Source organism: Pleurodeles waltl, chromosome 6 (genome assembly GCF_031143425.1).
Source record: "Pleurodeles waltl isolate 20211129_DDA chromosome 6, aPleWal1.hap1.20221129, whole genome shotgun sequence".
Lineage (NCBI taxonomy): Eukaryota > Metazoa > Chordata > Amphibia > Caudata > Salamandridae > Pleurodeles > Pleurodeles waltl.
The window spans coordinates 92,647,892-92,792,070 of record NC_090445.1 but is presented as its reverse complement, the minus strand read 5'-3'; positions in this window follow the sequence as shown (position 1 = coordinate 92,792,070).

The window sequence follows — 144,179 nt, the reverse complement described above, 5'->3', positions numbered from 1 at the left end:
GGGTTGGTTGCAAGAATTCAGGCCCTTAGAATATAAAAATGTCCATGGGACGCTGTGAGGGAGTGGGAGTAGCAAATCCACCAAAGGAACGAAAATATTTTTTTTACATATTTTTTTATTGCCATTGTGGTCCCTTTTATTCCCTCCCCCCACAAATGGATCTGCAGGTTAGTTCAGGTTCACCCTGCTCCCTGATGCTTTCTTAGGTCGAAGCCTACCACACAGCACATATTTGGGACGTTCAGAAAGTTTCCCTGGGAATGCATTCCTCCCATTGTTTACCATTGGCTTTGTGGTTTGTAACTCAAATGTGCTTGCTTACTATTTGCTGACTTTATTTGTTTTAGTCTGGTCAGCTTGAGTTTGACCCTTCCCTTGCCAAACCCCTGTTTACGGTCTCCTTCCACCAGTACTTGATTTCTGTAAACACACCTTTAAATAGATTTTGTTCTTATCTTGTCACATTTGTTGTGCATTCAAAGACAGAGGTCAAATGTCAGGCTCTGTCTTCTGAGGGAGCTTGGTGCTTACTTTGCTTTCTCTGACTTCAAAGTGAGAGGATTTATGTGACAATCATGCTGTGTTGGGGGAGTGCTTGAGGGACGCTGTACGATGTTATTTTTTTTTTAATATACAACAAAATGTAACTGTCTGTGAATGATCTGCAAAGGTATTTCAGAATTAGGGAAGTACAAATGGAGCACATTTTTTGTGTAATTTTGAAATGTGGTGGTAATAAGAAACATTTTATTATGATTTAAAAAAATATATAATAGGCGATGACAGCTCCACTCATTATCGTTTGTGCACCATACACTTTTATCAGTAAAACTGTATGCCTATGCAAATGTGATGGTCATTTCAATTGAAGATATGTTGCCTGTAATGGCAGTGCTTTACTACACCATGCATACTTTACTCCACTCCACTCTACTCTACTCCACTCCACGCTAGTGCACTCTTCTCTGCACCACCTTATGGCATTCTATCCGCTATCACTGAACTCTACTCTGCACCACTCCTCTCAATGCCACTTCACTTTATGCCTCTCTACTCCATACCAATGCATTTTACTCCATTCTTCTCTACTATGCATCAGTGCACCTTTTGCCACTGCACTCTGCACCACAGTGTAGGCCACTCTACCCTACTCTGCATGATCCACTCCATATCACTCCACTCTATGCCACTCTACATTGCAACACTGCTTTCTATTCCAATGCACTCTATGTCAATCCAATATACTCTGTATCACTCCACTCTATGCCAGTGCACTCTATGCCAGTCCACTATACACCACTCTATTCTACTCTACACCCCTGCGCTCAACCCACTGCACTTTACCCTGCACCCCGTCACGGTACCATGCACCACTTCACTCTACACCACTTCACTCTGCTTTGAAACAATCTACACTGTGTTGCTCCATTCTGCGCCACTTCAGTACATGCCACTGAAATATACAGTGCACCACTCCGCACCACTCTACTCTGCGCCACTTGACTCTGTTCTGCACCAATCTACTCAATGCCACTGCACTTTATGTGCTCCATGCCAATGCACTCTACACCACCTTACTCAAAACCAGTGCATTCTACACCAATCTCCTCTGCACCACAGCACTCTATTCCACTGCACCATGGTACTCCACGTCACTGCACTTTACACCACTCTATTATACTATGCACTACCATGGTACTCTCTGTCACTGCTCTCTCAGCACCACTCTACACCACTGAACTCTATGCCACTCTACTTTGTGCCACATGACTCTACACCACTGTACTCTATGCCACTCTACTCCTCACCACTCAACTCTGTGCCACTGCACTCTACTCTGCACAACTCTAATGCACTCTGTTCCAATGCACTCTACACCACTATACTCCACACCTCTCTACTCTAGTCTGCACTGCACAACTCTTCTCAGTGCCAATACACCCTATCTCACTCTACTCTACTATACACCACTGAACTCTTTGACACTTCACTCTACACCACTCTAGTCTAGGCCACTCCACTCTACTCTGCTACAGTGTACCTTATGCAGCTGCACTCTACGCCAATGCACTCTGCTCTGTGCATCTGTGCCATTACACACCAGTGCACTCTATGCCAACTACTCATTGCCACTGCACTCCACCCTGCACCACTCCGCTTAACCATGCACCCCACTACGCCACTTGACTCTACTTTGAACCAATCTTCTCTATGTCACTGAAGTCTAAACCACTGCACTCTGCATCACTACATCTGCACCACAGCACTCTACTTTATTTTGCACCATTCTACTCTAGACCACTGCATTCTATGCCACTCTACTCTAAACACTGCATTCTCTACAAATGCACGTAACCACCACTTTATTCAAAACTAGTGCAGTCTACTCCACGGTACTCTAAGCTGCTCCACTGTATTTTGCACCATTATGCTGTACACCACTGTGATCTACACCACTGTACTCTAAATCACTGCACTCTCAACCAATGCACTCTGCACCACTTTACTCAAGCCCAATACACTCTATGCCATTGCACTCTATGTCACCATTCTACGCTTGCCCACTCTACTTTACACCATTCCACTCTACACCACTGTGCTCTACGCCACTTTACTGTAAGCCTCTGCATTCTCTGCCAATGTATTCTACACCACATTACTTAAAAACCAATGTACTCAATGCCACTGCACTCTACGGCAACTACTCTGCACCACTGCACTCTATACCACTATACTCTACTTTACAGCACTCTAGCCTACACTAAATCATTCTATGCCACTCTACACCATTGCATTCTATGTCACTGCCCTCTATGCCACTCTATACTATTCTGCACCACTGTGCTCTATGCCATTGCTCTCTTCACCACTCTACTCTACATCATTGCAATGTAAGCCAATACACTCTACACCAGTACACTTTTCAACACTCTACTCTGCAAGGCTGCACTCTCTGCCACTACACTTAACTCTGCACCGCTCACTTCTATGCCACTCTACTGTACTCTACCCCAGTGTACTGTATGCCAATCTACTCTCAGGCCTTGAGAAATCTACTTGCCCACTCTCCATAGCGAGCCAGGTTTTATCAGAACAAACTATATTTAAGGCCTACTCGCCCATTCTGGTGAGCTGACAAAGAGCAGATGCTCTGTTCACTCAGAAAGTGAAGGAGCAATACGATGTCATTAAATCTTGTTTTTAGCTTGTCACCTTTGCTCTGTCTATACAGACAGAGATCAGTTTTCTTACAATTAGTTTTCTTTCGCCGACTGCAGAGTTCTAGGATTTTGTAAAGTGAACTATCTGGTGTGCTGTACAAAGAGTGTTAAATGAAAGGCTGTAGGGGATTATCTTTTTTTCTAACACACATTTAAATAGCCGCTATGTGAACTAGACAAACATTTCAAAATATATTTCAGGAGTTATGAAAGCTAAGTTTTTTGTAATTCTGTGTGGTGAAAAGAATATTTAAATAGGATGAAAACAAATCAGTTCACTTTACTAGGTGATGTACAAATGATAAACATGTTTGCCGAAACCCAGTTTTCACAGATTATTGTTTATACACTGTATAGTTTTATCAGTAAAGCTGCATGTAAATGGAAACATTTTTGCCCATTTCAATGGGATATTTTCTGTCTGTAAATGACAGTGCGCTAACATGTCATGCTTTAGTAATATATTTATTCTAAGTGAATTTTTAAACTTGAACTGAGAAACACTCCTGCTCTTGCTGTGATGGTACTGTTGTTAGTGAATTAAGAGGCAAGTCAGAGATTGTGTGGTTAGATTCTTGCTATATATGGAACAAACATTTAGGGCCTGATTTATATTTTGGTGGATAGGTGACTCCGTCACAATGGTGACAAATAGCCCCTCCACCAAAATATAAATCGTATTATTCCTGATGGGATTTATATTTCAGGGAAGGGGCTATCCGTCATCATTGTGATGGAGCAACAGGTCTGCTGAAATACAAATCAGGCCTCAGGCCCTTAGTCTATTTCATCAAACTAAAGAGTTTTTTTTGCACAGCAGAAATGCTGAGCTCACATATTTGAAAGTGTTCTCAAGTGTGATAATGAAGAAAAAGTTGGCTCTGTAAAAAAAACATTTGCCTAGGATCACAAAATTTGAGACCAGTTTACAGGTCAAGTATACTATAGTTAGGTCAAGTAGATTATTCAAGTTACCAGACCTGCAGGTCTAGTAACATTTTTATGATTTTTGGAGGCCTGTACTCTGCATCATTCCACTGTACACCACTGAACTCTGTCACTCTAATCTACTCTGCACCACTACACTCTATGCCACTCTACTCAATACCTCTCCACTCCACCCTCTACCACTCAACTCTGCCCTGACCCACTCATCTTACGCCACTTCGCTCTACTCTGAAACAACCTACTCTACTCCACTGCACTGTAGGTCACTCTACTTCACTCTGCAGCACTGCACTTTACACCACTGCACTCTATGCTGGAGCACTTCACTCTACCCCACTCAACTCTACACCACTCTACGCCACTGCACTCTACAACACTCTGTGTCACTGCACTCTCCACCAATGCACTTTACACCTATTTACTCAAAACCAATGCACTCTATGCCACTGTAGTCTATGCCAATCTAATCTGTACTTTATGCCACTTCACTCTAGGCCACTTTAGTCCACTGTACGACACTCCACTGTATGACTCTACACTCTACAATACTCCACTCTAGAATACTCTACTGCATTAAAGTTTACCCCATTCTCTGACACTCTACTTCACTTTATGCCACTCTATGACACTACTCCACTCTATGATGCTGTACTCCACTCTGTTCTACAACACGCTACTCCTGTCCACAGTATGCTACTACACTCTATGACACTCTGCTCCACTCTACAACACTCCAATCTGCGACACTCTACCATTCTATTCCACTCTATGCCATTCCAATCTACCACACTACTCCACTCTGCCACTCCACTCTATGACAATCTACTCCACTCTTTGCCACTCTACTCTACACCACTCTACTCAACTCTACACAACACCCTCTACACCACTTCACTCTGCTCTATGCCACTTCACTCTACAACACTCTAAGTCACTCACCTTTGACACTCTATTCCACTCTACATCCTTCCACTTTACAACACTATATTCCCTCCACAACACGACACCACTTCATGCTACTCAACTCTATGACACTCCACGCCACTCCATGCTACTCCTTAACACTCCACTCTTTTCCACGCCACTCCACTTTACACCACTCCATGACACTCTGCTTTACTCCACTTTCTTTTAGCCATGGCAAACAGCAGCCACACTGGTGTACAACATGGCTAAAACGTATTTGCAAAGCCAATAGCTCTTGCTTAGACAAGACCTATTGGCTTTGTCAATGCTTGTTTCTTTTTCCAGTATGCTGGTAGGTGTATTGTACTGAATAATGGCAGCCACATGAAAAATGTTTATGTGACAACCAGCCAATCAGAGCATAGCAAATGTGCAAAACCACAGGAAATCTGAAAAAGATCCACAATTCAACAGTGCATATATATCTAAAATGTAACCGCTTCATGCGCAGACTGGAATGCTTTTAAAATACTAATTTCTCAAAAACTACTGAGTGGATTTGCAAAAAATCAAGCAAAGCCACTTCCCTGGATAAATATCTATTTATATGCCAAGTGTGGTATTAGTCTGTGCAGCTGTTTTTTCTACATCAATAAGCAAGGACTACTATGGAAGTGGCGGGGTGGTTGACACGAAGGCGGTGGCCACGTTGTCAGAAGTTTGGTGGATGGGCTTTCCCGTTCGCAAAACTCAAAATGAGACCCTATGACTTAACCATAATAAAACAGTGGTGCTGTCTCTAACATATATATATATATATAAATATATATATATATATATGTATGTGCGTGCAGGGAAAAGAGATGAAAACTAAGTTTTATGACAGCTGGGCCTGCTTGACAGATCCCGTTGCCTGAAAGCAGACTTTGTTTGCTTTTGCTTGGTGGGTGTGGTCAGCTCCCAATAAGCAAACATAGATGGAGCCAGCCCTGGGGGTGTCGGTTACCAGGGCCATCAGTGGCTCCACGAGGCCCACCTCCAACAATCTGTTTTGCCCCAGGGAGGTGGTGGTCCCCAGGGCTGGGAGGGCCAGCCCCCCACACTTCAATGCAATTTGTGCCTCGTGGAGGTGGCAGTCCCTGGGGCTGTGGGGGAGGCTGCGTTCCCCCCTCCACATTCAATCTTAATAATGCCCCAGGGAGGGGGTGGTCCCCAGGGTAGCGGGCCAAGTGGTCCTCCCCGCATTGAATTTAACAATGCCTTGGGGAGGTGATGGTTCCTGGGCTGCGGGGGAGGTCATCGGGCCTCCCCCACACATAAAAAGCACTTTGACACAGGGAGGTGGTGGTCCCCAAGGCAGTGGGGGGGAGCCATGTGGCCCTCCCCACATGCAATGTTAGTAATGCCACTGGGAGGTGGTGATCCCCTGGGCAGCAGGGGGAGACATGTGGCCCTTCCTACATTGAATTTAACAATGCTCCAGGGAGGTGGTGGTCCCCGGGGCTACGGGGGGCCATGCGGACCTCCCCGCATTGAATTTAACAATTCACTGGGAATGTGGTGGTCTCTGGGTGGGGGAGGGCCATGCAGCCTCACTGCACATATTTTATGTATCATTCCGGGGAGGTAGTGGTGCCTGGGGCAGCAGTGGGAGCCATGCGGCCCTCCCCCGTTGAATTTAACAATGCCCTGGGGAGGTGATTGTGTCCGGAGGGCTGGGGCCCACACGGCCTCCCTGCACATATTTTATGTATCACCCTGGGAAGGTGATGGTCCCTGGGCTGTGGGGGGAAAATTCACCATGGGGAGGTGGTAGTCCCCAGGGCCATGGGGGGACTGGGAAACCCTCCCCACATTCAAGGCTTTTAAAAAAAAACAAGTGCAGGAGACCATGCTTGTTTTTGTTTTCAATTCTTCGGTGCGAATAGCGCAAATTTGTGTCAAAACAAATTTTTACGTGCTTTTTTGCCCTGGCATGGTCCCTCTGGGACCCCACCACCAGAGCTAAGAGGTCAGGGTGTCCCTACCAAGCCCCTTTACTTTTTTGGCATTTTGTTCTGGGACTCGGCTAAGGCCGAGTCCCAAGATGACTGCCAACACTTCCTGGTTTGAAATGTTGGCAGCCAATCAGAGCTCTGCACAAGCTTATCTTTTTTCACAATGTTGTTGCAGCCAGAGATATACAGTTTTGTTTTAATATCTCCTAAACTACTGGAAGATTTACACCAAATAAGAGAAAGCGTAATCTGCATACCGAAAGCTAGCTTTCTGCCACATTTGGTGTAATTCCGTCCAGTGGTTCGGGCTGTAGTCTTGTTCAAAGGTCCTATGGGAATTAACATGGGAAGTGCATCTTTTTTGATCTCCCCTTTTTCTTGGCCCCTGCTTGATAGGTCACCCCGAAACCTTCTGTGCTCAACAAGAATCACTGGGGCACTTCATTTAGAAAATTTTGTGACGATTCGTCACACGGTGCCAAAGATATAGGCAAGTCTAAAAACGATTTTTTCTATGGAAACATGGCCCTAACTATAACTACCTAGTGGCGACCACCACTAGGTAGTTATAGTTAGGGCCCTAGTTTGTATAGAAACAAAAAAAAAATGTTTTGCTAATAACTTTGGCGCCGTTTGATGTATCTCCACAACATTTTCCCAAAAATTACGACGCTCACTTCCCCTTCTCTCTAGAGAGTTTTGTGGTGATCTGTTAAGCGGGGGACGAGAAAAAGGGGAGGGCCCAAAACAGTTTTTTCCCATGCATTTTTCCATAGGGATTTTGAACAGGAATAGCTCCTGAACCACTGGAAGGAATTACACCAAATTGGGCAGAAAGGTAGCTCTTGGTCCAGAAAGTGGCTTTTCTGTTATTTGGTGTAAATCTGTTCAGTAGTTTTTGAGAAATTAAAGAAAATTCAAATTTGTATATATTGGGACATAAAGGCTCTCACTTGCTGGAAGCTGAGGTTTCCTCTGTTTCCCAGTATGCAGACATGTGGGCAGGGAAACAGAGGTAACTATTGCTCTCACAGAGAGGGAGCTGCATCTTTATCAGCTCCCTCTCTGTGACAGCAATGCTGGCTCCGCCAGGAGGAGTGGAGCCAGCTGGGACCACGGGGGCCTTCAGGTTTACCCCGCAGTCCCCAACCATTTTGACTGGGTGCCCTGGGGAGCACCCAGATGACACGGCCAGTCCCCTTCCCCACAAAAAAATGTAATGTGTAGTCTGGTGCCCAGGGGGTTGGGATCCCTGGGGCCAAGATCGGATTGGGGAGAGAGCCCGCACTACCCCCCTCCCAAAACAAATAAAATGTTTAGGCCGGGCCCCGGTGGATGGGGTTTCCGGGGGCTGAGATTTGCCCAGGGAGGTGGGCAACCCCCCAAAAAAATATAAATATATTAACGCCGGGGAATGAGGTCCCCAGGACCAAAATCAACCGGGGGGCCATGGATTCCCCCATGGAATTGTAGTGGGCCCTGGGCAATGGGGCTCCCGGGGCTAAAATTGACCAGGAGAGGGGAGCTAATTGGACCTGCAGCCAACTCCCACTGCACATGGCTGAAGGCGGTGCAAGGTTTTGTGGTGTTACGTAAGCTAAAATGGTCATAGTAACCCAACATTCTGCTCTTGGGCATGGCTGAGTGATAAGCTCCTGATGAACACCCCACCCTACAACTGGCCAAGGAAGGGTGGTAAAAAAGCATCTCCTTATCAAGGGAGGAGTGATAAGTACATTAAATACATTACAATAAATATCATTCAACTTTGGGCTAGGCAGGGGCTGGGACAGTTCATTACTTCCTCCTTTTGGCAAGATGATAGGGAACACATTTCCACTCTTTAGCAAAGTGTGGCAGGTAAATTTGGAGGAGGGTTCGTCATGCTTTCTTGTTGATTGGACAGTGTGGGGGTATGGCAATAAATACTCAAGGTGGAAGAGAAAGAAGACACCTTCACTATTTTACAACACATAGAAGGGGTCAAGACATACCCACTACACCTTAGTCAAAGTGGTAGGGGTAGTAATGATACCCTCTGTGCTTGGTGAAGCTGGGGACTTACAGGCAACAGCAACCTTGGCACCCAATTTAGTTTTGTGAACAGAACACAAGGACATCTGATAGCTGTCCTGGGCATCCTTTACCTGCAAATGCCATGAGACAAGGAATGCTAAAATAGCTAACAGCTGCTGTTGCACATGACCATGGTGCCCTGTTCAGAAATGGAAACAGAGCATGAGGGCAGGTGTTGCATGTAAGCCCATCTTTTGTTTGGCCAAGGTCAGGGCACATCACTACTACACACAAATGTGTAACCCACTGAAATTATCAACGCACACAGCACTTGCCATAAATCAAGCTACCCACCATGTTGTTTTCCTGCCACTTTCGTTTGTGTTCCTCTTGGGGCCACACCCCATAACCTTTTGGCTGAAATAAATAGTGTGTGTCAGGCTGAGCAAACATCATCCTGACAGACACTCTTTATTTTCATATCAGGTAGCCAGGCACTAGACATGCACTAAGTGCACAGGCACCTGTGTGCTTCAGCCTGGCAAACCACCACAAGGCCCTCCCCATCAAAGTCTTTTTCAAAAATGATTTTTTTTTCTTAATACATTTGGTGCTCGTCAGTGAATATGAACAAAACTTTTCCAAAAAGTCAGTTAAAACGTTATAGGTTAAACTCTAAAAGCACTGAAATTCACCAGCTATGGGTAACTCAAGGAACTGTAATTCACTGTCTCACCCTGCACTGCCTATGACCTCACATATTATATCACTTATGACATGTTTTATCACATCATAGATAACATCACTGATGACATCTGAAATTACAACATTGATGACAATAGTTTTCATGAAGAGGTAGCAAGTTATCTTTACTTGAGGCAGTGGCGAATTGCAAAGTCACATGCACACAAAATGCAAACTTAGTAGAAAGTGGCAAAATAAGAGTCAAACAGATTTGAACAATGCATACGCCACTGTAAAAAATAAAGTGCACACAGTAGGCAGGATGCACACTGGGCGCCCCATACCTTTCGCTATCTAGGCATCTACATGTATCTAACTCTCCCAGACTTGTTGGAGGGTAATCTGGGCAAGACGATTAGTGCATTACATTCACCCACGGATTTTGGGTCTAACTTGCCCCTGAGAGTACCAGGTTGCATAGCAGTAGCAAAATTGCCGATGCTTCCCCACCTGTCATACCATTTTACAAATCTGCTATTGACTATCCCTACTTCATATTTTCAACTTCTCGCTGCACTATTGGTTGACCTGCTATGGGGACGGGGACAGCGCAGAGTAAGCCTAGCAAAGCTTACGCTACTCATCACTAGGAGAGGCATGGGAGTCCCAGATTTTAAAAGGATACTACTGTGCAACGCTGCTCCAGTGGCCAACCTGTTAGCTAGGCAGTCACCAATTGACTCAGCTGAGTGTTGCTCCGCTCCAAGAGGGGGAATTAAACAGCCTGTTGTTTCCGACTACCCTATATAACACTGGTCATCCCCTCTTACTTAGGACAGGGTTGACTATATTGAGGCAATGCACTCAGTATACCCACCCAACAGTGCCATATACACCAGCCATTCCAGTGATAGGCTTCTTCACTCCAGGTGGCCAGCTCACATGCCGGGAATCGATATGTTAGGAAGAGATGGGTGTTGACCTGCTGGGAGACCTCTATGAGAGACGGGGCTCAAACCTTCTAGATGCTGACCAACAACACAAGAGGGCCAGTTCCTACTCTACGGTAGGCTCACAAACACACTACTCAGGCCATGGGGAGTGGACCATGAGGATACAAACCCTAATTACCATAGGGCCTGGACATAGGCTAATCACCTGGTATTATAAGGTCATTCTGGGCATTCTGGGGTTTCCCTGCAGTTTTTTAGGATCTGGTGGGAGGAGAGACCGAGGTGGCAATATAACGAGCAGGAATGGCAGAAGGCCCTTGTGTATCACAAAAGGTCTTCCGAAAGTAATGTTTTAAATGTATCCAACTTAACATTCTACATAGGGCCCACCTTACCCACTTCAAATTCCATGAGATCTGTGTCTCGGTCACTGATACTTGAACTCAGTGCCAACACTTCCTGTTGGGTTTCCTTTAAATGTCTGCCTCTCTTCGACCCTTTTGGGAGTACATGCTAGAGATGCTGTCACAAGTGACAGCATGACTGAGACTGGACTTGTTAGAGGCTTGGTCGAATTTACCCTTGATCTAAGAGTCTAGGCCAAAAGTAAAGGGCAAGATTTAAGGAACGTCTGCTGCACCCAGTGCAGCACTACTTTCCTCGCGACCCTTAAACACCCCACTACCACCACCATGTGTGCGCCATAGCTAAGATACGGTGCACCATGGTGCAGGGTAGAGGGCAGTAGCCTCCAAATGTTTGACGCTATTGATGCACTGTTCAGGGTTAGTGCCAAAACTTTGGGTGGAGGCTGAGAATAAGACTCTTCTTAAAGAAGGGAAAAGGGGGATGCTTAAACGAACAATCACAACCAACTTGGAGGCCCTTATTTAAGCGGTCAATTACTACAGAAACGATGATTATCTAGTCGTGGGGGAACTCCAGCTCCATTGTGAACTGATGTTGGGGCACCAGTGGCACACCTTACCCCGCCTATATTTACAACCTGATCTGTTTCTGATAGCATGGGTTAGAGGATACTCCAGGGGAGGTGATTGGAAAGGAAGTTGGGTTTTTAAGTTAGTAAGTGGGCAAAGCTATGTCCAATAATAGATGGGATGTGTTTTCTTTGCAGGTTAGGGAGACGGCCTTTGTGCGGTCCCCACAATCACCTTATGTGGCAAAACCTTTTATGTGCTCCTTGAACCTATTGCATGCTCGATTCTACATTTTGTCCTATTTTGTCCTTCCTATGATCAACATGATGCATGAAGCTACTATGAACAGCATTTGTAAACCTTGAGAAACAATAGAAAACAAGTTTTAAAAAAACATAGAGACTTTGTGGTGAAAGGGATTGTCAAATACCCTACAGAGCAAATGGGCTTTCCGAAATGAAGCACAAACCAATTCCCTCATTAATATTAATGTGATGAAATCCAACAGCGACTCATTGTGAAAGTAGTGGATGCTGGTAATAAAAAGGGCCACAATGCAGGTTCATTTTGAATAGTGGAATGGAAGTCTGCAGCCCCAAGCAGGGCTCAAGTCCAGCATTCAAAATACTTACTGGAGTGTAGCAGCTTCTTTTTCCATCGAGCCAGTTACCCTAAGGAGATGGACAAGCCTAAACAGATAATCCTCTGTTTCATTTGAGAAAAGGAAGAAAGGGCCTCGGAAGTTATTAATGCACTTCTTCTTAAGACCTTATAATAGTGCAATAAGCCTTGGAAAAAAAGAAGGAGTGAAAGCTAGACAGTCTTCTGAGTTTGCAAATCAGGATATTGTATGCAGAAGCATTGCCTGACTTTGAGGCAATATATTTGAAGGTAATAGTTAGGACACAATACGTGTGTCAGACAATATTCTGCCAATAATATTAAATTTCAGACCTTAAGTTTCGAGATGGAAACTACTCAAGACTCTGGTCATGCTGAAACGTATGCACTGTAACCCCAGTCTGTATGGGCTGCCAGTATTATGTGCAATGGCTGGAAACTTCAGTAGTCCTGGTGTGCATGTCCCTAAGCTTGTAAAAGCAGATAAGTAAGGGAGCTGCTATGGGAGATGGAATGTGCAACCTCTCAAAATAGGAGATACTGTTGAAACTGAAGAGGTTTGTTGGCTCAAATACCTGCATGTGCTAGATGGTGTGGGTCAATTTAAGAGCATGCATTTTACTGTACTGACTGTGTTAAGAACAATCATGATGCCAAGAAAGTGACAGTTTGTGCATGACAATGAAACCTAAACTCCTACCTCTATCCATCCTTTATCCTATTCATCCAACTAACAGGCTCACATGTCTACCACTCCCAGGAACAACTTATATTTCCCTCTACTAATCCACCACTAATACACCTTGGGCTCGGGAGCTGTGTGCTATTCACTAAAAAACGCTTCAATTCCTTGTCAGGGGTAGTAAGCACTATATATAATTACAATACAATTACCATACAATGAGACACTGACCTTGATGGTGTGTTCCATAAGCAAATACTCCTGTTCCCTATATCGTTGATAGTTACCCAGTGCCACACTTTTGAAGTTCTGTTGAAGAAATGTGCAGTGGTTTCTAATTGGATAAATGTTTTAGATATAGACTATCTTTTGGAGATTAAGGGGGTCATTACAACCTATGGCTGGCTCCCTATTTTGAAATTTCCGCTGGGCCAGCGGACGGTAACAGAGTTACCATCCGCTGGCCCAGCGGAAAAGTCACATCAACATTGCTGCCGGCTCGTAATTGAGCCGGCGGCTGATGTGCGGCGGGTGCAGTAGCACCCGTCGCGCATTTCATTGCCCGAAATTCGGGCAGTGAAATGCGCTACGGGCTCTGCCTGGGGGCCCCTGCACTGCCCATGCCAAGTGCATGGGAAGTGCAGGGGCCCCCAGGGGCCCCCTGAGTCCCCTTACCGCCAGCCTCTTCCTGGCGGTGCAAACCGCCAGAAACAGGCTGGCGGTAGGGGAGTCATAATCCCCAGGGCAGCGCTGCCCTGGCGGATTATCACCGCCGGGGCTAAAATGGCGGTATACCGCCGGCCCCGGAGGTGCGGCGCCGCGGTCCAAATACGCCGGGAGGCACCGCCAGCCTGTTGACGGTGCTCCCGTCGTTTGGGCCCTGGCAGTCAAAGACCGCCAGGGTCATAATGACCCCCTAAATGCCTAATTACGAGTCTGGCGGTCACTAGACCGCCAGACTTGCAGTGGTGGTCTGGACTGCCACTGCTGTGGCAGTCCGAGTGCCACATTTTTCATGGAGGTGTGCTGGTTGGGTCATGGTGGTGCTATGTCTGGGACTTTAAAGGTAATTGTTGTTTGAAGAAGATGATATTGGCAGACAAGACTCTTTTACAGCTGTGCTGTAGTATGGAAATTGATTTTGAACTCGAACTGTGGTTGCATTCGTGTTTGACAGGACCACGACTTTAGTAATTTTGTGAAAATTCTCTGTGCAAATACATTAATGTCCAAAACTAAGTAAAGTTAAACTTAAAAATACATTTTGATAATCTTAGAATCCCTTCTTTATCATTTTTGATTTAATTGACTATGGGTGGTGCCAGTCAACGTTGTGTCTCATACATATTGTCATTTTGCTACCATCGCACTCCCTGCGTCCTCTAAAAGTCAATTCTCATAGTGATTGACACAAGTGATACATCTTCTGCAAGTCCAAGAGGGATTTTGCATCTGCAGAATACATCAGCAAATGTAAATTACATGTTGAGTTGATTTTTCCTTGGTCAAAAATGCAATAAAACAATATTATATTTACTAAAAGAATTATACTGTTTGTCATATGATTAAAACACCTCTCGTACAATGAAAACAAAATGAATATTATGGCGATGCCAACAGTAATTCCTTCTTCAAAAATATCCATGCAGAAATATGAGGACTGGCCCAGCAGGCATTAAAGTTACATACCTTGTTCTGTTTAAAGATCACCTCAATTGACTCCTTTGGAACCACAAACAGACTTGCATGGAAGACATTCCATGAACATAAGATGGGATTTTTTATACATCGCTTTCCCTTGTCTTTCGATACTGGTGTATTCACAATACTATTGTCCAGTGAAATGTATCGTGATGTTGTGTACCTAAGGTGCACTGCAGTCATAAATGAAAATTTGAGATAAGTAGTACAGTGAAGTAAATCAAAGGATGTACATCATAATTCAAAGGGAAACCTCTGTCAAAGTGCGTAGAACAATGTATATCTTCATAAATCCCAAGAGTTTTTTCTATTACACCTTTTATGTGATTTGATTTGATTTGATTTGAACATTTGTAATTCCCTCAGCTGCCCGGAGGCGTCTAGGCCCTGCCACTGGTTGAGGAGGAAACTGCCATTGCTTGAAAGACAAGCTGGAACAAGTTATTGACCGAAAAGCCAGGTTTTAAGAGATTTCCTAAAAGACAGGAGATTGTGGCTTTCCCTCAGTTCTCGAGGAAGGGAGTTCCACAGTTTAGCAATCCCCGCTATACAACTTCTACCTCCCCAAGAGGCTCATTTAAACTTGGGAACGGACATGAATTTAGCCGAAGAAGAGCGAAGGATTTTGGGAGGGGTATAACAGACAATCTTGTGTCTTAGATACTCTGGGCCAGAATTATGCAGTGCTTAGAAGGCCATGCAAAGGGCCTTAAATTCTATCCGCTTCTTCATCGGCAGACAGTGAAGCTTAACTAAAGCTTGAAATGCGGATATAAACTTGCGAATCTCCAATAGCAGGCGAGCTGAAACACTTTGCAATATTTGTAGTTTGTGAATGACTCTATGTTGTGTATTCGGGAAAAGGGCCATGCAATACTCCAATTTGGATAAGGCCAGGGCAATCATCACATCTTTTTGAAGATCCTGCTGGATGAAAGGACAGATTTTCCTAATGATCCTTAGGATGAAAAATACAACAGAAGTCAGGGCATTAACCTGGTCTCCAAAGGTCAACTTGATGTCAAAAAGTATGCCTAAGTTTGTGACTTTGTTCACCAGGATTGGTAAAGGGCCTAGATCATGAGGCCACCAATTACGTGTCTGTCCAGAAGGAGGTGTTGCCTCCCAGTAAAAGGATCTACACCTTCCCGGAGTTTAATATGAGACAATTTGTTCTCACCTATTTGCCTATGTGTTTCGTACAGGTGTTAAATTTGGATGAAGTGTCGTCAGGTTAGTGGAGAGGTGCGTCAATTTAATGTACATTGAATCGAGCTAGACTGAACTTGCAGTAATCTGAGATATGCCATGTCAGGGCTGTACTTCAGCTTTGTCTTAGGTAGAAGAGCAGAGCCTACTTTCAAATGTGTAAATAGTTGAATTTTAGCAAATCAGTAGCGCAGAGTGGGGGCGGGAGGGACAAAAAAAAAACTTACCTTTCGCCTCCATGTGCCGCCACTCCCGCTGCCTCAGTTCTTCTCGTCTTCTTCCTCTCCTCCTCATTCTATCCCGATGATTCTCTCATGTTGTTACCCAGCATGAGAGAAGCACCGGGATTGGCCTGAGCGGGCTGAAATGCCGTCAATGCTGCAATGGTGCTATGATTCGAAGGGTGTGTACTCACCCCTTCTGCTCCTACCACTCTGGTAAAGTCATGTCCATGCTCACAATAGTTTGCAAAATACAAATAGCATGAAGTGGAGGAACATTCTAGAATTGGTATTGTTGGTGATGCAGGACTGGGTGAGGATAACTATTTTTTTCCATTTTACTGGATAGCCTTCTTTTAGCCTGTAATTAAATGCATTAATTACATTTTTATCTTTTGCAAATACAATCCTTCGCACCGTGCAACATTAGTTTCAAAGCTAATAACCATCAATATGTAAATTAGGCTATTCTATATGCAGAGATCTTGAAAAAACATTCCAAATCCCTATAATTTCAGTCCCCGCTTTGACATTCCAAATCTCACTCTGTTACAGCATATGCAACCTAAATGTACTCTTATACATCAAAACAGAGCCGCCATTTTGCAGCAGGATTTCTTACCTTTTCAACGAAGTCAAGGTTTCATCTTCATGTTCGATCACTTCTGCAGGCCCTCCATGGTCCATGCACCCCACCCCCAAAGAAAATAATCACCAAACCTTATGCTTCGCAGCAGTGTCATCTGAAGGTTTCAGGGGGGCCTGGGCAATACTTACGGTTGGGGGTACTTGCTCGGAACAACGTTATATTTTACCTACCATTTTCAGCCAATTCAAACCTAAAGATGCCGAACAATTTCGAATGATACGTTAAAGTTAGAGATGGTGAAACAGACTCGTGAGCTTGAGAGAAATTTCACTTTCTCAGAGGCCTCTTTTGGAAGTTGGCGGCCCTGGGCAACTGCCCATGCCTTAAAGTATCTCTGCATAGCAGCTCTGTTACTGACCTGATGAAAACAAAATCAATTAACAAAACAAATAAAATAAGACAGCTTTGTAATGAAAACGTCTTTGCAATGTCCGTTCAAATAAATGTGCCAAGTGCGAGAACGTTGTCAAATGCATTTATTTTATCACTTTCCCAAAACTCGTTTTATGACACTCCTAACACTGACTAATGTCGCATCTTTTTATTGATTATGTTACACTTATGTCCTCATTTTAGCTATACAAATCACAGACGGAAAGTGGGGGTCCTCTGAATCAATACTGAAAGCAATCAGAGCAAACAAATCCTGCTTGTGAGCCCGGGGGCAGGGAGGTGAAAAACCGGTGCATTAGCAGCTGAACAGGCTCTCTGAAGATGCAGTTTCAGGCCCTTGTCTCTGAATCTCAGGAGAGCCAGCTCAGCTGCAAGGTATCCAGTGCCACTCCTACAATGGACAGGCCAGGCATACATTTGTTATGTTCTTTTACAATTAAGAGATGTGTGTTGATGTTTATTGGTGGGTCATGGGAAAAGCATTTTTACGAGGACCAGTGCTTTAAATGGGAAAATACCCACAGGAACTGAGTGCATGCACTTCTTTCATTTGGAAGGGAGAGTACCTGCACTTTTCAGAACAAGCTCAATACCTATAATATGAAAATACCAGCACTTTTCAGCAGCAACCAGGTACTCTGGGACACAGGGCCGTCTTTAGCGCATGCTGGTGCCCGATGATTCTGGGAAAATCACTTAGCGGCAGATTTACAAGCCTCTAGCGCCGCCTTAATGCTACCTTAGCATCATTTTTATGACGCTAAGCCAGCATTAACATGGCCATTCCCTTGTGCCATATTTACAAAGTGGCGCAATGCATGCATTGCTCCACTTTGCAAAATCTTGCGCAACATTATGCCGGCGTCAGGCATAATGTATGCAAGGGCGGCGTTCCCACTCAGGAAGGCCCAAAAAAATGTCACTGTGAAACTTACAAGATTTCACTGCATCATTTTTTTGGTCATTTTCAACGCCTGCTCAGGGTAGGCATTAAAGTGACACACCCATAATAATCTATGGGCCTTCCTGTGCTTTCCGGCACTAGAGGCAACATTTTTGGCGTGAGTGCAGCAAAGCGCCATAACAGCATCAAAAATGTTGACGCTGTTGTGGTAATGACTGCCATGGTGTGCCGTATTGTAAATACGGTGTAACCGTGGTGTCATTAGTGGGGGAAGGGGGATGCAAGAAAAGTGGCATATGAGGACCGATGCACCACTTTCTTGTAAGTCTGACCCTAATGTTTCCGTGTCTAAATTATGGATGTGACATTGTCTGAAGTGCTGCCATTGTAAAATGCTCCTCTACCTCCAGGTCGAGTTTGTACTATATAAAACTGCTTAAAAGTTTGTTGGCACTCCCACTCCCCAAATGACCTCTTGCTTCATGGATTCCCTCACTACCACCCTCCAACAGTGCCCCTCATCTTTTCATAGCCCCTCTCTCACAGATATTTCATTTGATTTATAGTGCTACTCTTACCAGTGTATGGTGTCAGAACACTTTACGTCACACACATATATTGTACAGAGACAATGAATCATTCATGTGTTAATCAGTGTGTAGGAAATGTTACATATTTGCATTTTTTTGTAATTTTTTTGGGGGCGCTTTTATGTAGCGCAAACTCAACCTAAAGGTATTGGAGCACTTTACATGAGTACCAGTCACATTACACAAGGACACATTAATTTTTGGTAGGCACACGAAGATTAAGCGATTATGCCCAGAATCACAGGATGTTGAGCCAAGACTCAAACCTGGTTCCCCAGCCCCAGGGTCGGCACCTCTGGCTGGGGTAGGAGTCAGATGTCATTCCTGCTAGTAGGCAACATATTGTAAGAATGCTTGGTACGGAGTTGCAGAAACTCAGGATTTAAAACCTTCCACACTGGATGGGGTTGGCTTTTCTAATAAGAATGTATTTCTACCCAAACAAACCCTTTGCAGCAACATTAGGAAAATGAAAGACTGAGGAAAAAAACATAGGCCCTCATTATGACATTGGCAGTAAATCCCACTTACCGCCATGCTGACTGCTGCCAACATACCGCCGCCGCAGCGGATATCCGTTCACCATATTTTGGCACACACACACCAATCTGTCACTATTCAGCCACAGACACAAGTCCCCCCACCAAAGGTCAGTGATAAACAATAGACAATCAGGAAACACCACCACAGCACCCACCCACCATACCCATACCTCTGTCCCCAGGACACGTCAATCAGCAGTGTGTCCACCACTACTGGGATCCCAGGGCACACCCCATACCCAAGACAATCAGGGACCTGGGGTCAGTGGCAGTGGGCACACGGTTCAAGGGACAGAGGCATAGGACAACAGGGAAACTATTAGGAGTGCTGTGTACCAGCGGGAGGACAGGCCCATGGAACCGACTCTCCAAGAGGCACTTGCAGAGATCCTGGGAGTCTACCAACATTCCCAGGATACGCTGGGCCAGATCCTGGACAACGTGCAGGAGAACAGGTGGCTGCAGGAGGGTCAGTACAAGGGGATCAGTGAGGACTTGCAGGCCATAAACACCACCCTGGTCTCCATAGCAGGGATGCTGGCAGACAAGGCCAACATTATGAGGGAGGCAGTCTCACAACAGCGGGCCCCTGCCACTAGCCAGACATCTGAACTGCCTTCCACCTCCACTGTCGCTAGTGGACAGGAGGCCTCGCCACAGGACCAACAGGCCACCAGCACCCCTCCCCCTGCAGAAGGTGAACCACCCCTCAAACGTTCCCTGCAATCCAAGCAGAAGCCAGAGACTATTTGCCAAGACCCCTGCCAGGAAATGAGATTCTCCTGATTGTCACCCTTGTGTCCCACTCTGTCACCCTGTCCACCTTGAACTGCCATTGCTTCCCTTCCTATGACCCCTTGGACAATGCACCTCAGCTACAAATAGACTGGAACAATACCCTGGACTTTCCTCCATCATCACCCCACTTCTCCTTAGCACTTCAATCAACAACCTTTGAAAAAATACAAGTATGGAGTATGTCAAACTTTGTTTCGTTTAACCAGGTTCAAACATTGCAATTCAACTGTACAGTAATGTTCACATAGGAAAGACCTGTAGTTGGCTGCAGTGATAACACCAGGAGTGATAGTGGGGCACCAACATCTGCAAAATGAGTTGCCAAAGGGTACAGTGAGTTGGCATAGCAGTGGGAATTAACAGCATGCCAGTGCCAAAGATAATCTAAATAATGACAATGAAATGTGAAGTAACACTGTCTTACCTGTGTGTCATTGGAAATATTGTCGTATCACTGCTTCTTCAGTTGTCTTCATCCTTATCCTCTGCCTCCTCATCCTCACTGTCCACAGGGTCCACTGCTGCCACACGGCCATTTCCAGCCTCCTCCTCCTGCAGAAAAGGCACATGGCGTCTCAAGGAAAGGTTGTGCAACATGCAGCATGCCACGATTATCTGACAGACCTTCTTGGGTGAGTAGCACAGGGATCCCCCAGTTAGATGGAGGCACCTGAACCTGGCCTTCAGGTGGCCAAAAGTCTGTTCAATTATCCTTCTTGTTTGCCCATGTGCCTCATTGTAATGTTCTTCTGCCCTTGTCCTGGCATTCCTCATAGGGGTCAGTAGCCATGATAGGCTGGGGTAACCTGAGTCACCTACAAATATCGAGGGACAACATTTTACCACACACTATTCTATATGGCCCACACCATACCCATACACCAACATCTACTGGGTGGGAACCAGGGCTCACCTATTAGCCACACTCAGTGCCTCTGTAGTTGGGCCATCACATTTGGGATGCTGCTATTCCTCAGGATAAAGGCATCATGCACCAACCCAAGATACTTAGCATTGACATGGGAGATGTACTGGTCCCCCAAGCACACCATCTGTACATTCATGGAGTGGAAAACTCTTTCGATTTCTGAACACCTGTTCATTTTGCCAGGGGGGGGGACAAATGCAATATGAGTTCCATCAATCGCCCCAATTATGTTGGGGATACATCCCATTGCATAGAAGTCAGCCTTCACTGTGGCCGAATCCTCCACCTGGGGAAAAAACAATGTAGCTGCACATGTGTTTAATCAGGGCAGACAACACTCTTGTCAGTACTATTGAGAACATTGGCTGTGACATTCCTGCTGCCAAGCCCACTGTCCCTTGGAAAGAACCAGTTGCCAAGAAATGGAGCAGAGATAGGACTTGCACAAGAGGGGGGATCCCAGTGGGGTGACGGATAGCAGATATCAGGTCAGGCTCCAGTTGGGCACACAGCTCTGGGATTGTGGCCCTGTCAAGTCTATAGGTGAGGATAATGTGCCTGTCCTCCAGTGTTGCCAAGTCCACCAGGGGTCTGTACATGGTGGTATGTCTCTATCTCCTATTCATCCAAAGCGGTTGCAGTCTAAGGGACAAAAGAGTGAGGAGCCGGTCACAAACTGAACATCGGAGCCACAACAGTGCAATGCATGATGTTAATTTGTAATGGTTGGGTGGTATTAGTCCTGTATGTCCTATTTTTCTATTTTTAACTGTGACGCAGTTATTATCCAGGGCCTGCCCCACCCCCCCTTGATCCCCTAAAATGGCGTCCGTCTGTCCTGTGTGGAGGGACAGGTGGAAGTGAGGTAATTCCTCTGACGTTGTGCGCCGTTGCGGTAGGCGGTCGGGAACCGCAGTGCAACTCCTCATTGGTTAACATTGGGCCCAATGGGGTACAGTGGCCAATGGTGATGTACGCCGGCGGTGACGGTATGGACCACCACTGTCGTGCCCGTAATTTTCTATCTGATCACTCACTTGCTACCTGACCTTCCATAGGAGAGGACCTACACTGCATGTGCTGCTGTGACCTGTGTCTGGAACCTACCAAGGCTCATTTGACTGGGGAAAGGGCCCCTGCCTTCACTCAGCGGAGTTGGAGTGACTGGTGGATGGGGTCCTACCCCAGTACAGACTGCTGTATGGGCCTCCAGACCAACAGGTGAGTACACTTTCAGCACGATGCATGTGGCATGAATGCATGGAGTGGTGTGTGTGAAGGCCTCGTGTTTATGTCCCCTGGGCGGCGTGCAGCTTGTGTGCTGGGCCATGTGTGTGTAAATGGTGATGTGAAGGGGTATGGTGGGCCATAAGTGTAACAGGCAAGACGGTCTGACTGATACCATTTCCTGTGTGTATTTCTCTGCAGATCAGCGCCCATCAAAAGAAGGGTATATGGCGTGCCATCACTAAGGACGTGCGGACCCTGGGGCTCTATGGCAGGCGGAGCACCCACTGTCAGAAACTGCAGAGGCCCAGCTTGGGATGGCCTCCCAACGAGGAAGGGGTGCCCGTCGAACCCTGACCCCCCTGATGGCATGCATACTGGCGGTGGCCTATCCGGAGCTGGATGGGCGCTTGAGGGCATCACAGCAGCCACAAGGGGGTGAGTACAGTGCCCATCATTACAACTTGAGCATGGAAGGGAGGTACCCGGATGGGGGATGCGTATCAGTGGGTGCCCCCCAGGCCAGGCCTGACATTGCAGAGTAGGTCCCATGTTGGCCAGGGTTCTGAAGTGATAATCCTGCTACATAGCTCGTAGGCATCCACAACTGGTCAGGGCTGTGTGGGTCCCATGTGTGTGCATTTGGCGGTATGTGCCCCTCCCCATGCCTTGGTGGCTAGCATTATAACTGGTAGTGCAATGCATAGTGCATAGGGCTGTTCCCTGTGTGTGATGGTGGTGTGTACGCCAACGGTGGTGTTGGTGCAGCCATTGAACCAGTGTATCCTTTGTCTCTTCCCCCCATTTTTGTTTTGTCACCCTATCCTTATGTGCATTAGCATCATCTGGCGGAGGAGCAGGGGCACCGACGACGGAGGGAGCTGCATCCCACAGGGCCCAGGAGGCAGAGTCCATCGACGGTGAGGGCACCAGTGGGACTGGGGGTGAGGGGAGCACCACGGCGGAGACAGGAGGGGACAGTTCAGACACAGAAACCTCCTCCGATGGAAGCATCCCTGGTGGTGGCGGACAACTCTGTGCCCACCCCAGCCACAGGTACGGCAGCCCCGTACCAGCACCGCCCTCCCAGCAGCCCCTCATCGAGTTGCCCGTGCCTGCTCACCCAGAAGGGTGGGCATCTCCTTCCCCCCAGGCACCTCAGGCCCTGCCCCAGTTAGCCCTGCTGCCATGAGTGAGGAGGCTATTGATGTCCTGAGATCCATCTCTGTAGGGCAGCCAACCATTGTGAATGCCACCCAGGGGCTGGCAGCTCAGATGCAACAGACTAATGCATTCCTGGAAGGCATTCACACTGGCTTGGCGGCCCAACAGAGATCAATCCAGGCTCTGGCCTCCTCTCTGATGGCAGCCATTGTCCCTGTTTCCAACCTCCCCCTTCCAACTTTCTCTTCCCAATTCCATTCCCTCAACCTCAACCTATCCCAAGCACACAGGCAGACGAGCATGCACACAAGACAACACACAAGAGAGTCACAGGCAAACACAAGCACCTCACATCATCCCACAGGCACTCACACAAACACCATACAGATGCAAACATACCAACATCCACAATTTCCACTGTCTCCAATTTCCTCCACCTCCCTTACAGTTCCGTCTACACTCACACCTGCATGCACTACATCCTCATCCACTACCAGCATCACCACAACACCTAGCAGAATACACACCTCACTGGCAGACACCTCCACAACAGCCATGCACATGTCCCCTGTGTCCTCTCCCACTGTGTCTGTCACCCCCCCTCCCAAGGTACACAAACGCAAGCACTCAGACACCCAACAGCCATCCACCTCATAACAGCATCCAGCCCATGTACCTCTACCGAAACACAGCAGACAGACACCTCCTACAGCCACTCCCTCTTCCTCCGCTCCCAAACCTTCTCCCTCCTCCTGCCCCAATGCCCCTGAGAAGTTTTCCATCTCCACCATTGACCTCTTCCCTACCCCCCCCTCGTCCTTCACTTTTGGCAAGGGTGGCAAAAATCCAGCCAAGCACCTCAGCCACCCAGTCCACGGGCCCAGTAGTCTCCACACCCACTCGTGGTGGGAAAGGATCCAGGGCACATGTCCAGAGGTTAAAGGAGCCTGCACCAGGCAGTCTCAAGGAAAGGGTGCCTGCCCCAGCTGCGGCCCAGAAGACCAAGGAGCCTGCCCCATCTGCTGCCAGAAAGGGCAAGGAGCCTGCCCCAGCTGCTGTCAGGAAAACCAAGGAGCCAGCCCCAGCTGCTGCCAGGAAGGGCATGGAGCCAGCCCCAGCTGCTGCCAGGAAGAGCAAGGAGCCAGCACCAGAAGGTAGGAAGGACAAGGGGCCCAGTGCAGGGACTCAGACGAGCCCCCACCACCAATCAAGGCTGTGCCGCCGCCTGAGGCTGCAGGGGACGAGCTGGAGCTTCCCCCCACCACCACCAGCAGCAGCACCGCTACCACCAGTGGTCAGCCATCTGAGGCTGCAGGGGATGTGCTGGAGACACCCACCAACCCCAGCCTCCCAGGATCAAGAGCACACGGCACGATGCCCCCTCCAGAACCAGTGGGGAAAATACCCACCTGAGAGACTGTGGCCTTGCACTCCCCAGGACCAAGCACAGGGCATGTTGCCCCATCCTGAGCATGTGGGCAAGTCACCCACTTGAGAGACTGTGGCCTTTCACTCCCCAGGACCAAGAACAGGGCATGTTGCCCCCTCCAGAACCAGTGGGCTTGTTCCATCTGCCGACTGAGGTGCCCCCGCGTACCCCGTCCCTCTGAGGTGCCTGTCTATTTCCAACTGATACCCCTGCAGTGTTCTCTCCGTGTTGGTGCAGGTGACAAGTGGGGCCTTGGACTTTGGCCTGTGGCCCACGCACAATGAGGACTGGGCAGTGTCCCTTGAACTGTACATATGTATATACCATTACATTGCATTTTCGTATTTCTACTGTGTTGCTATTACTACACTCACTTTTGCACATTCCTGTTGTCCTTGCATTATTCCTCAGCGGTACGGGGTAAATATGTTTTATTACTGCAGCTGATTGTGTGTATGGTGTTGGAGGTCGGGGTATGTGTGTTGCGTGTGTGTGTCACTCTCTTTTTCCTCCCCCCTCCCCCGTGTGCTAGGCGGCTGTACTCACCGTCATCGTCTTTGCCGTCGTTGTGGAGCAGGACGTGAAAAATCATTGGAAATATTTGCAGTCCAGGCTCCATGGCGGCGTGGTTCTTCCCTGTGTCTCCAAAGGTGAGTCCTTTCCCTTCTGTGCAGTGTTTCCACCAGGCTTTTGATGTTGTTGGTACCACCATGGAAAAGATGGCGGTTTCCTGTCTCATAATACGGTGGGCGGAACATTGACTTCCGCCTGGCTGTTGGCGGCTACACCCGTGGTGGCTGTTGTTTCCGCCCTGGCGGTCGGTGTGGTAAAGTGGCTGTCTATCTGAGTTTTCACCGTCATGGTCATAATTTGGCAGTAGTTACTGCCAGCCTGTTGGCGGTATTACCGCCACTTTATCACTGACTGCCAGGGTTGTAATGAGGGCCATAATGTTCTAACCTATAACATGCAGTTCGTATGCACCTCTTGGATTCCAGTTCATAGCTCACAGTGCTGCAAGTTACAATGACAAAAGCAGTAACGCATTGAGGTAGTTACCTAAAATACAATTCTGTGATCTGCATGGTACACATTATTTGGAGGAGGCATGTTAACCCTCTGCGCTACTTCATGATGAGCCAAAACTGCCAATAGACACAATTCCAATCTCTCTCCAGCAGGACCATTAACCACCAGCCATCTTCACATTTTTATTGTTGCCCTAAAATATTTGGACACACAAGGAACTCTCAGTAACTGCTTTTAAACCCAAAAGATATGTCAAAACACTGCCCTTCTCTCCTCCGTCACCTCTGAGCCTGGCCCTTTGTGCAGTGGCACTGCTCGCACCACCCTCAAGCCGGCCCTGCTAGGACAGTTACTAACATTTTATTTTTAAATTTCAAGCAGTGACAAGGGCTGTAGTATTTAGGGCATGTGACTTGTAACAGAGTTGTAGAGAGACAAATAAAGGAGCATAGGGAATTAATGATGAATGATGGAAACAATAGACAATTACAGAACGGTACAAGTGACATCATAAAAGCACATAACAATAATCACAAAGGTAAAGTAGTTGCATGTTTCTATTCCTGTAATTTAGGCCCTCAATAGGTGCATCAGGTTTAAAGTTGGACACACAGGAAAGGGTAGTCATAGTAGAACCGAATGCTCAGAATCTGGCCTGAAATGGGTTAAAGATTTTGTGGCCAGAGAGGTACTGTGTGTTGGTTGAACACGCAGTTTTCAAAAGTGCTAGACATGAAAGATAGAGCAGAGACAGGACAATAATTATAGAGGGAAGAATGGTCAGTGTTCTCTTAGTAGAGAAAGAGCAGCAGTGGTTTTGGAGTTATGCTATGTTATGCATATTTGTATAGTGCTCACCTCACTGTGGAGGATATCCAGACACTGAGTTGAAGGATAAAAGCCAGTGAGTAGTGAATGGTTAACCGTGGATGGTGATTAAGTGCCTAAAGTTTGATGGGTGGATGTTTGGTAATTAGCGTTCTATAATAGTTAGAAGGTGCATATGACATGGTAGTGGTCATGAGTATGGTTCAGTTCTGGAAAGTTGAGGAATTAAAAGAAGAGAGCTGGACAAAAATAGGATGGATCCGAGGGTAAAGTCAATGGTTGAGAGAAACGATTACATGGTGGGTGGGAGGTGAGACCAGGGAGAAAAAAGTTTGGGCCAACCATGAGGATGAAAGGGCTGAGAGGTCATAAGGTCAGTTGATTTATCAGGGTTTAGAGCTTACTTGATGAGAGCTAGTTTATGATCTACTAGGTGTTCTAATGCATAAAGCAACGTTCCTCTATAAAAAGACTAAGCTAGAAGGTAAACTCTTCACTTCGGTTCAGTTCAAAACTTTATTCGGCAAATACAGAATAGCCATAGAAGAACATAAATATAAATACATATTCAACGTAGTCATATCCTGATTCATAATACAAATACTAGCTAACAATGAAAGATAAAAAAATAAATATATATAAAACACTTAACGTGACCCCACCAAATTCATGATAACGATTATCATACAAGGAGTAATAACATGGAAAAAAGCAAATAATTGCACTTATCCAGATTCACCAGAAGTACAAACAAGACTGTTCCTAACTTGTATGGCATTTAGGATATATAATGCCACTCTATAGCACACATGTGTATTGTTTAGTCTTAATAAAAATTCCAGCGCCACCAAATTAGTTCTTATACTGTATTTCATAAAAAGAGGTTTAAGGTAAAAAAATTCTAAGATGTTCATAAAACTTGCAAAATAACATAAAGTGCAAAGTGCTTTGTTTATTAGTCCCATCACAGGGGCAACTGGCTGTCTCATGAGGCCAGGACCTCATACTAGGGAATGCTACTAAATGATGCGCTATTCCCAGTTTTAGTCGTGTCAGAACGGACCGATGTTGCATGTATGTAACACTATGTAGGTAACCATGTCTACTTACCTCCAATGAAAGGGACATATATGTACCAACAGTATATTTTATGGATGCATTAGTTTTCCTGCCGTCCACCCTATATTGCAAAAAAGTGTCCTTAATAAATTTCTTTGATAATGTCAACACTTCTTCTGGGTCTGGATTTATAGTTATGTTAAATACAGATTTAAGAGAAGAGTCAATAAAGGCGAGCCATGGAATACACAGAGCATTATCCAATTTTAAACAATCTAGGATAAGTTGCTTAGTGAAAACAGTTTCCTCCTTGGACCAAATACTACGACATAGGAGCAAGAGGCTCACCTGCAGCGCGTCCTCCAAAAATTGGAGACCCACCTCTTGATGTACAATCCAATTAGATGCTGAAGTAGGTAAACATAGCAAACGTTTTAAAAAACAACTTTCCTCTAATTGTAAAGGGGTGCTTTTTGTGTACCCCCATACTCCAGCTCCATACACTACCGTAGATAATGCTCTAGCCCTGTAGATGTTTACCATAGTGGATACGGAGCGACTTCTTAAATTTCTAGCAAATCAAAAAATAGCACAAGAATTCCTTCTCAATTTATCTTTACCCAAGTGCACATGCTGTTCCCATTGCCTACTGCTCAAGAACAATACACCCAGATAACTGAAGGAATTAACAGTAGTTATCTCCGTATTGTGAGTATAAAAGCCCCTACATTTCTTTACTTTTTGTCCACAGGTGTTAATCACCATACCCTTTGAGGTCATTGACTGCTCAAAGCCATTCATAGTTTTTGAAGTCCCACTGGAGTCCTAGAATTCAGGACAACATCATCAGCATAAAGTAATGCAGGTAAGGGCCACCCTGCCACATGGGGGGGTCCGCCTGGATTTCCTGCAGGAATTTATCCACCCCATTAATATATAAAGAAAACAATAACGAGGCTGGGACACAGCCTTGGTGAATAACTCTTCCAATCTTAAAAGGGGGGGTGCATTCTCCCAGTTGCCCAAAGCAAACTTTGCATGTTAAATCTGCATTTAAATGGACAATGAAGTCAAGGATATAGATTGGGACACCCATATCTAGTAATGTGGGCCATAGAAGGGCATGCTCCATAAAATCGAATGCGCTACTAAGATCTGCAAAGCAGAGGTAGAGAGTCCCTTTTTTGGCCTTTGTATACTTTCCTATGATCGGATCTAGGTTAATACATTGCTCAATAGTGCCCAGTCCTGTCCTGAATCCAAACTGGACAGGTGAAAGAATATTATTATCCAATGCCCAGTCATTAAGTCTTGCCAAAATGGCCCTGCTAAGGATTTTCATGGATGAGTCCAACAATGATATTGGGTGATAGTTTTTAGGATCAGCTTTATCAACTTTATTGTATAAAGGTATGATAATGGACGGGGTCCAGGACATCAGGATATCCCCAGTCATAGCTATGTTAAACAGCCTAGTCAGAATAGGTACCCAGAAATTACTATTATATTTAAAAAATATCCACCAGTACCCAATCCGGGCCTGGGGCCTTACCCCCAGCACTAACTGAAACAGCTGACAGAACCTCATCCATGGTAATATGTAAGTGGTTGGGATACCCCAAATCCAGTTGCCCAGTTAGGTCTACTGACCCACTCCTTTGCTTAAAAACCTCTGAAAAGTGTCCCACCCATGCTGCACAGGATACACTAGAACCCAGTTCAGGAGGCACTCATTTGGACAAAAAGGGGACATTTACTATTTTCCAGAACAATTTAGTATTATTTGTATCTGTTGCCAGGGCTAAATTTGACTATGCCTCTTCCCTCAACTCTTTCTTTCTTCGCTCCAGGGCTTCCCTGTATTTTACACGCAATGACATAATTGGCACTGGGTCTCTGGGTGATATATAAAGGGCTAATTTAAGATCCCCCCTGGCTTTGGTACACGCAAAGTCAAACCACCCTTTATTCTTCTCGGCCTGTCTAAATTGAGGGTAATATGTCAGAAGACCCTTAGTATATACAATAACTTTACTAAAACCTCTAAGCAACTGTGAGGGTTCAATTTCCCCTTGTAGGCAGTAATTCATCTTGGGCAAACATCCTCGTTTAATATTCTGTAGGAGGTCAGCTGGATCCATATCCTTCCATTTCAATCTCATCCCATTAGTCATATATGCCTCTAACGGATTCGCAGTAATATGGAACACATCCTTTGGGCCCCAAAATACTTTCGAAAGAATAATCGGATCATGATCACTCAGTAATGTCTGGGCAATATAGGGGGTATCACATACATTATTGGCAAATGATGACACTACAATGATCAATAACAGATGAAGAATTAGTACCTCTAAATGATGGTATTATCTCACCAATAACACCATATTTACATTCCATTACCATCAGATCATATTTAGACAAAATCATATTGAGCGCCTCTCCATAATCATTATCACAAAAATGGTCATACCCTACCTCCTCATGACTGGTAAGCCCACAGGTTCGGGATATGGGCAGGGAACATGAGTGAATGTTAAAATCTCCAACACATAATATAATGAAATTAGAATGGATAAAACGTAAACATTTATGTAAGTTCTGATCTAAAGCATAAACTACTCTGCAGCCGGTAGAACCAAAAACATTATTATAATAATTAATTAATACCGCAACAGTCATACTCCTATGCTTTAGCCACAACAGTTGAAAGTTTGGAGTCTCCCAGGAAGTCTTTTTGACCACCACAGGGATTTTATTTGAAATAAGCACCTGAGGCCCACCCTTAGCCCTCCCAAATTGGGAAGGAATAGCTGGCAGGAAATATGAGGTAAATCCTTGCATATGAATAGGAGAAATGCACCATGTTTCTTGGATACATACCAGGTCAAGTTTATCAATGATGTTACTCCACTCCTCTGTCTCAATCTTACTACGTAGATCTTGGACATTCCACGTAGCAAGGTTATGGCGCTCATTATTATTTCTAATATACTCATCGCCATTCCTTGCCTCTGGCTATTGGTGCTTAAAATAATTTCCCATTCATTCCCCGTTAAAGTTATTAGTACAGGCCTCAGGGTCCACCCAATCTGTCCCCTGGGGCTCTGTAGAGGCGTTACTAAAATCAATAGACGTTGTCCTTTCAGTAGACCCCACCATACAATGCCCCCTCTTTGGACTGTCCCTGTGTCCCATGTAATTTTGTCAATCATTATCTGAAAGTGTACTCAAGGCCTGATATCTATTGCTTAGTGGCACAGACGGGGTATAGTGTGAAGTTTTGATTGGCTCGGGACAAAGGTTTGCTGGGGGGTGCCCTGATTGTACAGGTTGCAAATGTTGATAGAATGCACCCAGCGGGAGCAATGATGGAGTATTGCCATGTTGTGGACAAAAAGTAGCCCTAAATAAAATGTCCCTCAGAAGTCTAGGGCTCCTAAAATTAATGATTATACAATCTTCCCCACACTCTTTCTCTAGTGGTCCCACCCAAGGGCGTAGAAAACTTCTGACACATTATTTTCTCCACCTCCCCTTCAAGTTTATCCAATTTATCTTTAAGTGGTTTAAGCAGATCATTAAGGGCAGATATAAAATTATTTCAAAGTATGGGATCAGGATTAGCTGGCATTATAGGGCCCAGATCGCTATCAGCCCCCTTTCTGCACTGTTTCCTTCTTTTTACGGTAGGTGAGTGATTGACTAATATAGGGATAGCGGTAGCTGTAGCCGTACACCCTGAGTGGTCATCACCCTTCCCCATTACCTCCAATTCTAAGGTGTGATTAGTATCAGTTATTGGTCTGGGAGGTCCCTCCATACCTTTGCTCAGTCCAGCTGCTCCCAGAGATAGATGCCTTTTGGCAAGATCAATTTCCTTGGAGAGGACCCCCACCGCCTGTCTTAAAAAGGAATCAATTGTGGAATGACAAGGTTCAGTATCTACCTTCAGACTTCCAGTTTTCCGTTTACTCATATTTTATAGTATATATTAACACCCACTTCAATAAATCTATTTGCAACTGCAAAAGAGCAGGCATCCAATATAGGAAAAGAATAATAGCACACATTAACGTCTCAAATACTTGCTCAACAAAGCTTATGATCACACATCCTTACATAAGTAGCCTAATCAAACAGTAGCAGATCCCAAAACCAAGAGAGTAGGCCCAGCCCAGCCTCGTTCGACTGCGGATGGGCACAAACGGGGCCTCTCTTGGCCCGGGCACGCGCCCGGGTGTGTCCCGCACATGTTCTGCGCACCAGAAGCGCAAGTCTTAATTTATGTGCCCTCGGGCACGGTAGAGCATCGTAGGTGGCCTCCTCCTGCCGGTGTGCCTGGGAGGTGTGGTCCTGTTAAGCCTCTCGCCCCTGTGAATGAGATGTAGAGTGTTGCGTGCAGCAGAAGCACGAGCATTAATTTATACCCCTTGGACACTGCAGAGCATCGTAGGGGGACTCTTCCCGCTGGTGTACATAGGAGGTGTGGTCCTGTTGAGGCCCTCGCCCCTGTGAATGAGATGCAGAGTGTTGCGCACAGCGGAAGCCTGAGTCTTAATTTATGTGCCCTCGGGCGCAGCAGAGCGTCGTGGGCGGCTTCCTCCCGCCGGTGTGCCAGGGAGGTGTGGTCCTGTTGAGCCCCTGTGAATGAGATGCAGAGTGTTGCGCGCAGCAGATGCACAAGTCTTAATTTATGCGCCATCAGGTGCGGCAGAGCATCATAGGCGGCCTCCTCCCGCCGGTGTGCCTGGGAGGTGTGGTCCTGTTGAGCCCCTGTGAATGAGATGCACAGGGTTGGTCATAAGGTGGGTTGATTTATCAGGGTTTAGAGATTACTTGAAGTTGATGACAGCTAGTTGATGATCCACAGAGTGCTCTAATGGGCAATCCACCATAAAGGGAGGGAGGGTTTTGCCACCTATGTGAACATTTCTCTATAAAAAGACTAAGCTAGAAGGTAAACTCTTCACTTAAATGACCTAACTGCACCTGATACAGAAGAGTAACGTTATTACTTGGTGAGGTCTCACAACCACCCAACGAATAATCTACTCTCTCACATTGATGGTTCAGCAGTGGGATCCACCGCTTGTGTTTAGCAGTACCACTCAGCAAATAAGCTGGAAATTAAAAATCCCCTAAATTGACAAGAAGCAAAAATAGTTTTTGGTTTTTAATTGAATGAAGTAATTGGGTAATTTTTTTAATTCTACTGATTCCAATTTTTGTACCTTTTAAAAAGTCTAAAGGAGACAATGGAAGTTGATCTGGCTCAGCTTCATGCCTTCACAGTGATAGAGATGAAGGCCATGTGCAGGGACAGACATCTTCGCTTTGGCCATCAGGCCAAGAAAAATACTTTGTTAAGGTCCTCAAGACCTGGACCTGGGAGGAATCTAGAATATCCAGGATTGGATCACCTATGGAACAGAGGACACTTTAGAGATGGAAAACGGAAATGAAGGGGGAGCTTGTTCCACCCACTCATGTAAGGGTAATCTCTAGGGCTGGCAGTGGGGGAAGGTCAACCAGCACCAGCATTTCTTAAAGGACTGTCCACCAAAGGAAAATAGAATCAGGGATAGCAGCCTTATAACTGGAGGAAAAGAACCTTGCCCTTGAGGGCAAAAGACTGGCCCTAGAAGCAAGAGAAGTCAGATTGGGCTAGAGTCCCAAAGGAAATGGTGGCAGCGCAACAGAAAGAGCATCTGTAAGAGAATCTCACCATTCTCTCCTGCCCAAGGGCATTGTGCCTAGCTTTCTGGAGGGGGACAACAGTGATAAATGATTTGTCAAATTTGAAAAGGCTTGCAAGATGTGCAAGGTAGGTTCACAACACTGTGGTTCCTTACAGTGGGGATTGGTCCCTGTAGCTGGTAGATATAGGTTCCTGACTTTAAAGGAGAGACTGAATCGTTCTCATACATCAAGGGTGCCCTGGTACAGAAGTTTGAACTCAAAGTTCTGAAACACTCCCAAAGACCCATAACCCTGGGTAGATTTAGTGGACATCTCAGTTAAGGCACCAGAAAGTTGGATTCAAGGCAACAAGGTACCTGCTTATGATGGGCTGGATAATCTGGTTGTAAAACACCACATCTTGAGTAACTGCTTTTCATAGAATTTACATCAGGACTTAGAAGATGCAAGACTGTCCAACCCTAGAGAGCTGAGTGAGACGGCTGATGAGTGGACATACACCCATGTGACCATGAAATCTCAGGGAGGGGTGATCTCAAGAATTGGAGTTAGGTCCACAAAAGGGAAAGGAGGGGTGCAACTACTCTCCAAAAGAGACCTCCCCGGACCCTGGAGGCCTGAAGAAGGAATACATACCAAGCCTACTCCTGGTAAGCAGGGCATGTGAAACCTAAAGGAATCAAACCTCTTTGAGAAGAGGAGGTGCTATAATTGCAAAGAGTCAAGGCACAAGAAGGTTGACTGCCTCATGCCCCCAAAGGAAGGCTTGCACTGCAGTGGCTAGTGTAGCCTGTGGAGGAGTCCCCAGATGTAGAAATGTTAGTAGCCTTTCATTGGGAGGTAGGCTCAGATGGTGAACTGGTGATCCTTGAAGTGATAGAAAGTGTTCCCACCAGATCACAGTGTATGGGGGCCCTGCACTGAACTGACGGATACAGGTGCCAGACAGACCATGGTGGTGGACAGGCTGGTTTCCCCAGAGGAGTATCTGCTAGGAGAGGTTGTTAGGGTGAGAAATGTCCATGGACAGGAAACTTTCCACCTAGTGGGCATTGTGTGCCTAGAATGGGAGGGAGTCCATACCCAGAAACGTGTGGTGGTAAATTTTGGCAGTGAGCTCCCTTAGGTGAGAAAAGATCCAGGAGGATGGCCATCCATGGAGCAACACCAGCTCAAAATACTTGAGGAACTGTCCCTAAACTCATAAGGAAGAGGCCGGGGAAAGAAAGAACAGGAGGCAGACAATCTTAGTGAGAAGACCAGAGTGCCAGGGACTGCCTACTCAGGTAGGAGAGAACCTCAAGACTGGCCATGGAGAGGCCACTTCTGACCCAGGAGTACCACCTGCCCTGTCACAAGAGACAGGGGCCATGAGCAAGACAGAACCCCCTCCAAGATACCCAAAGAGAGTGTCACCTTTAAGAGGGACTGTGTTGGTGCTATAGAAGTCCTGTACTACCAGGCCCATATTCAGCCCATAGCACCACCGCTGAGCAAGCATAAACAAGAAAGGAAGTAAGGTGCCCACCATCTGATGTGGTGGCTCCCCACTCAAAAGAATCTCAGATGCAAGTGGGTGACCCTCTGCCTGTCACTGGACTGGAACTGAGGCCTACCCCTGGCCCCAGACAAGCACAACCTTCTATCAGGGGAGAGTCAACGCTCGAGGCCATCTGACCTTGCTAGCCATGACGGGGTTACTCATCTGCTATGTAGCTTCTATGGGTCGGCAAAGGCTAGCTCTATCCCTGGTCAGGGCAGATGAGACAAGTGGCCCCTAGTCCCAGGTAGTAGTTAAAAAAGAGCTGAACAGAGATCCAGTCCAGTCTGCGGTAAAATCTGAGGAAAGGACCATGGAAAACCAATCCCTACAAGGATTGGCCCTGACAGAGGGATGTGAGGCTGGATATGACCCTGCAAAGTGCCAAGAGCTTACCTCATCCTTTCTCCGGAAAATTAAAAGATAACTACCAAGGGTATGGCTGTTGATCCTTGTCTTTGAGCTGGGGGGACTTGTGTGAGGCAATGCCCTTTTTGCAGGACCAACCCTACTTTTTGCACACACTTTTTTTGTTTAACCCTGTCAATTCGGCCTGTCGAAATTATTAATTTGACAGATGTAAACCTTTCCCTTTAATACTGGTAAGGCACTTCTACTGTAGGCCGTAAGTGCCCAAAGGACTGGGTGCATGATATTTAGAAAGTTGGACGTATCTTCTTATGTTTTACATATCCTAGCAGTCAAAAATCTCCAAAGATGTTTTTCACTGTGTGAAGGCTGGCTGTTCTATAGAAAAACAGAGAGTTAAATTATAACACCTTAAAATGTATATCATCCATTTGGGACCAGCTAGAACCATGACGCAAGTGCTCAAGTTAATAGGAATTGTAAACTAATCTGTTGATAAAGTCAGATTTCTAATTACTATTTTGAAAAGTTGGCTTTTTTTCTGCCTTAAGCCACCCATAGCCCTTTTAGAGATAATCCCCAGTTGTCATATAGCACCCTTCTGGGAGGTATGGATTTCTCACAGGAAACGGAACATAAGGGCCTTGTGTGGGAGAAGCTAAGACCTCCTCCTGACAGGATAGCCTGGGTATTGTGGCCACCAACTTTACCAGCTTCAAAGGGGCAGCCCCTGTGGCAGGCAGATGTAGCTCACACCTACGTCTGCTCCTTCCATTTTCAACATAGCCAGACTGGCACCACTGCTAGTTGGATGAAATCTGTCCCAGACCTGGTTTTTCAGGGGGAGTTCCTCATTTCCCTTGATACACCTCAGGAGTGTGCCCATAGCTCTGGCCCAGAGAAGGAAGATTCTGAAATCTTAAACTTGAGCAGAGAGATGCACTGAGGGATTGTTTAGTCCGTAGCCCCCAGCAATACAAATCAAGAGTGGGTAGGGTTACCAATGGGAATTTTACTATTATCGGTCAGGTAGTCTTCCCACCCACAAGCTAGTACCAAGCATACAAGTGACACCCCTGGCTACTTTCTTCAGGACACTGCTGGAGCTGTGGAAAAAAAGAAGAAGAACTGCACCTTCTGACCCAGGGTACTGAAACGCAAAAGAAAGACTGAGCTTGTTGCTTTGCCTGTGGGGATAAACCCAATGACTGAACCAGCTTCAACTTCAACCCAGGACAGAAAAGCTTCGACCCAGGACAGAAAAGTGGACTCCAAGAGCCAGGTGGTTAGTCTCCTGTTAAGCTCTATAAACACAAAAGCTGCAAGCCGCATGCAATAAAGAGGAGCCCACCTGACCAGTTCCTTCTGGATTTGTCCTGGACCCTACTGGACCCTAGGCTGGTGTTACAGTGCACGCTCTTCCCCTCAATATTGCAAAAGTAGACACTAAGAAACTTTTTCTGAAATGTTTCCTAAAAGAACCAGACACTACCATGAGGCTGCTGTCAAACCGCAGCCGCCAACACCACATTGTGTTGCTCAGTCTTAACTTGCTGTCTTCCTGCACTGACAGCAGCTTGAATTCCAGAAATGCTTCTAAAGGTTTGTAATTTTCAACCCTCCTCATGGAGGATTTCACCGGGACCAACGCCACTATCGAGCCTTCTGTGGGATCCAGCTGGCAGCCTGCCTCGCGGATGAGAAAATTCCTCCATAAAACAGATTGAGCCAGAAGGTAAACTTTTTACCAGGACAAACGTGGTCCCTCTGTCTGACTTGCTCTCCATCACCGCTGTCCTTAACGTCTGACTGTGACTCAGTCTAGTGTGATCAGATACCCACGATTGGCAATTTTAATTTTTGGGTGCTAGAAAATTCTGATACTTCTAAAAATCGTATCTCGGTTTCCCTGACCTGACTTTTGTTGTTTTGGTGTCTGTTTATTAAAATGTATATCAGTTCTATAAATTGGAGTGGGGATTTTATTACGTTTTTTATGTATTAATTCTTTTGATACTGATAAATGCTTTACATACACTTGTTCCTTTGACTTAAACCTGACTCTGCAACAGCTACTCAGGATTGAGTGAGAGCCTTAAAATAAAGTAACCAAATTAGACCTGATACAGAAAAGTGACATTATTACTCGTTGAGGTCTCACAACCACCACACTTAAAAAATCCACTTTCTAATGGACCCAGGTTGCACTTGTTCTGTTACAATAAATTCACAGCTGTAGACAAATGAATAGGGGTTCAGGGACATAAGGCACTCAGGTAGGCACAGTTTTCAGGAGTTACTGAGGCACCGGAAAGTTAGTTGGACCCCAGTCGCAGAGGTGGAGGGGCAGTAGTTAGTCGGAAGGGCCTAGTTGTAAGGATGCTGGGGCACCAGACACTGAGTAGGACACATGGTTTGGGAGCAAGGGCATGAAAGTCTACAGTGTGATGCATTTGGTATGGAAGCTAAAGTGCAAGGGAACTCAGTAAGTCTCATTCTTTCGGGTTCCATTAAGATCGTAGATATACTTTTGAAAGGAGTCCGAGTACTCTGCCAAGAGCTGTCCTGTCTCCCAGCCGACCCATTAAAATAAGCTAAGAGGATTTGCCTTCGATTCAGGAGATGAGTATTAATTTCATCACTGCAAAAAATATATGAAACAGTTAATCTTCTACACCTCAAAAATGAATACTGATATGTGTAATCCATTTGACAAATTTTCTATGTCAGATACTATTTCATAGTGGAAATCAAATTAACAGCTGCCCCTTTTAAAACATTATTCTTTTAGTTCGAGTCTTAGGCATGTTGAAGCATACTGAGGCTTTCCTTATGAATCACTAACCCGTTGAGAAATGTGTGACTGTTGAGTATTATATTTCACCAGCGACTCCATATCTATCCATTTATCAGACAATATGCACATGTACTGCACAGGCATGTGTGTATTCAATGAGATGCACCTTCGAGAGTCAGACTAGTGGTTTGGCTTTCTGCCAGAGGAAGACTGAATAAACACAGGCTATGCAAGCAAAGCGAATGTCACTTTATTTATAGCATGAGGGGGCTAAAGCCTTTTTAGCAGGCCTTAGGTTCAAGCTATCAGGAACTGTCACGACCAAAGCCAAACTGGAATCCAAGCAGATACGCCCGAGCCTCCACGAAGCCTAATACCCACTGCACTTATTAAAAGACCTAAAAGTATTTAGAAACAGGCCCTGGTGAAATATGGTGGATGTTTGGGGGGTGGAACGATAAAGGAGAACACCAGAATGCTTGTTAGTATGTAGTCCCTTCTCTGCCTGCAAACAAAAGTATAAACATTTAAGGTTTGAACATATTTGGCAAATGGAAGTCTAGCAATTCGAAAACGTATAGTCATAGACATGCACTCAACACCTGCATGCTATGGGACAGCTTTAAATGCAGGCTGAATCCGGAGATTCCAGGATGTAAAGGGGTGAAGAAGTTAGGGTGAGAGGTACGTAGCCACAGCCCAGTATTCCAGCCTAGAGAAGGTACCAACAGGAATGCAAGAAAACAATAAAGATGCAAATGAAAGGGGGCGAAGACCTGATAACCCACTAACAGTCACAGTTGCCAGGTAAAGACGGATTAGGAAAACAGTCCTTAAGTACAGCTCTGCCTATCCTGACCCGGAAAGGAACCCTGGGTGCCATCTTGCCTTGGTCTGACTGATGTTTCCTACAACGGAAAGATTCACCATCTTGGAACAAGCAGGATGCCAATACGTGTGGTAATGACTCCCCACAAGTCACACTTTGGTTCCTGACTGTTCCGGGAATCTGCAACTTCATGCGCACTATTTTTGAGTAAATCCTGACTGCATCCCCACCCTCAGAAGCTCCTCCAGTCTGCAGGGAATCTTTTGTTGAAAGGCCTAAACCGTGAGAGGAGCATTAACAAATGAGACAGGTTCCCAGGATCTGTCAGCTGGTCCATAACCCAGTCAGTCTATGAGATACTGTATCTGACCTCGTGCTCTACAAGAATTGAGGATGGAACGAACTTCCTACTCAGACTTCTCATTGTCAACTACTGGTAGAGATGGTGAGGTAGAACGAAGTGACATAGAAGGAGATGGAAACCTGGGTGGGTGTGCCAGTGTGTTGACAGTAAAAGACATACTGCTACCGGGGTTGATTACCTGTAACATAGGGAATGGCCCAGCATATCAGTTTTGAATTTCTCACAATATCCTAGAAGGTTTAACAAACTGGTGTAGATCCATATTGAATCGTCTACTGTATAGGCTGGAGCAGCTCGGGAATGACCTGCAAACATGTTTGTAAGGTCTATTGGCTACATTCTGATGTTGTACAGTGTTCTTTCGTATCTTATGGGTTGATCAAAAAACATTTTGATAGAATGTTAAATGAGGATATTATATAATGAGACCACTACAAAACTATATAAAATAACACAAATTATGTCATTGATTAAGCGTTGGAAAGCAGCAGGGGCACTGTAGAGTCCAAAGGGCACTACAAAGTATTTGTAATCTGCAACAAGAAGTTAGCGGATTAAATCCTTGAATTAATCCCAGCCACTGACAGAAGCTCGGGGTCACATCCAGTCGATAGTTTTGTGCCCATCGTGCCACTCTAGACAAACACCCACCTTATGCAAATCAAGTCGCTATCCTACTACTTATGGGAACGGTGTGTCTGAAACTGCCTGGTGAGTCCCCCTCCAAAAGGCAGCACAAGCAACTCCAGTCCGATTTTGACCTACTTAGGTTCCATCAGTGAGGTATAGCTTGAGTCCTATGGCAAAGTGAGCACGTGACCCACCTCTGGGCATACCAGTCACAATTATGATCCAAACTGCAACAACAAGGTACCTGATTTGCATATGGGTGGGTCCAATCTGAGATGGCATGGTAGGCAAAAGAACTATGAGTTGGAATGTTACAGTACTTAGACATATTGCAAGCATTCCTCCCATCACCTTTCGTGTGTTTGATGTACTTCCCTAAGTGGTAAGTGTATGCCAGATGTGAGTCCCGTGCTCACCTGGCACTGGAACCAAGCTACACCTGACTGATGAGCCCCAAACAGTATTGGGATGCTTGTGTTCCCGTTCAGGGAGGATCAGGCCTAGCAGTTCACACTGGACTGTTTCTACGAGGAATAGTCATTACTGATTTGTCTATGGCTGTGTCCAAACTGAGGTGGCCTGGTGACAAAAACAACATTGGATTGGAATACTACCTTGATCAATTGAGTGGTTAGACCTATTGAACGCATCCCTCCCATCACCTTTTGCGTGGTTAAAGTATTAGTGATGTCCATATTTGGTATTAAATACTGTTTTAAGTTCACAAACCTCCTGTATTCAGTCTACCTTATATGCCCCTCGAAGATCTAAGTTAGTGAATTGTTTATTGGAAGTTGGGTCAATAATACTGAGATGGGATGTAATGGATGTTGATTTCTGATGGATATAGTATTTACATTTCCATAGTATATGAAAGGAAGGAGTCCACCATGAGGTTTGGTGATAAAAAATCCATGTGCCTCTTCTGGGACAATGGACTACCATTTAAACCCTTTGGCGATGTTTTCTTATATCTACCCCTGGGACTCATTTTCCATTTTTTTGAGTAAGAACATAAACAAGGCAAGATGAAATCTTGGTGTCTAGAACTAAATCAATAGTGCAATAGAAAATGCACATGCTCCTTTTTGTCCCCAAAACACCTGCAAATTCTTGGTAGAGACAAGTCAGGATCATTGTCGCCACACTGGGGAAACAATATTGTTGACATCTATCAAAGGAGAAGGTCAAAGTTTCTATTCATAGCCATATTTTGCCTAAAATAATAATGAGCTGTTTTAAATAGGCAAGGGAACCAAGAATATCTAAGGACTGAGGGTAAGGGTACAGGAACAAAGGTCCCTAAGCATACACTTAGCAGAGTAATGCTCAAAGTGCACTTTAATAATACACAGGGCATATTCCAAACAATCAATAATGTATTTGTAAGAAAAAGTTAAAATCAGTTCTTTTAGTGGTAGGTACCCCTAAGGAGTGCACCAAATAGGGTATTATACAAACAAGCAGGCAAAAGTACAAGGCTGAGACATCAAGAATTACATAGAATCCAAAGGTCACATTTCTTATTAAAATAAAACACTACTTCACCCAAAAGAGCACTTTTATAAATGTATGTGGGTCAGAGTGATTTGGTCAACAATGTTTTGATCCCCTAAGCATATGGGATCATCATCAGGACAATACATTATTTGCCCAGCTACATAATTTATATACAACAAATCAATGAATACACGTTGGGACCTGCAAAATGAAGGTACGAAAAAGAGAGGAAAGATAGAAAAGGAAAATAAATTAGTTCTGATTATGTGTTTGAAGCTCTTATTCTAGGAAACAAATGTGGTACCACTTGTGATGAGGACATACTGAAAATTTTATGTAGTGTACTGAACAGGTATTCTAGGTGGACCATCCAAAAGGTGGAGAGGTCCCCAACGAGTGAGTGCCATGCACAGAGGTAAAGGATACGCTTCCAACCTAAACATTAACAATTGTGAATGCCCGCAGTGAATCAATTGTAAAAGCTATCAAGCTGTTTTAAAAACTGGTTTAAGGCTTAGAAATATGTAGAAATGTAGATATTGTAATATGAGTAAGACCTGTCCTTATAGCTGGATTCTTGGAAATTTAGATTCAGGAGGTTGGAATACAAGTAAACTATTTAGGTAATCAGGATACTAAAGAAGATTTGATCTTAAACAAAATAAAATCCTAAGTATTTTGAAGTTACCACAAGTCTTCAGATCAGTCCCACCAGCACTGCTCACTTGATGAACCAGGCCAGCAAGAAAAGATTAGGCTTTTTCTAGCAGTAAATTCCCTCAAAAAGCCATATTTTACATCAGGCTTTTAAATCAAATTCTGTAGTCTCTGGAAGTCGATAAGGAGTTACTGGTCTCAGCATATGTATGTCTTTTGTGCAAACTTAAACCACTGTTGGAACGCAGCTATCCCACACCAGGCCATAACTCCCTTGGTGTAAAATGATGCATTGCTTACCTTGGCTATTTGCAGAGCTGACTCCACCATAGTGGGGAAGGACCCCCTTCGTCAGAGCTTCTTCCAGACTTCAAGCCCTACCAGTAAGTGCACTGTTCTACCTAAAAATCAAACCGAGTTCTAACACGTTCTCTCTATGCAGCTGAAGAAACATGTTTGGCCTTCAACATTAATAGAAAAGGCAGACAAAATAGTGCCCTGTGTTGTGTTAAATGAAGGCCTTAATGAGCTCACTCCTACATAAGAAACTTTTCTAACTTTGATCGATTTTTTCTGAAAGAGGCCAAATGGCACACTTGATGCATGCTGTAATTAGGATCGCTTTGCCAGACCTGGGAATTCAAATGATTCCGATGTTGGCTGTGCAATAAGGCAATTCTAATTTCTTTCATAACTCTTAATCAAAAAGAGTTATCAGAATTCTTGATTGCAAATTTAGCTTCGTGGATAATTGCCTTGTTGCGCATGGGCCAAATTCCACAGCGGCCACCAGCAGCTGAAAGAATAACTTTGTGGATTTAAAAAGAGTTGATATTATATTTTTAGGAGGAAGGCTGAAAATCGTGGTGCAGGTATGACACTCAGAATGAAGCCTGCATGTGTCACATCGATCATGGAAGAGGCAACTTACGTACTTAGGCCCAGATTTATACTTTTTGACGCAAAACTGCGTTTGCGCAGCTTTCCGTAAAAAAGTATAGCGTTGGCTTGCACCATTCCAGGATGCCAGCTGGATGCCAAATTAATGGAATGGCGCAATCGGGCACAAAGGGTGGGCTAATATGATGGAAAATGATTTTAGCCGGGTGGGAGTGGCGGTATGGGAGAATGGTGTTTTGCACCAAAAAATTACGTTAGGCTGGTTAGAGTAAAAAAAGATGACTCTAACGAGACTAGCGTCATTTCCTGACTCAAAACCATCCATACCACATGACTCCTGTCTTATAAAAGACAGAAGTCATGCCCAGCACCCCAATGGCCACCACAGGGGACAAGGGTCCCCTGAGTATGGCCACTGCACCCAGTGCCATGTAGGGGGACCCATTTCAGGGCCCCCAATGACATTTAATTTTTTTTGATAAAATACTTACCTCTACTTACCTGGGATGGGGTCCCCATCCTGTGGTGTTCCCCTCGTGTGGGTGGGAGTGTTCCTGGGGCTTGGGGAGCGCACCTGTGGGCTCTTTCCATGGTGTTTGACCACGGAAATGGGTCCACAGGTCCCCTAACTGTTGCCCAGGTGTTAAATAATGGTGCTAAGCAGGCTTAGCAGCATTATTTAGGTCCGCCTCCCTCCCGTGCACCATTTTTGCATGGGAGGATAAATAAGTCGCCAGGGCATTAGAGTATTTTTTTGGATGGGAACGCCTACCTTGCATCTCATTGTCGCAAGGTGGGTTCACGCATCCCAAAAATTACTTTAACTCCAATATTTTGACGTTATACTAGTCTAGCGTCAAAATAAAAATATGGTGTTAAGTTTGCGCTGAATAAGCGTAGATAAATGACACTAATTCAGAGCAAACAGAGTATAAATCTGGGCCTTATTCTCTCTGTGACCCATACATTAAGAACTATACTACACGCCATGCACACAGTTAACGTTGCATTCTACAGTTATACTAATTTGTAACCATTCAGTACAGTATGACCTCTTAAAGCATCACAGGACGGTCACATACTGTAGATGTCCACTGAAAAGTGGACAGATTTCCTTTTTTTAAAACAGTGCACGTGTCTGGAACTTGTTCAGAGTCAATACGCAGAGCAACATCTAAATTTCAGGGGTCCAAGTGGGTAATATGCTAAGTAGCAGTGTTTAATTTTTGCACGTGTTTGCCGGAGCATGGCACCAGCACTTTTTTAACATATTATAATAAAAAATATTTTTATGACATTCCTCGCTGCCTGTCCACTTCTAAATAAAGCACAGGAACATTGTCTTGAAAAATTCAATAAAGGTTTTAAAAAACATAATACCAGTGTGCACAGGCTATTCTTACAGCTTTGAAGGAACAAGATTAGTCTACATTGTCACATGTGTAGGAGTGTGATGGTTTGCATATAGCGTCTCTACTGGCATTTCTTAGCGCTGTCAGGAACAGTGGCTCCTCCAAGCTGTATGGAATGCTGAGAAATTTCTTAGATCCTGGAACGACTTCTTTTTTTTTTACAATATAAGCACTGATAAGTAATGGACAGTCCTGAAACAAACAGGCTTCCAGACCATATGGTCAGAAAAGCATACGAGGATTTGTACCAGAGCACGTTGGAATTTTGCGCATAGGCTCCCCTGCCCTATGTTTGTTCTCCATGGACAGCCTCTGTGACCTGCAACTTGCTGAGGAAATACTTTCACAGAATATAAGAATGGAGCACACATATATGTATTTCATGGGCTATCAATAGTACTATGTTCATAAATCCCTAAACTATATTAAAAAACTAAACAGAAGTACATAATATAATCAAGTGTGATATCAATGTGGTATGTGGCAAGTTTAGATGAAAAAAGTTATTTAATTATCAAATGTAATATACGTAACACAATTTGTAACAAAATTAACAAAAATATACAAAACATACAACAAAACTAGAATGGTTTAACAAATGACTTAATGGCACATTTCGTATTAACGAAAGTTTAACAAATTACACAATTGAATCAAAGACAAAACAATTCATCCTTGAACAGTCATATTTTAAAAAACAAAATCAATCAATTGTGTGAACAGAATTCATCGACTCTGATAACTTGATACGGAAAGATTTATTTTCATCCAACAATGAAATTGCTTGCAAGGTTCAACCAAATTCAGCCGACACGTGTTTCGTCCTGTGAAGGACTTTATCAAGGCTGACAATGACAATAAACAGTACAATCACTTATTACAAAATGTATTTACACTAAATTCCTACATAATAACAACCAAAACATTAAAAAACACAATATATCGGCACATGAGTGACAATATAAGTGTCATTCCAAGGATTAAAATTATTTGAGTGATAAAATACACCACGTACCACAACATTCACCAAATTGTGTATAAATTTGAGACAAACAAAACCATCATACTGAGTGTCCCTAATTGATGTTAGCAGTGTTCAAACCCAGAAAAGAAATAGGAGTGATACAGCAGAACCATTAGACTCAGTGTCCCCATACAAGTTGGCGGTGGTCAGGACCAGAAAAGAAGAATTAGAGATAATACCACGAAAATCTAAAGATCAAAAATGGTCTGTGGTTTAAATGTATGTCCAGATAATCAGGTTTGCACACTGACAAAATATATTGTGATTTATACCTTTTTTTTTTTTTTTGTATTTTACTCAAGATACGAATCCGCAATTTCTTTTAAAGTCATGAGAAGTCTGTAAGACAAAGAGTCATAAGTGTCCCGGATCGAATGAGTGAATTCGAATCTCTACATATTGCCCAATCCCAAAATACAACCAACCTGTACGTATTAATCTCCATTGGAGAAATCAGATCTTGTATAGGCGTCTACAGTCACAAGGTAACTTGTGTATACCAGGTATTATTCATGTATCCAAAATACAAAGCATTTATAACAAATTAAATAAGGAAAATATCGGTATGTAATTAAAATCGGGTAGCGAGCCTAAGGAAAGCCTGCTTGGAGGAAGCCAAGCCTCCTGTGAGGACCAGTGGGAGCTGTTGCAAGGTCAGTGCTGCTCCAGGACGCAAGGTCAACCAGCCGTTGTGCAGCAGGAGAAGCTAAATACATCTCTCTGCATCACCTGGGGCCCAGGGGAAGGCTCATCGTCTACATAGTGATTGTTGAGCTTGCCTTGTCCCTGACCCCACAAGAGATGCAGGAACGTTTGTGCACGTCCAGTTGCCTCTCGGAAGCTTGAGGACCACATCTGTTCTGCCATTTGGCCTGAAGAAGTCAGAGAGGTAAATAGCTAAAAATAAGTTGATTCAGGAAATACTCGGAGCTTATATCTTACCAGAGGTACCTGAAATATCTGTAAGAGTTCAGAAACATCTTAGACATCAAGTCACTCGCAGGATTGGATGGGCTTGTAAAGTATGCCATGTAAATTATGGGAGGGGAAACTGAGTTCGAACAAGAACCAGACTGCAAATCATAGATTTAAATTATATCTTCACTTACAGGTTAGTCTGAAAACTCTAGGGCTTTAGTTGACAATCAATATTTATGGCCCATTCAATGGAGTGTAAACGTCTGGCAACAAGTCGCAAAGTTTCTGTGGCTCTCTGCATCTCTTTAGTTCACACTGTTTTAGCCATTCTTGAACTTCTGTATGTTTTCACCCTTCCTGGATCCGCATGCTGAGAGTTAACCTTGAGTTTTCTTCTTGGTCTACCAGCATTTTACTTAGCGTTCGGTGTTATCCTGATTACTGTTTTCATTCCCAGCTTTTGACCTGACTGTCTTCTGACGTCCTGAGGATCACACCTGGTATCTTGGTATGTTGGAAGCCCATTACAGCATCTTTTTGCCAGCATGATGGGTAAGCCTTATTCAATCTGTCGGCTTAGTCCTTCATGTCTTCCTGCTGTAACATATTCCATACTCCGAACTGTTGTTATCTATTTACCTTTTAGTCAGACCATAATCCCTTGATGTCTCAGAAGTTACCTGATGAAAGTTCTGAAACAGCTTCACATTTTGAGATGAATAATCCACTTAGAGGCTGAATCTAGAGCTGTTTTTCCCCTGGTTCCATGTTTTTCTTCAGTTCCCTTGACACAGCCTCTGTGCAGGGATTTAGTGACATCCGTAGGGGCTGCGGATCTGACTGCTCGAACCTGACAAAATCTGACCTTGAACCCACTCTCATCTGCCTCCAGCTGTTTTTGCCTCCAGGGCCTACATGTGTCGCTGTAACCTTTACATTGAGAACGTCTAACGCAACATGTGGTTCAAACATTAAATTACCTTATACGTACATTGTGCACTTTTTGTGGAGTCTGGTGAGAGGACACCACAAACTCCTTCAGTCCAACCTTCAGTCCTTATGGGTAAGATGACTAATGGACTCCTGTGTCTCGTACCCTGTAAATGGTCACTTCATTCACTATTTGAGTGACTGTTTGCTTTCCAAACTTTTTGTGGGAGGCACTCTATCACATGTTTGTGAGGTGGGTCTGTGGGGAATTTTGTGTGCCCTGAAAGTATTCACAGGAAGTACATTGAAACCTTGGTAAAAACTTGGGAAATGCTTAAACAGTTTGAACAGCAGCACAGACCTCAGTCAGTAAAGACACAACGATACCTAATAGCTCTGAAGTTTTTTACACAGCAGCGGTGCTACCACGGCTCTGCACTGCTGCATATATACAAACTGATGCATTGGGCCCAGTGTGTCAGTTTGTAAAGCTCTGCATCACATTAGACCTGTGCCAGGTATAACATATGCAGGGTAGGCATTCCCACTGAAAAAGCCACGTAGAACTGACGCAATGAAACTTACTTTTCACTGCGTTGTTATATGACTTCACTGCATCAAAATGTTACTGCCTGCTCACACCAGGTGTAAAATTGATGCAGGGCTTTTTCCAATTGGACTCTCCCCTCATTGCTGGAGTTGAGTCAGTTTAACAATGCAATTCCAGCAATGCATGACTTTAGCACCAACAGATGTAGCAGTATTTCGGACACATCTGTGAAAACGTGCACAATGGAGCTCTGTACTGAAAATATAGCACATCCATTGCGTCGTTAGGGGATGTGCGGTAGGCGCAAGAAATCTGATGCATCAATGACAATGCGTCCATTTCTTGTAAATGAGGACCTGAGTGTCTGCTTTTAAACATAGTTGTGGATTATGTCCCTAATAAGTGCACCTGAAAATCTCGAATTCGATTCATTGCATAGCAGTGTTTGTAGATTCCAGTTTAGAATGAACTATGGCCACTAAATTTGTGTTTGGTTTATATTCCGGGGTGGGATGGAGCTTTCTGATTTTCTTTGTGTAACCTTATTTCATATGTATTTTTTGCCATATGTGTCTCATTTTTACAAAGTAAAGCGCTGACCAAAGAGGTTGTACTACTGTGTTTCACGCTGTTCTGACTCCAAATGTCACAAAGCTCAGCAGCTCATCATTACCCTGGAACAACCCAAAGCAGGTGTCACATGCGCACTGTGATCACTGCAGGCACATTACCCTGAAGCACATTATAGAGGCATCCGCAAATGACTGTGTTCATTGTATACTGAGATACACAGGTACTGAGCATTATTAAGTGTACTCTAGCATGTCATACCCAGAGACAATGATCAATGCAAACATTGTATCCCCTGAAATAAGGGCACTGCGCATCAGTCCCTGCACCGTGTTCTGCTACCCAAGGAGACACTGCCCATCACTACATTCACTGCAATGTACCAACGGGCCTCAGCGCACAAGGCCCTTCTTACTCCTCTCTAGTAGTCCCTCCATGCATAGCCTTCCTGATCAAAGGTCATTTCAGGTTCAATGATGCCATCGGCTCTCAGCAGGATGACACTAGCTCCCACTATCATCTTGTATCACATTTAACACCAGAGCCACCATCTACAAGGCTATCCACTCTGGTGTACTTGGTGCCCAAGAATAAGGGCCCAATATACAAAGGCAATTTGCAATCGTATACTCTGTGATTCACAAAATCAGAGGGTTTGAAATCACAACATGGGGCTTTATAATTATTAATCCCATTTTGTGTATTAGAAAAGCACTTCCAACTCACAAAATAGGTTTTGTAAACTCTTCAATTTGCAAATTAGAGGTGGCATTAAAGGGCTTCTCCTCCTAATTGCTCCTTAAGGTAAGTCAGTAGTTTGCAGCAGTTTAAAAGAGGTGGTAAGTGATATGCAAAGGGGAAGGTGTCCCCTTTGGGGCACATATGTATTTGTGAATTCTGTCAGGCTACCTTGCTGGGAGCAGGCAGTGGTCGCAGGGCCCACTGCCTGCTCCTTCTAATGTATTCCAAAACATGAAGCATTTAAAAAAAAAAAACAGCACTGGCTCTTTTAAAGAAATTACATGAAAGTTCATATTTTGAAATGTAAACCATAGTGATCTTTGTGTTTGTAGCCAATCACAGGGGGTCTCAAGTAGCGAGTTGACTAATTAATAGTCATTAGGCAGGATGTTTTACAACCTTTGGTACCTGGGTTGCACTGCAAAATCAGAGACAGCTGTAAAAAAACAATGTACAATTTGCAACCACTATTTGCAATCTCTCTTTTATCCCTGAGACCCTCCTTATAAGCCATGGCCCATCCATATGGGTGGAAGGGCATTGACCCCCACCTTTTTCCAAGACATGAAAAGTGTTTGTCAGGCTGAAAAAAGTCAGCCTGACAAACACTCTTCTTGTTGAGGTCAGGCAGCCAGGAGCTAGACATACACTAAATACGCAGGCTCCTGGCTGCCCGAGCTAACTTTCTCAGGCTGTGAAATTCGCAGCTGTTAGAAAGTGGGTCTCTGGTTAGCAGTCAGTTTGCACTCTGTCCAAGCAGGGACCCTCACTCTAGTCAGGGTATAGGAGAAACACACCTGGTTAACCCCGCTCACCCTCTTGGTAGCTTGGCACGAGCAGAAAGGCTGAACACCAGAAGCAATGTGTAAAGTATTTGTACCAACACACACAGTAATCCAGTGAAAACACTACAAAATGGGCACCACACCAGCTTAGAAAAAAGGTACTATTTATCTAAATCAAACAAGAAAGAATGACAAAAATCCAACATACACAAGTCAAGATATGAATTTTAAAAAGAATATGAGTTGTAATCCTTTGAAAACAGTGAGAATGCTGTTGTTACATTAAGTACCCTGTTAGGGTCAAAAATAAAGCCGCACAGACGAGCGTGCATTGAAAAAGGACAGCAATGCGTCAATTTCTAGTTCACCAGTGAGACATGCGTCCTTCCTTCTCCGGTCAGGTTGGCGTGCGTAGTTTCTCTCTCCCGCACGAGAGCGATGCGTCGATTCCCAGACGGCACCTCGGGGCCGGACAGGCTTTGGATTGATTTTTCTCGCCCAGCGGTGTTGCGTTCGAAACCCAGTCGTACAGTGTTAGGAAACTGCACTGCGTGGGGTTTGCATCGTTATCAGCAGCCGCAAGCAGGTATTGCGCGTAGTTTCTCCAGCCGCTATGCATCGATCTCCCAGCCGCAATGCAGGTGGAGCATTGATTTTAGCTGCGAGCCCGGCGGCACGTCGTTTATCAGCCGTGTTGCGGATGGTGCATAGAACATTTCCCCGCACTGCAGCCTTCGTGTGGATTTCTGTCCTTTTCCACTAGCTTCACCTTTCAAGGGCCCAGAGACAGGCTAGGGCACCACTTGGAATCACAGCATAGAGTCCAGGTGCTGGCAGAGAGAAGTCGTTGATGTCCCTGAGACTTCAACAACAGGAAGCTAGCTCTGTTCAAGCCCTTAGAGATTCTTCACTAGTGAGAAGTCACACAAAAGTCAGTCTTTCTCCTCTCTCAGGCAGAAGCAGCTACTGCAGGCCAACCAGGCAAAGCACAGTCACAGGAAAAGAGGCAGTACTTCTCCTCCAGCTCTCCAGCTCTTCTCCTTGGCAGAGGTTCCTCTTGGTTCCAGAAGTAATCACATTTTCAGGGGTTTTGGGTCCAATACGTATACACCTTTCTGCCTTTGAAGTAGACCTACTTCAAAGGAAAGTCTCTGTTGTTCACAAGATCCTGCCTTGCCCAGGCCAGGCCCCAGACACACACCAGGGGGTTAGAGACCGCATTGTGAGAGGACAGGCACAGTCCATTCAGGTGTAAGTGACCACTCCTCCCTCCACTCTAGCACAGATGGCTCATCAAGATATACAAGCTACACCCCACCTCCCTTTTTCTAACTGTCTAGAAGGGATTCACAAACAGCCCAACTGTCAAACTGACCCAGACAGGCAATCCACAAACAGGCAGAGTCACAGAATGGTTTAAGTGAGAAAATGCCTACGTTCTAAAAATTGCATTTTCAAACTAACAATCTAAAAACCAACTTCACTAAAAGATGTATTTTTAAATTGTGAGTTCAAAGACCCCACATTCCATATTTCTATCTGCTCTCAAAGGAATCTGCACTTTAATAATATTTAAAGGCAGCCCCCATGTTAACCTATGAGAGAGATAGGCCTTGAAACAGTGAAGGCTGAATTTAGCAGTATTTCACTGATAGGACACATAACACACATCATTACATGTCTCACCTTTAACATACACTGCACCCTGCCCATTGGGCTATCTAGAGCCTCCCTTAGGGGTGCTGTACATGTATTAAAAAGGGAAGGTTTAGGTCTGGCAAGTGGGTACACTTGCCAAGTCGAATTGGTCAATTAGAACAGCACACACAGACACTGCAGTGGCAGGTCTCAGCCATGTTTGCAGGGCTACTTGTTTGGGTGGCACAACGAGTGCTGCAGGGCCACTAGTAGCATCTGATTTACAGGCGCTAGGCACCTCTAGTGCACTTTACTAGGGACTTACTAGTAAATCAAATATGCCAATCATGGAAAGCCTATTATACATATAATTTACATTGGGAACACTTACACTTTAGCCCTGGTCAGCAGTGGTAAAGTGCCCAGAGCAAACAAAACAGCACAAACAGAGTCCAGCACACAGAAATAACATGGGAAGCAGAGGCAAAAAGTTAGGGGAGATCACGCCAAGGATGCCATGTCTAACAACAGCCCTTTTTGTGTGAACTCAGCCTGGCAAAAATGCTTTGATGCTCTATCCCTCATGACGAGGGGGAGCACCACTGATTGACACAGACCTGGGCACTTCAGTTGCAAGCTCTCAAGTGCCCAGAGCCAAATGTCAATCAGTGATACCTTATCACAGAGTGGCGTGGGGTCAGTAGTCTCACTGATCACATCCCACTCTGTGACGAGTGAGGGACTGCTGCCTTCCACCATTGGCTAGCCTTAGGCCAGCAAATGAGTGAAGGCAGAAGTCTGAACCCTCCCAGCACCTCTGAGGCTTCCCTCTGAGAGAGCTGCAGTGAAGGTAAGTTTTGTATTTTTTATGTTTGGTGCCTGCGTACGTGTATGTATGAATATATGTGTATTTGAGTGAGTGCGTGAGTGTTGTGAACGGGTGTGTGTATGCGTGTAAATGCATGGGTGTGAGTGAGTTTGAATGTGGGTGTGTGTGCCCCCGCTAGAATTGGTGGCCACCATTGCTCTTTATAACAGATTCTTTTGCAATTTCATTCACATTTTTCACCGTTGACAAGGTGCAGAAGAGTTTTCTATGTATGGATAGCACACTACGATGTACATTTTAGAACATGAATGGGAGGTCAGTAGAGCAAAAGCATTTCTAAACTTGACGTATCATCTTCAGAATCAGCTGCATCACCTACAAGACCATCAGAAAATATACCCCACATACCTCGCAAAGATACTAAACACCTCAGGCTAACAGTGCCACGCTAGGAGTCAGGACATCATCAGTCTGGAAAGAAAGAAATGCAAGAAAGAAAAAGGCTGGGCTTTTCCATCATTTCTATTGATATTAGAACCCTCCTGCAATTCATAAAGAAACTAACGGCTCATCTCTTCAAGGAATATTACTCTCCTGCACAGTAGAACCAACATGTTATCTGCCCCACTGTAAACGATCTGATAGTACTCTTGGACTTGTGTCACTTTGCCCTTGGACACACTGTGGCAGTGTGCATCACTGCATGCACTGCCCTCTTTGTACACTTAGGTACACTGAGGGGCACAACATAAACTTTTCACATGAATACATATGTGCTCTGCACATCAGTGCATGCCCTTGTACACTTAGATGCACTGCATGCGGTATACACTTGGGCACATACGTGGTCGCCACATCGGTTCATTGACAAAATATCAAAACCATAAATATTGTGATACAAAAATACTGTGACAAAAATCTCAAGTACAAAAATATTGTTATTCCATACTTATAATTAAAAATCCAAAAACATTGAAAAAAATATAGTTTTACACTAATATAAAAAAATATATACCAAAATATCATTTTTTAAATATATAATAAAAATAGTGAATATTAAGGGCCTGATTACGAGTGTGATGGTCTATAGACCCCCACACTCGTGGTGGCAGACTGGACCGCCACATTACAACCCTGGCGGTCAGACCGCCAGGGAACCGCCAGCTCCACTAGGATCACAGATAATGGCGGTCTGGAGGATGGTGGTGGTCCTAATCTGCCAGGGCAGCGCTGCAAGCAGCGCTGCCCTGGGAATTACGACCCCCTTCTCCGCCAGCGGTTTCATGGCAGTAGCACCACAATGAAAAGGCTGGTGGAGAACGGGTGCAGGTGGTGCCAGGGGGGCTCCTGCACTGCCCATGCACTTGGCATGAGCAGTGCACGGGCCCCACTGGCCAACACCATTGCAAAGTTCACTGTCTGTTTTGCAGACAGTGAACATTGCAAGGGTGCTGGTGCACCCTGCAGGCTACAGCATTGCAGCCGGCTCGATTACAAGCCGGAGACAATGCTGTACCCTGTTTCCTGGTAGGCAAGCAGGCAGAAACTCAGGTTTCAACCTAGCAGGAAACTCTTAATAATTCCGGCGGGGAGGTTACCGTGTAGGCGGCGGCCACCCTGTCGGGAGTCTGGCGGTTGGATTTTCTCATCCGCCAAACTCGAAATAGGGCCCTAAATATATTAACATGTAACAGTAATATAATGTAAATTAAATATATTTAAATGATATATATATATACTTATTTAAACAAACACACATACATATGTATGTGTGTATTTATATTTACACATATGTAATGTAAAACGATTATTAAAATAATTTTAATTTATATCATAATTTAGTATTTTCTTTATTTAAAAATATAACAAGTATACATATACTTGTGTGTGCATATATAAATATATATATATATATATATATATATATATATATATTCACTTAAAAAAACAAAGGTTACAGGGACGTTATAGTTAGGCTCACATTTTAAACGCACAAAACCATAGAAATTCAAACCAGTTATACGTAGACCTCAAGTAACTATAACTTGTGCCCTAAGGTAACTATAACTCATGCTCCCGCCATGCACAGTTTTTTCAGCAAAAATGTTACTGCAAATATTACATTGATATTATCAATGATGTTATCAAAGATGGCATGAGTGCATAATTTGTGGGGTAATTAGCAGTGCATGGCTAGGGTGCGAGTTATAGTTACCTTAGGGCACGAGTTACAGTTACTTGAAGTGACTCTAAGTATAACTGGTGAATTTCTATGGTTTTGTACGTTTAAAATGTGAGCCTAACTTTAACGTCCCAGCAAACTTTGGGTTTTTTAAGTGAATTCCTCTGTTTTTTAAAATTCTATTTCCTAACTGTATCATCCCTGTAACCTTGGTTTTTTTCAGTGAATTTCGATGTTTTTTTAACGTATAGTAATTTTCATTTCTATACGTCAATCAAACCACCGCCGCGCACAGCCTTTGGCCACGCTCAGCGGCAGTTGGCAAACAGGACCTTGCCTGCGGCCAGGCCCTGAGGCCAACCCCCTATAAGCACCCAACCTTGCACCATGCACAGCATTCGGCTGTGCGCAGTGGAGGTTACCTGCAAGACCTGGCCAGCAGCCAGACCCTGCGGCCAAATCCCTTAAACACCCAACTGCATGCTGTGCACATCCCTCTGGTCAGACCACCAGGGTTCCGCCAGCACCACCAGGATCCATGATCCCGATGGCCTGGTGGTGTCAGAGTTTGTAATCCGCAAGGGCAGCGCTGCTTGCAGCGCTGCCCTGCGGATTACGCCCTCATTCTCTGCCAGCCTTTTCATGGTGGTTTTACCGCCATGAAAAGGCTGGCAGAGAACAGGTGACAAGGCCTCTCTGGGTGTCAGAATAGGTGTGAGAGGGTGTATCTTGGGTGAGAGTGGCTGTGAGAGTGGCTGGGTGTGAGAGTGCATACATCATTGTTTTAGTGGGTGTGTCCGCGTGTGCGTGGGTCTGTGAGTGGGGGCCTGTGAGCTGGTGCATGAGGCTGTCAGTGGGTTTGTGAGTTGGTGTGTGATTGTCTGAGTGGGTCTGTGAGTGGATGCGTACTTGTCTGAGTGGGTCTATGAGTTGGTGCGCAAGTGTCTTAGTGGATGTGTGAGTGGGAGAAATTGATTGAAAGAGAGTCAGAGAGAAAGAAAAAAGTGTGAGTGAGAGAGATAGGGAGTTTTTTAAGCTTTGATGTAAGATTTCCTTACAATGAGATATTTCTCTACAATTTAAAATAAAAAATGTACTTGTCAATTTAAAAAAAATAAAACTAATTTGTACTTTAAAAAATAAAAGGGAAACAAGTCAAAGCTAAACGTTTTTATTTATAAAAAAAGAAAAATCTTAGTCCTTTATGGGCTCCATATTTATTGCCCAAGCATTTCATCTCAGTCCCCTGGGAACAGAGATGAAAGCTTTGGATTTTGACAGCGGACCCGTTTTGACAGAGGCCCCCCTGTCAAAACCCAAAGTGTTTGCTGTTGTGGGCAGCCTAGGACATAGCAGCAGTCGGCCCTGGGGGAGGTGGCAGTCCCCAGAGCCATCCGTAGCTCCAAGAGGGCTCCACGTCGACACTCTCCAACTGTGCACACAGCCCTGGGGTCCATGGGGCTTGGGGATCCCAAAGTGCCCACTTTTGTTTTTTAAATATTTGCCCCAGGGGTGGTGGTCCCTGGAAAAGTGGGAGTCCCAAAGGGACCCCCTAAGGTACCCCCTTTCTTTTTTAAAATATTTGACCTGGGGAGGTGGTGATCCACAGTGCAGCGGGGGTGCCTCCCGGCCCCCCACAAATCAATTACATTTCACCCTGGGAGGTAGTTATCCCCGGGGCAGCAGGGGGGCATGAAATCCTCCACACATTATAGCCATTACACCGCAGGGAGGTGGTGGTCCCCTGGGTGGCGGGTTAGGCACGTGCCCCCTCACCTATTAAATCATAGCCCTCTGGAGGAGGTGGTGGTCCCCAGGGCAGTGGAGGGACACGCGGCTTTCCTGAATACAAATTACAAGCCTCAAGGAGGTGGCAGCCCCGGGGCAGCGGGAGGGGGCCAGCAGACCCCCCCTACGCATTTGTAAACAAATGCTGCCGGGACTTCGCCCACTTGGATTTAGTCTTTTTTTTATTTTATGGCAGATCTGTGAATCCACCATAACTCCATTCGTAAAAAAAAAATATATATCTTTTTAGCCCTGGGGGATCCCTTTGTGACCCCACCACCAGAGCTAAGGGGTCAGGACGTTTGTACCCTAGCCCCTTTTCTATATTTTTTTACTTTTTTTTTGGGACTCAGCTTCAGTCGAGTCCCAAGATGGCTGACAACACTTCAACGGCTTCTGTTGTTGAAGTGTTATCAGCCAATCAAATCGCTGTGCGAGTTCGGAAGGGGTTGCGAGACCTTCGTGTCCCTAGATTTACAAATTTGGATTTTCTTTAATTTCTCTAAAACTACTGACCGGAAGTACAGCAAAATGAAAAAAGCACTCCTTCTGGACCAGGACCTACCTTCGTGCCAAATTTGGTGTAATTCCGTCCAGTAGTTTTTGCGCTATTGCTGTTCGAAATCCCTATGGAACAAAGAATGGGGAAAACGTGTTTTGGGAGCTCACCTTTTTCTCGGTCCCCCCCTTAGTAGATCACCCCAAAACTTTCCAGGCAGAAGCTGACGGAACTGGCAAATTGGTTTGGAAAGTTTTGTGAAGATTTGCCACGTGGCGCTAAAGATATAGGCAATTAAAAACATGCTTTTATATAAAAACTAGGACAGACTCTAAGCAATATATATGTACATGTGCACAGTAAAATAGAAACAGTAACAAATAAACTAGAAACAATGTAAAAAACATACCAATTTAATTGCACATAAAAGTTAACAATATAAAAAATACACTTTACTAAAAATGTATCATATATTACAAACATTAATAATAAAAAATATAATTTAAAATACACAGAAATATAATACTATCATAATTTTAAACAATGTAACCAAAACTATAAGTTTCTAGGAATAGTATGGAATATTTCCACTCCAGTCTGTTAAACAGTAAGGAAAACGTTGGGCTCAGGAGGGATAAAATTTACTATTCCCACTCCAGTCTGCACAACAGTAGGAAAAGCATTGGACTCAGGAGGGGTAACATGTACTAGTCCAATCTAGTCTGTACAACAGTAGGAAAAGCTTTGGACTCAGGAGGGGTAACATTTACAATCCTACTCCAGTCTGAGCAACAGTAGGAAAAGTTTTGGATTCAGGAGGGGTGACATTTACTATTCGTACTCCAGTCTGTGCAACAGTAGGGAAAGCGTTAGGCTCAGGAGGGGTAGAATGTACTATTTCCACTCCAGTCTGTGCACTCTATGCCGGAATCAACAAAAAACTCACCCACAAATTGCAAAACATCCAGAACGCCGCCGCCAGATTGATCCTCGACCTACCCCGACACTGCCACATCTCACAACACCTACGCACACTGCACTGGCTCCCCACTGAGAAAAGAATCACTTTTAAAATCCTCACCTACACACACAAAGCCCTCCACAACACCGGACCTGCCTACCTTAACCAGCGACTCAACTTCCACGTACCCCACAGGACCCTACGCTCAGCCCAGCTCTCTCTCGTGAAAGTACTCCGAATCAGGAAAACCAGAACAGGAGGACGCTCCTTCTCCTACCCAGCCACCACCACCTGGAACACCCTACCCGTCCACATCAGACAAACCACCTCCCTCCCCAGCCTCACGAAGGAACTGAAGACATGGCTTTTTTAATCCACCTCCGGTACACGCTACACCCCCCCACCCCACCCCCAGCGCCTTGAGACCCTAACAGGTGAGTAGCTGCGCTCTACAAACTCTGATTGAGTGATAGTAGGGAAAGTACTTCACTTTAAACACATACCTTGTTTTAATACAAATATTAATTTCATAAAATTATAAAATTATTAGCATAAAATTAAATATATACATTAAAAACAATTAAGCAATTAAAACAATTATCAGATTGTTTTGCTTCACTAATGACCAAGCTGAAACACTCAGGTCCTAAAAGGAGATTAGCTTGCTGAAAGCACACGTTTAAAAATGGTCACAGCAATAAAATGAAATAATCTACAAATGATTCTCCACTGCAATATATACAGCAAATATATGTATCTATATTATAATGCAAAGCAAATAAAGAATTAAAAAATATACATTGCCATGAGAAAAGGGGATCACTGCTTCATCTCCCTCCTATTCAGCATCAGATCGCCAGATCCCAGAATCGATCGAGGAGAGAGAGATCAATTATCCTCACGGGAAAGATGGCGCACTCCAGCGTCCTTGATGTGCCTGAGATCTGCAAACACTCTCTGTCCCCAGTCCATCTGGTCTCGGCCTCTTATACTTTGAACAAACAAGAAAGGAAAAGTCTAGAACTTACCTTTCCCTGGAGAAGTTTATTTATTCAAAAAATGCTGATTGCTTTAGCCTGCTTTGAAAATAACACGTCAGGACATGGCCAAAGTCCCAAGGTGCCAATCCAAAACAAGTCCGTTCCCTGCCGTCTGAGTACATTCTTATCAGCCTACACCTTTGGTGGGAAAAAATACGAAGAATAAAAACACGTGCACATTGTACAATGTGGATAACTACTTGCAGCTTTTAACGTAGCAGTGTCTAATGCTAAGAAAAAGTCAATAGGCAACATGAAGCTGGTGGTCACTAATGTGACAGTGTAGTGCGAGGCTAAGTGCAACGTGGAGTCAACGTGGAGTCAGTGCTCAAAACTCACATATTATTACAAAGGTCAAGAAAAAAAAATTATTTCAATAAATTCCCACCCTATAATAGCATATTAAACATATGTCTAAAGTTAAAAATTATAATAATTACCCAATTTACATATTAATCAACAATTAAATAATTACAAATACATAATGCATAATTGATCAATTATTATTTAAATAACTTTCCACCCTACAGCCCTAAAAACCCAACAACCTGCACCTAAAATGTAAATTAAAAAAAGATGATTACACAGTTTACATATTTAATTAACAATTGATACTTAATAAATAATCAATAATGTATTATTTATAATTCAATTAACTTTGCACCATATACCCCTACAAACTCAACAACCCTCACCTAAAATACACCTTTAAAATATTATTTGCACAAGTTACATACTTAATAATCAAAGAAATAATTATTATTAATTTTAAAATATATACATTAATTATACTCCAATAACTTCCCGTTGTGTACCCTACAAACCTCACAGCCCACCACAACACTATAAATTACTACTTTACAATTAAATTAAAAATATAAATAACTTAAAATTACAAACTATATTTAAAAACTAACAACAATTGTACAAACAATATAAAACACAGAAAATAAAAATGTTATTCAAACACATAAAAAAAAATTAAAAAATTATATTTCTTACTTTAAAACATTGATGTTTTTGTCAACAATATTTTTTCAAATGATATTTCGGTGTTACAACATTTAAAACTCGATATTTCTGCAACTCGATATTTTTAAAAAAATATTTTGTCCGAACACCCTGCACATCACTGCATGCACTGTACCCTTAGGCACATATGGGATCTGCACATCAATGCATACACTTTACCCTTGGACACCCAGTGGGAGGGCACATCACTGCTTCCACTGTACTTTTGGACACCTAGGGCCTCATTACGAGGCTGGCGGTCTTGAGACCGCCAACCATGCTGTGGCGGTCAGGACTGCTGCTGATGTGGCAGTCCGACTACCACATAAAGACCCTGGCGGTCAGACCGTCAGGGTTCCGCCAGCACTGCCAGGCATGGGCAGTGCAGGGGTCCCCCTGCCCAGCACCCTTGCAATGCCTTGCAGACAGTAAACATTGCAAGGGTGCTGGTGCACCCTGCAGGCTACAGCATTGCCACCAGCTCGATTACGAGCCAGAGACAGTGCTGTAGCCTGTTTCCCGGTAGGCCAGCGGACGGTAGCCAAGGTTTCTACCCGCCGGTCTAGAGTTAAACTCCTAATTGGTCCAGCGAGGTGTTTGCCACTATGGCGGCGGCCACCCTGTCAGGAGTTTCGTGGACAGGTTTTCCTGTCTGCCGAACTCAAAATCAGGCCACTAGGCCAGGATTACAGGTTAGTCAGAATTTTCTGACTCCTGCATAAATCCTTGTTTGCGGGGCCGATTTGAATTAGGAGTCAAGTGGTATTTATTGCATGTGGTAATTCCTGGATGCTTTAAATATCTCACCCTGTGTTAAACGTAGGCACTCCAACCCTGCTGAAATTTAGCAGGGGCAAAGTGTATGACAAAACTCAGTATCTTAGTCCCCACAACCTTGTAATAGGTGTATCGTTATTTATTTAGTGGATTGATAGCACCTTCATTCCAACAAGCTCAGAATCTGGGCCTTTGAGACACTACATGAACTGAGCCCTTGAACGTGTATGTGCTCTGTACATCACTGCATGCACTGTAACTTTGGAAATATTCATGCTCTGCACATTATTGCATGCAGTGCACCTTTGGGTACATAGGTGCTCTGCAAATTACACCAAGCATTGTATACTTGTACACCTATGAGGACGTCATGCACTGCACCACTGGACATGCACATAATTGCATGCACATTGCCCTTTAGGTATATAGGCGCTCCGTACATCACTGAATGCACTGTACCATTGTACACGTGCGTGCTCTGCGCATCAATGCATGCAATGTACCCTTGGACACTTAACGGCACAGTATGCTCTATAACATTGGACAAGTATGTTCTCTGCATATTACTGCATGCAGTGTGCCCCTGGGCACATAGGTATCCTTGGACACTTAGGACCATTGCATGCACTGTATGTACATTTGAACACATACATGCTCTGCACATCACTGTATGCAGTGTACCCTCGGGCACCTAGATACCCTTGGACACTTAGGGCCAACGCATGCACTCTATTTTTGAACACATACGTGTTCTACACATCAGGGCACATTGGTGCTCTGCTCATTACTGCATGCGCTGCATCCCAAAGGCGCAAAGGGTGCAGTGTACCTACCCTTGGATGCAGGAGAGAGAGCTCGAGGAGCTAGATGGTGCAGGTGGGAGGGAGGCTGCTGATAAAAGGCGCAGATGCTGACTGGGCTCCTCACATTGCAGTAGGGGTGAAAGAAAGTTGTTTGTTCCATTCTTCTACTTGCCTCGGGGGGAGGATTTGCAGAAAATTGAGCAATTCCAGGAAAAACCGCATTTTGAAGGTAAGTTCTTTAAGCTTTTTACTGAATCCGCGCGCTTTTAGCCCGCGCGTCCATTAGAGCGCCCTTTTACCCGCTGAGGGGGCGAAGCCGGTGACACGCGCCGGCTGGTTTAAGTGTCGGTTCCGGCCCCGGAGAGCAGCACATCCGCTCTCAGCGCCTCTCAGGCCGCGGTCATGCCCGACTAAGGGCTTAGTAAAACTGCGTGAACTCTGCTGGCTGCTGTTATTCTAAGAGAAAAACAGTGCTTTCTGGAAGGGTTGGCAGCTGGTCCTGAAATGAGCATGTGTGTAAAGTTCTCTGTATTCTTTTTCACCACAGCAATTGTGCCGCTATTTCATTTAAAAACACTTTTAGAAATAGACAGCATTGGTATTCTTTTTATGTTTTCACATTTTAAATTACAGTTTAAAGTTCAAAGGTGGAATTACAGGATTTGTAAGCTTCTCGTGAAAGTTTTACTAGTTTTTGGCGTGGAAACACCGTACAGGCCGCTAAAACACATGTCCGCTGGCAACCCCATATAAAGCTGACGTTTGCTAGATGAGTGACCGAGCGAAAGCGTGAAACAAATGGCGCCCTTTTAATATGTAGCTTTGAGCTCTGCTGAGTGAACGGTTTCCGGGTGCCACTTGCTGGATCTGGTGCTTGGCAGGGGGTTGGGTGCCTTCATTTCGGCCTAACTGAGGTTGAGAAACCACCAAGCCCAGCACTGGAGCTCACACATGGAAGTAACACCCACCCCCCAATGAAATGTTTACAAACCGACTTAGATCCGGGGTCATTCTCACAGAAACTTCAGACTGGGGCAATAAAGTGCACATTTCCCCCGCATCTGAAGCTGCGGTATTATTGAATACTTATGCGTCAAATGTTATGCTCAGTACTGTTCAGTGCTTAATTTGTGCTTGTTGTTTCCGGTGCTGAGCACCGGCACTTATTTGTGAGGACCGGGGCTTATTCTTATGCCTCAAGCATTTGCTGCGAGCAAAAGGCACATATGGGAAAGACGGAAGAAGGAAAAACGAAAAAGCGTCATAAAGGGAGAAAGTAGAAAGTTGCAGGTTGAGCTGAAGGGACAGGGGTGGCCGTAAATGGATTTAAGAGGCCCAAGATGGCTTCAGGATTACGCTGCCTCAGTATTCAGTGCTGGCAGATTTAATTACAGCAGCCTCGTGTTTAAGAGAAGGGCTTTGAGCACCAGCACCTCTTTATTTACAAATTAAGCACTGGTTCTGTTATATACCCCATCACAATATCCCACCTCGCATTCGAATTCTGGGCACTCTTTGTGGTTCTGAGATTTTCATTAACCAATCCAAAGTAGTCAATTGTTGATGTATTTGTGTTTCGGATTGTTTAGAGGTTAGTTTTAGAAGGTTGAATGGGGGCTGATGTATCCATTAGGAATGGAATGTGCCAAAAACGAAAAATCTCAAATCACTCAACAATGGCAATTCTGAAGCTTGACAGTGCAACTCTGGTGTCAAAGTATCTTCTCGAATTTAGACCTCAGTTCATCCGTAACTTTTTATAAGAAAGCAAATTACACAAATTTCACACACACCTTCTCAACACCATACTTGTAACAATGGCAGGCTGGAAGGACTTTGTGTTGTGCATCTTACAAGGGCAGGTACCTACGAATCTGCATAGTGCATTTGACAAGTGTAGGAAGCTGGCTCTGTATATGCTATACCAAAATGAGGTATAGTGTGCACGGAGTACAGGGGTTCCCCAGAGGATTAACAGAGGCTAAAGCATATAATACTAATGCTCTCTTATATGGTAGTGTGGTCGAGCAGTTAGGCTCATCAGAAGGTAGTGCAAAGCATTTGTTGTAGACAGTCTAGAAATGAGGCACACACTCAATGACTGACTAACTCCAGGCCAACATTTTTATATAGCAAAAATATATTTTCTTACTTTAGTACTAAAAACAAAAGGTCTTTGTTGCAGGTAAGTACAGTTGTAAGTAGGTATCAAGCATATGTATCAAATGTACTTTGTTTGGATTTTGCAGATAAAGCAGTTTACAAGTAAGTAATTTTTCATACAAATCAATATAGTCCTAGGGGAGGAAAAGTTTTAACACAGCACAGTTAACAGGTAAGTACTAAACTTATGATCCCAGCCTTCAGGAGTTAGGATGTCCACAGGTCAAAGTTCAAGTTCAAGTGGTGCAAAAGTGCACCACCAGCAACACAGGGCCGGCCAGGTGCAGAGGTCAAAGCTGGTGTCAGAATGGAATTCTATGAGGACTGGTGGCAATTGGAAGAAAACAGATTGCAGGTAAGTACCCATGGATTCAGGACAAAGGCCTGGGGAGTTTAGGTCAGCACCGGGGGGGCCACAGGTCAACACCAAACACACACCCTATGTGGCACAGGGGCGGCCGGGTGCAGGGTGCAAACAGCATTGGGCACCCAATGCTTTTCAATTGGGTGCCCTGGGGGTCACAAATATGCTGCAGGATGGGTCCAGAGGGTCCGGTCCGGAAAACCAACGGATGTACAAGTAGGAGAAACACCCGCTGAACATTTCTGGACCATCGGTCCTGTTCCTCAAGACCAGGGGGCTGTGTATGCAGGGTTACCTTTCTACGTATGGAATCTTCGTCGGATCTGGTTGCTGTCAGGGGAGGAGTCAGGTGTCAGGAGGGGTCAACTGAGGGTGGACTCAAGGTCTGAATCACCTGGGGACCTTCTCTGGACCGTTGGGCCACCTGGACTCAGGCCATGGGCTTTGGGCACAGAGTGAGCAGAGCTTGCAGATCAGGCCGGTTGGCTGGGGCCAAGTCAATTGTCATCTGGAGTCTTCACTGCGGGGGTCGTCTTTTCAGTTCTTATTCTTTCTTCTTTTTTGAGGTCTCCAGGAATCTAGTAAGTAAGATTCAGGGGTGCCCCTAAATACAAGATTTAGGGGCATTACAGGGGTCAAAGTGCAGTAGCCAATGGCTACTGTCCCTGATGGTGGCTGCACCCTTCCCGTGCCCACTCCCTTTGGGGAGGGGGGCAAATTCCTATCCCTATTGGTCCCTCTTCTCCAAAACAAGATGGAGAAATCTGCAGTGAGCGGGTCACTTCAGCTCTGGACACCTTAGGGGTGGTCCTAACGGCAGTGGTCACTCCTACCTGTTTTACCTAATTTTCCTGCCTGACCTGCCGTCAAAAGTGGGCTTGGTCCAGGTGGGCGGGCATCTCCACTAACTGGAGTGCCCTGGGGCACTGTAACAGGAGGCCTGGGCCTTTGAACCTCACGCCAAGTGTTGCAGTTCCTGCAGGGGGGAAGTGTGAAGCACCTCTACCCAGAGCAGGATTTGTTCCTGACCCAGAGAGCACAAAGGCTCTCACTCAATGGGGTCAGAAATTGGTCTGTTAGTGGCAGGCTGGGACAGCCTGGTCAGCCCTGCACTAAAGGGTTGTGTAAAATACAGGGGAAATTTCTAAGATGCCCTCTGTGTGCATTTTACAATAAATCCAACACTGGCTTTAGTGTGGGTTATTGTGCTGAGAAGTTTGATACCAAACTTCCTACTCTTCAGTGAAGCCATCATGGAGCTGTGGAGTGCATAGGGATAGATTCCCAGCTCATGTACTTAATAAAGCTACACTGCACTTACAATGTCTAAGAATGGACTTAGACACTGTAGGGGCATATTGCTCATGCAGCTATGCTCTCACCAGTGGTATAGTGCACCCGTACCACTAGTATGTTTTACAAAGGACTTAGCTGGGTGCCAGGGGTGTGCCAATTGTGGAAACAATGGTATAGTTTAGGGAAAGAACACAGGTGCTGGGGTCTGGTTAGCAGAATGCCAGCACACACTCAGTCAAGTTAGCATCAATACCAGGCAAAAAGTGGGGGGTAACCATGCCAAAAGGGGCACTTTCCTACAACAAGGATGAGTTTGTAAAACCCTGCACTGAACATCTGACAAGGACAGGCATCCTTGAACATTCCAGAGTGATCATAATGGTCTCCTCTCAAAAACTGGCTTAAAAAATCAAGATTCTCTTGTCTGAATCAGGTCTTTTAGCCTACATGATTTTGTAAAGGTAGATTGACTCGGCCTGAAATGGCACCAGTAATGCTCTAGTGCATAGAGTGGCTTATCTGCTCTCTTTGGCCATGTTGTCAGGGCTTTATGTGGGCTGGGTCCTGCTGGTGCTCAGAACCGGCAGTTCTAAAAAACAGGTGCTGACACAGGTCCCTATCGGGCTCTACAGCTTTGCCCTCACCTTCAGGGCGAAAACAAATCTTAACTCGGCAGCAGTACCACCCTTTACTGACTTTGATGTATCTTCAAACTGACTCGTTGCAGTTCTTTCACAGTCCCATCATTACAGAACTGAAGCATTTTCAATAGTTTATACAACAAAGCCTTTGTTGTCACTTGCTTATCTGATGCAACTAACCATTGACAAAGCCAATAGTTCTTGCTTGTTGTAGGTGTAATGTTACTTGCTGTGTTAAATATCTCAATGCAGGGACAGAAAAAAACAGCAAAATACCAGTCGGGCGGCACACTATGGTAAGCACACGTTTTTAGCTTAACCCCATGAGTGCGTGTGTCAGCCAGGGAGGCATCGATGTAAAGGGGAGAGTCTCTCGTTTCCATCAATGCCTTCCTGGCACCATTTCCTGGCCATGGATCGCAGCGCAGCTGTGATCCATGGCCAGGAAATGGCCTGCGCTGTGGTCCATAGCCAGGAAATGGCCCTAGGCACGAGGGATCTTGTTTGGGGGATCTGCCCCCATGTAAGTGGGCCGTCCGCCCACCTGTGGGGGAATTATTTAAAAAAAGAGAGAGAGCGCGAGCGAGAGACAGAGAAATCTCTCTATAGATATATATTTTTACATGAGTTGTTTTCTGGGAGCCACGATCGGCCCCCAGGGAAACCACACATATATAAAAGTGATTGATATATATGTTTATTTATTTTTCCTAGAGATAGATTCTCTCTGTTTAGAAATAGATCTCTCTTTTGTCTAGTGACAGTTTTGACGCAATAAAGTAGCGCAGATAGTTTATATGTCTGCTGCAAAGGAGAGATATGTATTTAGCTGGGTGGATTAGTAAAGCCAGGTGTTATCTGCACTTTAAAACAAATGAAATGTATGTGTATGCTATGGAGAGATGAGGGGCACTTTTGCTGGGTGGTAGTGAGGGAATTAGAGGAGGAGGTCATGGAGGGAGAGCACCAAAAATCGCTGTCGCACTGGGTGCCACCAGAGGTTAAAGGCTGTGATGATGGGTATGTGGCAAGGTGAAGTAATAGTGCATATTTTTTGTGTTTTTCATTGTCTTCAGAGAGTCTGCTGATTCAGAAAAGAAGCAAAGGTAAGATGACTTGATATTTACTGTTGTACGCATCACACACACACACACACCCACAAGCAATTTTGTGACCATATGTGCTTTCTACCTAGGCTAATGCTTCAGAAGGACAGTTAAGCCAGTAGCAGAGATGGCGTCTCACTGGACAACTGCTGTTGAAGCCGTAACTCGGGTTATGGTGGACAGCTCTGAGGCAGGATCAGAGACTGAGACAGCAGATACTGAAGCAACATCTGAAGGAAAGGACAGTGGGGCAGAATCTGGGAGTGATTTTTCAGTCGGCAGATGGGACTCCACCAACACCTCTTCCAGTGATTCTGAGGGAGATGATGAGGACAGTCGTGCTCTTCCTTCACAAGCACAGTCTGTGCAGTGGGACAGCAGTTGGTTAGCCCAACCCAGAGAGCAGGTGCATGCAGCGGCAAACACAGAGAGAGTGTTCTCTTGCCAGCCCCCACATTTAGTTCAGCCCCAAATTCCACCTTTTACTGGTGACGTTGGATGTAAAGTTGATATGGCCAACTTTTTGCCAGTCGACTACGTCTATCTCTTTTTGGATGTTGACTTCCTTCAGCAAATTGTGCAGCAAACAAATTTGCGTGCAGAACAATTTATGAGGGAGCATGGAGGCACTCTAGGGTCCTGTTCTAGGGCAGGCAAGTGGAATCCCACTTCGCTGGCGGAATTGAAGATATTTTTGGGCATTGCTCTCAAAATGCGGTAAGTGCAGAAACCCACCTTTCAGTCGTACTGGACGACCCGCACGGTTTGGGTAACCCCCATCCTCGCACTGTACATGAACAGAGGTTGTTTTTTTCTATTGCAGCGCATGCTGCATTTCAATGACAATTCTGCTGCATGGCCCCAGGACAATCCAGACCATGACAGGTTGTTCAAAATTCGGCCTGTCGTGGAACATTTGTTTGCCAGGTTTCCAGAGATCTATACTCCTGCAAAGAATATAGCAGTCGATGAGTCCTTGATCCTGTTCAAAGGGCGGATGCTGTTCAGGCAGTACATTGGGAGCAAAAGAGCTCACTATGGCATTAAGCTGTATATGCTGTGCGAGAGCTCTTCTGACTAATTTTACAGCTTGAGAGTGTATACAGGGAAGGATTCCACACTAAGCCCTGTAGGTTGTCCTCCCGCGTTAGGGGTCACAGGTAGGGTTGTATGGGAACTTGTCCAGCCACTCCTTCGTAAAGGTTATAACCTTTATGAGGGCAATTTCTATGCAGGAGTAGAGCTGTTCAGTGAGCTCTACAAAGCTGGCACTGTTGCCTGCAGTACAGTTTGTTGTAACCGCAAGGGATTCCCATAGGAGCTTGTTTGCAAGCAGCTCCAGAAACCCCAGAGTACTGCGTTGCGTTCCAACAAACTGCTCGCAGTCAAGTTCTCAGATAGGCATGATGTATGCATGCTCATTACAATTCATGATAGAGCACTTCCCCCATCACAGTTTGGGGTCAGATGGCCGAAGTCCACAAGCCCACCTGTATACTTGTTTACAATAAGTGCATGTGTGAAGTGGACAAGAACGGGCAGGTTCTTTACCCATACAATGCATGTCGTAAAACTTGCACTTGGTACAAGAAACTGTTTACCACCTGATCCAGATGGCAACATACAATGTGTATGTTGTTTACCGTGAGACAACCACAGAAAGACTCATGACTTTCCTTGACTTCAAGTTGTCCGCATTTGAAAGCCTCACTGCTGTTACAGAAGCAGAGGCCCCCACCTCATATGTTCTGGAGAATGTGGCAAAGCTGCAGGAGCCACACTTTGCTGATCGCATTCCTAAAACCCCAAAAGGGATCATCCATGTTGTCATTGTAAAGTGTGCTCGAAGCATGGAAAGCGGCGTGAGAGTCGATATCACTGTCCCCAGTGCCCACCTCAGTCAGGCCGCTGTGTCCCTACTTGATTTACCTTGTATCATACTAAAGGATAGTTCTGGGAAATCGATTGAGGTGGAGCTGCCGTTGGGTAAAACTTTCAGTGCCTGTGCATGGATACCGAATGCCCATGGACTACTGCTTTGTTAGGCAAGCAGCCACAGATTTTTACTTCATCTACTTCAGGAAATCATGGACTTCCTTATGGCCTGCTCGACACCTATATCTACCATCAGAACGCGGTAGGTGTTCTGTTTGATTAATGTGCCTTATAGTCCCCACACTGCACATACTAGTGGACATAACATATGCCACATTGTCACACAATACCCTGTGTGGCAAAATGTTAAAGGCATGACTGAATTTTGAAGTGCTTGTTAGGGAACGTATGAATGCTGCACAAGGACCACCATGACTGCCAGCAAGAACCAGAATAAGTGTAATAAGTCAAAGAAATTTCCTGTCGGACATGTTCACCAACATTTCTACTTGTTTGAAAGTGTGCAAACTCAATTTGTAGCTTCACTCTCAAAGCAAAAGTAGAAGTTTTGGTTAATGAGTTCCACAGGATATTTGTTTGACTTTTTACTTTAGAGACCTTAGGATGTATTCACCATCATATCTGCCTTAGTTTCAGCTGTAGATATGCTCTCTCAGTTCGAGGAATATGCTTCCTAAGGCATACTCCGACACCCCAATTTGCATCCACAAACTAAAAGGAGTTGCATTTAGCACAGTAAGGGCCAGATGTAGGAATGGATTTGCGCCTCGCAAACGGCGAAAAACGCCGTTTGCGAGGCGCAAAAGCCTCTCTGCGATGCAGAAATGCATTTTGCGAGTCGGATCCAACTCGCAAAATGCATTTCCGACTCACAAATAGGAAGGGGTGTTCTCTTCCTATTTGCGACTCGCAACGCTATGCAATTTCATTTGCGACCGCAAAAGCGGTCGCAAATGAAATCGCAGTTACCATCCACTTGAAGTGGATAGTAACCCAGTCGCAAACGGGAAGGGGTCCCCATGGGACCCCTTCCCCTTTGTGAATGGAAACAAAAATATTTTTTCAGAGCAGGCAGTGGTCCAATGGACCACTGCCTGCTCTGAAAAAAACCGAAACTAAAGGTTTCGGTATTTTTTTCCAAGTGCAGCGCGTTTTCCTTTAAGGAAAACGGGCTGCAGATGGAAAAAAAAAACTGCTTTATTAAAAAGCAGTCACGGACATGGTGGTCTGCTGTCTCCAGCAGGCCACCATCCCCGTGAGTGCCCATACTCGCAATGGGGTCGCAAACTGCGACCCACCTCATTAATATTAATGAGGTGGGTCTTTGCGACCCCATTGCGAGTTGCAGAAGGTGTCTGAGACACCTTTCTGCATAGCAAATTGCGACTTGCAATTCGCGAGTCGCATGGACTTGCAAATTGCAAGTCGCAATTTTCAACCTACCTACATCTGGCCCTAAGTGCGCTGATGACGCATGAAAGACATCTTTTCTTGAGCTTCAAGTAGCTAATGGCGGAAGCATTAGTATAGGTTCACTTGGCAATTATACAGGATTAGTCAGGACTGATGAGGACAGAGACCTGAACGGGTAAGGAAATCTTATAGTAGGTGTGCTTTCACAGGGATATTGCACAGGTAGAAGGCAGAGAGTAAAGGTAGTACAGATGCACGTCATCTACACCTATGAATTCACTGAAGCACAATGACACTTATGGGTCACTGTTTGACCTGCTTGCCGTGTTCATCCTCCATCAGAACTTAGAAGATGTTCAATTTTCTGTTGAATAATTACATTACAGTCGCAGCACTGCACATAATGTTGGCTGGGACATATGCTACGTTCACACAGACTACGCCGTGTGCCAAACAATACACTTTTTCATAGCCTATGACCTTCTCTTTAGGGAACATTGCGAAAATTCCCCAGCTTGTCTGCCTTAGTTTCAAAGGTAGATATGCCAGCTCAGTTCGAGGCCTAGGCCTCCCAAGGCAGACTCGGACACCCCCAACTTGCATCCACAGACTGGAAGGAGTTGGATTTAGCACAGTGAGTGCGCTAAAGGCACATTTAAAACATGTCTTCCTGAGCCTCAGGTGGCTGTCATTAGTAAAGGTTCCTTATGTATGCCTTCAGTAATGTTCAGGAAGAAGGAGGAGGTTACCTTACAGGTCAGAAATGTAGTCAAACTTATTCCGCCCTGTGGCATATGAAAGTGATGGGCCCTTGTCTGGCAGCTGTAAGTTGATGTAAGTGCCTTTATTGGTTGGATTGGGCCTGTGGCCTGCGGTATGAAAGTGTTGTTTGTTGTGTGTGAATGACGTGTGAATGGACCATGAAGTGGTTGGTGCCTTGACATGGCTTCATGGCCCACCTTCAGAAGGCTTGGTTTCAATATTCAGATACTTTGAAGTATTCATGCTTTGAAACCATAATTTCTGGAGGTGCTAAAACCGACCAGTGTTAATGGTGGATTAGCTTTAACATACTAGAACGAGGGGAGTCCAAGGGTGCAGGACTTGCGTAGCTCTAACCAGTTTTCCTTCACCCAGAATCCCCTTGAAATCACAAACTTTGCTTAAAAACACATTTGCCTTGCGTTTCTGTGAGTAGAAGTCCTGGAATGTGCAGACAGCTACACATTTTCTACCACCTAGCGTTCCACTAAGTCTCCAGAGAAAAACATTGCCTCACTTGTGTGGGTGGGCAAGTCACAGCAACAAGGAAGTGCCCAAAACGGATTGTGAAGACATCAAAATGACCTATCACAAAACAGCGTGGTTTTGTAAGACAGTCACCTGTGTATTTGGTCCTGGGCTCGGCGGCCATATAGGGAAACCTACCAAACCCAGACATTTCTGAGAACTAGACACCTGGGGCAGTCCACTGAAGTGTGGTGTGTTTGGATTCCACAAAGTTGTTTTACCCAGAATACCCTGCAAAGGTAAAATTATGATTAAAAACACTATTTTCCTTGCTTTTTTGTCACATAAACTACAGGAATGTGCATGGATCCACAAAATTCCTACCACCCAGTGTTTCACCACTTGTCCTGATAAAACTGTGCCTAGTGCCTGTGTCAGGAATGGACCACTCCAGGGTCAACAGTAGCCCGCATGCAAGGACTACCATTGACCCTTGTGTGATCTATTCCTATCACGGGCACTAGGCCTACACACACAAGTGAAGTACCATTTTTATTGGGAGATTTTGGGGACTGCTGGGTGGAAGGAAGTTTGTGGCTCTCCTCAAATCCCTGAACTTTGCAGCACTGAAACGTGAGGAAAAAGTGTTTTTTTAGCCAAATTTTCAGGTTTGCAAAGGATTCTGGAAGACAGAACCCAGTGAGAGCCCCACAAGTCACCCCATCCTGGATTCTAGTTTTCAAAAATGCACAGGTTTGGTAGGTTTCCTTAGGTGCCGGCTAAGCTAGAAGCCGAAATCCACAGCTAGACACTTTGCAAAAAACACATTTGTTTTCATTTGAAAAATGTGATGTGTCCACGTTGTGTTTTAGGACATTTCCTGTTGTGGGCACTAGTTGTTCCTGAAAGCTGGGAAGAGGTGATTTTAGCACGGCAAACCCTTTGTTGATGCCATTTGCACGGAAAAAACAGCAGCACTTTTTTCCATTAAAAAAAAAATCGCTATATTGTGGCTAATTTCTTTGTCTCCTCCAGATGAACCCACAAACTCTGGGTACCTTTACAATCCCAAGAATGTTGGGAAACAAAGGACGCAAATTTGGCGTGGATAGCTTATGTAGGCAAAAAGTAATGGGGGCCTAAGCGTGAACTACCCCAAATTGCCAAAAAGAGCTCAGCACTGGGTGGGGGGAGGCCCAGCAGCTAAGGGGTTAACTCTTTTAGGCCACGCCCTTAATTGCATCATCCTTACCCCTTTGAGAGCCCCCCAGTTTTTTCATCCCACTTAAAACCCTACATGTTGTGATTTATCGCCTGATGATAAGTGGGAAGCCTTCTGCAATACTAAGAAAAAGGGTTCCTCCTATCTCTTGCAGTGGGGAGCTGATGTTACCTACGACGAGTGGGTATGGGAAGCTGTTAGCAGTGCTTAGGTAATGCCTCAAAGGACTCACAGCCACTGAGAACAGTGGAGGCAGGACATGCCTACTAAGAAAATGGAAACCTGTTCCACATAGTGCAAGGCTCTCAGGAGCTGTTGAAAGGTGCAGAGCATGCAGCTCACAAAGCAGTTGTCCACAGTTTATGTTTTTGTTTTGTTTCTGGATTTTATTTGCTCTGGCCATCTGGTATTTTGACCTCCAAAGTATCTGATGACCTACTTCCATCAGAATGTACCATGCATCAAAAAGAAAAGCATGAATAATTGGTGCTTGACAAGTTCTAGCCTGACCCCACTGACATGCATGAATACGTACGCCACTTTACCATTAAGAGCAGGGAAAACAAAAAGGTTATATCCCAAGAAACACTAATAAACTTACCCTGAGGGAGTCAGAGATGCTGGTATTTAAGTAGTTTATCTTCATTCTTTTTCTCAAGAAAGCACATAGAAGCCTATGACCTAGCATTTTGTATGGTTTTATTAGAAACTGCTCTAGTGCAGATTATATGCCAAAGTATCACAACACATATTAAAATGTGTGGAGATTATAACTGAACAAAGAATAAATAATATCAAACAAGACAACATATTACATTATCTGAATTCTTACCAAGTTGTGGCTAAACTGGCCTCTTGATGGCTCCAAAGCCACAAGGGGTCTATGTCCTGTCAATGAAGCCTACTTGCCTTTCAGAGCTTTTCAGCCATGGCTGCAGAGTACAGAATGTCCTGAAAAACAGATGGTGAGCCTGCACGAAAAAATGGGAAGTTCAGGCAGTCCTATTGACAAAGGAGTGGAACTTAAGATGTCAATGTGTAACTTAACTGGAATTGTAAGAAGCTCATGCAACTGGAAATAGTGGTCTGGTGCCAGAGGATTCAGTTCTTAAAATATGTACACTTTTTATCAAAGTATGTTGTATCAAAAATATTTTTCTTTCTCCTGTTCCTTTGGGAGCATTATTTATTTTGAGTGCCTAAACACAGTACCTTTCTGCTCTTTGTCGCCATTTAAAGAAGCAAACAAGTTCTTTACATTTCGTGCCTTTTCCAAGGCTGGCACTTACCATTACACATTAGCATTATTCATTATTGGCATGTGCTGGGGTGGTTCTCCCTAAGATGAACCTTCCCTAGCATTGCTTCTGAGGTGGAGCTTCTCTGACACCCTCTGAGAATGGTGTGGAAGGGATGGGGCTCTGTAGGACTTATGCATGTAGGTATGGCGCTGTGGCTGGGACCCGACAGTGTCCAGGTCTTGTTGGAGTCGTCTGCGGGCATTAGGCTATGCCCATGCTGTAGTAAACAATACAATGCGGTAGAAGGCTTGTAGCAGTATGAGGTCTAAGCATGAGTTGGTTTTGCAGGACATTGAAAAGCACAGAGAAGCGGGCAAACATTATGATTGAATGCAGCGGCTTCTGTAATCGATCTATTTCACAGTGCATGTAAACCTGCATTTGCTCTTACAGAAGTGGCTTGGGGGGATGGGGGCCCTGCACAGCTGAAATCACAAGGTGTGGGTGGAAATATATTTCCACTCGTGGAGTTGGCAGAATTTGGGGACTCCGTGCTAAGTGTATAATGCAGAGTTCCCAACAAATTCCGTCATCCGATGCATGGTGTAATTATTTTTTACATTCGGGCACACAATACATGTTTTGGCAGATATGAGACTTATTTTGGCATGCGCTTGCAAATGTGACAAGATTTGCCAGCTGCTAACGAGTGCAAGAGAGATTTGCTGGTCGCTCGTGCAGCTTCTGGTCACCACGGAGCCTTCCGGTGCTATGTTTATGATGTGAATATTCTACTCCAAAGGACAGTTTAAGGTTGTTTTTTAAGGCAAAAAGCATTTTTTTGATTTTCCTTTTTTTCAACAGGAAGGAAGTCCCCAGAGACTCCAACTTCCTCTTTCTGCCCAGCAGGCTCCTCCCATTGCTTTGTCCATCTCCTGGTCACTTTTCACTTGGATTTCGAGGTGGAAGGATCACTCTCTCTGTCTCCAATTCCTGCTGAATATATACTATTCAATTTTAAGGACTTGGGAGGATGAGTGTTGTAAAAATTGCATAGCAATGAAGGTCTTATGGGTGGTTGAAATAAGTAGCACTCTCTTCTAGTTGTACAGTAATAGAAATTAACAAGTTGCAAGTTTAGTACTGGTGCTCAAGAAGGGTGGAAAACCACCCTAATCTTCTTCAATCAATTACAGATTTAACAGCTTTCAGCACACCATACGTGATTGTTCCGAACTTTATTCATTCACAATTGTTCCAAACGTAATTTATTTCATCCCACATATTTGAATGTTCTTCATGTGCACCATACAGTATCTTCAATGTTCCATAAGTGATTTCCTTTTCTCTGTCATATCCTCCTTAATGTAAACACAATAAACAGTCCATGTTTGTAAATGTAATTTCGTATCCTTATTTTATCTCCCAAAGGTTAACAATGTATGAAATAACACCAGCACCTGTGTCATCGCTGCATGGGTAGCAGCGAGCTTCTTCAGGGCTACAATAAATCCAAAAACAAAATTAAGTATAAGCAGGAGTTATCCCATTTAGTGTAAACCTACCCATAAATTTAAATTCACCAATGATCTAAAGAAATTCAAATAGTGAGCCGCCACCAAGCTCACCCTTGTGACCAGAATCGCCCGCAATTGAAAAAAGACTGAACTGTGAGTCTCTACCAATCAGTGAAAACCTTTGGATCATTCTGATTCAAACCTCCTATAATTGTACCTTCTCAAATAAGACTTTATTTATGCGTAAAATAAATAACGTAGTAATTAGGAGTGGGAAGCCTAAAAATTAAAACCTTATATAATGAAGCACTCCTATCACTTCAACCATGTTACAACAACATGCTCATCCAGTCCAAGGAATTACCCAACACCATCTATGAGTGCACAATCCATGTACAGTGCTTCATTCCCAGCATTTGTCATTATCCACTTGACAGTTACTGTTGAAGCTGTTAAATTTGTAATTTTTTTATGGCTCACTTAATTTTGTTTTTTGGCATTGCTGAAATAATAGTAGTGTTTTCTTCATTGTTACCATGCTTCGTCTGTCCGGCCAGTGTGGGTGTGTGTTTTCCCTAGGCCACCATTTGTCTTTGTACTTGATGCCATGTGGCCAGTCACTATTTTGTGTAGTCAGTGTTTATAGGCCTGCATGTGTTCTTTGTTATCCATGCCTCCTTGCTTGTTGTTTGACCATGGTGCTGGTGGGCATTTTGTGTAGCCAGCCAGTGTGCTTTTTCCATAGGTCTGCATGTGTTATTTGTTGTGCACATGCCTCCTTGCTTGTTGTTTGACCATGTGGGTGGTGACCATTTTGTGTACGCAGTCAGTGTGCTTTTGCTATAGGCCTGCATGTGTTCTTTGTTGAGGCCCATGCCTCCTTGCTTGTTGTTGTTGGTTAACCATGTGGCTGATGCCCATGCTGTGCAGCCAGAGAGTGTGTAATTCATGTTTTTCTAGTTTTCAAGGCCATTTTATAGGGAGATTGATAGGAGAAGGCAATGCCTTTTTGTTTTTATTCATTTTTTAAACTTTTCTCTGATATCAGTTTAATATGTATTAGACCTGGCATCCTTGGCATGGTTTCCCCTATCTTTTTACATCTACTTCATTTGTTTGTGCTTGACTTTGTTTTTGCTATTTTTTTGGTGCTCTGGGCACTTTACCAGTGCTAAAGTGCAAGTGCTCTCTGTGTAAACTATATGTGTAATTGGCTTTTCCATGATTGGCATATTTGACTAGTAAAGTGCACTAGAGGTGTCCAGGGCCTGTAAATCAAATCTACTAGTGGGCCTGCTGCACTGATTGTGCCACCCACATGTGTAGAACTGTAAACATGGCTCGGACCTGCCACTGCAGTATCTGTGTGTGCAGTTTTAAACTGCCAATTGCCAGGCCCAAGCCTCCCCAAAGGTAGGCACTAGTTAGCCCAATGGGCAGAGTGCAATGTATGTTAAAGGTAGGACATGTACTGATGTGTTTTACATGTTCTGACAGTGAAATACTGCCAAATTCTGTTTTCACTGTTGCAAGGCCTATCCCTCTCAAAGGTTAACACGAGGACTGCCTTTAAATATCTTTTAACTGCAGTTTCCCATTGGGAGCAGATAGAGATGTGGAGTTTGAGGTCTCTGAACACACAATTCAAAAATACATCTTTTGGTAATGTTGTTTTTTAGATTGTCAGTTTGAAAATGCCACTTTTAGAAAGTGGGAATTTTCTTGCCTAACCATCCTGTGCCTCTGCCTGCTTGTGTATTCCATGTCTGGGTCAGACTGACAGTTGGGCTGTTTGTGAATCTCCACTAGACAGTGACACAAAGGGAGCTGGGGTGTAGCCTGCATATCCTGATGAGTCTCCTGGACTAGAGTGGGGAGAGAGGCGCTGGCACTTACAACTGAGAGGACTGTGCCTGTCCTCACACAATGCAGTCTCTAAACCCCTGGTCTGTGTCTGGGGCCAGACCTGGGCAAGGCAGGATCTTGCCAACAGCAAAGACTTTCCTTTGAAATTTGCCTACTTCAAAGGCAGAAAGGTTTTTTAGATTATTTCTGGATCAAGAGGAACCTCTGCCAAGAAGAAGAGCTGAAGATCTGGAGGAGGAGTACTGCCCCTTCGCCTGTGAGTATGCTTTGCTGGGTTAGCCTGTGGTTGCTGCTTCTGCCTTGAGAGGACAAAGGCTTAACTTTGCTGTCTTTTCCTGCTTGTGAAGTGTATCCAAGGGCTTGGGCTGAGCTTGCCCCATGTTCTGAAGTCTCAGGGCCATCAAAGACTTCCTCTGCCAGCACCTGGGCTCTCCTGCTGAGACTCCTACCCTGCCAAGTGGTGCCTAATCCAGTCGCTGGGTGCTTGAAAGGAAAAGTTGGTGGAACCAAGACTGAAATTCACGCATGGGAGAAAAATCGACGCAGCACCTGCTTCGCAGCTGAAAAATCAACGCACCAGTCAATCAATCAGTGATTTCTAAAGCACGGTTCATCACCCGTAGAGTCTCAGGGCACCGTTTGCAGGCGTGCTGCTCAACCTGCATCACAGCTGCAAAATCGATGCAGCACCCTTGTGCAGGTGCCAAAATTTACGCATCACCCACACAGCTTGGCTCTTCACCACTGTGCGCTGGAATTTCACACGCATCGTCAATGGGTGTCAAAATCACTGCAACCCTGCGCAGATCTGAGGTTGCCTGTCGGGAAATCGATGCATCACTCTTCTGCAAGAAGAAATGACGCACAGCCTCACTTGCGAGTAACGAATCGATGCATCATTGACTTTTCTGATGCACGCTCGCCCGTGTGGCTTTATTTTTGACCCAAACCAGGTGCTTTGTGTAAAAACAACACATCCATTGATTTCTGTGGATTAAGACTTTTTTTAATTTGAACATTCATAACTTTGCTTGTGTATGTTTGATTTTTGTTGTTGTGGTCTTGTTGATTTAGATAAATATTGGCTATTTTTCTAAACTGGTGTTGAGTCATTTTGTAGTGTTTTCACTCTATCACTGTGAGTGTTGGTACAAATACTTTACACATAGCCTCTGAGATAAGCCTGACTGTTTGTGCCAAGCTACCAAGGGGGTGAGCAGGGGTTATAATAGGTGAGTATCTCCATTACCCTGACTAGAGTGAGGGTCCCTGCGTGGAAAGAGTGCAAACTGACTGCCAACCAGAGACCCTATTTTTAACAATATGCTTGAGGATCATTGTAGTATATGTATGAACAATGCATCATTTTATGTAAAAAAAATTCCATTTTTCACTTGCATCTCCTTGCCTCCGGAATCCCAATGGGTTCCTCATAGTCCCCTAGTTCACCAGCATTCTCATTTATTTATTTTTAATTTTTTGTTTAACAAATTTTAAAATGTTTGATTTTTGTTTAGTTTTTTTTTTTACATTTTCCCTCCACCCTCCTGCTATAAGTGCCTGCTGCACACCAGCACTCATTGTTTGAAGGATTGTCTTTATTCATTTTCCCCTCAACCCCCTGCCTACCATATGCGTACAGCCACACACACACCAGCATTAAGGATTATTCCACTTTCCCCTGGACCCTCGGCCTGCCATAGGCGCAGACCAGCATTAATTTTTGAGGATTGTTCCATTTTGCCCTGAACCCCCCTGCCTGCCACCGGTGCCCTTAGATGCACCTAAAGTAAACTGTTACACTGATATGTTGTTATCCTGATTGAAATGAAATATTATATTATGGTGGTCTGGTTTGACTTTGGAATGGATACACTAACCACACTAAATTATATGGTCTATACTGTGAATAATGTGCAAAAATGGCACATTTCACTAAATTGTTTTCTTGCTTGTTTGCTTTTAGGTGTACAATAGATATCACTCACAGTGTCTTGCCAGACAGAAGGCCAGTGACAGAACCATAACAACATGTGAGTTCTCCAGTCTCTTCCACTTGTGCAGCTAAGTGCCACTGCCAACTGACAGAGTTTGAAGATGGCCCCAAAGAAAAGTGCTTCAGAGAAAGTGGCCATTGAGGAGGAAAAGAAGAAGCAGATTTCCTCTACTGGTGTGCACCTGAAACCTATTTCAGGAAACATATGCCTACTGTAGCATCCTCCGGCCAGCACGCTGGGAGCAGCCGTCCCGCATTAACGGCACCACCACAACCTAAGCCCAGTGCCATGTCTCTCAGTGAGGCAGCCACTGCAATCATGGCAATGAGCAGTGAGTCCGAACTGGAGTTGTCTGAGCCCCAAACTAGTAGCCAGTAGTTGCAGGAAACTGAGCAAAGTGGACAACTGGAGCCGCATCCAGAAATAGTAGATCTACCTGTAGTAGGAGCAGAACAGGAGGTTGAGCTTCCTGCTGAGCAGGATTGAACCATTGGCTTCCCGATATCGAGCAAGAAAAATGAAGGGTACTCCACCATATTTTCTCAGCTCCCCCTTCTGATGATCTGGACATGGATTAGACCCCAGCTGAGTCCAAGACTCACCACTAGAGACAAGGGAAAAGGAAAGTTCCTGAAAGCCTACAATTATGAAAGGGAATGAGGAGGGTGAGCCAGTCATTGTCATGGAAGCAGGACAACCACATTGCCCCTCCTGTTCAACCTGCTCGGAGGGATGTGGCACTGGTACCACCACAACCACCAGCCTCCATATTTGTAAGGCCCCCGTTGAGACCTGCATGCACCACTACCTCAGTTTAAGTACTCCCTTCAGAGAGGCAATCCTCCACACACCCACCTACCTCCAGTTTTCAGGCATAGGCAGTGACATTAGCAGCAAGGTGTTTTAATGGCTGTGACCCCGGGGTCTTGCAATTGGATTTGTTGCCATGGACACTGACAGTAATACAGTTAAGGCCATGGCAGATGGTGACTATTTCAGGGTCCTGTGTTTGGTGCAATGCATCAACCTACTTGTGCAGGGCTTCCTAAAAAAAAGACATAGGGCCTGATTCTGACCTAGGCGGATGGGCTCGGATAGGATATAATGGAACTTGTAATACAGCGGACGGGATATCCACCACTTTTGTGACGGAGTAGCCCATCTGCCAAGTTCGTAATCAGGACCGTAGTCAACAACTTACTGACCATCTTCAGAAGAATCTGCACTCATTTCAGACATTCTTTTAAAGCTCGGAAGCAGTTGAGCATCATTCAGCATGCTAATAATTACCAGTTAAAGCTCTCATACAGGAGGTGCCAACACATTGAAACTCAACCTATTACATGTTGCAGCATCTGTTTGAGCAGTACAGACCAATCAATGAATGTCATTTAAATAGGAGGAAATGCAATTGGTAAAAGCATAACCATGGATGTGGAAAATGGGGCCTAGTCAAATGCCTGGCACAGATCCTACTTTTGAGATTTTCACATGGGATGTCAGCAAGGAGCTCACTATGATGAGCCAAGCTATCCTATTGTTGCATCTGCTGCAGGACCGCTTAAAAAAGGTGTTTCAAAGGTTCTCCAGTGTGAACAGCAACAGAGAATTGCATGAGTTGGTTGAGAGCCTAATTCTTCACTTGGCTGTTAACTCAAGACTACAAAGAGACATTGGGCCTGATTACAACTTTGGCGGAGGGGGTTAATCCGTCCCAAATGTGACGGATATCCTGCCTGCCGAATTACAAGTCCATTATATCCTATAGAACTCGTAATACGGTGGGCGGGATATCCGTCACATTTGGGACGGATTAGCCCCCTCCACCAAAGTTGTAATCAGGCCCATTGTGTCCTCCAAAGAGTACATCTTGATCCAGGGTACAAAAAATGCTGTCCACTTTAATTTCTTTTTCAGAAGGGGATATTTCGCTATTTAAGACATTGATTGTTGAGGAAGCAAGAGACTTAGAAGAAGAATGGCTGGAAGTCGAAGGCCGAGGCAGAAGTTCTGACATGCAGCCTTCAACCTCCAGAGACGGCAGTGCTGTTGTCTCAAAGCAGCTGACGCCAGCGACAAGCTCACCAGCAACAACAGCAACAGAAGAATCGGACCCACCAGCAGCAGAAGAATTGGACCCGACCTCTGTAATGGCTTGGTTTCACTTGTCAGGGTATAAATCAAGTGCAGAGGCAAAGGCAAAAGAGGGTGAGCAGGTAGCAACACCAATAACCATTCAGAGGATGTTCCAGGACTATCTGGATAATCTAAAAGAGGTCTATGTGGATCAAAATCCATTGGTCTATTGGTATGGCAAGATGCGTTAGTGGCCAGAGCTCAGCAAGCTAGGATTAAAATATCTGGCTTGTCCAGTAGCCAGTGTGTCTACTGAGCATGTGGTCAGTGAAGCTGGGGCAGTTATCACAGTCAGAAATACCAGTCTCGCACCTCAAAATGTGGAGAGATTAACCCGGATTAAAAGGAAGCAACACTTTATACCACACAATTACACTGCTCCTGAAACACCAAGGGAGGAGGAGGAGGATGATGGCAATTGGTTAGACTCAAGTGTGTTAGCTCACCAACTTCTGGACGAACCCCCTGAGTTTGAGAACAAACTCTATTTCCTTACTGAGTAGGCCACCATAGACCTTTCAGATTATTGTCAAACTCCCTTGCCAAAAAATGGATACAGCTAGAGGAACATTATGGGCCTCATTACAACCCTGGTGGTCAAAGACCGGCAGGGCTGTTTTGGAGGTTGCACCGCCAACAGGCTGGCGGTGCAAACTCGTGGATTACGACGCGGTCGCACCGCCGGGACCGGCGGTTTTCCGCCACGTTGGTCCCGGCGGTTGTAATCTGCCAGGGCAGCGCTGCCCAGGGGATTACGAGTCCCCTTCCCGCCAGCCTTTCCATGGCGGTTAAGGCTGATGGAAAGGGGAGTCGCAGGGCCCCCTGCCACAGCCCCACACAGCATTTCACTGTCTGCACAGCAGACAGTGAAAAGCATGACGGGTGCAACTGCACCCGTCGCATGGCCGCAACACCGCCGGCTCCATTAGGAGCCGGCTCCCATGTTGCGCCCGACATCCCCGCTGGGCCGGTGGGCGCAAACTCTGTTTCCGCCCGCCGGCCCAGCGGGGATGTCATAATGGGCACTGTGGGAGTGCGGCCGCCTTGGCGGCCGCACAGCGGTTACAACTTGGCGTGCTGCAGTCGCCGCCCGCCAATGTTGTAATGAGGCCCTATATATTTTGTTTGTGTCTCACTTATGCAGCCTCACCATTTTAGGCACATTTATGCCAGGTTGGAGTTGGACCAGTGTGCAGAGAAGAAGCCTCCAAATTCCCCTCTAAGATATTGGAGACAATGCCTGCCTCTGTCCCATGCCAATCCTAATTTTTATACATTCCTCTGTAGGGCTACCCCAATAAGGATAATTTGATTTACAAAACTAACAAATTTTCAGTGTATTGCTTCCATCAAAAGAGGAGATACAATTGCATACTACCATGCTTGGATTGGAACAGGTAACTATTGCACCAACAAGTGATATATTTCTGAGTGATTGTGGGCGATGATTGATGATTCATGTAGTGGCAGACAGTGAGGGAGGGTGTTCGATGACTGGCAGTGTTTGGGACCTGGTGGGTGATTTTGCCTGAAGATGATTAGTCCTTTCATACATAGCTAGATTTATTTGCAGGTTCCACTCCTTGCTGTACTTTTTTTCTGGTTCTTCAGAGACCAGACCAGTCAGTTTAGCTAACAAACACAAATCTATACAAAATGCTCACATTCTTTTTCTCTTCTTCTTCATCAACATAAGTGCATTATGGGTCTATCTCTCTCAATCTCATTTGGGTTGGGACGGAGTCAGACTAATTATTACTAGGAGTCAGGACTCAGGGCGGCACTACCTCAACAGCCAAAAGAAGGAAGTTATCAACTTCAAAGGGAAACCAACATGATGGTGACTCTAAGAGGCCTACTCAACCCTGTGGACTGGAGAGAGGTGTGTTGATTTGGGAAATGTGGAGTAGTGTGCTGGCTCAAAATGTCAAACCCTTTTATTATATGGTTGTAGTTGGGGGACTGTAACTGGAGGCAGACATGTGCATGCCAGTCACATCATCACATAATGCACGCACTCGACTAAGTGTTTTGATTGTTCTGAGATTGATCAGCCAGATTGAAGGTTACCTTTTGTCCTTCTCCTTGACTCTTGTTTTACAATTCAAAGGCCTTCTATTTTCATGCATTAAAGGCAAAAGCTCAATAACACTCCTTCTTACCATACCGGACAGGTTTCGCCAGATTCATGCAAGACAGATATTCTAAGAAGAATGCAGATGCACCACAAAATTTGACATTCATTTACAGTATCATTTTTCTTTTACAATCATAATTGTTTTGATCTGTGTGGGTTTACTCCTCCATAATGTGTATTTTTCAAACCTAGATGACAGTACATTTAGATATATAATAATAACTTGGGTCTCTGAGGCTGAAGGACTGTTCACAAAGCATTTTAATTGAACTTTGTCCTTCCTTCATCTCCTTCAACAACAGATTTGATGATGATGATGATGTGCTGGTCATTGGCCTCATGACTATTGTTTTTGTGTGGTGTTTGTCTTTGTCATACCTCTCCTTAACTACCCATTCCCATCCAGTCATCAAACCCCAAACCCTCTTCCCCCGGGCTGTGTGATTTATTGAGGTATGGCTTAATTTACAACATACATGGATAACATACTTGTTGGGGTAGAACTGGTGAAAGCAACACCAACTCACTGCAGGAGCTTCTTACTGGAACAATGCTATATTAATTTATACTACACCAACTAGCAATAGAAAGACAGCTAATGAATGATGGCAAAGAAAAAAAAGTTAAACTTATTTATTTTGAGAACCCATCCTTTCCACCCACAACAGGCCCACCCCCTCCCTGAACCAAAATGTCCCAAAAAGTCCAATACAAAAACACTTTCCCCGATTCTCCACCCACAACATACACTGCCACCAAAGAGGGGACTGCGGTCGTGGTGCAGGTGGCAGTGGATGACCCCGGCTACAGGCGATATTGGTGGCGGTGGTGGCGTGGCTGAGTTGGAGGCAGGCCTAGCTGATGGCCTGAGGTATTGGGCTGGACCTGGTCCCCTTCTTCTTCAATTGCCAGGGCCAACAGCTGGCGATATATGATGGCCACTGCCTCCGGCTTGTGCTGCTGCAGTTGGGGGGCTATCTCCTGCCATGATGGTGGGTGGGCCAGCGCTGGTGTTTGCTGCCTGATGCCATTAGCAGAAGTAGCTATGTCAAGAAAGTAGACGAAGAACAAAATACAAAAACACAAATGATGCTTGCTTCAAACACTTGTTCATAGTTATACTATCAGTACAGTAGCAGAACATTGGTGTTCCTCTGGGGCCATTTAAATTGTATTTTGGTGGGATGATTGATGATATTGGTAGTGGTACTAGTCAGTCACACACAACCCGGGCCAGGTTTTTCCCATTCAGGAATCACATCATAGCTAGGTAATCAATCCTTGAATGCAAGAAACAATTTTAAGCCAAAATATTGAGATCTATTTACAAGAAAGAAAAGAAAACATGTATTTTTCCGAAAGGAATTAATTGATAGTGAAACCAAACACGCACTTTGTGTGTTAAACAATTTGGATTACCTTTCCTGTCATTAATGAGCAAGGCATATAAGTATGTAAGCTGCACACTTAATACTTGATTATGCAACAGAAATTAAGTCATGATGGTGGTTCTGGTAAAGTTACTTTCCAGCTGTAGCGTGTTATGGGAACTTATTATTCCAATGGCCCTGCTCTTGTCCATCTCCCTCCTCCATCTATTACCCTAAGCCCAAACTTTGGTTATAGGCTTAGGCTGATAGTCTGGTAGATGGGACACACCTGGCGTCAATCAATGTGACGTCAATCAATGTGAAGAAAAACTTCAAAGTCACTTTGATTGATTGGAGAAAAAATATTGGAACAGTCAATCCATAATGGAAGATACTTGGGGCATAAAACGTGGCACAGACATCATATGCAGAGATAGAATTTACTTTTTTAGGTAGGCTAAGACAGAATGATGAAGTGAATCACTAGTAGGCAACTAAGTGAGCACTAGGAAACACACCTTATCTTCGGTTTGTGGTTTTTGCATTGCAGACTTATGGCCTGATTTAGATCTTGCCGGTCACAATACCAAGCAACATCAGCGGCGAACTCAAGAAAGCCACCAAGTTGATGGTCTTCTGCCTGCTGTATTTAGATTTATCGTGGATGAGCCGAAGACTGCCACAATGGAGTGCTCTTCCTAGCTGTCAGGCAAGCAGGTTCCTGCTAGCTGTATTTAGAGTGTTACAGTAGGACAGGTGGTGTTCTGGTGGCGGTTTTCTGGCGGAGGGAGGACATCACTGGACCCAATGGACATCAGTCCGTGCCAGTGGCCGGGGAATAGCGGTAAGTCGCACACACACTTTACCCTTCACATATGCACCCCCTGCATCACACTCAACACAACACACCACATACACACTCTTATACATTGCCATTACACCCAAACACAACACCTACAAGCCACAAACACATATGCACATACATCCATAACACCACATGCACACACTAGCGATACTGCACACCCACACAACACAACCACAACAACCAACACACTCATCTACACAACACACACACACACAAGCACAACTACACGCATCACAACAGCTAAACCACCACACAACAACATGCACCTGAGTTCTATATGCAGCAACACAACACACAAAACAACATACACAACAACATCCCCACCATATGCAAGCACAACCTGACAGGTACAGGTCTCCTTGCAATATGCACACATCGGCACAGTTGACAAGTGTGAATGTACCGTCATTGTGGTGCCAGCACAACAATGTGCCAATGAATACTGACACCATAATGACAGCTGTGTATGTGTTCAATATGTGTTGTGTACCAGTGTGTCCCCATCCGTGTCTGATCTACCCGTGTCCCCGACATATGCATGTCACAGTAAATAAAAAAAATTACTGTAACATATACACTGTACACTGTATACATGTATATGTCTGCAGTAGTCCCTTGCCCATGTGCAGTGACCCCCCAACGTACACAGCCAATACAGGTTACCCATCTCTGTGTCCAGCGACAAGGAGGTCATGATTTCTCCAAGGTCCCATAGCCGCAGCGACGGAGGGTCTTGTCCAGGTTGGTCCAGCCAGAAACAGAAGTGGAATCTGTGGAAAAGATGAGTTTTTGTCCCCTTTGTCCCCCAATCTGCCAAGTAAGAAGTGGAGGTTGGATTGCCACTTTTTGCTTGGCGGTATGGCACATCCAAATCTGGACAGTGGTAAGTGTGGGTGGAGTTCCGCCGTCAGCCACACTTTCCAATGGCACCATTGACGAGGATGGGAATGCTTGGAGCAGTCAGCAGTACTCGGGCGGACTTAAATCTATGGGACTGCCAATATCTAAATACGGCAGGTGGATCGTCATGGAAATGGATGGGTTTTCAGTCGGACAACCCACAGCGGGACCATTACCGCCAACATCTAAATCAGGCCCTTAGTTCCATTGTGCTGCTGTACCATAGCAGGCACACATGGATTCAATCACTGCCTGAACTCATTGCACAAGCAGCACCAGAGATTACACCGCACTGCAGATTTAGGTGGCAATGAGAAAGGGACTGGACTCTGGAGGTGATGGGAGGGATATCTGCCTCGATTAACCAATACAGTACATTATCAATAAGAAAGCAAGGTGACTTACCACCTGCCATCACTGGGACAACATCTCCCTCTCCCTTGGTCACCCGCACCTCCACCGACATCCCAACTGAGATGGCACTGCTGGTGGTGGTCTCTGCGCGTGGTAAAAAACATAATGTACCCATTTTAGATACCAGATAGCCACCTAAGTATTTAATTTGCACATGATACAACAGCAATCCCTCACTACAGTTGAGTTAGCTATCAGTATCTTTTACTATTGAAAGTAATCTATTTGGGAGGTTTGTGTTATCTATTGCTTGATAACATATTAAAAACAGGGTAGCCATTTCATCAACCGTAAAAAAAACTTTTCTCCTAATGGAGGGATAGGGATCCAGATTAGGAGGACTCGGAAACAAGGGAAGGGCATAGGGTAAGGCTAGGCTACGATTCTATGAATGGATAAGAAGTAGAAGGAAATCCAAAAGACATGGTATTGGTTCTGGACGTGGGATCTCATTCCTGACATGATACACTTTCATGGACATTGATAGTATAAGACAACATTGGGGGTCCATGACTATGATACCCACTCTGTCTCTTCCCCTGTACTTTTCATCTGTTTGTTTGATGAAGAAAACAACCAACATGTTTGGGGACTAGAGTACGTCTTGGGCCTGGCTGTGCAATCATCTTTACATTGTCGATTTTTTTTCCCTCTTGGAACTACACAACAACAACACAACATATAATTTAATTGTAAAAAGAGGCCAAGGGGAAGCTTAAGAAAAAAGAGTTAAGAAAGGTACAGACCGGTGAAAGCTGCTGAAACATGAAATATAGTAAAACATAGGGAAATGTAGAGAACAAACACCCAACATGAAAAAATAGTAGGTATACAGAAGGCCATCAATTTAGTAGTGGAGGATAAAAGATAAAAATGACTTATAGGGGGCAGCAGCACCATAAGCCGCAGCCGTGGCACTGGTGGTGGGGGGGTGGTGTTTCCACCCGCTGAGGCACTGGTGATACCCATAACTGAGAATGCCCTCTTCCCCTTGGGTGCTTAATAAAGAAAATAAAAAAAACAATGGTTGGTGGTACTATGTACAAGCACATTTTTTTTGACAGACACAGTATTGTACGTTTTCAGTCAGCCTATCCCTTGTTTCGTAATCCTTAACTTCAAACCATAACATTTTGAACTATTCATGCATTCCAAAGCAATGATCTTTGCTTCTCCGCCCCCGTTTGATGAGTCAAATCAGTCCATCTTTGCAAACTGCACATCCAGGAGATTGGGACTATGAGCTACATAAAGAGATAAAGCCACAGATAAGAATGCAAGTTAGTTATGCAACAGTCCTGATATACAGTACTAACATTGTACAAGTGAGTAACATGATGACGAGTTGCCAATCATGCCTTAAGTCAACCCAAGCGAGCACCTTCCTAGCTCACACCTGAAAAGTATCCTGGTAGTATCATTCAGTTGACTTCCACTACCCTCCTAAGTTCTCAACTTCCTACATCCTCCCTGTCAGGCTGGCACCATGCACCACTACTGTACTCTAACAAGGGTTTGTGTTGCCCTTGCTTCTAACTAAGGATTGTTTTTGTGCAGGGAGAAGCTGAGCCGTGCCATATATATACATATACATATATATATTACCTAATGGTGGTCGTCACCAGGTAGTTATAGTTGGGACCATTTTTTATATTGCCAATAACTTTGGTGTAGTTTGATGAATCTTCAGAAAATGTTCCAAAAAAATTCTATGTTCACTTCAGTGTCAAGCGGGGGCCGAGAATTAGGAGGGGTCCCAAAACGCTGTTTCCCTATGCATTTTTCCATACGGATTTTGAACAGGAATAGAGCCCGAACCACTGGACAGAATTACACCAAATTTGTCCGAAAGGTAACTCTTGGTTGGGGAAAAATATATGCAAGGGTACAGAAAATAGCTGTGAGTGCCCACTTTAAACAAATTCATTATCATTTTTTACACATCTCCTATCTCGGCCCTAAATGTCTGCATGCGATATATCGTTCCAGGGATCAAGGTTGCTCTGGGTGCTCTGTAGCACCCGCTGACTTCATTCATATGACATGGTAATAACTGATTACTGGACAGAAGTCCACATTGCCACTGGTTGGGAACTTCTGAGCACGATTGAGAGGTGTCTTTTTGATCTCTTCCGAAATAATCCACAGAAAAAACTTAGCAGACGTTACACCTTCTTAGGTCTAACAGTAGCGAAACGATGAATAGCTATTCACTGGTTAAGCCCCTGTGCCCCAACTAGGTAAACCTGGGAAAGTGATATGATAGGAATGGCAGGGGTGGAGGAGGAACACATAAGGCGAACAAAAACAGATAATAAAGCCCACAATGCTCTGATGGCAAGGGCCAAGATGACATGCACCTTGCTGGAATACAGAAGTCCACGAGATAGGGATACACCTGTATCACATGAAGCGAGTGATTAAATTCCCACTAGAAGGAGCAGACTGACCCAGGCCCTATATACAGGCCACTAAAGGTGCATTCTTGTAAACGGTATGACCCACATATCATACCAATGTGAAAAATATTTTGTTTTTCTGACATGAAAGCTCCGGGGAAGGGAAAGAGTGGGAGGAGGAAGACTGTTAATGTTGATTGTTAATTGGAGTTGAATATAGGACCGCGTGATCGCACTACTGACTCAAAAACATAGCTCTATTGAGTCTTATTGTTGCCATACTGTGATAACTGTAATAGCTTGCTGTGAGTTTGTGGATCCTTTTCTACAGTAAATAAAATGAAATAAACATTTTTTTTTTTTTAAAAGGCAGCTCTCGGTCCAGAAAGCTCTCTTTTTATTATTTGGGGTAAATTTGTTCAGTAGTTTTTGAGAAATTAAAGAAAATCCAAATTTGTATATATAGGGACGTGAAGGCTCCGCGAACCCTCCTGATTTCGTGCTGAGAGCTGATTGGCTGCCAACACTTCAACAAGGAAGTGTTGGCAGTCATGTTGGGACTCGGCTTCAGCTTCAGCTGAGTACCAGAAAAAAAGATTTAAAAAAAAGAAAAGGGGACAGGGTAGGGAAACCATGGCCCCTTAGCTCTGGTGCTGGAGTCCCAGGGGGTCCGCCGAAGCAAAAAAGTATTTTTTTTTTAATTTTCAATTTAACAAAACATAGAAATTCACTTGAAAAACCAAAGGTTACAGGAACATTTTATTTTACTTTGTGATGCTTTTATGTAGTTTTAAAATTTTGAAATTGTATTTTACCTATCAGGACACCTGTGTTCAGTGGCTTCTGATAGACACATCGTTATTCGTTTTTAACCACTCAGCTGACTGAGTTAGCGTCCCCTCTCCTTCTTACTGCCATTTAGGACTGCCATTTTTTACTCCTCCTCCAGTGCCATTATAGATACGCCATCTTGGGAGGTGCTCTAGTTGTTTTAGCTGCTCTTTCCTGCCTAATTAGTTTATTAGGCGATGAGTCGGGTGTTCACCGGACCGGTACACATTTAAGTTGCGGCCATCACGGTTAGTTGCTACTTTACTTTGTGAAGCTTTTATGTAGTTTGAAAATTTTGAAATTGTATTTTACCTAGAGATGCTATCTTGTGAGGCACTCTAGTTGTTTTAGCTGCTCTTTGCTGCCTAATTAGTTTCCTATTTAATAGCCGATGAGTCAGTCGCGAAGCGGACCGGCACACATTTAAGTTGTCACGGTTAGTTGCTATTTTACTTCTGTGACACTTTTATGGAGTTTTAAAATTTTGAAATTGTATTTTACCTATCAGGACGCCTGTGTTCAGTGGCATCCGATAGGCACATCGTTATTCGTTTTATTCGTTTATTCGTTTTTAACCACTCAGCTGACTTTGAGTTAACGTCCACTTTCCTTCTTACTGCCATTTAGGACTGCCAGTTTTTACCCCTCCTCCGGTGCCATTATAGAGGCGCCATCTTGGGAGGCGCTCTAGTTGTTTTAGCTGCTCTTTCCTGCCAAATTAGTTTCCTATTTAATAGTCGATGAGTCGGGCGCGCAGCGGATCTGCACAATTTTAAGTTGCGGCAATCACGGTTAATTGCTATTTTACTGTGTGATGCTTTTATGTAGTTTTAAAATTTTGAAATTGTATTTTACCTATCAGGACGCCCATATTCAGTGGCTTCTGATAGGCACATCGTTATTCGTTTTTAACCACTCAGCTGACTTTGAGTTAGCGTCCCCTCTCCTTCTTACTGCCATTTAGGACCGCCAGTTTTTACCTCTCCTCCGGTGCCATTTAGAGGCGCCATCTTGTGAGGCGCTCTAGTTGTTTTAGCTGCTCTTTCCTGCCTAATTAGTTTCCTATTTAATAGCCGATGAGTCAGTCGCGAAGCGGACCGGCACACATTTAAGTTGCAGCCATCACGGTTAGTTGCTATTTTACTTTGTGACACTTTTATGTAGTTTTTAAATTTTGAAATTGTATTTTACCTATCAGGACGCCCGTGTTCAGTGGCATCCAATAGGCACATCGTTATTCGTTTTTAACCACTCAGCTGACTTTGAGTTAGCGTCCACTATCCTTCTTACTGCCATTTAGGACTGCCAGTTTTTAATCCTCCTCCAGTGCCATTGTAGAGACGCCATCTTGGGAGGCGCTCTAGTTGTTTTAGTTGCTCTTTCCTGCCTAATTAGTTTCCTCTTTAATAGCTGATGAGTCGAGCGTGCAGCGGACCTGTACACATTTAAGTTGCGGCCATCACGGTTAGTTGCTACTTTACTTTGGACGCTTTTATGTAGTTTTAAAATTTTGAAATTGTATTTTACCTATCAGGATGCCCATGTTCAGTGGCTTCCGATAGGCACATCGTTATTTGTTTTTAACCACTCAGCTGACTTTGAGTTATTGTCTCCTCTCCTTCTTACTGCCTTTTAGGACCACCATTTTTTACTCCTCCTTCGGTGCCATTATAGAGGCACCATCTTGGGAGGCGCTCTAGTTGTTTTAGCTGCTCTTTCCTGCCTAATTAGTTTCCTATTTAGTAGCTGATGAGTCGGGCACTTAGCGGACCGGCACACATTTAAGTTGCAGCCATCACGGTTAGTTGCTATTTTACTTTGTGACACTTTTATGTAGTTTTAAAATTTTGAAATTGTATTTTACCTATCAGGACGCCCGTGTTCAGTGGCATCCAATAGGCACATCGTTATTCGTTTTTAACCACTCAGCTGACTTTGAGTTAGCGTCCACTATCCTTCTTACTGCCATTTAGGACTGCCAGTTTTTAATCTTCCTCCAGTGCCATTGTAGAGACGCCATCTTGGGAGGCGCTCTAGTTGTTTTAGCTTCTCTTTCCTGCCTAATTAGTTTCCTCTTTAATAGCTGATGAGTCGAGCGTGCAGCGGACCGGTACACATTTAAGTTGCGGCCATCACGGTTAGTTGCTACTTTACTTTGGACGCTTTTATGTAGTTTTAAAATTTTGAAATTGTATTTTACCTATCAGGACGCCCATGTTCAGTGGCTTCCGATAGGCACATCGTTATTTGTTTTTAACCACTCAGCTGACTTTGAGTTATTGTCCCCTCTCCTTCTTACTGCCTTTTAGGACCACCATTTTTTACTCCTCCTCCGGTGCCATTATAGAGGCACCATCTTGGGAGGCGCTCTAGTTGTTTTAGCTGCTCTTTCCTGCCTAATTAGTTTCCTATTTAGTAGCTGATGAGTCGGGCACTTAGCGGACCTTGCACACATTTAAGTTGCGACCATCACGGTTAGTTGCTATTTTCCTTTGTGACGCTTTTATGTAGTTTTAAAATTTTGAAATTGTATTTTACCTATCAAGACGCCCGTGTTCAGTGGCTTCCGATAGGCACATCGTTATTCCTTTTTAACCACTTAGCTGACTTTGAGTTAGCGCCCCTTCTCCTTCTTACTGCCATTTAGGACTGCCAGTTTTGACCCCTCCTCCGGTGCCAAAGCTGCTCTTTCCTGCCTAATTAGTTTCCTATTTAATAACCGATGAGTCGGGCGCGCAGCGGACGTGCGCAGTGGGTGCATAGCTGGCACGCAATAGGCACACCAAAGGCAAGCCCGTCTGCGACCGTCCGCACCCAGGGGCGAGGGACTCTACCATTACTAATTCAGGTACACTGAATTACTGCTCAAAGGAATTGCTAGGCATTAGGAGTCATTTCAATTATTTTAGTAAAGTATATACTTTTGAAATTAAAAAAAAGAAAGAGATCTCTGGTACAAATTAAATTGCACAATCTACTGGACACGGTATGATGTTGAATTTCAAACACATGGTGTGGCTGTGGAGTTTAAAGTGGCCCAACAAGAAGCTGTATGGATGTACCCTGTAAGAACTAGATGAGCTCCCCACAGATTTAAAAGACACTGTGAACCCAGAAGTATGGGGTTTGCCTGGGAAATATATTGGACTAATAAAAGGTGTAGAACTAGTCCAAATCACAGTGAAACCTAATGACATCTTTATGAGAACGCCATCATATAATCTGACCCCAGAAACAGTGGCAGGAATAATACCAATAATTGAAAACATGTTCAGGAAGGCAATCCTGAGAGAGATTGTTGGGAGTCCTTGTAACTCTCCAATCATGGTATTACAGAAGCCTAATGGTAAATATCAGATTGTTCAGTATCTCTGCAAGATTGATAACATTGTTGTTCCATGTCAGGGCTGGACTCTGAACTTAAAACATCCCTGGCTAAAATGATAAATTCAGTCCCCATGTGCAGACGTAGTGATGCGCGTTAGAACCAGAACAACTCTTTCAAGTTGCCGCCAGGATCGCGTAACATGCACTACCACTCTTGGGGGCTGAAACCAGCCTCTAAGTGTCAAAAACAACCTCCTGTGGACCAGCGCCGGCCATGTTCTATATTGTCCCGTGGTATAGAATCTAGCCACCACCTCCAGAACTCAGAGAGAAGTTAGAATGTTCCTGGGAAAGGTTGGCTACTGTAGACAGTCGATTCCAAATTGTTCCCTAGTGGCTTAGCCTCTACTGAGGATGAAACACAAAAATGTGTGTGATCCGCTTCTATGGGGCAACAAGTGCTTGAAAGCTTTCCTAGAACTGAGAGAAAGTCTCTGTTGTACCCCAGCAGTAGGAATGCCTGATTACAGTGAAATGATTACTTTGTTTTCCAGTGAGAGGGAGGGATGGGCTCTCTCAGTGATTACTCAGATGCATCGAGATTCTTGAAGAACTGTGGCTTATTTTTCAATTACTATTGATCCTGTAGCCGCAGGACTGGCTGGCTGTCTTAAGGTAGTTGCAGCGGTTGGTGTCAGCATCGAGAAATGTGATAACATAGTGATAGGACATTGTTTAACTGTTAAGTGCCCCAATCAATGGAAATCTTGCTTACTAGGACAAAAGCCCAATATATGACAAGCAGCAGGTTAACCAGATATGAGCAACATCTGTGGAGAATATTGTATTGAAATGGTACCAAACACTGAACACATCCACCCTTTTGCAGCTCCTTGGAAATGTTCTTGAAGATGGTGAAATTGAGCATGACTGTCTAGATGTCACTGATGTATGCACAAAGACCAGATATAAAAGTTGAACTTTTGGTTAATCCTGATTGTGTAACTTTTGTGGATGGCTTATAACTGAGAAACGATGAAGGTATCCTGAGACCAACTTATGCTGTCTGTACAATTCAAAAAGTTGTAGAAGCTTCATGGCTTTGAGGTGCTATCTAAGAACAAGTTGCACAATTGATTGCCCTTACAAGAGCATGCAGTCTATCAGCTTAATTGAGAGTGAATATATTTACAGACAGTCAATTTGGCTTTAGTGTAGTCCATGATTTTGGACAGTTATGGTCATAGAGATATTCCATTACCTCATCTGGCACCCCCATCAGCAATGGAGAGCATGTGAGGAGAATATTCGCTGCATTTCAGTTACCCACAGAAGTTGCAGTTGTTAAATGTGTGCCTCACAGAAGTGCCAATGGATATGAAAATGTTGGAAATCAAGTATATGATGAAGTTGCACGGTATTGTGCGCTTGTTTTCTGCACATTTAATGGTACTTAAACAAATGAATCTGATTAAGACACTGCTTTTTTAATGTTGTTGTCAATTGCTGATACATGGGAAGAATTAAAAAAGTGCAAGACGATGCTTCAGAAGAAGAACAACAGGGATGGATCAGAGCAGGATGTGGGAAAAACGCAGGTGATATTTGGATTTCAGCTGATGGAAGTCCAGTGTTGCCAGACAGTTTGCTGTTTCCCATGAAAATGTTGTGTCATGGGAAACAGCATGCATATGGACTTTATTGAGAGACTTATTTGCAATGGTCTGAGATATATCCTCGTAATAGTGTGCATTTTCTCTTATGGGTGGAATCTTACCCAACACAATGAAATATCAGTCTCACTGTAGCTAAGCTGCTGTGCAAACTCTTACCGAGGTTCAGATTCCTGGTTTCTCTGGAGTCAGATCTAGAGACTCATTTTAATAATGAAGTCCTCAGGATGTTGTGTGCAGTATTACAAGTGGAGCAGAGATGACATTGCAGCTAATGTCCAGAAGCATCTGGAATCGTTGACCAGCTTTACAGTAGCAGAAAGTCAAGGCTGGCAAAAGTTTGTACATCCCTGTTGTTCAAATGGCCTGATGCTTTGCCCTTGGTGTTGATGAGCATTTGAAGTACCACAGACAGGCGAAGTGGGTTATTGCCACATTAAATCTTCATGGGGCGTGCAATAAGATTACTTGCTGGGCCTGCAAATGCACTTGTAAACATCACAGATGATATCCTACTCGATTACTGCTGGACCTGCAAATACACTTGTGAACACAGATGACATCACACTCGATTACTGCAAAGGATTGGCTGATGTGTTGCATTCTGTTTCTCGACAGGTTGAAGCTGTAACTGAAAATCCAACTCACCCCCAGCATCTGGATGTTTGTCAAGAAGCATGTGAGAAAGTCCTGTCTGGAACCAAGGTGGAAAGGCCCCTACCAGGTGATATTAATCACCAAAACTGTTGAATGTGCTGGAATACTTCTCACACCCACAGAACAAGGAATCCATATGAAGAACAAGTGTTCTCCAAACCAGAACCATGATCACTGGTGTCAGTACCACTGTAAGTTGTACAACTTCAGGAAGAGGCACAACATCAGGGAGAAGAAAGGGGATAAGAACCGCAGACAGATGCACCAGTCCAGATTCCTGAGATCTCACAAAGTGGGATTGAAGCTGCTGGTGAAGCAGAAGAAGTAAGAGCGCAATCTGAAATGACAGTTGATACACCACCAGAACTAGTGGAAGATCCGGGTGAAGGGGCAAGTACTGGATCAAGAAAAGCTCATTACAATGTGCAAGGCCACAAAGCTATGGTTGGACCAAACTCAAATCAAGTGTGTCACTTGAACACATACTGCCAACAATTGCTAGGGAGACAGAATCAAGCCTTACAAGTGACACAGAAGAAGGAGGTCAACAGGCACCAGGGAGACCAAAATGAGTGAGAGTACCTTCTCAGAGGTATTCTGCACCTGAATTGACTTACTACCTGAACCAAGTCCTAAATGTCCCAATATCAGATTTGGTTAATGTAAACAAAGAACTGTTTGAACCCTCCTGACATCACACTGAGGACAATAAATAAATAAAAAGGTTGCCAAAAAAGATTTCTGAAAGGAATAAAAATGGTGGTTGACAAACTTATGGATAGAAATTGAGGCTGGAAAAGAAAGACTGTTAAGATGCTAAATAAAAAAGAATTAGGAAGATTTTAGAAGAAGACGGAATTGTGTTAAGGATGACTATACGAGTATTGTAAATAAAGCTAAAAATAATTCTCTGCAGTAAAGAAAAGAAGAACAAAAAGAAAAAAACAATGACAAATTTTATTGTGTAATAACTTTGAAGGCTATTGACAGTTTTACTGCTACACCTTCCTGTTTGAAGAGATCTGACTTTAGACAAATGTGTTTACTAACCAGAGCTAGATGCAAGATAATTATGGTCATTACATTTTACGTAGTACTGTTGGTGGCCATAGTTATATAAGTTGTGGATTATCTTACACCAGAGATTTTGGGCCAGATGTATGAATCTGGCCCATTGCGATTCGGTAATTGCGATTTTTAAGAAATCGCAATTACCGACTCGCAAAGGGCTATGTATCACATTTGCGATTCGGTAATTGCGATTTCTTAAAAATCGCAAATGCAATTACCAAATCGCAAATTGCAATACTGGCCCCATTCGCAGCTATGGGCCTGTTGGCCCATAGCTGCAAATTTTTTGCATTTCCTAAATTGCGATTTCTGAAACAGAAATCGCAATTTGGGAAGTGCAAAAGGCCAGGGTGCTGGGGGCCTAAGGCCCCCTCTCCTGCACCCCAAAATGTTTTTTTTTTTCCATGTAAAGTACACACATGCCAAAAGGGCATGTGTGCTTTACATATTAAATTTAAAAATGCAGTTATACTGCATTTTTAAATTTTGCACCAGGTTACCACCTGGTTGCAGACAATCGTATTTTGCATGCGCAAAATACCATTCTGCGAAAAATCGCAATTTGCGATTTTTTGCAGAATTGCCTTGCGACCTGGATTTAGCGAATCGCAAATTGCGATTCGCAAAATCCAGGTCGCAACGCAGAAAATCGCAATTTTTGCGATTTTCATTTTGTGGTCTGCGAATGCCTTTGATGCATTGCAGACCACGATTTTGCACTCGCAAACGGCCGATTTCGCAGTTTGCGAGTGCAAAATCATTTGATACATCTGGCCCTTAGAGAGCTAACTCAACACCAATACCCATGACATACAAACACACACACACACACACAATTGAAGAGGAGCAATTGAAGGATTCATTTGTAAAATACATGAAAGAAGATTATACAGCAAATATGTATTCTAGATTAGTGCAGGAGTACATACAAGAATACATACAAGCTTTAGATGTAAAAGGTTGTTATGTTTGTGCTCATTTACCTTTGTCAGCTGCAGAGGAGGTTATATACTATCACATTCCTGTATCATATGCAATTATATGTAGTATTTTGCTTAGCTTAGCTTAGTATATAGGTAGGACCATTTTGAATATGATTATTCCAATTATGACTTGATTCTTTCTAAGGTTCCATTACAGAAGAGCATGAATTTACATCTACAGGCAAAAGAAATGGATACTGCTTGCCATTACTTATTTCTATCCCGACCCATAGGTACATTTAAGCCATATGCAAACAAGTTAACCTGTTTAATAAGACCATTTGAAAAGGTATTTATTATGATGTTAGAGCAAAGAAGAGCCAACATTTCACAAAGTAGAAATCAAGGAGATGACATTTTGAAACATGTTTGGAAAAAATAAGAAGATAAATTTAGGAAGAAAGTTTTTTATAAAATTGGTCAGGAGACAAAAAGGGAACATTTGTGTTTGCAAAAGAAGAAACCAAATTAGTCGGAAACATGTAGGGATTAGTAGTTGTGAACACACATTCAAACCGATGGGGGTAAATGGCAAATTTACACAGAGAGGGACCAGTCATTCCTCAAGTTTATTTCATTTATGGACAAGATGCCTATTTTGAATTACCAATTGATTGGGAAGACATTTGTTATTAGGCCTATTATTAATATATTTGTATTCGGTGTTTGCTTCCTGACCTTATTTGGCTTTTATAAAGGTATCAAATGCTATCTGGAAAGAAGAAAGACCAGATAAAGGAATAAAAGAATTAAGAGAGAATTAGAAATGAATGATCACATCAATAGAGAATACAAAATACTTAAAACGCCTGAATGTTTGAAAAGAAAGAGAAAAGACTCAACCGAAGAAAAGAGGGAGATCTGATAATTCATTTCTGGAGAATTTGTGATGGTTAAGATAATCATCAGAGAGGGAGGTTGCAAACAGGTTTTTAATGTTGAGTAAATAAATGCAATAAAATGCAGAATTAACTTGTGGTCCTCAGAAGAAAAAGAATGTTTTTAAACTGCAGAGAAAAACATACTAATCAGCCTTAGTTTCAGGTATTAGGATTGATGAATAGCTGAAGCAGCATTTTTGACAAAATGACCTGGTTCAACAATGTGAAGTGTTATGTTTTCTGTCCTTCCTATAGACCTATGCTTCGTAAAATGTATTAATTGAGTAAAGTGGTTATCATTTATCCCTGCAAATGTTTCTACTTCCACAAAGAACACTTGAGTGTAGAACTAATGAAGAAGGAGCTTATATTTTGGTGAGAACATGTAGAAGCTTATACTTTGAAATGTAATTTCTAAAAGCAACTGAATGCGAGAAATAGCAGAAATACTAAACATCGTACTGATAAAAGTTTGGGTTTCTACTAAGACTTGGACTGCTGCTGATAAATGAATAGAGTAGTTAATTTAAAATGTTAGGGATAAGTATACCCATAGACAAAATGCTTTTTTTCTGAATAAAAGACTGAATAATACCACATGAGAACTAAGGACACTTAATGAAAAGAAGTGGCTGCGGACACTTGGGGTATCATTACGAAACTGGCGGTCTACTGAGCGCCAGACTCGCGCTGGCGATGGTGCCACATTATGACCACAGTGGTTGCACCATGGTCGGACCACCAGCACCGCCAGGATTAGTTGTCCCAGCGGTCATGGTGATCCTATTCTGCCAGGGCAGCGCAGCAAGCAGTGCTGCCCTGGTGACTGCATACACCTTCTCCGCCAGCGATTTCATGGCGGTAACACCACCATGAAAAGGTTGGTGGAGACAGGGTGCAGGGGGTCCCAGAGAGGCCCCTGCACTGCCCATGCACTTGGCATGGGCTGTGCAGGAGGGCCCCTGTCACATCAATTGTCATCATTGACTGAAAATAAATTAAACTGTGATGATTATTTAACTGAAGTAAATCTATCTACCTAACTCCAGGGACATCACCCTGATGAGCTGGTAAAACCTTCTTGTAAACTGATAATTGTGAACCAATGTTTCAGCTCTCCGGCACAGCTGGTAGCCAGAGGATGGTTTACATTATGAGAAAGAGGAGCTATAATCAATTACCTTGATTTAGAGAGATGCCACTGCCCCAAAACCTGAATTTTGAAGATTGACGGAATGCGGTTTTGAAGGCAGTTGCAGACTAATGGCTTGGATGTCACCATGATGCGTTGGTAAGATCTTCTTCTAAAATGATAATTGAGAACCAATGTCCCAGCGCTCCAACACAGCCATCAGATTTCTTGGCTAAGAAACAGGCCTCTGGTTTACCTGGATGCCTTGAGCCCAATCTCAATGCACTGCGATACACGGACCCTGGAAGTTTTCTCATGGAGAATAGTAAGTCACCCCTGGTGGTGAATTCCTGAGGGGTTGACTCTATGACTGTCCCAGGTCAGAACTGTGGTCGTACATACATCATAGGTGCAACAAATTATACTACTCAATGTGTATAAGCATCAGAAGGTTGCAGAAGGGCGGGGCAGTAATCTTCAGACAGTAAAGCAGTCAACAATAAGGATATTGTAACTGAACTTGCTAAATCATGATTCCTGATATGTTATACTTTTTCCTATAAATTTATCAATCTAATTCATGTTAGGTTGGAAAATAGTACCCCGGCTGTATAGCTATTCTATTACGTTTATATGGTCATGGTCTTAGTTTGAAGATTAAATCAAAGTGAGGTAATTATATATTTGTTAGATGTATTCAATGCTTGTTATGTATGCTCCTTATCCTTGTCCTAATCTCTCAAATATCAATACATATAACAAATCCTCACAAATTAATAACATGTCAAGACTGTCCATATCAAATTATTACATTTCTCTTAGCTGAGTGTACACCATTTCCCTGGTCTTCTTAAAGTGTTGAATTCACGTATACACCTGTATGAATACATAAAGGTTAAAAAACTCTTAAAATCATACCTATCCTCCCCTCCCCAAACTAGGACAAAGGGTCTTAGGCAGCCAGTGTTTACATAACATTTCTAATACTATGTCATTGAGCCAAGTGAACAGACACTTTTTATCCTGTAGGCATTCAATCAATCAATCAATCATAGATTTGTAGAGGGCGGCTAATCACCCATAGGGTCTCAAGGTGCTGTATGTGGGCATGCTGCCCTGTCAAAGAGCCAGGTTTTGAGGTCCTTCCTGAACTGCTTCAGTGATGTGGTCTGCCTGAGCTTCATTAGTAGTGTGTTCCATGTCCGGGCTGCTAGGTAGAAGGATCTTCCTCCTGCTGTGCTTTTCCGGATCTTGGGGACGGCTGCAAGGGAGAGCTGGGAGGAATGTAGACATCTGATGGGTATGTAGAAGGTGAGGCAAGGGTTGAGGTATGCTGGTCCTATGTTGTGCAGTGCCTCGAAGGTGTGGATCAGGAGCTTGTGTGTGATGCGCTTGTTTACTGGGAGCCAGTGTAGTGATCTCAGGTGGGAGGAGATGCAGCTTTGTCGGGGGATGTCCAGGAGGAGTCTGGTTGCTGCATTCTGGACTCTTTGTAGTTTTGATTGAAGTTTCTTGGTGATGCTGGCATAGAGTGTGTTGCCGTACTCCAGTTTGCTGCAGATGAGTTTCGTGGGTGACTATCTTCCTCGTGTCGGCAGGAATCTATTTGAAAATTTCCACAGGAGTGGGAGGGTGTGGAAGCATGAGGAAGAGACGCGTTGACTTGGTGGGCCATCGATAGAGAGGAGTCCAGGATGATGCCCAGGTTGCGTGCATGGTCAGTGGGGGCGGGGCTTTACCCAGAGCAGTGGGCCACCAGGAGTCGTTCCTGGCAGAAGGGGAGGAGCCAATCATGAGAATTTCTGTCTTATCTGAGCTTGAGGCAGCTGGCCTCCATCCAGGTGGTGACTGCTCTCATCCTGTTGTGGAAATTCCTCTTGGTTTGAGCAGAGTCCTCGGACAGGGAGAGGATCAGTTGGGTGTCGTCGGCATAGGAGATTATGTTTAGCTCATGTTGTTTGGTGATCTTGTCAAGCGGGCCCATGGTGACGTTAAAAGCATCAGGCTGAGTGAAGATTCTTGGGGCAATCCGCAGCAAGTGTCTTTAAGTTGTGACATGAATGGCGGTAGTCTGACCCTCTGTGTTCTTCCTGTGAGGAAGGAACTGATCCAGTCCAGTGCTTTGTCTCAGATGCTGGTGTTGTGCAGTCTGTCGCAGAGGATGGAGTGGGAGACAGTGTCAAATGCGGCAGAGAGGTTGAGGAGGATGAGTGCGGCGGAGCCTTCACGGTCCAGTATGATGCGTATGTTTTGGTGGCTGCTAAGAGTACTGTTTCGGTGCTGTGGTTGCTTCTGAATCTGGACTGCGATTGGTCTAGGACACAGTGTGTCTCGAAGAATTCGATGAGTTGCTGGTTGATGGCTTTCTCTGTTACTTTGGCTGGGAAAGGGAGCAGATCAATTTCTCTGTAATTATTCAGCTCCCTAGGGTCGGTGGTGTGTTTCTTGAGTAGCGGGTTGATTTTGGTGTGTTTCCAGTCTGAGGTGAAAGTGGTGGTCTCAAAGGATTGGTTGATGGTTCGGCAGAGATCCGGTGCTATGGTGGTGCTGGTCAGGTTGAGGTTGTGAGGAGGGCATGGATGCGAGGTTACTCCCGAGTGGATGAAGTTCATCAGTCATTGGGTGTTCTCTATGGTGATGGGGGTCCAGGAGTTCAGAATCTGGTGAGGTGCTAGGCCAGTGGTTTTAAGCGGTGCTGGCGGGATTTGGTTCCTGAAGCTTTCGTAGATGTCCTGGATCTTACGGTGAAAGAATGTGGCAAGGTCATTGCAGAAGTCTTGTGAGGGAGGGAGGGATGCATGAGGTGTCTGTCCTGGGGTTCATGAACTCTTCGATGATGGTGAAGAACTCTTTGCTGTTGTAAGCGCAGGTGTTGAGGAGTGCTTGAAAGGCATCGTTTTTGGCAGCTCTGATGTTTTCATGGTGTGTGGTAACTGCATTTTTGTAGGTTGTGCAGTCTTTGGTTGATTTTCGAACCTCCATTTACTTTCCAATCCTCTGCAGTGCTTGGATTCCTGTAGGTCTGTTGTAAACCACTTGGGTGTTTTGAGCTGTCTATTGCCTGCTGTTTTCCAGAGGGGGGCCACGTTGTCAGAGCAGTTTGAGAGCCAGTGGAGTAGGTTGCTTGCAGCTTCATTTGTGTCTGCTGCATCCGGTGGGAGGGAGTGGTTGAGAGCGTTGATGAGCTGTGCTTCCATGACTTTGCCCCAGCGTCTGCCAGGGTGGCGGGGGTGTAATTGTGTTGCTGTGTTCTTTGTGTAGGTAAAGTGGATGCACTTGTGATCAGTCCAATGGTGTTCAGAAGTGTCAGCAATAGTATTGTTGTCCCCTAATGAAAAAACAAGATTGAGAATGTGTCTGGCTCTGTGTGTGGGGATGATGACGAGTTGTTTGAGGTCGAGAGTTGTGAGGTTGTCCAGGAGGTTTGAGGTGGTGGGGTCATCAATGGTATCAAGGTGGATGTTGAGGTCACCAAGTAGGATGTAGTCGGAGGGGGTGCTTATACCCTTCTTCGAGATAATTGGCATATGACATAATGACCCTGTTGCCTCCCTTATTTGAATTTTGCATTACAATTCTATCATCATTCAAAAGTTGCCTTGCCACATTGTGTTGGTCATATTTAAGGTTATACTTGCCCTCTGACCTCATGCACATCAATCTTTTAAATTCTGTAATGACACCCTATTCAAAGGCATTGATGGGATTATGTTGTGCTGCAGGGACAACTAAGGTCTACTTGCACCCCTAAGACTGCCAAATTCCAAATAGGGCCAATCAGATTCTCTGAATTAGATTTCAATACTGCAAGAGTGTGTAATGTGTTGATATCACTAATTAACAGGTTACTCATACTAGGTGAAACATCTCTAGTATCTACACATTGATTATTTTTTGTGTGGTGCCAATATTTCAGTTTCAATTTCCTAGTAGAATGAAATAAATCCACTCTACTTTGTGCACAATCAAACTCTTTGCTGGAACAAAATGACATACCTAAAGACAACACATGTCTCAGTTTTAATAAAAATTCAGTCTGATAAATTTACCATATTCCTACCAGTGCCCTTCATTGATTCATTTACATGTCTCTTGTTTGTATTCCCATATGGGTTGTTACTCTCCTTTTCTGTCTTTTGTTTTCTTGCATGCCTGTATTTTTTCATCCTCTGCACTTTTCATTTTGGTTGACCTCTTTGTGGTCACTGCTCTATCCTTCCCTTGGAGAGCATCATGAATTCCTCTAAAAAGTATTCCTAGAGAATGATGAATCAGATTTCAAAGCACTACTCTGTTCTGAGGAATCACTGTTCCCATTAGATTAGGACAGAAATTCTCAAAGTATGGCCTGGGGGCCGCATGAGGCTCTTCTGACCTTTAGATGAGGCCCCCTGGTCAACAGCAGCACTGGGCTGCTGTTTAGAGTCAGCCCTAACATAAAAAAGATGTTAAATAAACAGGCAAGTATTTGTTTTCAGGTTAACTGAAGTTAAAGGAAGGAAGTAACTAAGATTTCCTGCACCACTTAACTTAGGAACACTGTCATTTTTTAGGACATCTTGCAACAAATGTATGAAAATGTGATAAAGTCTGTTCAAAACGTGTATTTCATTAACAAGCAGAACTGCTTCATCTTAGTACATCAAATTACATCAGTGCATTGAGAAGTCTTTTTATTTTTAAAGCAATAATTTTTAAACATGAATTTAAGAAACATTCATGATTTCTTCTACTCACACTGGTAATATCCACAATAGTGAACTAAGAGGCAAGTTACTTGTTATGTGCACTGTTTGGGTGGCATTGGTTGCTATTATACATGGACAATATTATAGTTTATTAAATCATACACAGCAGAAGATTTCGTACAGCGCACATCTTGAAGTCAGGTATTTCAAACTCCTCTTATATGTGATAATGAAGAAAAAGGAGGAAAAGTGAAATAAAACTATTTCTTAGAATCGCACAATTTGGTCAAGTGGCGAAACCGGGATTGAGCACGCATTTTCAAGGAAAAACATATATATAAATATTTGAACCAAAAGCATGTCTAGGAATATAGGGGGTGATTCTAACCCTGGCGGTCGGTGATAAAGCGGCGGCCAAACCGCCAACAGGCCGGCGGTCCAAAAAATGGAATTCTGACCCTGGCGGGAACCGCCAACACAGCCCGCCACATTAACACTCCGACCGCCACGGCGGGACCGTCAAACAGCGCGGCGGTCACCGCCAACAGACAGGCGGCAGACAATGTACCGCCCACACTATCATGACCGGCCAATCCGCCACCTTTTCCGGGGCGGGAGCACCGCCGATAAAAACACGGCGGAAACATACTACGAACGGGAAAACGCGCACCTCTACGCACTCCACGAGGAAGGAGGACAGCATGGAACCCGAATTAAACATCCTACCTGCTCTCGTCTACCTGCTCATCTACCACGAGTACGAACGCCGGCGCAGACGACAACGGTGAGTACTGCACCTACGACACAGGGGAGGGAGGAGGACGAAAGGTTACGTGCACACACATACGCGATACACCCACCCCCCCCCAAACCATGTACACACCAATGCAGAGCAACAAGTCACAGTGAAACCACCCAAACCCCCGTAAAAAAAACAAGGACATAATTAAATTGTGACTCGAAATTTATGGGAAATAAAAACCACTGATAAGTCACGGTCAAATAGCAATAACAAATCAAATATACCAATTCAATATCCAGTGTAGACGATAAACCGAGGCAATAAGTCCTGCACATCTAACGAGATTCCAAGTGTCCGTGGGCCAAAGTGTAGCAACACAAGGGCAAATCCCACACAGGAGACCTGAGTCCTTTGGAGAGAACACTGCATGGGCATCTGATGAAAAAACCACAGGCACCTCAGGGGGAAGGGAAGGGGGGGGGGCACCACAGCCACATGATCCCACGACACCAGATCCACGAAGGGGCCACCATGCCCACTGTGCCATCCTGGGGAGTGCAAAGCCACAGTCTTTCAAGTCTCTACAGTGGGTGGCTTGGCCACCCGGCCATCCTGGGGAGTGCAAAGCCACAGTCTCTCAAGTCTCTACAGTGGGCGGCTTGCCCACTCGGCCATCCTGGGGAGTGCAAAGCCACAGTCCATCAGGTGGATAACAGTCTCCGCCGGTCAAGGAGGAGGCATGGTGGGCACAGTGAACCGTGAACAGTAGCTCGAGACAGATCCGGCACTGTCATTGCCAGTGGTGCTTGAGACGGTGGGGCCCAGCGGAGCGGTGCTTGACAGGAAGGGCCCAGCGGAGCGGTGCTTGAGACGGCGGGGCCCAGCGGAGCGGTGCTTGACAGGAAGGGGCCAGCAGAGCGGTGCTTGAGACGGCGGGGCCCAGCGGAGCGGTGCTTGACAGGAAGGGCCCAGCGGAGCGGTGCTTGAGACGGCGGGGCCCAGCGGAGCGGTGCTTGACAGGAAGGGGCCAGCGGAGCGGTGCTTGAGACGGCGGGGCCCAGCGGAGCGGTGCTTGACAGGAAGGGCCCAGCGGAGCGGTGCTTGAGACGGCGGGGCCCAGCGGAGCGGTGCGTGACAGGAAGGGGCCCAGCGGAGCGGTGCTTGACAGGAAGGGGCCAGCGGAGCAATGCTTGACAGGAAGGGCCCAGCGGAGCGGTGCTTGAGACGGCGGGGCCCAGCGGAGCGGTGCTTGACAGGAAGGGCCCAGCGGAGCGGTGCTTGAGACGGCGGGGCCCAGCGGAGCGGTGCTTGACAGGAAGGGGCCAGCGGAGCGGTGCTTGAGACGGCAGGGCCCAGCGGAGCGGTGCTTGACAGGAAGGGCCCAGCGGAGCGGTGCTTGAGACGGCGGGGCCCAGCGGAGCGGTGCTTGACAGGAAGGGGCCCAGTGGAGCGGTGCTTGACAGGAAGTGGCCAGCGGAGCGGTGCTTGACAGGAAGGGCCCAGCGGAGCGGTGCTTGAGACGGCGGGGCCCAGCGGAGCGGTGCTTGACAGGAAGGGGCCAGCGGAGCGGTGCTTGAGACGGCGGGGCCCAGCGGAGCGGTGCTAGACAGGAAGGGCCCAGCGGAGCGGTGCTTGAGACGGCGGGGCCCAGCGGAGCGGTGCTTGACAGGAAGGGGCCCAGCGGAGCGGTGCTTGACAGGAAGGGGCCAGCGGAGCGGTGCTTGACAGGAAGGGCCCAGCGGAGCGGTACTTGAGACGGCGGGGCCCAGCGGAGCGGTGCTTGACAGGAAGGGGCCAGCGGAGCGGTGCTTGACAGGAAGGGCCCAGCGGAGCGGTGCTTGAGACGGCGGGGCCCAGCGGAGCGGTGCTTGACAGGAAGGGGCCAGCGGAGCGGTGCTTGAGACGGCGGGGCCCAGCGGAGTGGTGCTTGACAGGAAGGGCCCAGCGGAGCGGTGCTTGAGACGGCGGGGCCCAGCGGAGCGGTGCTTGACAGGAAGGGGCCCAGCGGAGCGGTGCTTCACAGGAAGGGGCCAGCGGAGCGGTGCTTGAGAGGAAGGGCCCAGCGGAGCGGTGCTTGACAGGAAGGGGCCCAGCGGAGCGGTGCTTGACAGGAAGGGGCCAGCGGAGCGGTGCTTGAGACGGCGGGGCCCAGCGGAGCCGTGCTTGACAGGAAGGGGCCCAGCGGAGCGGTGCTTGACAGGAAGGGGCCCAGCGGAGCGGTGCTTGACAGGAAGGGCCCAGCGGAGCGGTGCTTGAGACGGCGGGCCCAGCGGAGCGGTGCTTGAGACAGCGGGGCCCTGTTCAGCGGTGCTCTTCTGCACGGCGGGGCCCTCTTCAGCGGTGCTCTTCTGCACGGCGGGGCCCTGTTCAGCGGTGCTCTTCTGCACGGCGGGGCCCTGTTCAGCGGTGCTCTTCTGCACGGCGGGGCCCTGTTCAGCGGTGCTCTTCTGCACGGCGGGGCCCTGTTCAGCGGTGCTCTTCTGCACGGCGGGGCCCTGTTCAGCGGTGCTCTTCTGCACGGCGGGGCCCTGTTCAGCGGTGTTCTTCTGCACGGCGGGGCCCTGTTCAGCGGTGCTCTTCTGCACGGTGGGGCCCTCTTCAGCGGTGCTCTTCTGCACGGCGGGGCCCTCTTCAGCGGTGCTCTTCTGCACGGCGGGGCCCTGTTCAGCGGTGCTCTTCTGCACGGCGGGGCCCTGTTCAGCGGTGCTTGAGACGGCGGGGCCCTGTTCAGCGGTGCTCGTCCAGTAGGTCAAGGGAGCCAGACCTGGCCTGGACTCCCTGCTCAGTCGCCCTCCGACCGTGCTGTTGCTGGACCCTTCGGTGACGGAGTCCTGGGCCCTTTGGTGTCCTTCCTAACACCCGGGATGGGGCTTGTGGGCCCCTCCTGCTCCGCGCTCCTGCTGGCTGACTTCTCCGCCCTGCTGCCATTTCGCTCCTTAGATGGGGCTCTCGGGCCCTTGCCTCCCCTAGATGTTGTGGCTGGTGAAGTGGGCGAACTTTGCTCCTTGGGGGCAGCCGTGTCAGTCCTCTCACGGCGGCCCTTTAGCTTCCTGGTCTTCTTGCCTGGTGGGGGGCTGGCTGTCCCCTTGCTGCTGATTGAAGTGTCACTGCTGGCAAAGGGTGGGCTCCAGAACCCATGCACCACAGTGACACTCGAAGCTGGGCTGGTGGTGGCTGAGGTGCTCTTGGGACTCTTTGCAGATGGAGGGGGTGGGTCAGTGGAGGGAAAGAGGTCAAGATTAGCAAGGAAAACTTTCTTAGGACCAAGGTAAAAGGTAGGAGAAGTGGTGATGGAAGTGGAGGAAGAGGATGTGGTTGTAGGAGAGTCAGGTGTGCTGTCTTTGGGTGCAGGTGCTTGTGCTGGAGGCTGTCGTGAGGTGGATGGCTGTTGGGTGGGTGTCTGCCTGCGTTTGTGTGACTTGGAAGAGGGGGTGACAGACACACTGGGAGAGGACACAGGGGACGTGTAAATGGTAGTGGGGGTGGTGACTGCACGTGTGCGGACTGGACTGGAGGGTGTGCTGGTGATGGAAGCACTGGCTGATGGTGGTGTGCATGCAGGTGTGAGTGTAGACGTCACAGGGAGGGAGGAGGGAGACGAGGAGTAGGGGGACACAGAGGTGGTAGTGACTGTTGGAATGTCTGCATCTGGGTGTTGCTTGCGTGAATGCTTGTGGGTTCTGTGGTGCTTGTGTCTGGATGAGCTGCCCTTGGGTGTTGAGGTGTGTGTAGGCTGGTCTGATGGTGTGGATGGGATAGGCTGAGGAACAGGAGACAGAGACAGGCTGGAGGCAGTCGGAAGAGGGAGGCTGGAAACAGGGACAATGGCTGCCGTCAGTGCTGAAGCCAGAGCATTGAACGATCGTTGATGGGCAGCCTGACCCGAATGAATGCCCTCCAGGTAGGCATTGCTCCGATGCACCTCCCTTTCTACCCCCTGGATGGCATTCAAAAGGGTAGTCTGCCCAACAATGAGTGTCCTGAGGAGGTCAATGACCTCCTCACTGAGGGCAGCAGGGGTAACAGGGGCAGGGGCTGAGGTGCCTGGGGTGAAGGAGACGCCCGCCTTCCTGGGCGAGCGGGCACGGAGCGTAGGCTGAGGGGCTGCTGGGAGGGCGGGGCTGGCGCGCTGGGTGGCAGCTGTACCTGGAGAGGCGGGGGGCCCGGATGTTGCCGCCACCGCTAGGGAGCTCCCATCCGAGAACGTGTTGCTGTCGCTGGTGTCACCACCGGTCCCCGTTGTGGTGCTCCCCTCGCCCTCCGGATCACTGGTGCCCTCGGTGTCTGTTCCTGGTCCCACCGGGGCCTTGTGACTTGCAGCTCCCTCGTGCTCCGATGCCAAATCTCCTCCGCCTGATGATGCTAATGCACAGATGCACAAGAAGATGAAGAAGAAGGGTGGGGGGAGAAAAACGAAGACCAGGTTGAGTGCATGCAATGTCAACACCGTTGGCGGAGAGGACAGACACAGGAGCCTCATGCACTAAGCCGCGCATTCGGGGTACACTACTCAGTACTTCTGACTAGGACAACAGGTCTAGAGACGACAAAGGCGCACATGTGTGATGCTGGACCATCGATAGCTGTACTTGTCACCCTACAGAGGTGGGGGCCGGGAGCACAGGGCCATGCCTAAAGGAGAGGACTACACTACAGAAAGCGCCCTGGCCTAATGTCACCCCCAACCCTCCTCCCCCACCCAGACGCCTCCACTGAGAGATAGCAGAATGTGCTGATACTCACCCCCTTGTGTCTGCTGTGATGTCCTCAAGCGCCCATCCAAATCAGGGTAGGCCACCGCCAGGATCCGGGACATCAGGGGGGTCAGGGTACGACTGGCACCCCTCCTAGGTTGGGAGGCCATCCCCAGCAGTGACTCGGCGGTCTTCCTGGTCCCGCGGCGGATGTCCTCCCACCTCTTGCGGCAGTGGGTGCCCCGTCTGACGTGGACCCCCAGGGCCCGGACTTCCTTGCCGATGGCACGCCAAATGTCCACTTTCTGATGGGCGCTGACCTATTTGACATGTACAGGGTGGGAAGGAAGAATCATCATTTCTCTGCATGTTAGATGCGATTGGCCCCCCTCCCCAAACTTGCCATATGGCACATGCTCTCATCTGTCGTGCGTTGCACTCCTCATTCGCCCCCCACCCCACCAACTTAGCATCCACCCCTCTCCACACAGGCATAGCCCATTCAATGTGCACCCAGTGTACTTACCTGTTGGTCTGGAGGACCGTAGAGTAACGCATACTGGGGGAGGACCCCATCCACAAGTTTGTCCAACTCCTCAGACGTGAAGGCAGGGGCCCTTTCCCCAGTCTCAGCAGCCATTATCACTTCCAGACCGAGCTCACAGCAGCACTTGCAGTATAGGTCCTCTCTTGTGGATGATCAGGTCTCGAGTGATTAAGCAGATAGAAAATGGCGGTCACGCCCGCGGCGGTGCGTACCGCGGCGGTGCGTACCGCCGGCGCACCTCGTCATTGGCTCCTGAAACCCATAGGCCTCAATGTTAGCCAATGCGGCTTCGTATAGCGGTCTTCGACCGCCTACCGCCACGGTGTGCCACCCCAGCGCATTGACCTCACATCCCATTGTCCCACTTCACAGGTCAGGCAGCCGCCATTTCAAGGGCCCACATGGCATAATTTGTACTGCGTCACACAGGCCTAGGCCTTGCATTGCCACACATACACGCCTTTCAATACATAGATAATCGTGTGCTATGCATGCAGTGGTGAACGTACCTGTGATTTGCTTGACTCTGTGCGCCATGTTGTCCTTCCTAGGCACCGTCCGCTGGGACTTGCGAGGAGAAGGATGAATCCTCGCGTGTACCGACCGCTGGTGGACCTGTCGACAATGGAAGAACGCCACATCATACTACGATACCGACTTGACCGAGCCACTATACATGAACTGTGTGCCCAGCTGGAGCCAGACCTGATGTCCCCCATCCGCCAACCCACAGGAATTCCCCCTCTAGTGCAGGTTCTGTCAGTCCTCCATTTTTTGGCAAGTGGCTCATTCCAGACAACAGTGGCCATGTCATCTGGAATGTCTCAGCCTATGTTTTCAAAAATCTTGTCTAGAGTGTTGTCTGCCCTGACGAAACACATGCGGCGCTACATTGTATTCCCTGAGGAGGTTGATTTGGCCACTGTGAAGGGTGTTTTTTATGCCCTTGGACATATCCCCAACATAATTGGTGCCATTGATGGGACCCATGTGGCTTTAGTACCCCCAAAAGACGATGAGCAGGTGTACAGAAACAGGAAAAGTTACCATTCGATGAACGTCCAGGTGGTCTGTTTGGCTGACCAGTACATCTCCCATGTGAATGCCAAGTTCCCTGGGTCAGTGCATGACGCGTATGTGATGCGAAATAGCAGCATCCCTTATGTGATGGAACAGCTACAGAGACAACGTGTGTGGCTAATTGGTGACTCTGGTTACCCCAACCTGCCTTGGCTATTGACCCCAGTGAGGAATCCCCAGACCAGGGCAGAGGAACGGTACAATGAGGCCCATGGGCGAACTAGGAGGATCATTGAAAGAACCTTTGGCCTCCTGAAGGCCAGGTTTAGGTGCCTGCATATGACAGGGGGATCCCTGATGTACTCACCAAAGAAGGTGTGCCAGATCATCGTGGCCTGCTGTATGCTTCACAATCTGGCATTGCGACGTCAGGTGCCCTTCCTGCAGGAGGATGGTCCAGATGGTGGTGTTGAAGCAGCTGTGGAGCCTGCGGAGAGTGAAGAGGAGGAAGACGAAGAGGACGACCCAGACAACAGGGACAGAGTTATCCAACAGTATTTTCAGTAGCACACAGGTAGGAATCACCCACGCGATTTAACATTTACTGAATGCCCCCTGCATCTTTACTTTGTGTATTTCCCCCCAGTTCTTTTAAACTGAAGTTTACTTTTCCCTTCCCTTTTCAGTGCTGTATGACCCACTGCGTGACTTCTGCTTGGTTAGCCCATGGACTAATGCTTATTGACATCGGTATGTTGTCCACACATAAATAACAGAACATTATTGATAAGTAATGTGTTATACATTTGTAAATAATACAGGCTGACTCAAGAATGATTTCTGTGAAAAAGTGATTTATTTTTAGTGCTATATTGTGGTACATGATATTTAAACGGTGATGGGTGGGGGTGGAGTAATGTCCATGGCAGAGTCCAGTTCTCGGTCACACAGGTGCATTGTTCATCGGGCTGTGGAAGGATGGAGCAGGGGCAGTTCAAGGTTGGACAGGGTGACACTGTGGGACAGTGGAATGACATCCGGGGGGATATTAGGCTGGCAGGGGTCTTGGCATCCTACTCTGTCTTCCTTTGAGATCTCAGGTTCCTCTTACGGGGGGGTTGTTCTTCAGCAGGAGGTGGGGTTCTTGTGGCCCGTCGTTGTGTGGGGGCCTCCTGACCACTAGCGCCGGCGGAGGTGGTAGGCTGTTCCTGGCTAGTGACAGGGGCCCTTTGCGGTGCCACATGGTCCCGCAATGTGGTTTCTATCCGGTTGAGGGCCTGGACTATGGTCCCCATAGCGGTAGCGATGTCCCGGAGTTCATTGCTGAACCCCATATACCGTTCCTCCTGCTGTGCCTGGATCTCGGTGAACCTGGCCAGTACCGTCGCCATCGTCTCCTGGGAGTGATGGTACGCTCCCATGATGGTGGTGAGGGCCTCTTGGAGAGTCGGTTCCCTGGGCCTGTCCTCCCCCCCCTGTCGCAGAGCAGCCCTCCCAGTTGCCCTGTTTCCCCGGGCCTCTGTCCCCTGGACGGTGTGCCCACTACCACTGCCCCCAGGTCCCTGTTGTTGTTGGGGTGTTGGGTCAGCCTGGGTGCCCTGTAGTGGCGGACACACCGCTGATTGACGCGTCCGCGAGACAGAGGCATGGGCCCACTGGGTGGGAGCTGTGCTGGTGTTCCCAGAGGGGTTTGGGTCTGCTGTGGCCTGTGTCTGTGTGTGGGGAACCGACTGTCCAGAGGTCCCCGATGGTCCGGGCTGGTCGTCAGGTTCTAGGGCGACAGAGCTGCTGTCCTCGCTGGGGGCCTGTTCTGGGGGTGGGATGGACAAATCTGGACCCTCCGTGGCGGTGTGTTGGCGTTCGGGCCCTGCAGGGGTAAAGGAGTATGGTTATTGTTTCTGTGTGTGCCATGGCGTGCATTTTGTGTGCCCTTGGCCCCCAGTGCTGGCATTCCCTTGTGGGAGGTGTTGTGAGGGTTTGGGGGGGGGGGTGTATGGGTATGTGCAATGGTCATGCTTTGGTGGTGGCTGTCTATGGTTTGTGCTGGCATTCAGGGGTTGGTGTTGTTTAGGGTGGGTTGTGCTGGTGAGACATTGGCAGGGAGGTTATGTGCTGGGGGGTGAGATTGGGGGTGAGGGGGGGGTTGGCATGCTGGTGGTTGGGGGGGGGTGAAGTAGTTGAGATTCGACTTACCAGAGTCCATTCCTCCGCCTACTCCAGCGAGGCCATCAGGATGCAGGATGTTTACCACCTCTTGCTCCCATGCTGTGAATTGGGGTGGAGTGGGTGGGGGTCCGCCGCCAGTCTTCTGCACAGCGATGTTGTGCCTGGAGATCATCGAGCGCACCTTCCCCCGTAGGTCGTTCCATCGCTTTCTGATATCTTCCCGATTTCTGGGATGCTGTCCCACAGCGTTGACCCTGTCTACGATCCTTTGCCATAACTCAGCCTTCCTTGCTATGGTGGTGTGCTGCACCTGTGTGCCGAAGAGCTGGGGCTCAACCCTCATGATTTCCTCTACCATGACCCGGAGTTCTTGGTCCGTAAACCTTGGGTGTCTTTGGGGGTGCCATGGGGTGGTGTGGATGAGGTGTGGGGTGGTGTTTGTGGTGATGTGCGTGGTGATATGTGGTGATGTGTGCGTAGATGTGGTGTGGGTGATGAAGTTGGGTTCCTGTGTGTGTTGGGGTTTTCTATTGCTGTGCTCGCTCTCTCTATCTCTATCTCTCTTGCTCTCGCCTTCGCTCCGATTTCCAACTAGTGGGGGTTTGTGGGTGATGTGGGTGTGTGTTTTATAGTTGATTGGATGTGTGGGTGTGTTGTTTGTATGTGTCTCAGGTGTGCGTATTTCAAAATGTCCAATGTGGCAGTGTTTTGGAGCTGTGTGTGTATTTTGACCGCGGCGGTGTGTACCGCCAATGGAATACCGCGGTTGAAAGACCGCCGCGTGGATTCGTGGGTCAGAATGGCATGGGCGTGTTTGTGTTGGCGTGACGGTGGAGGTTTGGTCATCTCCAGTTTTCCGCGGCCCGCTGATGTGGCGGCCTTCCTTGGATGTTGGATTTTTGGCGGTTTCACAGTTGGTGGTCAGAATGACCGTGGCGGTTTACCGCGGCCGCGGCGGTAGAATGGCGGACTTCTGACCGGCGGTAAGGGCCTTTTACCGCCGAGGTCAGAATGACCCCCATAATGTTTTATTTTAAATTTGATGCAACACTGAGTAAAGTGCATAATTAATACTCAATTAAGAAGCAACCAATGAACAAAAAAATAATAAAACATATTTTAAATTTAAATAACTTCCCACCCTGTCACCCACCAAACCCAACAACCCTCTACAACACTATATATATAACTGAACAGCATTAAAATGAAAAAAACCTCCAAAATTATAAACTTTTTAAAAAATCAATAACAATTAAACTAACAATGCTAACAACCAAAGTTTATATATCTAAAACTAATTAAAATAATTAAAAATACTATTTTTACCACTATATTACTGAAAACGATATTAAAAACAATAGGCCTCACTAAGACTTTGATGGTCTTTTGCAAAGACCGTCAAAGCCACGGGCACCAGAAGACCGCCACTGCTGGCGGTCTTCCGCTGACCATATTACGTTTACTGCTCGATTTCTGCCACATTTTGGGCAGAAATCCAGCTGTAGTTGTGGTGGCGGACAGGGGCGGTTCTACCACTGCCACCACCCGCCAGTAGGGCACTGTATTATGTGCAGTAATACAGCATGTTATGTGCAGTAATACGGCATGTTGGTTCAGCGGGTCCGACTGCCCTGACGGTATGAGCGGAGATGTAGCGGGTTGGAACAGGCCAACCCGCCACACTCATAATGTGGCGGTCTTCACAGCCAGTCTGTTGGCGGTGAAATCGTCATCGTGGCCCTGGCGGTCAGTAGACCACCAAGGTCATAATGAGGGCCAATACTCTTAAAAACTATGGGGGTCATTACGACCTTGGCGGGCAGCCAATGCGGCCGCACTCCCGCCGCGGCCATCAGGAGATCCCTGCTGGGCCGGCAGGCGGAAACCTGGTTTCTGCCCGCCGGCCCAGCGGGGATCTCGGCCGCAACACAGGAGCCGGCTCCAAATGGAGCCGGCGGTGTTGCTGCCGTGTGACGGGTGCAGTTGCACCCGTTGCGCTTTTCACTGTCTGCATAGCAGACAGTGAAAAGCTGCACGGGGCTGTGGCAGGGAGCCCCTGCACTGCCCATGCCCTGCCCCCAGGGACCCCGCGACTCCCCTTTCCGCCAGCCTTTTCATGGCGGTGCAAACCACCATGAAAAGGCTGGCAGGAGGGGGACTCGTAATCCCCTAGGCAGCGCTGCAAGCAGCGCTGCCCTGGAGGATTACGACCGCCGGGACTAAAGTGGCGGGAAACCGCTGCGGTCGTAATACCAGGGATTTCACCGCCATCCAAGACCGCCAGGGTTGGAATGAGGGCCTATATCACTTACCAAAAAATTGATATTCTTGCCAAAAATATTCATACCACAATATGTTTGCATCCCAATATTTTTTTCCAATATATTGGAGTTTCGATACTTCAAACTTGATATTTTGTCCAAACACTAGCAATTGCCAAGTCTCAAGCGGGTCGATAACATAATTCTCGTTTCGGATAGGGGAGTCAGAGGAGGTCTTGAAACACCTCTGGGATCACAGCTGGCCAAAATCATGGGCCATGCCAAACCCGCATTTGGTTTTTATCGTTCACATGTAATGGTAACAGTGTACCAGGATTGAGACAGGAGCACCTCTGCTTCTTTGCAGTGAGTATAACCTGCTCATTACAGGTCAGCCTTCAACAGTAGGTCTTGAGTGCAGATAAGCAAAACTGAATGCAGAACCATAACTGTGAGGGGATATTCCATGACTATCCCTTCACACTGCTGAATGCTAACTGCAGCTGAGGCCACTGCCTTCATGCATCCCGGTATCACTGTGTTTACTGGGTCAAGAGTGGAGGAAAAGTGAGCAACAGGGCAGTTAGAATTGCAATGGGTCTGTGTGAGCACTGAGAGGGTTAACCCATCCCTCTCACTGCAACATAAAACAACTCCTTTTTAATAGTCAGGCAGTCCTAGAGCCTGGGCATTGCAGAGACTCTCTCTCAGCTCGACGTTTCATTGTCACATGGTAGCGGATCACAAAATGATGGTGATGCTACTTCAGCTGCTTTATTATTATGCAAATGTCCGAATCACCCCCTGAAAACATTCTTCTGGGACCTCAACACCATGCTAATACACCTATAAGACGCCCAGGCTGCAGACAGATTGTGCTCAGTAAACTTCAATTGCTATTAGGACAGGGAATGCTGGGTGCCCCAGTTTTTGATCAATACTACCTGGCAGCCCAGTTCCAGTGGTTGACCCATTGGCATGCATGCTGCACACTGATGGATGCAGCATGATACCAGGGAGCACTGTCCCCCAGCAACTTCTTCCAACTTATCCTAACTCGCACCAAATTGGGCCCCATCCCTCCTAGATTGATAGTTATAGCCAAGTGCTGTGTCAGTAGAGTGCTCCAGCTTACATTTGTGCTAAGTCCCCACACCTCCAAAATCTCACTTTGGGGCCTGCCCATAGGAAAACACTTACTGACACTTACAGAACTACAGCATTGGCACAACAAAAACCTCTCTACCTTTGATGATTTATTGCAGGATGGCCAGCTCCTCACCTTTTACCAACTCACAAAGAGGTGGGCCTTATGGCTGATTAATTCATGTTGTACAAACAGATCAAATGGATTGACAGTGTGCTGTGGAGAATCACCACCACAGAGCCACATACATTTGGGGTGATACAAAAGCTGCTAATGATGGGAGAAGGCTGACGCATCGTCACCTGCCTCTACAAAACCCTGAGGTAACCCACCTTGTGCGGCTCGAAGAGTCCTGGGAAAAGGATGTGGGGGGGACTACATGAGCAAAAAGCCTTGGAGTACACAAAACTAATCTTCAGGAACACCCATTTCAAAAGCTTACGATTTCCCTTCCTACATAGAGCTTAACTTGCATAAGCACACTTAAACCGAATATACCCTGATGCACAACTAACATGCCTCAGATGCTGATTAAACAGCACTGACTTGCGGCCTTTTGTGTGGGATTGTCCAGCACTTCACCAATACGGGCAAGGGGCACTTACAACAATGACAGATATGCTTAATTTTGCCAGGTTGGACACATGGGAAGCCACAGCATAAGGTGGTTACGCACCCACGCAACAAAACTAGGAGGCCACCTGATTTGTTGATCTCTCACTCCTTCTCATCAAGAGAGCGATTACTAAACAGTGGTGCTCTCAGACCCCTCCACAAGTGGCCTCCTGGTGACATACACTAGCTTAATGGGCTGAAGTCAAAGGCTCAGCGATATGTAGGGAAGAAATGAGGGGCCTTCGCAAACACCAAATGTAAATGGCATTGGATACAATGCTGGTGCAACTGCAACCAATGAAGAGATGACACTCTCCCACCCTGAGTCCCACATGCCCAGCTCCCTAACGAATAACAGAGAGGCCTCAGACTTTGATCACAACATGTTACTTCCATAAAGGGCATCATACGGGTGCACTATTGCTCCCGTGGACGCTATCCTCATATCCACATCACACACTGCAACCCTAACAACACCATCCCTACATATCTCACCCAATCACCCTCTCCTGCAGCGGTTTGGAGCACAGTCCGCCATGTCTAGCCACTTTTTCTGAATGTGGTTGCTCACAATCAACCCCCATTGTTGAAATTGTTTATAGTTCCACAACAAGTTCAAATAGTAATGTACTCACAGACCTAATTTGGACTACGATAACTAGCACAATTGACTTTTAATATATCCTTATTGTACTACTGGTTCAGCTGTGACTATCAAAAATTGTGTATAACTAATCAGCTGTTGTATTAACCTGTTAAATCACAAAACTCCTAATAAAAAATATTTTTAAAAAATGGTAGTAGATCAGACACATCTTTATGTGTGAGCCTCTGTGGAGCCTTACCACTAAGGAAAAGTTGAGAATCCACTGACAACAGTAGCCCAGCATTCCCAAAACATTCTGAGTTTTCTTCAAGTTGTGGGAAGATTAATTTTCAGAATGGCATAGATTGTCTCTTGAGACACCATTCTAGCTAATTTCTTAAACTGGTGTTCTAGACACAAGATACTGCCAATATTGCAATTTGTTTGGGGGCACTCAATGTTCATTCTTGGCCAAATGATTCAATGGGGCAATGGAAATTTGCCTGCATGCATCTTTGGTTGTCGATGCCACCAACAGGTCATCAGTGTACTGAACCAGGACTGAGGTGCACGGCAACTGCAAGTCTTTATATTCTTTTTCAGCATATGATTGAAGTTCGAGGGACACTAGTGTAGAACTTTAATTTGGAATTGGAACACAAAGAGAAACTGGCTGACCTCCTGCAAGGTAATGGAAAAGAATTCTTGGCACAAGTCAATGACCATGAACCACTCAGCATCGCAGGGTATTTAGCACAAAATCATAACAGGAACCGGTCCCACAGGACAATATGGGACGACAGTCATAGTGACCTGTCACAGGTCCTGCACTATCCAAAACTTTTTATTTGGTTTCTGCAAGCCCATTATTGGAGAAATACGAGGACTTTCTAATATCTCCTTTTAATATGCCTTGCTCAAGCATGGACTCAATTACGGGTATAATTCCATCAGAAGCCTCTGGTGAGAGGTTGTATTGGGGCATTTGGTGATACTCAGAATTTTGCTTGTTATTCTCACAGGTTCAAAATATTTGATCAGGCCAATGTCTTTGGCAGTATAATCCGAGACTTCCTCCTTCATAGAGTCCTTTAAGTTGGGAGACAAGTCCTCCTTTTTCAAAACTGGGAATAGCCCAACGGCTGACCTTTGTGTGCTCAGTGTTTATAAAGCTCAACATCACCTGCTGTACAATCGATTACACAATTTATTTGCAAAGACGTTCCTTGACCAATAAACTGAATGGACTTGAATCACATATTACAGACTGATGGTCCTCTTCAAGGTGACCTATCTTCAAAAGGACTCTAGCTCACAGGGACCTGTTTTCCTCAGAGGTGTAGGTGTGGGACCTCTACAGTTCTTACAGTAGAGCAGGTAGCCCAGCTGTCGATAAGAAATAACATAGCGTGTCTGTTCTTGTTTCATTTACATATGGGCCATTCTGGTCTACCTCAAAGACTGTGTTAAGCATGCAGTCTGCTTTCCGAATCAGGCACCGTCATTGTGAATGATCAGAACTGGGATCTCCTAAAATGTCAAAGAACGGGAACTGCCGGAGACTGTTGAAATTTGTAAAATAGTTCTGTTGAACTCTGGGGTTTGAGTTCACATTGAATCGCTGAGTATTCAAATTGTATTGAATTAATGGGCCTTCTGGCATGTTAGGGTTCTGAGGTCTTTGCATTTGCATATTCTGAGTTGGCACCACATTCATCTTAGACATTTGAGCATCAATTTGCATTCAACCTACATTCCTGTTTCCAATGTCCCACCTTGTTACAAATTACACTAGTGACACAAAGTAGTCTTTTTAGCATGGCTGTTTTCAGGCCTGAATTTGGGTCACTGGCATTCCTCATGCCCTACCTTGTGGGACATCGTTCCCATTCTGCATCATCTGACCACCACTTGATATTCAACTCCCTGCCTTCCAACACCATGATTATAACCTGGATTTGCAATCCATTAACCATTTTGAAATCCTTTCTGCACTAACGTTGCTCAAACCAACATGAATTTCTCTAGAATTTTCTTATTTCTCAGTTATAAATCATCACTGCAATACTGTGCATAACATAATATTTCAACTAGAGGCATTGATTGCCAACATTTCACATTCTGCTGAATATGCAAACTAATCTCTGGTTTCCACTTAAGAATGAACTGAGGAACAAAATGACTAACCCACCTGTGGTTTTCAACACCACTATGCTGGTGAACAAACGGCATGAGCCTCTCATAATAGGTATGCACAGACTCCTAATATTCTTGGATATTTTCAACCAATCAATTTTTTTTCTGTGGAACCTTAGTCTTTAAATAGTTCACTACCTGTTTATGACAGTATGAGAGGTTGCCTTCATTTGGGCATCATTCTGCGTTCCTCGGTGGGCCACTGCATCACCGATTTGCACTCTGCCCACAAATCGCTAGGGACAGCAATATCAAAGAAGGTGTTCAAATTCTCCTAAAGCACCTTTGAAATTTTAACAAACCAATCTCTGTATACCAAGGTTCATGACCTCCCTCAGTTTTGGAAATTGGTTTGTGAATGTGAAAAGAGCACCACAACTCCAGGGTACATGCACATAGCCACCCCATGTACTTCTCTCTGTGGGTAAGCCCTAAAGTCTGAGGAACTTTTGCTAATTTCATACTCTGGTCTTTGAGTATCATCATCCTTTTTCTTCTTTTGTACCTTTTGACCCCACCAATCATTAATCTTTTGAGTGTCACTTCACTTTTGGATATTACCCACCAATTCCCTCTAATACAACTTTAGTCTGGGTGTCCGCATATTCTTGAGAAGTTCCTCACTCATGAACATCCTAAAATTCTTCTTCAGATTCTGGCTCTTGGAGAAGTCAGCCCCAAATTCTGCTGCTGTTCCTTTTAGCACCTCATGAGCCTCACAAGCATGCCTAGGCCTAGCAGCCTCTCTGAAGAGGAACAAGAGATCCTCATTGCTGTACTCATTTGTAAATTCCAGATTTCTTTTAATCGAGTATCATCATCCTTTAACTTCTTTTTTACCTTTTGACCCCACCAATCTTTAATCTTTTGAGTGTCACTCCACTTTTGAATATTACCCACTAATTCCCTCTAATACAACTTTAGTCTGGGTGTCCGCATATTCTTGAGAAGTTCCTCACTCATGAACATCCTAAAATTCTTCTTCAGATTCTGGCTCTTGGAGAAGTCAGCCCCAAATTCTGCTGCTGTTCCTTCTAGAACCTCATGAGCCTCACAAGCATGCCTAGGCCTAGCAGCCTCTCTGAAGAGGAACAAGAGATTCTCTTTGCTGTACTCATTTGTAAATTCCAGATTTCTTTTAAAAATTTCTTCAAACTGTGTCTTTGTGTTTGATCTCAAAATATCCAACACTCTTACTGGAGCAACCTTCTCTTGGGTATCTGACTCAGACTTTTTTCACCCTCTACAATTGGCCCACTCACAATGGGAGCTGTTATCATTTGGGGTCTTGCTCCTGGTTCTAAAGTAGTAACAGGTACTGTTGTAATTGTAGAAGGAACTGGGCCTGGGACAACAACATTAGCATTTGGAGCTGTCATGCAATGTGCAGACCTGCCCTCAGGGGGGCCTCCTGGGGGCCTCCTCACTGTCACAAACAGGTATTCTAATGCCATCTCTCAACAAAGCTCTCAATTTCTTGAAACCTTTCAACTTTTCCATATGTACACGCAAAGTCAATAAGCTTCAACTGAAATAACTAGCAGTTTCAGCAAAACACATTACATTACACAACAACACTAACATCCAATCTCAGCGTGACAACACAGTAACCCCTGTGTGCCACTGTCTGATGTAATGATGAGCAATCCCAGAGCAGCACCCACACCAACCGCCCAATAACACCAGGACATACACACTGACCAATATCAGCACAGCGCCCTAGGATGTACCTCGCAGCACCTGACAACAGCTCTTAGTCAACAGCAATCAGCTTGCCAATAGCATCTTGCAAAAAAAAAGGGAACTCTTGTTTGTTCCCCTAAAAGAAAAAATCAAAGTCCAGAATCCATCTAGTGGAACGGGGAATAATGCCATCCTGACGCTATCACATGCACAAAGTGAATTCTCGACCAGCAGGAAATCGGGAAGGACCTAGGCCCTCATTACGATTCCGGCGGGCGGCGGAGGCCGCCCGCCAGAATTCCGCCCTCCGTAATACCGCTCCGCGGTCAGAAGACCGCGGAGGGTATTATGAGTTTTTCCCTGGGCTGGCAGGCGGTCTCCAAAAGACCGCCCGCCAGCCCAGGGAAAAACTCCCTTCCCACGAGGATGCCGGCTCGTAATAGAGCCGGCGGAGTGGGAAGGTGCGACGGGTGCTGTTGCACCCGTCGCGTATTTCACTGTCTGCAAGGCAGACAGTGAAATACATTTTGGGGCCCTCTTACGGGGGCCCCCAGGGGCCCCGTGACTCCCCCTCCCGCCATCTGGTTCCCGGCGGGAGAACCGGCAGGAACTGGATGGCGGGAGGGGGAGTCGGAATCCCCAAGCCGGCGCAGCAAGCTGCGCCGGCTTGGAGGATTCCTTGGGGGCAGCGGGAAACCGGCGGGAGACCGCCGGTTTCCCTTCTCTGACCGCGGCTAAGCCGCCGCGGTCAGAATGCCCGGCGGGGCACTGCCGGCCTGTCGGCGGTGCCTCCGCGTCCCGCGGCCCTGGCGGTTACAAACCGCCAGGGTCGTAATGAGGGCCCTAGTCAGTTAGCTTGGCACAGGACACTGTGGACGCCTGCAAACTCAGTTACACAGTTTCACAAGAATCCTTCCTGTGCCCGACACTCTTTAACTCATACATGATCCCTCCAGCCAACATTATCCGTTCTCACAATATCAACATCCTCTCCTATGCCGCAGACACACAACTCATTCTCGCCCTCACAGACAAGACTCCCAATACCCGGATCGAGTTCAATGTCTGCTTGACTGAAATTGCCCACTGTATGAAGGTCAACTGTCGAAAGCTGAACACCGCCAAGACCAAAATTTTGATCTTCAGGAAGAATACATCACTGTGGGACTACACCTGGTGGCTAACAGAGCTAGGACTGACACCCACCACCCACACCAGAAACCTTGGGATCGTCATCAACTGCAAACTTGACATGACCGCCCCAGTCAATGCCGTCACCACTTCATGCTTTCGTCCCCTAAAGATGTTGAGGAAGATTTTCAAATGGCTGCCAATCAGCAATCAGAAAACAATCACACATGCATTGGTCACAAGCTAGCTGGACTACAGGAACACACTCTATGCTGGAATGAAACACAGCAGAAGGCTGTAGACCATCGGAACTCAGCAGCCAGAATCACAATCAACCTCCCAGGCCACACTCACATCATACCACATCTGAAGGACATCAACTGGCTCTCCATATACAAATGAGCACAATTCAAACTCCTCATGCACGCTTTCAAGGCGCTGCATAACACTGTCCCAGCACACCTCAACAATCGCATCTGCGTTGACAAGCCTTTCAGACACATCTGCTCATCCAGACTTCTGCTTGCACAAATACCATGCATATAGAAAACCAGATCTGGAAGCTGAACTTTCTCCCACATCTCGCCTAAAGCATGGAATGACCGGCTGCTACACATAAGAGTTCATCCCCGTTACTTCTTAAATTCTACAAGAAGATAAAGACCTGGCTTTTCAGGTAGACCCACTAGGCCCTCTGTGTGCCTAAACTCAAAACTGCTCAGCGCCATGATACTCTCCCGGATGATAGTACGCTCATCTGCATAACATAACATAACCATAAAATAACAGAACATAACAAAACATTAACTATGACTAACTTAACATGAGTGCAATTTAATTATAATCAATTATATTGAGAGAATGACTACCTATGGTCAAACTTAACATGGAGATCACACTTTAGTGTACGTAACGTGTATTAGTATAATTGTTGAGCAAATAGTAACAGCCCGTCACCAATATCATTGGTTAAGATGTCCATATTACTGTTGTTTATATTTTTTTCCACCAATGTTCCTATCAAGGTTTCCAAAAACTATTTTACCGAAGTGGATTCTTCGATTCACAGTTTTACCTCGTGCAATCAGCATGCCCTGTTAACATTTTATTTTTTCAATTTGAATGTGGTGGGTTAGCTTTACCATGTCTAAAGCTTTACTACCCTGCTGCTTTATTAGAAGTCACTTCTGATGGCTCTCTGCTGCTGTCAAATGGTGCAGAGTTTGCTCACTCACTGAGTGAAGCAGTAAAAGGCTTTGGTGTCGCTGCCTTTTGGCTAGGTTTGCACTATAACAGTACCATATAGATACCTACATACAGACATTGCACAAAGCTCTTGTATATTTTTAGGAGACTCGGATCAGGGGCATAGCTACCAATAGTGCAGCAGATGCCCAAGGTTTTCATTGCATATTGAAAACTAATAATGACTATATTTTAGTGCCTAGCCAGGTGAGAGGGTGCCCTTTTCCTTGCCTGCATTAGGGCCCACGAAGCTCTTGCTACATCACTGACATGGATAATGCCCACTCAATGGGTGGGCAGTGATAGGCTATGATACCCTAGGGTACAAGCCTGTCAATTAGTTGGGTATCAGTATATTGCAGTCAAAATATTGACCTACAAAAAAGTTCATGCACAATACTGACTGCCACTATCTTGTCAAGGAAACAAAATGTGGAGTTAAAAAAAAAAGTTAATATATACTTCCTTATATAAGTTGACTATATATTGTAGATTGATATTTCTGTAGCAATAAAGTGACGTACAACACTTTAAGGGTGACTGTGTGTTTCGTGTGGGTGCACTACAATGTCAAGGTGCCCTATGGCATGATATTCTGAGGATGCTGTCAGGTGCCACCTGGGATGCCCTCATGCTGAGTGAGTGGCAAATGACTAGCTCACATATGATGCAAAGTTCTCAAGTACTGTCAGCAGGCACAGAACAATCATTCCTGCTTTGTGGGTTGGCAGTAACACCTCACAGTGGAGCTGTCAGATAGAAGTGCAGCACTTGCCCATCCACTGAGTAAGCAATAACAGGCCATCCTCTCATACAGTGCAGGCATCTTAGGCACTATCAAACTGCACAGGATGCCTCCTCCATGACTGAGCAGTAAAAGGCCATGGTGTCCTACAGTACACATGCCGTCAGAAGACAGAATAAGATCCCTGTGCATTCTACTGGAGGACTTGGAAGCCAAAACCTTCTAACAAGGCGTGAAGGGACATTGGGCATTGAGGCACGCATCGGGCATTACGGGATGCCGGGGTGATTCTTTGTGTAAGGATGATCTCAGTGTCAATGGAAGTCCATCAAAAAAGCTACTTGATGGCTAATGTGGTCCAACAGGTCGATTGTTTCAAACATCTGAGGTTCTACCAATGGAGCGGTCCTATCCACTTTATTTAATAGGCACCCCACCAAGTGAGAAATTTCCACATGTGGAAATGTCCTACATTTCAACATTTCTGCTCATCGCTGAATGAAGTATATGCCTATCTTGCAACCAGATTCAATCCTAGTATCTCTCAAAAGTCGTGACAGTGTCTGGGTATTGCAGTGCCCAACCCTTGAACCAAGCCTGTTGCGCCGGCAATAGCCTCAGCCACTGTTTGTCCTATACTAAAGCATGACTCCCTCTGCTTCTCCTGATGCAAACATACACTGTTGCCTACCTTGCCATGTACCCCCAATTATAATTACATTCATTGTGGCATAATTGTATAGGCAATCTCATTAATTTCTCCCTGTCTGTTTTGCCTTGCTTGACTGATAACCAGCATGTTTCTTACACCTCTTTGTGTAACTATGGTGCAATTTTACGGGCAGATTTATGAACAGTGCCACTGCACCTAGCACAGCGCCGCTTTTCTTGTGCCCCTTAGCGCCCCGCTAATGCCACCATGGTAGTGCCATATTTAAAATACGGTGCACCATGGCGGTAGTTAGGGTGACTAGCGTCATATTTTTTATGCTAGTCCGATGCTTTGCAGCATTAGCTTAAAAAATTATGATGCTAATCCTATAAAGCACCTAGAGTCCCATTGTAATCAATGGGAGCCTCTTTTTAATGCCTGTACTTAGCAAAATGCCGCAAAAAATGGTGCAAAGGAATTTTATAGATTCCTTTGTGCCATTTTTACAGCCCCCCTAGCACCGGAACGCCCCCTTGGTGCAGGCATAATGTAGAGCAAGGGGTTACAAAGTGGTGCAATGTAAGCATTGTGTCACTTTGTAAATATGGTGCAGCGTTTATCCCCTTCCAATGCCACATTAGTATAACAAATATGACACTAATGTGGCATTGGAATGGAGCAAGGCCATTATAAACTTGTCCCTTAGTTCTTACAAAATGTATCCTTGTCATTGGGCAAAGTGGTTGAAATATGCGCTTAGCCTTGGACAGCCACCATCCTTGAGAACCGCAGTACTCTAATTTGTCATGCAGGTACCACTGCAGCAGTAATTACTTGCTGACCATATGGATGCTTGCCCTACCTTACGACCTACAAGGTGGTGTAGAAGAAACAGAACTGACAGGTGTGTGTTTTATTATTATGGTTGGCCACAGGTGCCATTTCTGTGTCAAGGAAGCCCATTGGTGCTCATTGTCTCCCATGGAGCTGAAATATGTCGGAAGGGGCCCAATGGATACAGTCTTGAGGTGCCCGTATGGAACAAACCAAAGTAATTTATGACTGCTTGATGTGTTTTTTCTAGGGTTGGGCAGAATGTTTCACTCCACCCGTGGATTTGGTGGGTCTTGCCAACTTCTTGTTACTCTCCTAACGGGGAGTTCAGGCAATTGTTGCGTAGGGGTATTTTTTCCAGCACGGCTCCAGAAATGCGAGCACGAGCGAGATTTGGCGTCCCATGTTGCCATTTTCACGGGTGGTCGCACTGAAAGGGCTGCTTCTCAAGTGGCTTTGCTGCCGCTCAAACACATTTTCTATGTGAGAAGCAGCAATATCAACTCAAATGGCTGCATGCTTTAACACTCCACCTGGTGCAGTTCGTGGTGGTTTTTCATGACTGCTTGCTCTTCTGGCGCTTACGTGCAGCGCAACATGCATATTCCCATCCAGTTGTTAGAACTGCATAAAATCTCCCTGAGATTTTATGTAACTCTCCAGAATTCTGCAGAATGAAACTCTGTGAGTTTCGCTCACCCCTAGGTTTTACATATGTCTAATTTCTGGCATTTATCTAACTACAAGCATATGTTTTCATCCCAGATATGCCTTACTTTCTATTTAAAAAGAACAAGTGATGGACGGAATGCTGACCAATGTCAAACATTCACTCCCCGTACAGAGATCTGGGCCTAACTCCGTTGTCTTTTTTGCTACCCATGCCCTTCCAGTTTGGACCCAGCCATATGCAAATCAGTCTTGACCTTGTTCAACATGGGAACAATCCAGCCCAAACTGCCAGGCCAGGTCCTCCCTGGACTGGAAACAAGCATCCTGGGGCCGATTACAGGCTGTCACTCCTCATCAGCCAGGCTAGCTTGACTCCAGTGGCATGGGGAGCATGGGAGCCACGTCTGGGCATACCCGTCCCACTTAGGGTAACAAATGCAAAAAGAACAAGTGATGGACAGAATGCTGAACAATGTCAAACATTCACCCTCAGTACAGAGATCTGGGCCTAAATCCATCGCTTTTTGCTACCCATGCCATTCCAGTTTGGACCCAGCCATATGCAAATCAGTCTTGACCCTGCTCCCCATGGAAACAGTCCAGCCCAAACTGCCAGGCCATGTCCTCCCTAAAATGGAAACATGCATCCTGGGGCCGACTTTGGGGTATCACCCCTCATCAGCCAGGCTAGCTTGACTCCAGTGACATCGGGAGCATGGGACCCACTTCCTAGCATACTTGTTCCTCTTATGGCAACAAATTAAAAAAGAGCAAGTGATGGATGGAATGATGAACTTTCTATTCATACCTTGTTTCCTTCACATGCTTGAGTACTTCTGGTGATCACTTACTTTCAATGTATGTTTTCCTCCCTTCTCAATTACTCTAACATTCTTCATTATGTGCAGTATTTCCTCCGACTATCCTGTGCTTAATTTGAGCTGGTGGGTTCCGGTGCGGGGCACCAGCACTTATTTTTGAGGGTCGGCACTTATTAATTCTGCCTCAAGCATTTACTGCAAGCAAAAGCCACGTATGGGAACGACGGAGGAAAATAAAAATGAAAAAGTGTCACAAAGGGAGAAATCAGAAAGCTGCAAGGGTGAGCTGAAGGGGCAGGAAGTGGCTGTAAATGGATTAAAGAGGCCAGAAATGACTTCAGGATTACCCTGCCTCAGAATTCCATGCTCACACACTTAATTGCCGCAGCTGCGTGTTTCAGAGGAGAGCTTTGTGCACCTGCATGTTTTTATTTACAAATTAAGCATTGCTGCTGTCACACGTGTCGTTAATTCCTTCCTTTCTTGGGCCCCGTCTCATGTCATTCCCACACTCTGTTTAAAGACTTGAATTTTTACAGTGACTTGCACCGCTGCATCCATCTGAGATCCTTTTATACACATTCACTTTTTCCAGCTCTGATTTCTATTCAGACCTCCTGAAAATTATTTTAGTCTTATGGCACCAAAGCCCTGGCTAGGGCCCTCCACTTGAAACTTATATGGGACTCACACCACTGATATGTCTTTTAATATCATCTTTCAGCTGTTTGCTCTATGGATTTCCTGACCTTATGTTAAATAGCAAATCATGATATCGTTGTTTTAGAGTTACTTCATTACCTTTTGTGTGGTTATTGCAACACATGGCCAGGGCTTTAGTCAAAAGTGCTATGCTGTTAAAATACATTAATAAATCTGTGTTGTACAATTTAAATAAATAACTCAGTTGAATGCCTTGTCCTAGGAGAGCTGGTGTCTGATGACATCCTGTCCTAATAGCCTCAACACGTAAAGCTAGTTTTTTCTACGAAACTCAATATCTGTGGATACCCTTTACCACAAACCCCATCTTCTGAGAATGCTCTGTTCCAAGAACATCACTACCTGGAAATTCCCACCCCAGAAGACCCAACATTTAAAGACAGTTGAGGACATCCCATCCAAGAAGACAGCATCTGAGACCCTCCTCCAGTATCCCTTTTGCTGGAGCCCTAGCAACTAAATATAGCCAGTCATGTGAAATGCAACCTCTATATATGCTCTGTCCTATGTACCTCAGCTTCTAAGGCCACCTTGCCCCAAAAAACCCAACTTCTGAGAAGTTCTATACCACAGGAACTCCAACATGTGAAGACACCCTTCAGAGGTTGTTTGTGGTCCAGTTCAGGAAGGACCTGGTCTGGCAGTTCAGGCTGGACTGTCTCCATGAGGAGCAGGGACAAGGCTGATTTACATATGGCTGGCTTCAAATTGAGGTGGCATGGTGGGCAAAAAAAATGATGGATTGGGAGGTGGCCCAAGCGATTGCCAGTGTTCGAGATTATTTCAAGTATTCCATCCATCACCTTGTTCTTTTTGTATTTGCCGCTCTAAGTGAACCGGGTATGCCCAGGAGTGGGATCCCGGCTCACTGTGCCCACTGGATCCAACCTGTACCTGGCTGAAGAGCCCTAACAAGGGTGACACTGGTCTTAGGTTGCTTGTATTCTGGCTCATGGAGAGCCTGACCTAGCAGTTTGGGCTGGACTGTTCCCATGAGGAGCAGGGCTAAGACTTCTTTGCATATGGCTGGGTCCAAACTGAGGTGGCATGGTGGGCAAAAAAACAATGGATTGGGATACGGCCCAAGCGAGTGCTAGTGGCTGAAATTAATACAAGCATTCCATCCATCACCTTGTTCTTTTTTTAGAAACCCTTTCCCCAGAAGACCATGAACTGAGCATCCCATAAACCTGTGAACGGCAACATCTGAGTACACCCTGGTGCAGGAAGACCAGCGCCAGAGATTGTCATCCAAGAAATTCCAACATCCCTGAAGCTTTACATATGAAGACTCCCTGTCCCAAAAACCCTGATATTTTAGAAATTCCTGATGCAGGAATGCAAACATCCAAGTAAACCCTGTCCTAGGAACCACAATGCACATTGATACCCTGACCCAAGGACAGAACTTGTCCTAGCAAACCCAACATCTGAGAAAGCCCTGCCCTGTAGGCTATGAATCCCTTAAATCTGCCCTGTCCCAGGAATCACAAAATCTGAAAACATCCATTTCAAGGAAGTGCACAATCTATAATCTAAAAACACCATCTCCCAGGAACCAACACATCAGAGTTCAACTAGTCACAGAAAGCAAAACAAAGAATGTTATGCACTCGGAACCCCAAGTTCCAGTGCACCATGTCCCTGGAAGCTCAAAGCCTCAAGACACTCTGGGCCTGATTACGAGTGTGGTGGTCTATAGAACGCCACACCCGTGGTGGCAGTCTGGACCGTCTCCAATGCGACGTTCCTACCGCCACATTACAGCCCTGGCGGTTGGACCGCCAGGTCCGCCAGGATTTCGGATCCCAGAGATCTGGAGGATGGTGGCAGTCCTAATCCACTAGAGCAGCACCTGGCGATTACAACCCCCTTCTCTGCCAGCGGTTTCATGGTGGTAGAACCGCCTTGAAAAGGCTGGCAGAGAACGTGCGCAGAGAGTACCAGAGGGGCCTCTGCACGTGCAGGGGGCGCCCTGACCAGCACCATCGCAATGTTCACTGTCTGCTTTGCAGATAGTGACCATTGCAAGGGTGCTAGTGCACCCTGCTTGCTACAGCATTGCTGCCAGCTCGATTACGAGCTGGAGAGAATACTGTATCCTGTTTCCCGCTAGGACAGCAGGCAGAAACTCAGGTTTCTGCCCACCGACATAGCAGGAAACTCTTAATAACTCCGGCAGGGAGGTCGCCGCATAGGCGGTGGCTACCCTGTCGGGAGTTTGGCTGTGGGGCTTTCCCGTCCGCCAAACTCAAAATAGGGCCCTCTTTCGCAGAAACTGAGGCATCTGAGAATGCCAACATCTGAGTACACCTTGTCTCAAAAGCCCCTTTGTCTGAGCATACCCTGCCAAAGAGCCCTAAGGTCTGAGACTATGATATACCATAAGGTCCCATATCAGAAGACCCCCCTATTCCAAGAAGCCAAGCAACTAAGACTCCTATGTACCCATAACACCAATGTATTTATTTTATTTATTTTTATTTAGATAGTTTTCTATAGCGCTGGCAAGACCCGAAGGGTATCAGAGCGCTTTACAACAGTATAGATAATAAACGCATAAATTCAAAGAGAACAGTTATACAGTGGGTTTCACATGGTCAAGAAGATAAAAATCCAGCACTGGTGGAGTGGGGGGGGGGGGAGAGATTCTTTTTGGAGTGAAGGTTGGGTGAGGAGGAATTATTTTAGTAGCTTCTTGAAGATCTGATGGGAAGGGTTAGATCTGATGTGAATAGGTATGGAGTTCCAGCTTCTCGTGGCAATGTCTAAACACAGAAAGTTCCATGAACCACAACACCCGAAGATGCCCAGTCTCCTAAGGAACCCAAGGTCTGAAAACACTGGGAGTCCCAACATGTGAAAAAAATATACCTCAGGTTTCCTAGCATCTAGAAGACAACTGTCCCAGGAAGCCCATGATACACCCTGTTCAAGGATCTGCATCATATGAGAACACCCATTCCTAGAAAACTGCAATATCTGAGAAAGGTCTGACCCAGGAGCTCAAAATCAATCAATGACATGTCCCAGTTACCTTGACACCCAAGTACGCTGTGAGCCAGGTGACTAGCGTTGGCGAATGCCATCCGAGGAAACCCAACATTTGGGCATCCAATGTCCTACCATGCCTTGGACCAGTCTCCATGTCTGCTTTCTGCGTATAAAAGTTTTTATTTCTGAATGTACTTTATTGCACATTGGACTGTCACACTGAACTCTCAAATTTCAGTCCCCCTATATAGTGATTTTATTTGTTACACCTCCTCAGATACATACATATTCTGTATACTGGATAAACCTGACCACTTTTTATAGTCATTGAATATCCCACATACATTTAGTTGTTTTAAGTTTTGCAGTATAACTTATGTCATGTTTCTCCACTGTCCACAGCTAGAAAAGTGGTTCTTAACCTTTTGACTTCTGCGGACGCCCAGTGAATCACTACTGGGAGCTGGGGACACCGCCTATATAATTTCTAAAATTTGAACCTCAAAACATTTAACATAAAATGCATAAACAAGTCTACATGAATTAAGGGCACAGCTTATTACATGTTTTACTTAATTCAGAAACCGACAAAATGTAAAAAATTACAGTTTAATGGTAAAATTTGAGTTTTTCAAATGTAAGTTTTTATTGCGAAGTGAGATGCGAGGTCCTAGCATATCCAAGTCTTTTTTGCTACTAATGAGTGCACTCTTTTTGTCCTGCATACCAGTGTTGCTTCAACTGAGGCCATCACTCATCAATACTAGATTCTATTTGCTGAACCTGTGCTTCTTCCACAAATGAAGATAAGGATATTGACTTATTTTTAGATTGTCGTTTCAAATTTCTAAACATTTACATAGCGTTTTAAAACTTTAAGTTTTCATTTTTTTATGTAAAGGTATTTTGTTATTCTGCTAATTTTCATTTAATTTTATAAACAGTCGTGGACCCTCTGAGTAGGTGCCCCAGGGTCTGTGGTTCACAGGCTAAGAACTACTGTGCTGCTCATTAAAACTCAGCACCGCCATTTTTCTGCCTTGTTACTTTTTTTCTGACATATGGCAAGTGGAAAATAAACATATGTTACCTTGTTGCTAGATGTGGAGTACTCGCGTAAATGTATCCGAATAAAGTAACAACGTAACACGCTGCCTCTTTCCCACTTGGAATATGCAGGGGAAGCCGAGGAAAAAGAAGTGGCTGGCAAGAGTTCACTTTCAGCAATGGTGTGTTGTATTTTGGAGAACAGCTGAAAAAAAATCACTTCCTATCTACTTTTCTGATCTGTTCTTTTAATCTCATTGTGATGTTAAAAATTAAGCCACGTTTTCTATCTTTCTAAGCAGACATTATGCTGAACCCCATGAGGGGAGGCCAAACAGTGGTGTCTAGTAGTGACCGATTTCTGTGCCACTATTAATAAGGAGGAAACACAGGGGCATATTTACACTCTGTTTGCTCCGAATTTGCGTCATTTTTTTTACGTAAATTCGGCGCAAAGGCTCCATATTTATATTTTGACGCTAGACACTTCGAGTTAGCACCAATTTGTGGATGCATGACCATACCTTGCGTCAATGGGATGCAAGGTAGGTGTTCCCATCCAAAAAATGGTGCTATTCCCATAGCGCAATATTTATCCCCCTGTGCTAAAATGACGCGCGGGTGGGGCTAAATAATGGTGTTAAGCTTGCTTAGCACCATTATTTAACGCCAGGGTCAGACCAGGCATTAGAGGACCTGTGGACCCATTTCCATGGTCAGACTCCATGGAATGGGTTCACAGGTGCCCACCCCCAGCCCCAGGAGCAATCCCACCCACTTTTTCTCCCCACCAGCACACACAAGCTGCAAAGGCAGTGTGAATGTGCTTGGTGAGGGGTCCCCCAGGGTGGCACAATACATGCTGCAGCTCTTGGGGACCTTCCCTGGCCACGGGGCCCTTGGTGCCATGGGTACCTTTTACAAGGGACTCAACTGTGTGCTAGGGGTGTGCCAATTGTGGAGAAAATGGCACTGTTTTTGGGAAAGAACACTGGAACTGGGGCCTGGTTAGCAGATTCCCAGCATACTATCAGTCAAGTCAGCATCAATATCAGGCAAAAAGTGTGGGTGTGGGGGGGGGGGGGATGCCAAACAGGGGACTTTCCTACAAGCAGGTATTCAAGTCTATACTTGTAGCAGGTATTTATTTGTGTCATCTTTGCACCTTACAGTAAGTCATTGGTTTGTAGCATGTATTTAATGGTGTCTCTGCACATTCTCATTAACTCTTGGCTTTGCAGTGGATATTTAATTGCCATTCTGCACCTTTCGGTAAGCCTTTTGGGGCCATTTTAGCTGCAGTTGTTTCAGAAGTGGAGTTTGTCGACAGAAATAGTTTTTTTCTTTTGTGGGTTGGTGTCTGTCCCTTCCTCAAGCTCTCATTAGCCCACCTCAACCCATTCCTACTCTTCCTTAAACCCCTTTCATTTAGCAGTAGGTATTTCACATTTTCCAGCCACGGTCCTATGTCTACCACATGTCCTACTAAGCAATAGGCTTATATGTGCAGAGAGCTCCTCAACTGGAACAGAAAATTCTGCCTAGAAAATACATGAGTGGTGGATGGGCTTACTATTTGGTGGGTGGGTGTCTGTCCCTCCTAAACCCCTCTTTAGCAGTGGTAGTTGCTTACATTTGAAAGTGGTGGGGAAAGTATTTTGACCCAGTTACAGGCACTGTGAGAAACAAGCAATGCAGTTAGACGCAACACCAAAGCCCTCAATCGTGGCCCTCTATAAACAATGTTTATAATAGGCAAAAATTGAGAGCTCAGGATTTGAGACTGAAGGCAATGCAGGTTTTTCATGCTGCCTGTAAATGGGTAAAAAAAACAGTGTTAAAAAAAATAGCATACTTACGTACTCCTTTCTGGTCCTGCAGTACGTGGCTCCAAGGCAGTGAGGGATCTCAGAGCTAACTCCCCTAACCAATCCAAAAGCTGCTCCCATACTGCTGATGATATGACCTAGCAAGAGAGAAATGCCAGGATTGGTTGGAGCGGGCTGGCTCAGCGCTTCTACAGGCACTCCCAGCTGTCTAAGATAGCTCAGGTTGAAGCGGTTTAAAGCATGCATGTCAGGTTGCCATCTCAACACAGCTGACAAAGTGGCATGCGCACTTTAAACAGGAGTAACCACCACTACTCTCTGCTGCCAATCAGCAGTAATGGCCTCGCCAAGCTGAACTATGACACCCGGCTCGGGGTAGGCACACTGAAACATAAAATGATAATAATATATTACCATTTTTCTTCATGCTTGCTGTGCTGGCAGTGTGGGCGCGGAGGGGAAGGTGACACTCCTCCACCCTAATTGAGGAAGCACCGCAGCTCATTAGACCTCTCTGAACCCATTGTTACTCCTTGCTAAACCCCTCCCCTTTAATAGTAGGTAGCCACCATTTTCCAGCTACTCTCCCATCTCTCCCACATTTTCTACTAAACCATAGGCTTATATGTGCAGAGATCTCCACAGCTGGGGCAGAGATTTCTGAGTGGTGGATGTGAAGCTCTCTGCTTGCAAGTTTCTAAATAACATTTTGTAGCATGTGACAAGTACTATTTAGTACTACTAAATGAACAACAAAGTGCTGTTTGTGAATAAGCCTTGTAGGTGGAGATCTCCCTATGGGAAGTACAGGGAAAATTATTAAAGTTTATTAATCTTTAAAATAAATTAGGAAAATTAATTTTAATATGAAATAGAGATGCAAATTTAAAATATATATTATTATCCTAGAACCAATAATATAACATTTTACAGTACATTAACTCATCAAATAAACCTCCATTAAATAAATAATTTAAATGTATTTGGTTAATTTATAAATAATAACTCCTAACAATTAAAACAAATCGGACCCACATATTTTTTTATTTTGATTTAACATGCATTAAATGTTCCTAAAAGTTATATATGAATTAATCTAAATTATGTTTGATTTTTTTAACAACAGCTACACTTTAATTTAATTTTACTTTTAAATTGTTTATTGCTTTTTTATATTAGAATAATTGTTTTATAATTATATGTAATGCTTTAACATTGAATAAAATATATACACATTTTTAATAGTCAAATTATTTTATTTCTTTAACCTTATTTCCGATGCCAACGTGTTGCAGTACCTGTAAGTGGCCATGGCCCTCATTACAACCCTGGCAGTCAAAGACCGCCAGGGCTGTTTTGACGGAAGCACCGCCAACAGGCTGGTAGTGCTTCACATGGGATTACGACTGCAGTGGAAGCCACATTGGTCCCAGCGGTTTCGCGCCACATTGGTCCCGGCGGTGGATTACGAGTCCCCCTCCCGCCAGCCTTTTCATGGCGGTATGAACCGCCATGAAAAGGCTGGCGGAAAGGGGAGTCTCAGGGCCCCCTGCCACGGCCCCATGGAGCTATTCACTGTCTGCATAGCAAGTGCACCCGTCGCACCGCCACAACACCGCCGGCTCCATTTGGAGCCGGCTCCTGTGTTGTCGCTGAGATCCCCGCTGGGCCGGCGGGTGGAAACTAGGTTTCTGCCCGCCGGCCCAGTGGGGATCTCCAAATAGACACCGCAAGAGTGCGGCCGCATTGGCGGCCGCGCGGCGGTTTCAACTTGGTGGGCGGCGCTTGCCGTCCGCCAAAGTTGAAATGAGGGCCTATGTGTGGCTATTGACTTACCCCAAGGCTGGGCTAGAGTATACCCTACTGTTTTTTTCACCTTTTGGTCTGTAGCAAATGTAGAAATAAGGGGCATATTTATTCTCTATTTGCACTGAAATAGCGTCATTTTGTTACATTATTTCAGCGCAAATTTAACTCCATATTTATATTTTGATGCGAGACCCATCTAGAGTCAAAATACTGGAGTTAAAGTCATTTTTTGCCTGCAGAAAACTACCTTGCATCCTTGAGATGCAAGGTAGGTGTTACCGGGCAAAAAATGACTCTAAGGCCCAGGCACCTTATTAATCCTCCCGTGCAAAAATGGTGCACCGGAGGGAGGCGGGCCTAAATAATGGCGCTGTTGGACTTTTTTGCTTATGCAGGGTCATCCCCAATCTTTTTGCCTCCTGCCTCCTATTTTTTCTGACCTGTTGCTGTAGGCTTTTGAACTCTGAGCACTTTACCACTGCTAACCAGTGCTAAAGTGCATATGCTCTCTGTGTAAATTGTATGTAATTGGTTTATCCATGATTGGCATATTTGATTTACTAGTAAGTCCCTAGTAAAGTGCACTAGAGGTGCCAGGGCCTGTAAATCAAATGCTACTAGTGGGCCTGCAGCACTGGTTGTGCCACCCACATAAGTAGCTCTGTAATCATGTCTCAGACCTACCATTGCAGTGTCTGTGTGTGCAGTTTTAACTGTAAATTCGACTTGGTAATTGTACCCACTTGCGAGGCCTAAACCTTCCCTTTTCTTACATGTAAGGCACCCCTAAGGTAGGCCCTTGTTAGCCCCAAGTGCAGGTGCAGTGTATGGTTAAGGTAGGACATATAGTAATGTGTTTTATATGTCCTGACAGTGAAATATTGCTAAATTCGTTTTTCAATGTTGCAAGGCCTGTCCCTCTCATAAGTTAACATGGGGGCTACCTTTAAATCTGATTAAAGTGTAGATTCCCTTTGGGAGCGGATGGACATGTGGAGTTTGGGGTCTCTGAGCTCACAATTTAAAAATACATCTTTTAGTAAATTGGATTTTAAGATTGTGTGTTTTAAAATGCCACTTTTAGAAAGAGAGCATTTTCTTGCTTATACCATTTCTGTGACTCTGTCTGTTTGTGGATTCCCTGTCTGGGTCAGTTTGACAGTTGGGCTGGTTGCACCTCACACTAGACAGTGACACAAAGGGAGCTGGGGTGTAGCCTGCATATCACGATGAGCCATCTGTGCTAGGAGGGAGGGGAGGAGTGGCCACTTACACCTGAAAGGGCTGTGCCTGTCCTCACACAATGCCGTCTCCGACCCCCTGGTGAGTGTCTGGGGCCTGGCCTGGGCAAGGCAGGATTTCACATTCAAAAGAGACTTTACTTTGAAGTAGGCCTACTTCAAAGGTGAAATTGGGTATAAGAAGGGCACCCAAAACCTCAGACTTTAGAACACTTCTGGAAACAAGAGGAACCTCTGCCTGGAGAAGAGCTGAAGAGGGAGTCATTCCCCACACATTCAGGGAAGGAATGATCGCGCTCCTGTATAAACATAAGGGGGAGAGATGTGACCTCAAGATCTAGCGTCCCATCTCTCTCCTGAATGTGGACTACAACATCCTGGCAAAGACAATGGTGAATAGACTCAAGGGCGCTATGGGAGAGATAGTTCACCCAGACCAGACCTGTGGGGTTCCAGGACGCAGGGTAGCGGACAGCCTAGCACTGATCAGGGACACGATCCAGTACATCACGGACCAGAATATCCACGTTGCGCTGGTCTGTCTCGATCAGGAAAAGGCCTTTGACCGTGTCTCCCATGAGTTCATGGAGAGGGTACTGCAGGGCTTTGGGCTGGGGGAGCGGTTCTGCAATTATGTTAGAATAATGTATACAGACATCTTCAGTTCAGTCATGGTAAATGGTTGGAAAACAGACCCCTTTCCTATCAGGTCTGGTGTAAGACAAGGCTGCCTGCTTTCTCCCTCTCGGTTTGTTTTGGTTATAGAGCTACTCGCAGAGTACATCAGGAAGAACCCAAACATCAGAGGGATCCCGACACCAGGAGATGCAAAGAAAGTAGTCAAGTGCACGCTGTACATGGACGACGTCACCCTCTTCTGCACGGATGGGAAATCGGTCCAGTCCCTGCTGGAAGCATGCAAGGATTTTGGCAAATCATCAGGAGCAAATATCAATGTGGACAAATCACAGGCAAAGCTCTTCGGCCGCTGGGACCTATGTAACGAGCCTCTCCCTTTCGCCATTGAGGCAGGACTGGTAAAGATCCTTGGTATCTGGTTTGGGGGACCAGGAGCAGCGCCGAAAAGCTGGAACGAACGCCTGGCCAAAGTCAAGTAGAAACTGAGCTTTTGGAGCTTGAGACACCTGAGCATTGAAGGAAAGGCTCAGGTGCTCAGGAATGACGCACTGCCCATGCCGCAGTACGTGACACAGGCCTGGCCACTCCTGGCCAACGTAGCACGGGCTGTGAACAGCATGGTTTTCCACTTTGTTTGGTACTCAAAGATGGACAGGATGAAAAGGACAGTCATGCACAAGGAGCATCGCAAGGGAGGGAAGGCAGTCCCTGACATCCCAACAATCCTCAGAGCCTTCTTTGTGTGTGGCTGCGTCCGAATAACCCTGCTGAACGAGAACAAGGACCACTCAGCTTACAGGGTCTTCCGCTTCTTCCTGCTCCCAATATGGAGAAGACTGGGGTGGGATAAGTGGGAGAATGCAACAATGTTCAACTCGGACCTCCCCTGGTACTACAAGGAGATTGAGAAGTTTGTGGTGGAATTTGGGCTGAACTGTGTCACACCAAGCCTATGGAAGCCCAGGACAACAGACTAATCAGGTCCAAGGACACCACAGAACCAGTGAGCGACCTGCCACCCGCTACAGCAACAAGGGTGTGGGAAAATGTATCCTCCCCATCCCTGACCAACACACACAAAGACATTGCATGGCTGCCCTTGAAAGGTGGACTGCCAGTCCGGTCATTCATGTACAGCAGGGGCCTGTGCCCACACAGAGAATTCCCAAGGGGATGCCCCACAGAGGAAACTACATACCATCTGTTCTGGGCCTGCCCTTTTGCCCAGAGACTACGGGGAGCCTTAAAACAAGAAATGGAAGCCCACATCCCATACCCAAACATCACTCACCACTCTGTGCTGTATAGGCTGTTTCCAAAGACACACTCAGTGGAAGCTATCCAAGGATGCTGGAGAATGCCTTGGACCAGTCTCCATGTCTGCTTTCTGAGTATGAAAGTTTTTATTTCTGAATGTACTTTATTGCACATTGGACTGTCACACTGAACTCTCAAATTTCAGTCCCCCTATATAGTGATTTTATTTGTTACACCTCCTCAGATACATACATATTCTGTATACTGGATAAACCTGACCACTTTTTATAGTCATTGAATATCCCACATACATTTAGTTGTTTTAAGTTTTGCAGTATAACTTATGTCATGTTTCTCCACTGTCCACAGCTAGAAAAGTGGTTCTTAACCTTTTGACTTCTGCGGACGCCCAGTGAATCACTACTGGGAGCTGGGGACACCGCCTATATAATTTCTAAAATTTGAACCTCAAAACATTTAACATAAAATGCATAAACAAGTCTACATGAATTAAGGGCACAGCTTATTACATGTTTTACTTAATTCAGAAACCGACAAAATGTAAAAAATTACAGTTTAATGGTAAAATTTGAGTTTTTCAAATGTAAGTTTTTATTGCGAAGTGAGATGCGAGGTCCTAGCATATCCAAGTCTTTTTTGCTACTAATGAGTGCACTCTTTTTGTCCTGCATACCAGTGTTGCTTCAACTGAGGCCATCACTCATCAATACTTGATTCTATTTGCTGAACCTGTGCTTCTTCCACAAATGAAGATAAGGATATTGACTTATTTTTAGATTGTCGTTTCAAATTTCTAAACATTTACATAGCGTTTTAAAACTTTAAGTTTTCATTTTTTTATGTAAAGGCATTTTGTTATTCTGCTAATTTTCATTTAATTTTATAAACAGTTGTGGACCCTCTGAGTAGGTGCCCCAGGGTCTGTGGTTCACAGGCTAAGAACTACTGTGCTGCTCATTAAAACTCAGCACCGCCATTTTTCTGCCTTGTTACTTTTTTTCTGACATATGGCAAGTGGAAAATAAACATATGTTACCTTGTTGCTAGATGTGGGGTACCCGCGTAAATGTATCCGAATAAAGTAACAACGTAACACGCTGCCTCTTTCCCACTTGGAATATGCAGGGGAAGCCGAGGAAAAAGAAGTGGCTGGCAAGAGTTCACTTTCAGCAATGGTGTGTTATATTTTGGAGAACAGCTGAAAAAAAATCACTTCCTATCTACTTTTCTGATCTGTTTTTTTAATCTCATTGTGATGTTAAAAATTAAGCCACGTTTTCTATCTTTCTAAGCAGACATTATGCTGAACCCCATGAGGGGAGGACAAACAGTGGTGTCTAGTAGTGACCGATTTCTGTGCCACTATTAATAAGGAGGAAACACAGGGGCATATTTACACTCTGTTTGCTCCGAATTTGCGTCATTTTTTTAACGTAAATTCGGCGCAAAGGCTCCATATTTATATTTTTACGCTAGACACTTCTAGCGTCAAAATATTGAAGTTAGCACCAATTTGTGGATGCATGAACATACCTTGCGTCAATGGGATGCAAGGTAGGTGTTCCGATCCAAAAAATTGTGCTATTCCCATAGCGCAATATTTATCCCCCTGTGCTAAAATGACGCACGGGTGGGAGGTGGGGCTAAATAATGGTGTTAAGCTTGCTTAGCACCATTATTTAACGCCAAGGTCAGACCAGGCATTAGAGGACCTGTGGACCCATTTCCATGGTCAGACTCCATGGAATGGGTTCACAGGTGCCCACTCCCAGCCCCAGGAGCAATCCCACCCACACCAGAGGGACACCAGCAGATGGACCTGAGAGGGGTGCCATGTCGACTTTGTCTTTTTCTCCCCACCAGCACACACAAGCTGCAAAGGCAGTGTGAATGTGCTTGGTGAGGGGTCCCCCAGGGTGGCACAATACATGCTGCAGCTCTTGGGGCCCTTCCCTGGCCACGGGGCCCTTGGTGCCATGGGTACCTTTTACAAGGGACTCAACTGTGTGCTACGGGTGGGCCAATTGTGGAGAAAATGGCACTGTTTTTGGGAAAGAACACTGGAGCTGGGGCCTGGTTAGCAGATTCCCAGCATACTATCAGTCAAGTCAGCATCAATATCAGGCAAAAAGTGTGTGTGTGGGGGGGGGGGGGGATGCCAAACAGGGGACTTTCCTACAAGCAGGTATTCAAGTCTATACTTGTAGCAGGTATTTATTTGTGTCATCTTTGCACCTTACAGTAAGTCATTGGTTTGTAGCATGTATTTAATGGTGTCTCTGCACATTCTCATTAACTCTTGGCTTTGCAGTGGATATTTAATTGCCATTCTGCACCTTTCGGTAAGCCTTTTGGGGCCATTTTAGCTGCAGTTGTTTCAGAAGTGGAGTTTGTCGACAGAAATTGTTTTTTTCTTTTGTGGGTTGGTGTCTGTCCCTTCCTCAAGCTCTCATTAGCCCACCTCAACCCATTCCTACTCTTCCTTAAACCCCTTTCATTTAGCAGTAGGTATTTCACATTTTCCAGCCACGGTCCTATGTCTACCACATGTCCTACTAAGCAATAGGCTTATATGTGCAGAGAGCTCCTCAACTGGAACAGAAAATTCTGCCTAGAAAATACATGAGTGGTGGATGGGCTTACTATTTGGTGGGTGGGTGTCTGTCCCTCCTAAACCCCTCTTTAGCAGTGGTAGTTGCTTACATTTGAAAGTGGTGGGGAAAGTATTTTGACCCAGTTACAGGCACTGTGAGAAACAAGCAATGCAGTTAGACGCAACACCAAAGCCCTCAATCGTGGCCCTCTATAAACAATGTTTATAATAGGCAAAAATTGAGAGCTCAGGATTTGAGACTGAAGGCAATGCAGGTTTTTCATGCTGCCTGTAAATGGGTAAAAAAAACAGTGTTAAAAAAAATAGCATACTTACGTACTCCTTTCTGGTCCTGCAGTACGTGGCTCCAAGGCAGTGAGGGATCTCAGAGCTAACTCCCCTAACCAATCCAAAAGCTGCTCCCATACTGCTGATGATATGACCTAGCAAGAGAGAAATGCCAGGATTGGTTGGAGCGGGCTGGCTCAGCGCTTCTACAGGCACTCCCAGCTGTCTAAGATAGCTCAGGTTGAAGCGGTTTAAAGCATGCATGTCAGGTTGCCATCTCAACACAGCTGACAAAGTGGCATGCGCACTTTAAACAGGAGTAACCACCACTACTCTCTGCTGCCAATCAGCAGTAATGGCCTCGCCAAGCTGAACTATGACACCCGGCTCGGGGTAGGCACACTGAAACATAAAATGATAATAATATATTACCATTTTTCTTCATGCTTGCTGTGCTGGCAGTGTGGGCGCGGAGGGGAAGGTGACACTCCTCCACTCTAATTGAGGAAGCACCGCAGCTCATTAGACCTCTCTGAACCCATTGTTACTCCTTGCTAAACCCCTCCCCTTTAATAGTAGGTAGCCACCATTTTCCAGCTACTCTCCCATCTCTCCCACATTTTCTACTAAACCATAGGCTTATATGTGCAGAGATCTCCACAGCTGGGGCAGAGATTTCTGAGTGGTGGATGTGAAGCTCTCTGCTTGCAAGTTTCTAAATAACATTTTGTAGCATGTGACAAGTACTATTTAGTACTACTAAATGAACAACAAAGTGCTGTTTGTGAATAAGCCTTGTAGGTGGAGATCTCCCTATGGGAAGTACAGGGAAAATTATTAAAGTTTATTAATCTTTAAAATAAATTAGGAAAATTAATTTTAATATGAAATAGAGATGCAAATTTAAAATATATATTATTATCCTAGAACCAATAATATAACATTTTACAGTACATTAACTCATCAAATAAACCTCCATTAAATAAATAATTTAAATGTATTTGGTTAATTTATAAATAATAACTCCTAACAATTAAAACAAATCGGACCCACATATTTTTTTATTTTGATTTAACATGCATTAAATGTTCCTAAAAGTTATATATGAATTAATCTAAATTATGTTTGATTTTTTTAACAGCTACACTTTAATTTAATTTTACTTTTAAATTGTTTATTGC